The 139,489-nt window shown below is 51.1% G+C and overlaps 6 protein-coding genes across 9 annotated transcripts in view; 3 read left to right on the top strand and 3 right to left on the bottom strand.

Moving 5' to 3' along the window:
- The first annotated feature begins 11,335 nt into the window (after positions 1 to 11,335).
- On the top strand, positions 11,336 to 15,710 carry NMB (neuromedin B). The gene is made up of 3 exons (XM_057422131.1): positions 11,336 to 11,512; positions 11,969 to 12,171; positions 15,431 to 15,710. The coding sequence occupies exons 1-3, from the start codon at positions 11,377 to 11,379 to the stop codon at positions 15,476 to 15,478; spliced, it is 387 nt and encodes a 128-aa protein (XP_057278114.1). The 5' UTR covers positions 11,336 to 11,376; the 3' UTR covers positions 15,479 to 15,710.
- A 10,155-nt stretch (positions 15,711 to 25,865) lies between these two features.
- On the top strand, positions 25,866 to 31,361 carry DUOXA1 (dual oxidase maturation factor 1). The gene is made up of 6 exons (XM_057422126.1): positions 25,866 to 26,047; positions 26,939 to 26,996; positions 27,568 to 27,702; positions 27,855 to 28,068; positions 29,329 to 29,543; positions 31,069 to 31,361. The coding sequence occupies exons 1-6, from the start codon at positions 25,901 to 25,903 to the stop codon at positions 31,278 to 31,280; spliced, it is 981 nt and encodes a 326-aa protein (XP_057278109.1). The 5' UTR covers positions 25,866 to 25,900; the 3' UTR covers positions 31,281 to 31,361.
- A 4,182-nt stretch (positions 31,362 to 35,543) lies between these two features.
- On the bottom strand, positions 35,544 to 40,170 carry DUOXA2 (dual oxidase maturation factor 2). Its single transcript, XM_057422127.1, has 6 exons — positions 40,009 to 40,170; positions 39,820 to 39,877; positions 37,853 to 37,987; positions 37,475 to 37,688; positions 36,166 to 36,380; positions 35,544 to 35,740 (listed from the first exon to the last, which is right to left on the bottom strand). The coding sequence occupies exons 1-6, from the start codon at positions 40,153 to 40,155 to the stop codon at positions 35,613 to 35,615; spliced, it is 897 nt and encodes a 298-aa protein (XP_057278110.1). The 5' UTR covers positions 40,156 to 40,170; the 3' UTR covers positions 35,544 to 35,612.
- A 5,818-nt stretch (positions 40,171 to 45,988) lies between these two features.
- On the top strand, positions 45,989 to 66,457 carry LOC130606105 (dual oxidase 2-like). Of its 2 annotated transcripts, XM_057422116.1 has the most exons (33): positions 45,989 to 46,063; positions 46,741 to 46,824; positions 48,330 to 48,494; positions 49,829 to 50,016; positions 51,285 to 51,486; positions 52,408 to 52,574; positions 52,996 to 53,056; positions 53,184 to 53,280; positions 53,440 to 53,527; positions 53,869 to 53,977; positions 54,308 to 54,471; positions 54,902 to 55,068; positions 55,260 to 55,378; positions 56,329 to 56,466; positions 56,766 to 56,879; positions 57,490 to 57,692; positions 57,948 to 58,133; positions 58,520 to 58,745; positions 59,741 to 59,834; positions 60,072 to 60,247; positions 60,497 to 60,566; positions 61,022 to 61,117; positions 61,991 to 62,169; positions 63,022 to 63,252; positions 63,483 to 63,582; positions 63,693 to 63,742; positions 63,865 to 63,992; positions 64,206 to 64,359; positions 64,677 to 64,909; positions 65,055 to 65,213; positions 65,371 to 65,526; positions 65,610 to 65,738; positions 66,189 to 66,457. In XM_057422116.1, exons 1-33 carry the CDS (start codon positions 46,000 to 46,002, stop codon positions 66,309 to 66,311), a joined length of 4,620 nt encoding a protein of 1,539 aa, XP_057278099.1. In that variant the 5' UTR covers positions 45,989 to 45,999; the 3' UTR covers positions 66,312 to 66,457. The 2 variants fall into 2 exon arrangements, with proteins under 2 accessions (XP_057278099.1, XP_057278100.1); XM_057422117.1 differs by lacking the exons at positions 65,055 to 65,213; positions 65,371 to 65,526; positions 65,610 to 65,738; positions 66,189 to 66,457 and having other exon boundaries at positions 64,286 to 64,359; positions 64,677 to 64,850.
- A 1,723-nt stretch (positions 66,458 to 68,180) lies between these two features.
- SORD (sorbitol dehydrogenase) lies at positions 68,181 to 87,882 on the bottom strand. Of its 2 annotated transcripts, none has more exons than XM_057422124.1 (9): positions 87,731 to 87,882; positions 86,343 to 86,376; positions 85,445 to 85,609; positions 82,132 to 82,291; positions 79,432 to 79,550; positions 78,891 to 78,956; positions 71,918 to 72,048; positions 70,997 to 71,118; positions 68,181 to 69,450 (listed from the first exon to the last, which is right to left on the bottom strand). In XM_057422124.1, the coding sequence occupies exons 1-9, from the start codon at positions 87,788 to 87,790 to the stop codon at positions 69,285 to 69,287; spliced, it is 1,023 nt and encodes a 340-aa protein (XP_057278107.1). In that variant the 5' UTR covers positions 87,791 to 87,882; the 3' UTR covers positions 68,181 to 69,284. The 2 variants fall into 2 exon arrangements, with proteins under 2 accessions (XP_057278107.1, XP_057278106.1); XM_057422123.1 differs by having other exon boundaries at positions 71,918 to 72,093; positions 87,731 to 87,881.
- A 25,405-nt stretch (positions 87,883 to 113,287) lies between these two features.
- RBPMS2 (RNA binding protein, mRNA processing factor 2) overlaps positions 113,288 to 139,489 on the bottom strand; it is a 27,698-nt gene continuing 1,496 nt past the window's right edge. Inside the window, exons 2-9 of one of the 2 annotated variants that reach the window (XR_008973863.1) lie at positions 128,288 to 128,365; positions 127,562 to 127,600; positions 126,923 to 126,985; positions 125,265 to 125,415; positions 124,499 to 124,647; positions 121,431 to 121,593; positions 113,937 to 114,006; positions 113,288 to 113,663 (exon numbers count right to left, since the gene is read on the bottom strand). Coding sequence is in view for 1 of the 2 variants with exons in the window: in XM_057422128.1 (XP_057278111.1) it covers positions 113,944 to 114,006; positions 124,499 to 124,647; positions 125,265 to 125,415; positions 126,923 to 126,985; positions 127,562 to 127,600; positions 128,288 to 128,365 (543 nt within the window). In the remaining variant the exon portion in view is untranslated. The remainder of the gene's footprint in view (positions 113,664 to 113,936; positions 114,007 to 121,430; positions 121,594 to 124,498; positions 124,648 to 125,264; positions 125,416 to 126,922; positions 126,986 to 127,561; positions 127,601 to 128,287; positions 128,366 to 139,489) is intronic. The other variant, XM_057422128.1, reaches the window with a different exon arrangement.

The raw sequence follows: 139,489 nt of genomic DNA on the forward strand, positions 1-139,489 counted from the left end.
ATCCCAAGATGAGTCGGTTTAACCAGTTAGTTTGTAACCTGAGTAGCATGAAGCAAAAAATCATCTTATGTTTGGGACACTGAATGAACAGGCCCAGCCCCTCGCACTGAGCTTTGGGTCTGTGACTCTTTGTATAATCATAACTCAGTAATAAAAAATGGTAATAAAATCCTTCTCTCCCAGTGCTGGAGCTCTTGGGAAGAGAATTTGGATACAGTTTCTCCAGAATGCTTGGGTCACAGATGGAATGTTATGTCTTTAAAAGCCAAACCTGAGCAGCAGTGAGGGAGCACAAAACCACTCTGGGAGCTGCTCTCACTGTGGAGCACTTTCCTGAGGACTTAGAGCAGCATTTCTGCCTTTGCAGGTCACACTGAGGCCAAGCCTCTGTTCCCCACTTTGCCTTTAGCTTAACCTGCTTTTGTGCATAAATTGGTTTTTAACAGGGGCTCACACAGAGGACTTAGTTGAGCTCTTCTGAAGTCTGCTAATCAACACCTCCCAGTGAAAATGTGAGTGCTGTGGTTGCTGTTCTCCAGGTCCTCTCACTTTCACACCTTTTAGCAAAGATCAGAGCGTGCAGAAGCAGTAGCGCTACTGTCAATGAGTTAATTTAACAAAAAAGTCTAAAATACAATGGATTTATGATTACACAGGAAGGATCAGTTCCATAATCCTCTCTCCAGAGCAGCTGCTGAATCCCCAGTTCTGAGAGGAGAGTCAAAAATTGGTCATTTTGAGATGTTAGGAAATGGTAACGTCCCTGTCCTGCTCACAGCAGGGTTACTCTGCAGTGTCACTGGCTATGGGCAGTGCGGCTGAGGGCCATATTCATTGCAATGTGGGTGCACACCTATGCTTGGGCATTTGAAGGAAGGAAGGCACCTGCTTTTGCATGGTGCTTTGTGAAGGAACTGAGCAGGAAGCGCTTAAAAGCCACTTGCTTGGACTAAAGGGTGGGATGAAGCCAGCTACAGCCCCGCTTCAGCTGATTGCTCTCTTCTGGGTTTGCAGGCACTTTAAGAACAGAAACAATTGCCCTAAATCAGGGGCTGTGGTGTGAGATTTGGGAATTAATCTGTGGCCCATGTTCAGCCTATTTTCAGCTCAGTGTAGCTGAGAATGTGCTTCTGTGTTATCAGCAGTCATGAACTGAGGTGTTGGCTCTAATTAAAGTGAGGATAAATAAGCAGTTAATCCACTCGCAGCTCCCACGTTGCCTCCCACATCCCAAACCACATCCCTGTAACACCTTTCCTGCTACAGTGGGAAGAGAGGGTGCTAGGGATGAGCCTGCACAAGCTGGAACCAAGGACATGGGGGCAGGATGACAAAGAGTCACTGCTGGTTCTGTCCCCACCAGATTTACTCTGCTTTGCTGAGCAGAAGAGCTACAGAGCGTGTGGGATCTGGTTCAGCTGGGCACTAATGCTGAAATGCTTGGCAAGCACTGCTGTGCTCCTGCAGCGCCAGGGGCTTTGCTCTTACAACTTGATATATCTCTGGATTTTGTTTCAGTTTTATTCGGTTTGGGTTTTCTTGTTAAAGTGAATCTGCCTGGCCAGCTCCAGCAAAGCCTTTGAGACTTAAGGTGTTGGAGTTGGATGGAGATCTTCGTGTCACAACAGGAATGAGATTTGTTTGTAAAGTATGTGTGTGTGGAATGGGCTGCTTTATAAAGGAAAAGAAAAAAAAAAAGAAGGTAAAATTCTGCCAGGGCCAAGATTGCCGCTGTCTCTGTTGTGGTTACAGCTAAACAACAGGTTTTCTGGTTGGCAGTTTCATTGCTTAATTACTGTTCAGTTACATCCGCAGCTTAGGGCACAGATTCCTGCACGAGCAGGAGCTGTTTCACACAGCAAAGCAATCTGAGTGTTGCTAGAATTTGGTTGGGTGACTCTTTCATATCAAAGCCAAATGCATGAGGAAGAGCGTGGTGGATGGGAGGTGAGCTGTGAGGAGCAATGTGCTGAAAGTTGAAGCTCCTTGGGACAAAGGCTGTCTTTGTATATTTATGATGCTTGAACACATGGTTGTCAGTTAAATAGTAATAAGCATTACACTGTTTCATCCAGGCCTGGCACTGTGCTTTGCTTACCTGGGTTTCTAGGGCTTGGGTTTGTAAGATGATCAGTTGCATGCTTTCTTCAACGAGACCATGTAATCTCATGGTGGTCTTCCTGCCCCTAAAATCTGAACAGGACAAACTTATTTTTTCAAGGAGACTCTGCAAGGTAAAGTCTTGTCCGTGCATGGTCAGAAGACCACTTCCTGCTGGAGAAAGGCAGGAATGCAGACTTAGCTTCTAGACTGGGCTGAGCTCACTGGCAGAAGGAGAGGAGATTTAGCCAGAGTACCTCACTTGTGGTGGCTCCTTTGCTGGAGCAGGGGGAACGCAAAGCAGAGGTTTATGTATCCCAGGCTGAAGACCCACATGATGTCAGTGACTCAGTGGCTGAATCAGATGAGGAGTGTCATGGTTCCAGTCCTCAGACTACAAGATGTGCCTGGGTGATGCCACAAAGGCAGGGCCCTTGCAGTTCCTGTCAGTGTCAGCAGCTTCTGGCGGTAGCTGATGCATAATAGATGACTGATGTGACCATCTCATCAATGGCTGCTGGGAGAATAGCACCTACGCTGTGCTTTGAGCCACTTGAATAGCTTCCTGCCTCTTTTACCTTCTCCCCTCCCTTGCAATGCCTCCATCCCTTTGTCATCTGCACCCAGGTGTTGCTGCTTGCTCATGCACCAGGAATCTGCAGGTCTCTGCAGAGATAGTTCTGCCAGTCCGATGTATGTTGGATTCAGAAGGGGCACAGTGGCTTTCCTGGCAAACCTGGCTTATTGGATCTACTTAGCCATAGTTGGTGTCTTCACTGCTGGTTGATAGTCTGCCCAGCCATAAGGAGCTCCTCTTCATGGCAGCAGCTTTTCTGCTGATGTGTGTTCAACCCTGCTTACCCCTCAGCTTCTGTAAAAAAAAACACTAGCTCCTTCAGATACAGCCCTGTGGAGCAGGGCCTGCCAACATGCTGGGTCCTGCTGGTTGAGTGCATTGTGAGTTAAATCTGTTCCTGCTCATAGGGCAATTCATACACCTGCACAATTCTAGCAGGTCCTCTGAATGTGTGATCTAGTAGAGCTAAACTTTGAGGGAAAACAAGTATCTCCACAGAGATACTGTACCCAGCAGTGCATGCTTGAGCCCAGAACCTGCCATGTGCTGGGTTGTATCCCCAGACCATGAGCAGCAGGTCAAGGGAGGGGATTTTCCCCCTCTACTGTGCTCTGGGGAGAACCTCCTGCAGTCCTGATTCAGCTCTGGGGCAACAACAACACAGGGACATGGAGCTGCTGGAGCGAGTCCAGAGGAGGCCACAGAGCTGCTGCAAGGGCTGGAGCAGCTGTGCTCTGGAGCCAGGCTGAGTGTGTGTCCTGGGTTCAGCAGTAGCAGTCATTTTTCTCCTTAATAGCTGGTGCAGCGCTGTGTTTTTGACTTTCAGCCTGGGAACAGCACTGATAACACTGATGTTTTCAGTTGCTGCTCAGTAATGGTTACTCTGACCAAGGACTTTCTGAGTCTCATGCTCTGCAGGGAGGAGGGGAAGCTGGGAGGAAGTAGAAAAAGGACACCTGACCCAGACTAGCCAAAGAGGTATTCCATACCACAGCACGTCATGCCCACTATATAAACAGGGGGCAGTTACCCAGAAGGGTTAGATGGCTGCTCAGGTCAGGCTGGGTATCGGTCGGTGGGTGGTGAACAGTTGTATTCTCTTCCCTTGTTATTTCCCATATCATTATTATTATTGGTGGTAGCAGCAGTGGTTTGTGTTATACCTTAGTTACTGGGCTGTTCTTATCTCAACCCATGGGAGTTACATTCTTTTGATGATTCTCCTCCCCATCCCTCTGGGAGCAGGAGGGAGGAAGAATGGTGGGGAGTGAGCGGGCGGCTGTGTGGCTCTGAGTTACTGGCTGGGCTTTAACCATGACAGAGAGCTGGGCTGGTTCAGCCTGGAGAAGAGAAGGCTCCTTAAGGGGAGACCTTAGAGCAGCTCCAGTGCCTAAAGGGGCTCCAGGAAACCTGGAGAGGGGCTTTGGACAAGGGCCTGTAGGGACAGGCCAAAGGGAATGGCTTGAACCTGCCCGAGGGGAGACTGAGATGAGCTCTTAGGCAGAAGCTCTTCCCTGTGAGGGTGCTGAGGCGCTGGCACAGGGTGCCCAGAGAAGCTGTGGCTGCCCCATCCCTGGCAGTGTTCAAGGCCAGGTTCGACACAGGGGCTTGGAGCAAGCTGCTCTAGTGGAAGGTGTCCCTGCCCATGGCAGGGGTTGGAGCTGGGTGAGCTGTAAGGTCCCTTCCAACCCAAGCTGTTCTGGGATTCTATGATATGTGTTCAAGAACAGTCTAAATAGGGATGGAGTAGGAATGCCCCCTCTGTTATCCAGGATGCAGCCAACTCTCTGCCTCCTGCTATCTCTGCCCAGCTCCTCATCTCTCAGCTTTTTTTGCTCCTTCTGTGTGCTAATTTAAAACCACTTTGTGGAGCTCTCACTGCTGCGCAGATTGATACCACCTTTCTTTCCCACTCTCTCCTTCCCCTGTAGAAAATAACCTTGTGAGGGTTTCAATTTCCAGAGAGACAGAAGTAAAAATAATGTGGAGAATATGAACTTCAATTTCATGTCTCTGAAGCTCAATACACTCAAAGTGGGATGTCAGATTTCTGCCATGTAATTCTGGCTGGGATGCTTCTGAGCTGGGTCTGAATTTGCCTGCAAGGAAAGATTTTGTTTGCTAATTCTTCTTGCAGAAGTTACTTGTACAATGTCCAGTGGGTGCGGAGTGAGTGGGAAACCTCAGGGAAAACCACAGCTCATTTACAGCTTAGATGAACACTGAAAAAGAGTCGAAAACAAGATGTGTGAGATTTCAAATTTTATCTTTTATAAACAACAGTTGTTGCCTGTGGACAAATGAATGTAACAGAGGGATTTAATCTTTGTAAACAAGAGACAAATGCATCAAAACAGACCCACAGGCATATGGTGGGACTTTAAATATGACCTAGCTTTGGAGAAGCAGTGAAGAGGCTGAACAACTTAACCACTACAAGGCTTTACTGGTCACCTCTCTGGGAGATGCTTTAGTCAGTGCCAAGGTGTCAAAGCATAATTGAACAGAGAAGAAACAAAATGGACCTTGCTTTAAGACAGTATCTCCACCTTGGTCTGTTCTGTTTGTCCATTATTAGCTCAGCATTATCAAGGTTTTAGATGTATTTATTTTGCATAGTTATGGAAAGTTCTTTCTTTGTCTGGTGAAATATTTCTTCATCTTTAGGTACATCTGGAGGATTTGCTAATAGTGCCTGCTTCACAGGTCTGTTACTAGTCATATTAGCCCTACATGGACAAGAGTTGCTCTTTGACAAGGAGTAGGACACCCCATGTGTCCTATGCTGCCATCAGCTCCAGGACACCAGTAGTGGAGGAATCACGCTCCGAAGAGACTCACACCTGAGAGTGTTGACCTATTTGCCATGATGAGCACCCGTTCTGTCAAGCCCACATAGCACCAAGGGACAGAATGGTGGTTGAGGTGGAGATGCAGGGATCTGTGGGCTATAAACTAGATGTGTGGACTGGAAAGGAGTAGGACTGCTTTAAAGAGTAGACTTGAAGCTTGTTGAAGGAGTTAGGAGGTGTGGGGGCAAGGTGAGCCTACTGGTATTATCCACCTGGATAATCAGAGGTATTTGCAAGGTCTCTCAGGAAAGGCTCTTAAAGAAGGGAAGCAGCCGTGGAATAGGATGTGAGGCCCTTACAGGGAGAAATCATTTGCTAAAAGTTAAGGAACAAAACGTAGGAGGCAAAAAGCTGTGCAGCAGAAACCACTAGGGAGCTGCGCAGGGGCTGCCTTCAGCATACTCAACAATAATCAGCAAATGCAGGCAAATACTGAAAGTTTGCTGCTGATACAAAGGGTTGTGTGGATGAAGGCCGGCTGTGGAAAGAGATTGGGCAATAAAAAAGATGAAATTCAAATGTACATAAATATAAAATGGTGCACAGGGGGAAAAACCAATTTTAACCCTATTTATAAAACAACGGGTGCTGAGCTAAGTGTTACCATCTGGAACATTGGGGCTGGAACAGATTGTGCTATGAAAATGTCAGTTCAGTGGTCAGTAGCCATCGAGAAAACAAATCGCGTGCAAGAATTACTAGGGGAAAACAGAGCAAACCAATCACTGCTTCCTCCAGCTGGAGGCATCTGGGAAAACTAATGGCACAAACTGAGGATCCCTGGAGCTTTGAGGCTGCTTTGGGTGAGAAGGGACTGGTCCTGCAGGGTGTGGATCTGTGCAGGGCTGCAGAGAGGTGGCTGCAGGCTGCTCTCACCCAGTTCTAAAAGGTTAATCCTACTGGGAGAGGTGATGGTCAGCTCTGTGCAGTATGCTCTGCCACAAGGACATGCCCATTTTTCACAAGCCTGGTGTTTTCTGAGTCATCCCTGTCCTTCCCTGTCTCCATCATGAGGCCCTCACCGGAAGCTGGTGGCCAACAGGCTGACCTCCTGCACCACTTGCGGAAGCCAGAGTGGTGACCTTTGCAGCAAAATCAATTTCTGCAGTAGAATTTGTAATGCCTGTTTTGACATATAAGCTGGGAAATTCCTTTGGTGGCTGGAAACAGTTGTGGAAGTGAGCCAGTGCTGAGCTGGAGAAAGCAAGCAGAGGAGGAGCTCTGCAGTGACAGTTCCTGCTCTGGATGCTGATTGTCTCAGTGGGCTCCAGATCAGAGCTGTCAGCTCAGCAGGCTCCAGCCTCCCTCCTCTGCCACCAAGGGCTGTCCCCTCACTGCGTGGCTGATGGGGGTGCAGGCAGTGAGGGGAAAGCAGAGGCAGAAAATCTATCACAAGGCTGGTGACTGGGAGTTGCAGTTGAGGTTGTGGTCATTCTCTCAGGTGGCTCTCAGGTGATTCTCTCAGGTGGGTCCAGGGTGCCAGTTACTTTTCCCAGATTAGGAACATCAGAGGAAACATGCTCTCTGTAAGCAAGGCCACTTGTGTTGCCACCACCTCTCAGGCTGCATTTGCCCAGACTCAGGATGACAAGGGAGGGGACAGCTCTCTTACTTTCCCAGGAAGGGAGGAATTTGGACACTTTGCAATCAGCCCACTCCAGTCCCATATGACTGAGATGTAGTCCTTATTCCAAGGTGCAGGAAAACACTGTCTGGATGGATCCCACTCATCCACGTCTGCCCAGGGGCTGCTCAGCACCACAACATGTTCACTGGTAAACTCACTCAGCTATAATGACACCACTGAAGAAGGTGAACTGCACTGAGCCTCCTGCTTGGGATCTGTCCGTGTCTGGGGCTGGTTTGTAATGAGGCTTCTGAAGAGGATGGAATAAGTGTTCTCAAAGCCCTGCCTGCATTACAGCCAGGCAGTTTCCTTTAGCACCAACACTGTTGCACAGACTTTTTCACAAGTTGTATTTTACCATAGAAGGCTCACTGCCCTGAATCGTGCTCCCACTTCCAGCCTCCACCAAGTCCCTGAGCAGCTATTCCATTGCTCTTCCCAGGCTTGAAATCAGGGTTATGGGCTTGGATTTCCCACACATGCCCCATCTGGCCAAGCCTCCATACTCATCAATTAATCTAGCATCCTTTCAGGAGCCCCTGATTTCATCTTCTCAGACTCTTCCAAACATGCCTTGAAGTCTCTCATCAGTGCCACAGAGATCAGAAATAGCTGCTCCTCCTCTCCCACCCTGATGGAGGTAAGGCATGCAGCCTGCAGCTGCCAGGTGAACAAGAGGGAAGCCATGTGTTGGTTTGGTTGTGTACCTAATTAAAATGAGATCAGCACAAAAGCCTTCACCCTATTTGAAATGCTGTGCTGATTGCCACTGTCCCCTGTCCCTGGAGCTGCCTGCTCCCAGCCAGTTAATCTCCAAGGTGCACTGCGCTGCGCTGCCCTGCAGGAGCCGGACTTAACCCCTGTCACGCTTTGGTAGGTGCTGTAATTGCCTGGAGCTCCTTTCTCTCTCCTCTCTGTAATTGGTATCACTTTATCCCTGGCTTCATCCTCCATAATCCTACAGGTAACCCATTGTCTCACTTTTCCCTGCTTCTGGCTGCTGGTGTGCAGGGATGCAACGGCTACAGCAAGCACCAGGACAGACCCAGCCCTGACACAGCACTGTGCAGCCACCTTGAGTGAAGCCATGGCATTTCGGGGAGAAAAGCAGCGGACAAGTTGTTTGCATGAGCAGTGGAGGCAGCAGCTGCAAGGCACCGGTGGAGGAATGCAGCTCAGCTTCCCAGATAACGCCCCTTCCTCAGCCTGAGGAGAAATCACTCTTCTATGCTGGTGCTGGGCAGTACCAGGCTCCTCCTTCATGGGCCTCACATCCTCCTCCTTCTGCCCTGACAACATCCCAAGGCTTCTCCAGACGCTCCAGATTCCCAAAACTTTTGCACCATGAGTGAATTTAAAAGGTTAGGAAAAAAAAAGTTTGAGACCATGTCAGTCCATTTCAAGCCATGTTTTATCAGTACATAGTGACAGTGCAGAACATTGGAGGGGGGACCATGGTCTGCAAGAGAAAATAGAGAAGTGTGTGTGCACAGGTATGTGTGAGCGTGTGGCACGCATGCAGTTGAAGCACTGCAGCCTGCAAATACCCCAGCCTTCTGCAGAGACTGAGCCCTGGGCCTCCAGGCATCAGCCTTGGTGCTCCTCCTCTCACCCCGTCCATGGGAATGTGTGCAGCCTGCAGCTGCCAGCTGAAAAAGAGACGAACTCTGTGTCAGTTCTGGTTGCGTGTCTAGCTCAACATCAGATCCACGTGGAATCATGGGCATCATCCCAGGGAGCCCAACCAGACACTAGTGAAACCGTCCCGCAAGGCTTGTGAGGATTAACAGGGGACATTGGAGCCCAGGCAGTGCTCAGAGCCACTAGCACCACCAGGACATAGGGCCTCAGGGCTCCTCTCTCAGCTGACTTGATGGAGGAGATGAACAGGATGCAAGCAGGGGGGTAAGGCCTGCGGTGCTGCAAATGCAACATCCATGGTTGGGCATCGTATTCACACACCCCATGCAGTACATGGGGAGCACCCAAAAGGGCCATCTCCTTAGGAGGTGAGCAAAGACTTGGCCCAGCACTGCCCTGCTCAGCAGTACTCACTCCTGCTGAACATGTTCAAGGGAGGAGTGTGGTGAGAAAGTGAAGTGAGATTCCACGTTGCATCCCAGGCCCTCCAGCACACGTAGACACATGGTAAGCAGAAGCAACTACTTCCCTCATGGGTGGCAGACCAACTAGAAAGCAGTATCTCCTGGTTGGCCATGCCTATCCTCATGGCACACCCCCAGACAGTAGGAGAGCATATGCCAACTAGCCAGGTAGGCACCAAGGGGACGCATGCACCGTCTGGAAGGATGCACCTCTAACACAGGAGTACATTTTCATTGTTTTCCTCCCCATAGCATTAGAGCTGTGTTTGCAGTCTGGACTCTAACCCCCTGCTCTTGAGGGGGAATGAATATCTTCTAGCACTCTTCTCATGAACAGCAGTAAATGCTGAGGGCACTGCTAATACATCTTCCCTGTGCCAGTTCCCAACAGAACTGGGTCACCTCAGGCACAGACCGCTCCACCAGCAAGCACCTTGTAGAGGTATGAAGCTGGAAACTTGGCAGAAGCAGGTGGGGCCCTGAGGACACTGATAGGCCTTAATGGGTCTCACCTGGGGCCTCCATCCCCATTTAAGCTCAGCCCTGGGTGTCTAGTATCTCATTAACCTGTGTTGTAGAAGCATTGGCTTCCAGCACAGCAGGACCTGGCTGCAGGCCAACTTGACCTGCCTCATCGCTGTGGACTTGTCTGAGCTGTGTCTGACCCTGGGTACCCCCACTAGACCTTGTCCTGATCTGTAGCTTTTCCTGGGACCTGTTCCATCATCATGAATGTGCTTGATGACCTGGACTTTCTCTGAACGTGGTGACCACTTCTGAGGCTGCTCTGGTTGTCGCAGGTACTGTGGCTGATGAGAGCTGCCTTGCTGACCATTGCTCATCCTGGTCAGCCCCCAACCCTTCAGAACTTCTGCTTCCTGAGAGTGGTCTGTGTATACAACACAAAATGGAGGTAATTTTAAGCCCAGCTTTGCTGGGTGAGATCTCTGGGTGCTCTTACACCTTTTTTCTTTGCCATTTCAGACACACAGGCTTTTCCCACAGCAGTCCGAGAACACCCTACAAGTATGGAACCTGGAGAAGACTGAAAGTCCCTGTGGGCTGCAGGCACGTGACAAGAAGAAACAGCACAACCTGTGTCTTGGGGCCCTCTGTTCAAATGCTCCCAGTTTTACGTGGATTTCATTTCATTTGAGCCCTGGGTACACATAGTCCATGTCCCAGGCCCCCACTGTCTCTACCCGTGGCATGGCTGAGCACAGTTCCATTCAGGCTGTTGCTGGGAATGCACAGCTCCATCCCATTAATGGAAAGGGAGGAACTGTTCTTCCCTGTGAGGCTGGTGGGAAACTGGCACAGGGTGCCCAGAGAAGCGGTGGCTGCCCCATCCCTGGCAGTGTTCAAGGCCAGGTTGGACTCAGGGGCTTGGAGCAAGCTGCTCTAGTGGAAGGTGTCCCTGCCCGTGGCAGGGGGCTGGAGCTGGGTGAGCTTTAAGGTCCCTTCAACCCAAACCAGTCTGTGATAGTAGTTCTATAGTTACAGAAGTACTACTTCAGTTACAGAAGATCTGATGTCCCTTGCACATCTCACAAACGTCTCTGGCTGTAGAAGGATGAAGAAGGAAGCTCTTCTGTAGGGCACCACTGCAAATGGCAGTGGATATGGACAAAGCTGAGGTACTCCATGCCTCCTTTGCCTGTTTCCACCAACAAGGTCTCCAGCCTGTGTCCCCGGGTTCAGAGAGAAGCAGGAGCAGTGGACAAGGCTCAGGGTGGTTGTTACAGGGAGAGCTTGGCTCGTAACATCTGTGAGCCCGAAGCGGCCGTGTCCAAGTGTGCCATGGGTGTTGGCTGGCGCTCTTGCGGGGCCAGCTGTAACACCATGGAACGCTTTGCTATGCAGAGAAGCGGGAGGCAATGGGGAGTCGCCAGCCTGGGCTGAGAGGGGTGAATCCCGCCTGGCCACCTCCTGCGCTGGAACCATGGATTTGCGAGCACAAGCAGAGCGGCGACAGCGCTCACCCGATCTGCGGGGGACAAAGAGCGCTGAGCGGGCGCCCGGCGCTGCGGCTGAGGGCGCCTGAGGGGAGGGCGGGGCGGGGCCTGGCCCCGCGCTCTATAAGGGCGGGCGGCGGCGGGTCCCGCCGGGGAGGTTATGGCGGCACCGCGCTGCCTCCTGCTGCTGCTGTGCGGCGCCGCGCTGGGGCGCGCAGTGCACCTCGACTTCGCTGAGCACCGCAGCCAGGCTGCCAAGATCAAGGTCAACCCGCGCGGGAACCTCTGGGCCACAGGTACCGGGGGGGGGGGAGCGCTGACACGCGTGTTGTGGAGCAGCTGAGGGACGCGCGGGGTGCGGAGCCCTCCTGGCGCCTCTGTGCCGCTGCCTGCAGGAAGCCCCCTGCTGCCTTCGGGACCCCGCAGGACGGAGGGGGTGCTTAGAGGCGTGGGGGGGGGGGGGGGGGGGCAGGAGAAGACCTAGGCAGGAAAAAGGCAACCTCCTCGCGTGTCCGGCAGTGCTGCAATCCCAGGGATGCCGGCACAAGACGGGGAAGTTTCCCAAGTGTCCCGTGTGGAACGAGGACCTGGGATTTCTGGGGTTCTCACTTCGATGTACTTGGCTAATTCATTAGGTTTGCTCGGTGCTTCTTGTTGCCGTGTGCCAGTGTGAGGTGAGGTAGCAGACAGCAGCTTCTCCAGAGCCGCTCTCCTCCTGTTCTTGTGCGGATACCCAGGTGTGTTTATTGCAGGCCACTTCATGGGGAAGAAGAGTGTCACGGGCTCCCCTCACCTGGAGCCACCAGAGGAGCCTGCGGTGCCCATGATCTTTGGTCCTTCTCTCAGAGCCTTGCTGGAGGACATGATGGAACTGCTTACCCGTGAGCTCTTGAAAATCCTCTTGCAAGAGAGACTTTTGTATGAGAATCAAGGAAAATACGACCTCACTGACCAGGTGAATACTGGCTAGGAGGGAACGGGATGCTCAGAACAGGGAGGTGGTGGAGCTCTTAATCTGCAACAGCCAGCTTTGCTGGGAGCATCTGAGCTGCTAGAGGTGTATTTCTCTCCCCTTTCTACTCTTGTTAACCCTCCTTAAACCTCTTCTTAACACCAGTCGTAAAGGGGCAGAAAAGTCTCCCTAGGCTTGTGCCTAGCTGGGCAGTGGCTAGTAGTCCCAAATGCTTGGGAAGGGTGTGAGGATGAGCAAGAGATCCTGCAATGGAGCTGTAGCAGTGGTGATCTCTAGCACAGGGTTTGTTAATAAACTGCTGGGTCTTCCTTGAGCAGATGCAGACTAGGATGGCTGGCCACTGTGGCAATGAAGAAAGGTCCCCTTTTCCAGTCACTGTAGGGACTGGGAGATTCTTCTTCCCCTCTATTTCTTTAGAGAGAGGTCAAGAGGGACATAGCTCCATATGTGAAGGGAAAGGAGTCCGTCATGCAAAGAGGTCTTGGGTTCCTGATACCCTGACTTCCCCACCTTGGCTCTGTGTTGCTACGGTCAGGATCCATCAGTACCGAGCAGCACATTGCTCTGTGAGCTTGTCTGGCAGAGAGGAGGCGTGTGTTAGTTGTGCCTCTGCAGAGCGGGTCTCAGCAGGCAGGAGCTCCGGTAGTCCTGCTGTGCGTCAGCAGATCCTCAGTTTTGGTGTGGCTTTTGCCTAGTAGCTCACACAACTCCTAATTGAAAGCCTGCTTCTGGGAGCAATGCACACACACAGACCCTCACACAAGATGGAATTGCTCACTCTTTGTGGCGCTGATGTCGGTCACCTCATGCATGCTTCCCTGGTGTCTCGCCGTTACTTTCTAGCAGGAAGTAACCGAGCGCCTAAAGGGGATGGAATCCTCTTAAGTGGGTCCTACGTGTGCTGTCCCACTGAGCTGCTGTACTCTAGGAGCTATTCATTAACACTGCACATGGGTAAAACTGTTATCCAGGTGTAGGCAGTGCTGGCTCCTCTCTGCTTTTTTGGGAAGGCACAGCTGGAGCAGAGTTGCAGGGTTGTAAGCCTGAGTGGCACTGGTTGTTCAAGTGCCTTCTTGACTTGGTTTCAGTAGACTAAGGTAAACCAAGGCTTTTGATTAGGGCTTTCTCCCGTTAGGATACAGCAGAGCATGAGCTGAAGACACCAGCCTTACAATGCTGTGTGCTGTGCTGCTGTGGCTTTTGCTGCTTGGATGCAGCTGGAAGGGGAGAGAGGGCTATGAAAGTCCTGGACCCTCCTCCGTCATCCCTGCGGAGCCTTTGAGGAGAAGGGTGTTTGCTGTGTTACCTGCCCAAGATGATGAAAGGGCTGGTGGATGTGCCACTCTGCCTTGTCCACTAAGATGTTTGTGAGCATGTGGTGCGAGTTTGGTAAGTGGTCCCTGTGGCTCTCCTCTGGATTCAAGTCCTGTGGTTACTGCTCACAGTGCAGACATGTTTCAGTGGAGGCTGCTTCCAGCACTGGTGCTCTACCTTAGGCGGCCAGCTGGGTGCTGGTGCCTTCCAGCACTCACTGCCAGGGCTCAAAGGCAGGTCCTGCCCAGGGATAGCACCCAGCACTGACATCAACCTTTGGCACGTGTGTGCTGGGTGTCAAAGCTTGTCACTGAAATCAAAGTGATTTCATCACTGCCCTGATGCCTCCCTGATGGGAGATGGGATGCTCTGAACACATGTGGCATCACAGCATAGGTGCCTGATGTGCAGCTGCCTCGTATCCCTCACCTTCTCCCAGCATCTTGTTTTCCTTGGCCAGTGCCCTGCTGTGCTCATCCTTGTGGTGGCTGTGGAGAACTTCCTGGGTGACAGGTCTGGTTCTGCCCTTCTGAGCACCTCATGAAACTTGGCTCCTGCCTTCCTGCTCCTTTCTGCACCACCCATTCCCCAGGGCATCCTTGCTTCTGAGCTACTGGTTGATATTACAGGACTGCTTCTCCTGGTGCTTTGAGTGCTATGTTCTGCTTTTTGATGGGACTTTATTTTCCTACTTCTTGAGTGACACAGTGCTAATGCAAACTCCTGCCATCCTGGCAACTTTTCCCCTCAGTGTGACTTGTTGGACGTGTGGGGTCAGCATCCAGTCTGTGCTTGAAGTGGTCTGTGTGCTGTGTTCACCACCTGCCTGATAAGCCTGTTTAATAGTTCTGCCCTGTTAAACTCTGTCTGCCCCAAGCTCAGGATCTGTCACTTGCATCTCAACTCAATTTAGAAAAACAAAGATGCTTCTCCCTTCCTTGGCCCCCCACGGTCAGCAAGGCAGGAATGAATGTGCTCTCCAAGTGCTGCTCTGCTGCTGCAACACAGAGGATCAAAGGAACTTTTGTTGAAAAACTGAGTGGGCTTTTCCTTTTCTGAGGGTGTCACGATCATTCACAAGTGGGTTTCTGCATTCTGAGGGGTGCTTCTAGGCATGAAATAAACCCCAGGGCTTGGTCTTTTTGCTTGCTCTCCCTTCACGTGGGTTAGTTCTGCTTGTTGCCCTTTGGTTTTGTCTCGGGATGTTTCCCATGCGTTTGCAAGACAGGAGTCCACGTGCTGGTCCGTGCTTGCGATGACAGAAGTCACACAGAGCAGAAGGGGTTTGCAAACTGAGGTTTCTGTTTTGCCCATTTAACCACATGTGGCAGGCAGGGCTCAGTTCTCAGTGTGCTGGGGCTTCATGGTGTCTCCCTGTTGCTATGTGTGACCAGGACTTGGCTGGCAGAGGAGGATTGTCCCCGTCCTTTGTCACCTTCTTGGGTGTAAGGCAGTATTTCTGTAGGAGATGGGGCAAGGCCATGAGTGGAGTAGAATATTTCCATGGTTGTTGGGAGAACCCCTCTGCATGAAGGTGCTACCCTGCACAGCTCTAGGACCTCTGGGCAGTACTCAATCCCAGAAAATCCCTCTGTAACAATTCCTTGCTGTGGTTTGTGTCTCTCTTTGCCTTCTGTGCTGAATCGAGCCCTGAGGCTGCTCTTGTTCCTGAAGCCCAACCTCAGTGGGTTAGTGAAGTTTGCCTCTGATGTCTGTCAGCTGTAGTCCAGCTGGTGGAGCTCAGGATGGGAGGCGGGAACAAGGCTTCTATCTCCTATCCTTTCCTTCTCATATGGTGTCCCCAGCCACCCCTGATGAAAGTGGTCCAGTATGGGACATTTGTCTGATCTTCTGCCCCATGGTACCCACAGATGAGGTTGGTATAAGCTGTGTGTGAGTGTTCTCACCCTTGTGCCTTTTCTTGTAGGAGACAGGGCTTTTAACAAAGGTGCTGGAGAAGTATTTTTCAAGCTAAGGAAATACAGCCGTGGAGGATGAGGTCTGCAGCTTGGCCGTGAATGGCACACAGAGGAGAGCGTCGTGCTTGCGGGTCACTGTAGCAACATCACTTTTTATTTATTCTCTCTGTAACACTGTTTGTAGTGAGTGCTTGTGTGAAAAGCGGAGCCTCCCTGTATATTGCCTGTGTGTTTTCTGCATTCCTCATGTCTGATGCACCCCTGGGAATAAAGCTGGCTCTTTGCACAGACTGGCTCCGATCTTTCCATGGGTGTGGGAAGGTGGGAAGACTTGTTGCAGGGAGCATGGGGAGAGGGAGCAGCTCGGTGGGTGATGGAAGGAAGCTCCTAGCTCTCAGCAGCCAGGAGGGGGGTGGATTCAGTCCCTGCAGTCTCTGCTCACTGAAGGAGACTAACTACTGCATGACAAAATTACAAGCTTGGATGAGCTGATTCCACCCCTCACTGCTGGAGCATCTTTATAACCCTCTTTGCTGGAAAGATTATCAGCATTACAAAAAGCATCTTGGTCATGGCATTGCTGGGATTTCTGGTTCAAGCAGTGTACCTTCCTTGGGAGACCCCAGGATTTACTAGGGGCTTGTTGGCCTTGGCTTGCTCCTTGAACCTTCTGCTATCCCTCGTGTGCTGATCACTAAACCCTCAGCCGGTTTATGTGCCTTCACCCTGTGCATGTAGTTAAGCACTCACAGGAGCAGAGGTAGTTTGGTGGGTAAAACTCATGTATCTTACAACTTGATTACCCTAAACATTGCCTGCAAGACCTGATGCTCCCCATCAAATGCCCCAGTGCTAGGGCCCTTCACCCTTCAGGAGAGCAGGACCAAGCTAGTTTTCCAGGAGGCATGGTTCAGATCATGCCAAGCATGATCTCTGCCTCACTGGAGCAGTTGCACAGTGGCAGCCCTCAGGGAGAGTATCACCTTGCTACCTCTTGGAGCCCTCCCAGGTTCTCCAACCTGCTGCTGAACAACCAGCCTCTACCATCACAGCAGCCTCTGTTGCCTTTTTGTATCCTTCGTGGTCCCTGACCCACCAACTTCACTACAAGAGGTGTCCCACTGTCCTGCAGTCACTTGAGCCCAGGACTGCAGAACCCTTCCTCCAACCTATGTTGTTTTGCCCAGGCTTGCTGTTGTGTGCTGGGATGTGGGTGACCCCTAGCTTGCCTTTCATTAGCTGTAGCAAAGCCTTGGCTTAAAACTAGTTATAAGCAAGAAAAGTAATGACATAAAGTATTGTGATTGACACTGGAGCAGACCAGATGCCCCTCAGCCAGCAGTGTGATGGACTGACAGCCTAATGGCATTCCTGTCATACTGTCATGCCATGGGGCCACCAGCTCACATCCCGCCCAGGCAAGCTTATTGGAGGACAAGCAGGTTTCTGACCGTCACAGGAGAAGCCTGCCATGAGATACCTGAATGAGATCCTCATTCTCCCACTCACCTAGCAAAAGCCTGTCTGTCTGTCCCCCATGTCCTCCCATCACTATCTTGTGGGTTGAGCTAAAGGTGGGGGGGTCACTGGGTAATTGCCGTCACGGGCAAAACAGACTCGAGGAATTTATTGTCAGTGAATATACCATAATTATTTGAGCACCGATTCAGGTTTTTGGAAGCAAACAAAACCCCAAGAATTTTCACACCTTTCCTCCAATTTGCCAGTCTCAACATTGCCCCAGCACTACTCCTCCTCCTGCAGGTTACATGCAGCCACCCTGGTGAAGGAACAGGCAATGGCAGGGGGATTCAGTCAGGCCACAGAAGGTTCCTCTTTGCTGCTCCTTTCTTCTTGCTGTTTTCCTGTGACTGCTCAGCACACATCTTCCTTTGGGGGTGTACGTGTTCTGTCATGGGCTTACTCACAGGCTCTAGCATGAGTCCTTCATGGGCAGCAGTCTGTTTGTGGAGTTCCTGCTCCACCATGGAGCCCTGCTTCATCCTCCTCTGAACTGCTATGTAGATAGCTGGAGCAATGTTACCCCCTGAGCCATGTGTTACTGAGAAGCAAGGTATCCAGCACCTGCCTTGAACACCAACCTAGAAGCACAGGATAACTCAGGCTGGAGAGGACCTCAGCAGAGGTTCAGCTCTGGGATCAGACCAGGTTACTCAGGGCTTTGTCCCATCAGGTCTTGGAACCTCCAGGTATGAAGTCTGGGTGACCTGCTCCACTGCTTAACTATTCAGTGTTTCTCCTTCTCCCACAGTCAAGCAACCACTCAAGCCCGAACCCACCAATCTCTCTTCAATGTAAATTACAAACTGAGAGGGACAGAGCAACTTCTGAGGGATGCCATGGTTTGGCGATTTGCCTGTTCTGCCCTGGCATCCGCCAGCACAATGCCCCATCACTCACCAGGTCACATGTGTTCTTTGGGGATTTCTAGGAGCAAAGCTGGGGAAAGGGGCAAATTCTTCAGTTTGTTTTTTGGTTTGGCTTGGTTTCCAGCTTCCCCCCCCCCAGTTCTGCTGCTGTAGTTCAAGGCTCCTCCGTGCTGCTGCATGGACACCAGAACTGGCTCACAGTAGTTTGTTGCTTCTGCACAGCACCATCAGAGATGCAGTGAGGCCACTGACTCAACTGAGGTAGCACAGAGCACGCAGCACAGATCCTCAGCAATAGTGACAGTTCAGAGCATGGGTTCGTGCTCTTCGCTGCTCTCCCAGACTTCCCCACAGCCTGTGGCCATGGTATGACCCCAGGGGTGGGAAAAAGGTGTGAAGTGACATAATAGAAATGGAGACAGCCTTCACTGCATTAGTTTCTCTTTACTTGTCAGACTGCCTCCAGAGGAGGAGCTGGCTCAGAGGGATGTCTGTGAAAAGCCACTGCCACCACTTGGTGTCATTGCTGACCCAGGCTTAGTGAAATTCTTCCTGTCATTCATTCACACGGGACTGGTTCTCCCACTATGTCCTCAGCAAAGACATCAGACTCCATGCTGGTGTGCTCCTTCCTCTGAGGTGTCTTGAGACCTCTGTTCCATAGGAGACCAACAAACTAGGCAATGAAGGAGGGCAAGAAAGAGGCAGAAAGGAAATTAGATTGCTATCAGGAAACAAAACAAAGGTCCCCTATGTGACCCTGCTCAGGAGGATATTTGTACAGCGTGTGTGCACCAAATGCTGCTGCTTGAGGCTAGAGAACTGCAAAGCCTTTTTTATGGTCTTTCTTTGCAGCACTTCATCCTGGCAGACATGTGATGTTAGTCCCCAATGCATGAAAGCAGTTCTAGGGAAGTAGGGACAGAACCAGCCATGGAGCTGGGTGAGAGCCCTCCTGTGATAGGACCTTCTACACAGGGCTCCAAAAACCATCAGGGAGAGGAGGTCTAACACAATCTCACTTCGATTTTCTGTTATGATGCAGTTTTAACCTTTGTATGGTGCTGAGAACCAGCCAGGAATAAGGTGTTAAAATATGAAGTAGTTCTTCAAGCTCATGGTGTATAAATTATAGTGAGCAGGACATTGTACTGGGAAATTGCTTTGCACTGGTAACAGGCTCCTGTGCTCCCAGAGAGGAAGGTGACATAAGCCGAGTCCACCTGCCAGCCCTTGGACTCCTTGGACAATGCTGAGGTTGTACCAGGACTGTGGAGCTGGCAGAAGTTCTGGGTAATTGATGGCTGTTAGAAAGCACATGCAGGTCAGAACTGCTACACTGTGGTGTTCTCCTGCTATGGGAAGACAATCAAAGTGGTAATTCAGGCAAGTCCCATTTAGATGGACACAGTAAAACCCCTTCCTACACCATGTAGGATCTAGAAAGAGTAAACTTAGGCATTCGTTTCTTTCCATTTCCAGTTATTAGTGTGCCTATGGTTGTGATATCCTCTATCCTCTGCTGCTCAGGAAAAGTTTGCCTCCAGGAGGAAATCGGTACCTGTTCCAGGTGTTTTCAAACCAAAACCTATTGCACAAACTGGCCAGGGTGGTGACACTGACCAGCCCCCAGCCTCCAGCACCCCCTCAGGAAGCAGCTCCAGGCTGTCTGTGCTGCTGGAGTGGAGGGCAGCAACCTGGTTCAGGACCCGGATGCAAACACCATGGGAAGGGACAAGATAGCTGCCAGCAGGGCAGGAGGACTTGTGGGAATACATACCTGGGACTGGGCCAAGGTGGACTCTGTTTCCCTTTCCCGGTAAGATACCTGTGACAGTGCTGAACCTCAAGGACCATGTCCTTTCATGGAGGGCCAGCTTCTCAGCTTCCTCACCAGCCATGTGCCCTTTCTCCAGAAGGAAGGGAGCAGATGCTCTGAAAGGCTTTAGGAGCCAGCTGGGAGGTCTGAGAGACTACGGTAGGAGGAACAGGGCCACTAGATTTGTATAAGTGCTAGTGCGAGGACCTCTGAAGGTCTCTAGTTCAACCTCTCACTCACACCAGGACTGTCACCAACTGCAAGACACTATCCCAAGGAGATGGTTGGTAGGACAGGACCACTGGGCAGGAAGAGCTCTGCACCCTAATCCACAAGCCTTTGTGATACCTAGCTGGTAGAGGACATGCATGGGAGACCTGGCCAACCTCAGGCCAGGTCTTAGACAATCTGTCTTAGACATCTTCCACCATAGTGCTTGTCCTCCTGCTTCAAGTCTTCAAGCTCATCCCAGCAGTGGGGGTCCAAGTCAAAGTAGAGGGACTCTGAGTTTGTAATAGGTCCTTAAGGGCTCTGGGACAGCAAAGGGTTCTTGCAAAACCTAAACCGGTTGGAAGGTGATTCCACAAACCCTACAAAAATGTGTGCTGGTTCCAGCTGGACTGAACTATTTGTTTCACATAAGCTAAGGCAAGGCCACCTCTGCTTGCAGGCTACCTTCACTCCATGGATTATTATTGTAATAAGAAAGCAGTGGGTTGTGGTTTATCTGAAACTACCTGACAGGAGGTTGTAGTGAGGTGGGGTTGGCCTCTGCTCCCAAGTAGCAAGTGACAGAACAAGAGGAAACAGCCTCAAGCTGCACCAGGGCAGGTTTAGATGGAGCTGAGGAACAATTCCTTCCCCAGAGGGTGCTCAGGCATTGGAACAGGCTGCCCAGGGCAGGGCTGCAGTCACCGTCCCTGCAAGTGTTCACACACCGTGGAGACGAGGCCTCAGTGCCATGGGTTAGGGGTGGCCTTGGCAGTGCTGGGAACGGTTGGACTGGATGAGCTTAAAGGGCTTTTCCAACCTGGTTGATTCCATGATTCTATGATCTTACAATACTTCTGCCCACACACTGCAGACTAGCCCTCGAGCCTTTCCACTGGTTTTCAGACCCATGCATTATTCCTTACTGCACCGCCTGCTTTTGGCACTTTTGCCTGGATGGAAAAAACAGATCAAATGATCTTTTCCCCACAGCCAGGATACAGGGTGCAAAGTGCTTGTGTGTGCTCACACACTGCATTGCAGTCCAAGGTGGGGTAGTGTTGCTTTGTTCATTGATTTCAAGGCTGGCAGGGAGACATGGGAGATAGGAGTTCCATGGAAATATGTGTATCATTTTAATTAGGCCTCTAACAACAGGGATTACAAGAGAAAGCTTCTCTTGCAGCCTGGGACCAAGCAGTGCATCATCAACAAGCCCTGGCAAAGCCTGGAGAAGTTCAACTCGCTGATAGTTACGTCAAAGTGGCAAGAGCGGCTGTTATCTGTGCGGACAGGTTCCCCAAGCTGGAGTGGCAAAATCCCTCCTGAGATATGGCCCAACACTCATGCCAGGGCAGCAGAGCTCTGTCACAGAAGTGGGGCCCTCAAATTGAGGTTGGGAGCCAGTCTTGGAGCTGACAACCCCATTTGCTCTTTAGTGGAGAGGCAACATCTCTAACATAGGTGCAAGATAGGCAGTGATGTCCTCCCCCTCTTCTGTGTTCTCCCAGAGTATCAGGGCCCTTGCTCAGGCTCCTGCCTATATTCCTTTGCTTTAGCAGCTGTTGCAGAGCTGCAGTGCTGGGATCGGGGCAGGCTGGAAGGGTCTGGGTACTTGGGGTCTGTGAAACAGGAGAAAAGTGATGGACCTGCTGCCCCTCAACCAGATTGGGCAATCCCAGCAAAGGTATGACACTTGGGAAGGAGCAGGGACCAACCCCAGCCCCACATCGCGGGGTCCCTTTCACTGGCACAGGCAGGTGTTTGGCCCCCATTGGTGCCCATGGGGTCTCTGGGCAAGATGGAAATTTTCAGAAGGGCAATGGGGCAGCTGGGTTTCTGTCCTCTGGATCTCTGACAGCATGTGAAAAGCTTCAACAGCACTGACAGTAGCTGAAAGCTGTTTAGGGCAGGGAGCAAAGATGATCAAGCAGCTCCAAGTAAGATGGTCTTCCTGATATGTGCCTCTGAAGGTCCAAGCCATAGGAGACTTGTTTCTCTCCTACATGATGGCTCTTGGAAGGAGCAGAGGTCTGATCACACAACACAACTTCTGGATGAGGATTTCTTAAAAGTGTTGCTAAAGCCTCTCCTGTTCCAATTCCCGCTAGGACGACGAGTGGCTCCTGCTGAGCTCTGCATCAATGTCCTGGCAGCCTTCTCTGTTGACCTTGAGCTTCCTCCATGATGAGATATGAAACCCAGCTCACCGAGTACTGTAGTGGGCAGCAACACCTTCCCCTTCTCTCAGAATCTTTAAGTAACTTCCAAGTAGAGATGGAAAAATAGATCCTTCTTGCAAATATATCTAGAGCCAAGTCATAGACACAGCACTGTGAACTTCTCTGCTCCTCCATCTTTCCTCCTGTTCCTCCCTTCAGGCTCTTTCATTATTGGTCATTCAGCTGTTGCAAAGAATCCCAGGCAAGGATATGCATCCAAGTGTCTGGATGGGACATTGGATGGGCTTCATCAAACAGAGCCTCATTGTGATCCAGCAGCAGCATCCGCCACATTGAGGACCAGGCTAGAAGTGTAATAAGGACAGCCAATGGGGCTGTCCATGGACACAAACACCATGTCTGTCCCACTGGTACCAATGGGTCAGCCAGAAACCCTCTGAGCAAGGGGTGGCTTCTTGGGGCTCCTGCTCCATCCCCCAAATTGTCTCCCTGCCCAGGCATGTCCCCATGCCTTCCCCACCTTGGTTCCTGGCACCATGAGTGATGGTGGCTGATCCAACACTGCGTGGTTGCTTGTGCAAGAGGTGATGGGTGCTGCTCCCCTTGTCCCCACCTCCCTCAGATGACCTGGATCAGGTGACTTATCCCTAATCGCCCCATCCATCGCTCACAAGTGAGTGAGGCAGAAGCTGCCTGATAAAACCCCTGTTACCATCATGACCTCAGGCTTTCTGTAGAACCTCTTCATGGATGCAGAGTGCTTAATGAGGGGTAAATCCGGAAATTTTCCCACACTTACCAGCCCACAACCCCATCAGCACCCCAGGGAAGTGGAGCATCCCACCACCCCTGTCACACACTGTTTCCATCACTGCTGGGGACAGATGAGAGAACCAGAGCAGTCCATGGGCTCCCCCAGTGTCCTTGCCTAAAGATGCTGTGTTGCAGGATACATCCTTTAGAGAAGGAGGGAAACTTCTCCCCTGCACACTTTAATTTTTGCCAATAGGGCATCTACCCAAAAGACACATCTGTGATGCTTGTCTGAACAGCACAAACCTCACAGTACCTCAATTCCTTCCCCAGGAAAACCCCATACCCTGGTTTGGCCAAGCCAGTGCAGAGCCCTGCTGCCTCTCCCAGATCCAGGGAGTGCAAGGAATGCTGGCCTAGCCCCACTTCTCATCCCACACACCACCCTGCATGATATGTGCGATGAGAATCTCAGTAATTAATCTCATCCCGCCAATTATCAGGAATCTCCTCAGTTATCCCTGACCCCTGCTGGTATTTCTATCTTTCCAAGAGCTCCTAAGCACCACGTTTGTCCACTCAGTTGCTGCAAGGATCTGTGCCATTTGCTGTGAAGTCCACATTTTCCTCTACTTTGCAGATACTTCCAGAGCTGATGCCACATCATCAGCATCACCTGCATCAGCAGACACCTCTGCAGCACAGCTCTGCATACACTTTTCCCAGCCTCAGGGAGGGATTCAGTGTTCAGACTAGGTAGCACTAGCCTGGGACTTGAGAGGAAATAGCAAAGTCTTTGCCCAGAAATGCCTTTATTTCCTGTTTCGCATGAATTAAAACTTAGGTTTACCTCCCCCTGCCAAGCACAGCTTTCCAGGGCACCTAGCCAGGCCTGCTGCTGGGATGCAGAAAGAAGTACCCAGGGGACTGCAGTAACTGTGCCAGCTTTGGAGGAAAGCCCCAGATGTGGGTCAGGAGAGTGTTTCTGCTGACCTGGGATCTCTTGGCATCAATGCAACCTGCTGCAGCCAACCAGAATGCCAAAGAATGAGAGCAAGCCCAAAAAGCTTGAATCTTCATGATCTCCACACCGTGGCCAAGTGAGTAACTTGAGCATCTTCTGTGTAACAGGGCACTTTGACTACATGGATCACATGGGGATCTGTGCCTCTCTGCTGGTCCCCTTGGCCAGCCTTGTCCAGTGACCGGCAGGTCAGCGGGACCTTCCCAGGGAATGTACCTGAGGGGTGGAGTCAGGAGCAGGGTCAGTGAGGTGACTGTGCAGCCACAACCAGCTAGATGACCTCAGATGGAACACTCCACTGGGCAGTGCAGGCGAGGGCTTTGAAGCTCCTGAGGAGCCCAGTAGCACCACGGCATTCATGTCAGAAGGAACAGCTGGACTTTTCACCACTCTGCAGGAAAAAATGAGGAAAAGAATCATAGAATCGTGGAATGATTTGGGAAGGGACCTTAAGATCATCCAGTTCCAATCCCTGCTCATGGGTAGGGACACCTTCCACTTTACAAGGTCACCCAATGCTCTGTCCAACAAGGCCTTGAACACTGCCAGGGATGGAGCACTTACCACTTCTCTGGGCACCTCAGCACTCTCACAGGGAAGAGCTTCTGCCTTAGATCTAACCTGAACTTCCCCTGTTTCAGTCTGAACCCATCACCCCTTGTCCTATCACTGCAGTCCCTGATGAAGAGTCCCTCTCCAGCATCCTTGTAGCCCCCTTCAGACACTGGAAACTGCTCTGAGGTCTCCACGCAGCTTCTCTTCTCCAGGCTGAACAGCCTCAGTGTTCTCAGCCTGGCTCCATATGGGAGGTGCTGCAGCCCCTGATCATCCTCATAGCCTCCTTTGGACTTGTTCCAACAGCTCCATGTCCTTCTTACGTTGAGGACACCAGAACTGCACACAGTGCTGCAAGTGGGGTTTCGGGATTGCAGAGCGGAGGGGCAGGATCGCCTCCCTCTACCTGCTGGTCACGCTAAAAACCAGAAGGCAAACCCTGCCTGGGATCACTCACCTCAGCCACGCTGCACAGCGTGGAGCCAGCTGCAGCTCCCTGCCTGCCCTGGGGCTCAGCAACGGCACCAGGGGCTGGTCAGCTGTGGGTAAAGCTGGATCCAGCCATCTCTGGAGGCGGGCACCCTGAAAACACTGGGAGAAACACCGCTGTGACACACTGGTCTGGCTTCTTGCCCACAGCCCTGGGAGCAGCGCAAGCGAGCAAGTAGCATCCCGGAGCACGCTGCGTCTCGGCACGGCAGCCAGCCCTCAGGATCGAAGCAGCACAGGTAGGATCAAAGCTGGGAAGGGAACTGGGTGTTTCCGAAGCTGCTGCTGGATGGTCCCCGTTCCCTGGGGGATGGTGAGCAGCCCTTTCCTAGCAGGGAAGCAAGGAAGAACAAGGAAGAAACGTTGGCCAAGTGCCATGGCAAAAACCCGGGGCTGGCTTCCTGAGCAGCATTCCTCTGCCCGCCATGGCACAGCACTGCCTCAAGCCAGCTCCTGGGACAGAGGGTTGGCACCCTGATGCCAGAGACAGGCAGTTTCTCTGTCCCCTCTGGGTTATTCCTGTTCCTTTGGATGGTGAGGAGTTACCTCCAGCCAGGGCTCAGTGAGGAGCAGCCGATGGGGCGCAGCCTGTGTTTTCATGGTGATTCACCAAGCGCCCTGAGCACAACACCCACAAGCAGGAGCCAGGTTGCTTGACAAAGAGCTGAACCAGGGAGGGTGGAGGCACAGGCAAGAGACTGGGGTGGAGAACAAACAGAGGAGGGGGACGAGAGGCCCAGCAATGTGTGCTTGTATTCTTGTCCCATCATGGGGACAGTCTGAGCATTGCAGCATGTGTCCCAGTGGCTTCAAACCTGTTTTACTCTGGGATGTACTCCCCATCCCAGCCCTGGGAGATGGAGGAGTCCCATGGGAGATGCCTGAGTGAATGCCCAGATGCAGGACTGCAATGTGAACAGGCACTGGGGGTGCACATGCTGGCAAGTGGGCAGCAGACAGGTCTGTGGAGAAAGTTGGGTGGGGTGGAAGCGAGGAGGTGATTTTCTCCCCTATGTCCCTCTGGGTATCTATTTCCAGCCTGCACAGGCAGGAGGATGACGCTATGGAATGGCTCCTTCCCCTTCTACCCTGGTGCCAATCCGTGCTTCCCCTTTGACACCACCTGGGCCGTCATTGTCTCCATCTTCCTCTCCATGTTGGCCACTTTCATCATCATCCTGCCAGGGATCCGGGGCAGGGGGGTAAGTGAAAGGGCAGGGGGAGCTCAGCCATGTGGTCCCTGCCCTGTGCATCCCAGATGCCTCCTCTTTCCCAGACACAAAAACAGACTCGGGGAGCAAACATGCCCACAGGTTCATGTCCAGGCCTTTGGGATCTCTAGCAAGCCATGGGGGTGAGCTCCAGCCCACCCCAACCCAGCATGTACCCCCATACTAGAGCCACTAAAATCCAATCAACATTTACAAGGCACCCAGATCTGCACTTGTCTGGATTTCACTGGGAGCAAGCCTGGGTGACTTCACAAAAGTGGAAAAATAGGGTGAGGCTCAAAGACTTTGCTCCATTTTCCCCAAAACCTGAGTAAAAGAAGGAAATATGCACTGTGTGTGCCCCAGCACTGCTCACGGGGCTCTGTGTGGCCAACAGGCTCTTGCATGCTACATGCTTGTCACATGCTTGTCCCAGCAGTGAGGCTGGCCGAGAGATGGCTACCCCCAGGGAACACACTGAGAACCCACAGCAACTGCTTTTGTCTCCAGATGTGGCCAGCTGCCAGCACACCTAAACACATGAGGTTTGGGGAAGTGTGGAAATCCCAGCTCAGGACTATTAACAGGAGTGTCTCCATCCTCCTTCGCAGTAAAGGGGACAGCATGACTTTCCCAAATGGGCTGGTTTTGACCTTCTTTCTCTGCCTGGATCTCCCAGCTGCCTCCCATACCCAAAGGCAGGGATCCCCCAACCACGTGTGTCCCTGATGCCACCCGCTTGCAGAGCCTGTGAAGTGATTCCGAGGGGAGGAACAAGCCTGTTTCTCACTGTCTGGCATTCCTAAATGACACGCTTGGTGCTCAGGTCCCTGTGGCACAATCTGACTGAGACCTGTCCCTCTCCCTGTTCACCCCTTGCAGCGACTCTTCTGGTTCCTGCGGGTGGTGATGGGTCTCTTCGTGGGAGCGGTGGTCCTCAGTGAGTACCAGAGTCCTGCGGGGGGAAGCTCAGGGATGCTCGGGACACGGGATGAGGAGCAAGGCAAGGGAGGGTGAACAGAGCAGCCAAGCACCAGCTCCAGCCACAGGATGAGTTTATGGGGAAGACAGATGCCCATATATGCCGGGGACCTGGCTCCAGCAAACTGTGGGAGCTGCACCTGTCTCGTCTCTGAACGCTTGCAGTATGCATAGACCACCTCCCTTGCAGTCACTGGAAGCCCACCACAAACTGCCAAGAGCCAGACAAACTGGGAGGGGCTTTCATGAGGACCAGTTCCTAGCCAGTGCCCACACATCAGACCTATTGCCTCTAGGACTGCAGAATGCACTGGGTCTGGGGAGAAACCAACCCAAGCAGGGATACCAGGGCCATGGGTCTGGGTTGATATTGGGGAAGGACATATAAGGCTCCTTGGGGCTTATAGCCCAGGCCTGTTCCTTGGGATGGGGTAGATAATGTTCAGGCTATGGTGGCCATCATTGCAGGTGCTTCTAGCACTAGGTGTCTCACCACCAGACTATAACTTACTATAACTAACTTTTCACAGCCATACAGTTCACCAAGGACTGGGAGACCGGCTGGGTGACAGCAAACACCTCCTACAAGTCCTTCAGCCATGCCCTGGTAAACGTGGACATTGGGCTGCACATTGGCCTGGCGGGGGTGAATGTCACACTGGTGGGTGAGTGCATTTCACACCAGGAGAGGATTGGGTGCAAGTCTGACAGCCATGCACCTGGGTAACGGGGCTGTGGGCCCTTGAGGTCCCACACCAGGAAGTCTTGGAGCTGCCTCCAAGGCTGAGAAAGGTCCTTAGTCTTCATTATCTGGCAGGAAACCCAGTGCATCAGCTCAATGAGACCATCAGCTACAACGAGCACTTTGCCTGGAGCTTCGATGCAGACTACGATCACAGCTATGATGAAGGCCTGGAGAAGGGGCTCCCCCGTCCCATCCTCTACGTGGCAGAGAAGTTCACCTCCCAAAGCCCCTGCGGCGTGCACAGGCAGTACCGCATCTCCAGCCACTACGCCTCCCTCACACTGTGGTAATTCAGAGCAAGAGGTCAGCCCTATATCTGCTCACTGGGGAGGTGGAAAGAACCAGGTAGAGCACAGGGAGCTTGATAGAGCCACCCTCTTCCCTGTAAGGCCATGTCAAATCCTTGGCTGGTCTCTGTCACCCACCATTTTGCAGAATCAGGGATGCTTCCTGCACTGCCTGTCTCCCCAGAGTCCTCTTCTGTGTCCTCTTGCCTGATGTGCAAAATTGCAGTTGGAGAAAAATTATTCCTCATTTAAAGGAAAGCAGATGCAATTGTGTAGGGTGCAAAGTCCCCTCCTAAGGAAGATGCAAAATCTTAGTAAGATGGGTTGAGGGGATTTCCTCTTACATCCCAAAGATGGCATGAGACCTGCTGGTGGGGAGCAGGACAGACCATCAAGCGTGTGCTCAGAGGCTGTCTTGTGGCATTGAGCTGAGAGCTCTTGTGTGTGTTGTCATCACGGAGTCTCAGAGCATTCACATGTGTCTCAGAGGTCGTGGGAAAGGCACTGCAGGCGAGAGTGTGTCCTACAATTCTCCCTCTAGACATAGGCTCCAGGTCCCTGCCACATCTCCTTTTTTACTTCCAAGAAAAACAGCTAGCCCTGCCCAAACCTTCCTGCCATTGAGAAGGAGCATTTCAAGGCAGGGATGTTGATGTAAACTTATTTTTCATTATTATTTTTGGAATCAGAACATTTGTTAGGGTCACCTCCCCAGTGAGCTAAAGCCAAACCCCATGCACAGGGCAGGGCTGGCAGCTGGGCTCCCTCCAAGTGCTGAATCAGATGTGGGCATGGTTCCTTGTGTGGTTCTCCAAACTAAGGCCTCCCTTGTTGCCATTCTCCCTTTGAACAGGTGAGAACTGCCTGGGAGCAGCCACTTGTGGAGGACCACAAGAGTCAGAGAATGAGAAAGAAAGACCTCTAGAGGTCTTCAGCCCCACTACCCAAAACAGGGCTCATGTCAAAGCCATATCAATGTGCTTAGGGCTTTGTGAACTTCAGTACTGGATGTCCCCAGGCATGGAGATCCTTCTCCTGCACTGGGGATCTGTTCTGCATCTCCACCATTCATGCAATTATGGGATTGTTCGGGTTGGAAGGGACCTCCTTAGATCAGTCCGTCCAGCCTACTTGCTCAAGTGGGACCAGCTAGAGCAGGTTTCCTAGGGCAGTATCTTTCCATTAGGACGTGGAGAGGAGACCCTCAGAAGAGGCTCCAAGCATGACACCTTCTGCTCGGTTTTGTGGTCCTTTTTCAGGATGGCCTTTTGCACATGGCTCGTTTCCATCCTGTTGTTCTCCATGCCCATCCTGCTCTATGGTGGCTACATGCTTCTGCTCACTGCCGCACTGATGCTCTTCTCACTGCTCTTCTTCTTCACTGCACGGAGCACCGCTAAGTGCCCCATCCGGTTTGGCACAGCTGCCTTGAAAACAGACTATGGAGGATCCTTTTGGCTGACATTAGCGACAGGTGAGTGCTCAGCTTGCTCCTGGGGTTTTTATTCTCCATCCCTGCAGCAATGATGCTCAGTGATGCTTCAGCAGCACCTCATCCCTTCTGTCTCCATGGCTGATTGAAAAAAATTGTGTTTTATTTTGTTTTGATTTTGATTTTTTTTTCCAATGGAATACACGAATTCATCATAACAACATCAAGACTGGGAGAAAAAGAGCTGAGCAGCCACGACACCCTAATGGCCAAAGTTATCTGCATGGAGGTGTGCCCAATGGGGTGCTGTGAAAGTCAGAGCTCAGAGTCAGGGAAAGACCTGGCCTGGAAGCACCCTTGAGGGTCTCTCTCCCAGCCCTTGCCCAGAGCAGTGCTAACCGTAAAGCCATATCAGCCTTGTTCAGTCTGATGGTGCTTGTCCACATGGCTAGAGACCCCCTCTGCCTCTCAGGACCTGCCCCACATGGTCCCACTCATGGGCATGTTTCCTTTTCTCAAAGTGGAATTTCCCATGTTACAACTGTGCGCCTCCGAGAAGAGGAGTGGCCCTTTGTCAGTAGCAGAAGGTGGCAATTACATCCCCTTCAAGGTTCCTCTTTTTCAGGCTAAACAAACCCAGCTCCTCAAGCCTTTCCCCATACCTGCTGAGCTCCAGACCCAACTCTCTCAGTCATTTGCCAAGTTCATTGACTTTTTTGGTACCTCTCATGAAGGCATAACATCTAGATCCCATCAGAAGCACTTGGAACTTTATATCAGACCCTAATCACGAGATTCTTACTGAGTCTTCTGCTAGAAGTACTGAAATAGAAATTGAGAAAGTTTGTGAAGTTTTGAAGCCAGATAGGCTGCATCCAAAGAATAAATGATGGAGAAACAATAGAGCTAGATAAAGAAATAACTCTTCTTTTCAAGGAACTGTGAAGAAAATAATTATATTGTCTAGTGTCATATATCGAACCAGAAAATCCATGGAAATGCCAGAGGGAGCAGAGCAGTACAGTCTGACAGACACTGAAATGTCTGTTATAATCTCAGCCCTTTCAGATAAAGAAGGAACTTTGTCAAAGTAACTTCCAAGTTATCTGGTAGCTGTGTAAAACCAATCACTAGGACACATAAGATTCAGGTCTATGCATTGATTAGTACTTAAGTAGGGCCAGACTATTCTGAGGTCATTTTGTAGAGGAATCGTGTTTGGTAATTCTCTTTGCCTTTAGTTTCTCCACCTGTTAATAGGGATAATTTCTTCAGAGACATGGGTTAGTGGTGGTCTTGGCAGTGGTGGGGTAATGGTTGGACTTGATGATCTTAGAGGTTTTTTCCAACCTAGTTGATTCTATCATTCTATTCTATGATTCTCTTTTGTGCTGCGGTGCCCAGACTGATGGCAGAGTCCTCATGTGGAGATGAAAGCAACACCTTCCCTTGGCCTCCTGGCTGATGCCATGTGCCATCGGCCTCCAACCCCAGATCTGGATCTGGATGGGGCTGGGACACAGCAGGGCAGAGGTGCTAACGTGTCTCCCCATGCTGTGTATTGCAGGGCTGCTGTGCCTGCTGCTGGGGCTGGGTGTTATCATCTTCAACTCTGTGCAGCCAGAGAAACTGAAGCTTGTCTTTAACCTGGACGAGAGAAAGGGAGAAGAGGAGGGGTGGGACAAGCCTTACCTGCCTGCCGAGCCCAGCTCCTCTGCACAGGACATGCTGATGGTCTCCCTGAGTGAGCTTTGCGAGGTGACAGCCACCCAGCAGTAAGGGCAAAGCCCGAGGACATCCCTTCTGAATCCACTCTCCTGTCCAACTACACCAGAAGCATGGGTGGGAAGACACATAAGAGCCCGGTAATGAGAACATCCAACCCTGGAAAAGGGTCTCAAATATGGCAACTTGCCCTCTCTTTTTTCTTTATTTTTTTTCAATGTTTTGTTGTTTTACTCACCAGCAGCTGGAAGAGGTTTTGGGGTAGAGACAATCCATGCCCCATCCCTGATTGTCCAGTTACAGGCACTGGGCTACTGCCCTTCCCCTTAGTCCATCCCCAACAAACCTTAAGAGTCCTAAAGCAGACACTGAACAAGAGCAAACGGGAGAAACCAAATAGCTGCAGATGAATAGATATGAATGAAAGGAGTAGAGCCCCTGCAACAGCATCCCCACCCTGAAGGTCCCCAAGAAGTCCCCTCTGCTCAGGGATGGTCTTTCCAGCAGTGGCCAGGAAGAGTGAGGGGAGCTGTGCTCTCCAGGATGCCCTGTACCTGGTCTTGGTTGGAGAGCAATTTGGCAAGGAGGCCCACAATTTCTTACAATACTGGAGGCACCAGACCTTGGAGGACTCGTGGATTTCAGTCCCATACTGACACCCCACAGCTCAAGTTCGATGCAAGTCCAAGATGTGCTGGGCTGTACACTGGGCTGGAAATGGCACAGTCAGGGAGTTGATTGATTGGCTCCTGCTTCTTACAGTGCTTATAAACACCCTAAACCTCAGCCACCAGCCTGTGAGCAGCCTGTGAGTTGTTGGTGCTCTCGTAACCCTCCGAACAGAGGAAAAGATTTTGGTGGGAGGGAAGGAGAGGAGGAGATGGGAATGGAAGTGCTGTGGTGCCCCAGGAGTGGCTGTAATCGCTTAACAAGAGGTGAGCATCACACCCAGCCTGGGAGGGATGGGAGGAAGAATGTTTCAGGTTTGCAGCCCTTTAACTCTGTGCAGGTTTTGCAACATTTTTGTTTGTTTGGTGTTTGCTCACTTATTCTCCCCTCTATCTATCTCAATAAAAAAATTGAACCTGGCCTTTCTCTTGTCTGTTGACAGAGGTGTCCCTCTGAGGGGTGGCTGGCTGAGGATGCTCTGTTACTGTGACATGGCAGCCATAGGGAAGGAAAGAAGGCCAAGGCAAAGGCAGAGGCGAGTTTTGGTCCCATATGGGGTATCTGACCATGGCTAGTAGGCACAGTGCAATACAGGCAAGTCAACACACAGTAAATAGGGTAACAGAGCACCCCCAGGAAAACAAACAGGGGCTATATAGGAAGGCTTTAGCTCCTGGAATGACCCTGGGCAGGTGGAAGGCTTGATGGGAGCAATACCCAGCTCAGCAGAGAAGTTTGCAGAGGGACCACAGTGAGGCACGGTGTGCTCAGATATGGCATCCTGCCCTATCCCATTCTAGATGGAAGAGCATTCAACCTAGAGGACCTACAGGACTCAACAAGCATTTAAGAATAGGTTGGAACTGAACAACTTGGATGTTCCCAATGGCATCTATGAGGTGATGCTTCAGCCTGCAGATGGACTAGATCAAGGTGCAACCAACCCCTTTTATTTCATAGAACCATAGAATGGTTTGGGTTGGAAAGGACCTTAAGATCATCCAGTTCCAAGCCCCTGCCATGGGCAGGGACACCTCACACTAGACCATGTCACCCAAGGCTCTGTCCAACCTGGCCTTGAACACTGCCTGAATTGCCTTGAACACTTAATTGAACTGAAATTCAGTCCTCATAAACTTCTGCCTTTCCTGACATGTTCCCCTGGCATCCAAGCCTGGAGCAGGGGAGCTGGCAGCTCTGCATGCCCTGGTGCAATGAGTGCCTCCAGGAGTGGGGACCACCACCCTTGCAGAGCCCCAGGCTGTAATTTCTGAGTTTGCTCCACTGCTGGCACTGACTGTCTGGTTGGACTCCAGATTCCCTGCACACTGTGCGGCCAGAAGCAGCCTGGACCAAGAGACAGGGATTTAATGTCAATTATTTTATATCTTCTTATCCAAGAAAAGCTCAGTCCAGCCAGGACACTGAGCCTGGAGCTGAGGTGGATGGAGGAGCTAGGACCTGCAGCAACATAACACAGGAGCCGCACAGCCACAGCTCTTATGGTGCATGTGAAGAAGTTACTATGACAGCATGTAGTGAGGAACATAATCATCCCTGAGCAATGGCCGTCATGTGTGCTCCTCCCTGTGGTGACAAGGAAAGAAGTCTTCAACAGGCGGGTTGCCAGCCCCATGACAAAGCCAGCCCCTGTTGTCCTGGCAGTGTTTAAGGGCAGGCTGGATGGGGCTTGGAGCAAGCTGCTCTAGTGGAAGGTGTCCCTGCCCATGGCAGGGGTTCAAACTGGGTGAGCTTTAAGGTCCCATCCAACCCAAACGACCCTGGGATTCTGTGATTCTGTGACCCCCTGTTCTTCACAAGACACAATGTGTAAAGGGGTCTCTGCATCCCCCCTCATGTCATTGCCTCTGCTCGGTTGGCCCCATGCAAGCCGTGCTGCAGAAATCCCAGCTGTCCTGTGTTTGCTAGGAAGTGGGCAAGGCACACAGAAGTCTGATGTCTCTGTGCTTCAAACAGATTGAATTTTGTTTGTTCTGTTGATTTGGATTCAGGGCCCTGTATGTCTGATGCAACAGGACAAAGCTTTTCCTCTGGTGAGGATGCTACTGGGGGGAATCATTTCTAAAAGCAGGAGGTGAGGTTGGAGAGTCCCAGATGCAGTGGCAGAAAGAGCGGGCCTCCCAGCCTCCTGTGCTCTCAGGTGACAGGATCTGTCCCACACCAGCCCCAATAACTTGTGGTTGGTTGTAGCATCTCCCCACAATGCCTCTGTACATGGCTTGCTTTTGGATGCAAGAAAGACTCGAGAAAGGATCCTCCTTTTCCCGAGGGAATTTTGTTGGTTTAATCTTACAGCTTCTGTCCTGCTACTAGACTAGTTAAAGTCCTTTTGAAACTCTCCTACATCCTACAGTGCACTGCTCCCCAATACAAGGGTTTTACCTTAAGGGCTTCAACGAGCCTCATCCTTCCTTGGGGATACCTCTGCCAGGGCAGCTTCCCCCATGGGAGGGATGTGTCTGAGGGGGACTTAGGATGAGCCAAGCCTCACAACCCCACTTGAGAAACCAGCCTCCCAGAATGCCCAAAGTATTCCAAAGGAGTGGGTTTTTAATGAAGTTTAATTGAAAATAATAACTCATGCCCATAAGAAATCACATTAGTGCAACACAAATGGCACGTGAAAGAAATAAGTAGCTTAACAGTGATGGTCTTTTCTCAGAAAGAAAAGAGTCAAAGTACTGCAATCAGGTCCTTTACAATTAATTGGACTGAAGTGGCCCAGGTCTCCAGCATTCAGATATGGAGATCTTTGTACCAGCCATGGAGACTTCATCAGGCAGGTGGGCTAGGACCCCATCTTCTGTTTCTAATAAAGCACCTTGATGCACTTCATTTCTCCCCTTGGTTGGGTTTGACTCCTGGCCTTGTCTTACATTTTGTGGTGAGCCCAGCCGGCTCAAGTGCGCTCCAGTTGCACAGGGGCAGTGTCTTCCGTCTCCTTCCTTTCCTGTCACATCTTTTTGGCCCACACTAGACTACAAGTGTTACCTAAGAAAGCCCAAGTTGGAAACTGAAAATAACCACATCACCTCATTCCTCATGGGCAAACTCCATGGCATGTTCACTCAGTCTTTACTTCTGGAGCGTTTGTTTTATTCTAGCTCGTGCAGCATCCAGCCTTATGGCCTTTAGGTCTTTGCCTGGCCTTCCTGGGTAGGCCTGAAGGTCTACACTAAGTGTCAGTGCTTGGGAAAGAAATGAGAGGATTTAATCACCAGCTTTTTGAATTGCAGGTGCTCCCCGTAAGCACCAGTGAGCTCAGTTTCTGGGGTGAGAACTGCCCATCAGAGCATCACTGCACAAAGGGGTGCCAGGGATGGACCAGGAAGGGCATTTCTGTTAGAACAGAGATCCCCAGATGAGTGTGCAGCTCGAGCCACCGGAGCTGGGAGCTGCCCCAATGGCAGCCTGCTGGCTCCCTGCAAAGCCTGCCCTTTCCAGAGGGCATGGTCAGGGAGTCACAGTCTGCAAAGGCACTTCTTAGCAAGTACCCATCCCAACACAGATCCATGCATTCTTCAAAGGCAGTTGGATGGAAAAATGGGTCTCTGGGGACATCAAGAAGTGTTCGTGCTCTGTCCTTTCAGGTCCACTTCAGGGAATGAGTGAAAAAATGTTCTTCTAGATGATGTTAGGGTTGAGTTTGGAGGGCTGAGAAGGAGATAGTCCTCAGTTCGCAAAATGAAAGTTGATCTATGCTTCAGTCATCTCTTGGAACTCTTCTGCTTTGTCCTCATGGAGATCAAAGAAAGTTTTCAGGAGGTCCAAGTTGCAGTAGTGCAGTGTGACAACACTGATCCCAGCCACAAAACAGAGCAAGCCTGGAAGACACGCTCTCTAAGAACATTCCTGTCAACCCCAGCACACTCCCCCCTGTAGCCCTCCTTTGATGCTCCCCTGCCAGGGGACAACGCCTTCTCCTATGGAAGATGGCCTTCTACTGCATGAGGTAGCTTCAGCTGCTATGCTGAGTATCTTAAAACCCAAGCAAGTGATGCTCATCTTTTTTTTACTGCACCTCAGGGACTAAAACTCCCTCCACCGCTCTTGCGATGGGGATGGTGTTCCCCCAGCTGCCAGCCCTGTCCCCATCTCTGCCAGGATCTGTTTTGCCAAGGCCCAGGCTGGGGCTCTGGTGGGCTGCAATCCCCAAACTCGCTCACCTCCATTACTGGAGTGAAAGCACTGGGACTCTGGCACACCCAGAGACAAGGTGCTGTGCGCTGATGTAGCTTGCTGTCCTTACCAATCACCAGTGTGATCCAGAAGGATCCTCCATAGCCTGTGTGCAGGGTTGCAGCTCCAAACTGGATCAGGCACATCGTGGAGTTTCCCACAGTGGAGAATGACAGCAGCGAAAAGATCATGAAGGCCCCTGTAACGAGGAGCATGTAGCCTCCATAGACTAGGACAGGCATAGAAAAGAGCATGTTGGAGATGAGCCAAGTGCAAAAGGCCACCCTGGAGATAAGAGAAGACCAGTGCATTAGTTGTGCAAGTGCCACTCGCTAGGATGCTCTGTGTGAAGATTTCCATGCCGGAGGAGGAATCTGGGCTCCTGGTTGCACTGTATGAGGCCCAGAAGCTCTGTGGCACGCTGCAGTGATCTTGAGCCTCTCAGGCTGAGCAAGCAGATGTGCAATGCTCATGCTGCTACATCCAGCAGTCAGAAGCAAGGATTTCTTCCCATTGCTCAGCTCAGAGACTATGCCAGCCCCAGAGAGGCCACAGTAGCCCACTGAGGGTATCTAGACCATCTCAGCTCCCTGTCCTTCCATGTGTGGGGCACTGCAGACCATAGAGAGTAGCTCACCAGTCTGGGATGATTGCAGAAGCAGGCACAAGACATTTGCAGCAGCTCTGGACTTGGCTGAAGGGCTGGGTGACAGGGGAAGCCTTCAGCTATGGGCCAGGAGCTCTTGCTCCATGGCATTGCCAGGCCCCTTTCCTAGCTTCCTCATCCCTGCTGTCAAACCCAGAGGAGGGGGAACGGCACTACAAGTACCCCTATGGTAGAGGGGACCATCTCCTAGACCTGTGGACCAGCTCTCCCTCAGCCCAAGTGAGCAGAATCATGTTGCTGCTCAGCAGTTCCTCCTGAGGAGTTGAGATTGGCCCCAAAATAACAGCATTATCAGCTGTTCCTCATTGGTCCCACTCCCAGATATCACATACCCTCACAGATGGGAATGGGAGAGTTCTGCTCATACTCCTGACCCCATGGCCACTGAGGACAGCAGCTCCGATTGCATCCATGGGGATGGACCCCTGCTGTCATCACTGCATCATGGCAAGGATCTACACCACATTCCTCTCTTCTGTGCCCAGCTGTCATGGAGCTGACCAGCAGAGAGAACCAGGACCTCCTATCTGCTCACCCCAAGGTGCCCACAGTGTCACTGGTTTGACAACAAACCTCGCAGAGGTCCCTCCCTGCCCATAGCATTCCTCCTGCCAGTGTGAAATCGTCCATCTCAGAGGCCTAGGGACAAGGCAGCAAAGCCCTTCCCACATCCTTGAATTTCCCCTGCCTGCTCCAGGGGAGGAAGGCTCACCAGAGAGTGGCCGATGCGTAGTGGCTGGAGATGCGGTACTGCCTCTGCATGCTGCAGGGGCTTCGTGTAGTGAACTTCTCCGCCACGTAGAGGATGGGTCTGGGCAGCCCCCTCTCCAGTCCTTGGCTGTAGCTCTGGTCATAGTCTGCATTGAAGCTCCAGGGAAAGTGCTCATTGTAGTTGATGGTCTCATTGACCTGTTTCACCGGGTTTCCTGATGGAGGGAGAAGAGCAAGGTCCTGCTGTGTCCCAGCATCCAGGGTGCTGCCAGTCAGGAGCACGGGCACCCCAGGGACAGCAGGACTCAGAAGCCTGCAGACCAAGGGCGCCCAGACCTCCTGGGGCCATCAGAGCTGCAGATGGAGACATCAGACTCACCCCTGAGAGAGATGTTCACCCCCACCAGGCCAATGCCCAGCCCGATGTCCGCGCTCACCAGCGCTGGGCTGAAGGACTTGTAGGAGGTGTTTGCCCTCACCCAGCCGGTCTCCCAGTCTCCCGTGAACTGCACAGCTGCCAGGAAGAGCAAAGCTGGGGTTAAAGCGGGGCTGGTCTCGGGCTTTGCCGTGCCTCAGGGGGGAATCATCAAGGAGCAGAAACAGTGTTCCCACCGCCGCACTGCAAGGGAGGGTGAGGAGGGCAGGATTGCTGACTCGGCCGCCAGGACGTGCCTCAACCAGCTCCCACGCCCTGGCAGAGCTCCTGTCCTTCCCTTGCTGATCATCCACTCCCTCCATCCGGGAGCGGGAGAGCTCAGATCCCCAGGGACGAACCCCGTGACCTGATTCCTCCTTGGACATCCTCTCCAGGACTTCCCTGCAAGCTCCCCACCACGATGAGCACCGCAGTCCCTGGGACAGGCCTCTGAAACGAGCCCGTTGCTCAGCCTTGGGAACAGGTGAGTTTCGTTCCAAGTATTAAGCTGTCTGATTGCACTACGAGTGAATAGTGAGAAGATCCCTGTCAAACGGAGGGGGCGAGGGGGTGGTGAGTGGCGTCACAGCTCTGACAGCCATTTCAGCTGGGGAACAAGGAAAGTTTGGAGCATTTCAGGTATAGATGTTTTGTCACAAAATACCCTTTCCAGAAACACTCTCACTTTGCAGTGGGCTTCATTTTCCAGCACTGAAAAGAACTGAAAGTGAAGGCAATGATTTAAACTCAGGCTGAACAAGAAAACCTACCCAAAAGTGAGCTCAGGTGCTGAATCAACTTATGGGGGCACTGATCCAGTAGCAGCTCTGCAGGAAAATTTTCTAGCTGCAGGGTTGAGCATGCCCTGCTGCTGCCAAACAGAAACCTGGACGCCAGCTTTAAAACAATGAATTCCTCCTGTGTGCCCAAGCAGCTACTGGCTGCATCCTTGTAACAGGAGTGGTGCTGGAGGGTTCTCCAGGGCTGGGCTGCCTAAAGGTGTGGAGCAAGCCCTGATCTCCAAACTCTGCCGTTTCCAGCCTGGCACCACGTTCCTGGGTGGCTCTGGTGGCATCTCCCAGCACATGGACATCCCTCAGTGGATGGAGAGCACCGCGTGCTGGACCATGTGTCACCTGGCCGAGTCCCACGGCTGGTCACACTTCTATCTACTTCTGTTGCCTGGTCATACCAGGGCTGCATCATTTAGGTTGTACTTCGTGATCCCTCACCAAGCAGTCTTATGATCTGCCTTGTCCTTCACAGCAGAATTTCTTTGGTTTAGGGCCAGGGCTGGTTGCTTTCCCTGCCTGGCACCTTCTGTCTCCGTAGCACATCTTCCACTTACATGCCCTGAGTCGGAAATCCCACAGCCTGGTTTCCACCACCAGTGCCATTTATTACAAGAGATTTCCTGGTTTATACTAAATCAAATCATCTCCTCCATCTCCTCCCTCCTGCCTTGCTCTGTGGATGGTCCTTTACTGCTCCCCCCCCCCCCCCCCCCCCCCAACCCCCCCCCCCCCCCACCTGTGTTTTATTTCAACCTGCTCTCTTCACATCACAAGGATCCTCTCAGCCTCCAAGCATAGCTGGCCACACTCTGAGCTGCTCAGCCGTGCTCACTCAGCTTGTATGGCCAGAGGAACATGGGGCTGTGCAGCCCACCAGAGCTGGGGCTGTTCCACCTCCGTGGTGAAGTTACAGCCAACAAAGCTCCCTCTCAATTCAGGAGTGACCACAGCACCTCCAGGTGCCAGGGATGGGGAAGCCCTTTGGGGAAGCTGTGTGACAGCTTTGCAGGGTAGGTGTAGGGTAGCCCCTGCAACCAGCCTTAGCTGTGACCACCAGCCCGCATATCCCAGGCACAGACCCTGCCCAGGGTTTATTCCTGCCCCAAGCCCACCCCCCGTGGGATGAGCAGCACTTACAGACGATCACCACTCCCATGATGAGGCTGAAGAGAACCCGGAGAGTCCAGTACAGCCTCTGAGGGGACACAGGACATAGGACATCAGGCAGGAAGGAACAGCCCCGGCTCACCCCAAACCAGACAGGAGAGTCCCAGCACCCAGGAAGGGGGGAGCAGATGCTTATGTCCAGGAAGAGGGGTCACGCACCACCCGTCCGCGGATGCCTGGGATAATGAGCAGGAAGCTGCAAGCAAATGTTAGGAAGACCACGATCACTATGATGGTGCTGACATCAAACATGGAGGCTTTTCTCTGCAGCAGGTAGAAGGGGTACACGCCGTTAAGGAGAGTCATTCTGCACCTCCAGGAGCCTGCGGGAGAGAGGCGGTGGCAGCGGGCATCCTGCACTGGCCTGCCCACTGCCTTGAGCCTGTGGTGGCTCAGTTCTAGAACAACTGAGGTCCACCTCAGAACTCCCCAAAGGGACAAGGAAATGTGACACCCCACCCCCTTTTCCATGCCCTCTCCTCAAGGCTTTTCCCCAGGAGCTGCAAAGTACAATCTGGGAAGGAGCCAGAAGCAACCCCTAGAGCTGGGGTGTGGGTCCAAGGAACATACAAACATCAGGAGGTTAAAGGAAACAGAGATAATGAAGTGTGTAATTCCCATTGGCAGCTTTGTGCTCCCACTGACACTTTAGTTCTAGCAGTTACAGAGCTCGCCCCATTTCTGGTTTAGATCTTTTCTACCAAAACTGATTACATGCTTAGTCCTTTTGCTTTGCTTATTTAATGGCATCTCTGCATGTAACTACCCCAGGAAACTGTTGAAAGTCAGGGAATGCCAAAGCTAATATGAGTCATGACCCAATACAATTTCATTCTGTCCCCGCATGGAGGAGTTGATTCAATTCTCATTTTCTGAAAAAAGTATTCATTGTAATTTTAGGTAAGATACAACCCAGAGCAATTCAGCCACAAAAAAGCAGGTCCCAAATCCCTAGAAGTGGGTAGGGATTACAATAAATATCATAACACCATTTACCTGGGCAGCTTTCAAAGCATAAATCAATATTTGCTTTCAGAATAATTCTCTGTTCAGTCACCCAGATCATGACAGCAATCAGTTTGAGACTGGCTCACAACCAGTCTGGACCTGACCTTTTATTTACTCTCTTCTCTGGACTAGCAAAGATGTCATGTCTATTTACAAATCTTGTTCTGGGCCATTTTGCTGTATCTGTTTCGGGCTATTTCCCTGGAAAGCCAGGCCGAGAGAAAGGCAGCTTTCAAGTGCCATACCTGCTCTGATTACCTGGCAAGCAAGACTGGAATTGATTCCCAATACTATACTGTCAGACTGAAGTCCACCTCTGAGGTTCTGAGCCCAGCAAACATGCCCATTACACTGTCTGAGTGGCTGTAAGAAAAGAAATAAATGAACGGCTTAATGTAAGACAAGTTAAATCTCAATCACTTGAATTCCATCAGGTTTATTATATCTTTGGCCAAATTTCCTATGAGAAGCAATGAGGGCAGGACTGATTTCCAAGCCTGTGTTCACTGAAACATAACTCTGCAGCTTTAAACAGGTCAACAATTGAGAGCCCAGAACATAACATGGAAAATGTTGCCTTGTTAAATCTAAATTTAACTTTCAAACAATATCAAGGGATGTTGGCATTTCCTCTATACTCTGCATCTGCTGGGAACAGTTTTATAGAGAATATCCAGGGAAACAACCCTTTCCTTTGCTGTCTGCCCATCTTTCTTGCTAGATTAGCCTGCACAGAAGACCAGCTCCTTGGCATTTTTGCAGCTTTAAAGTAGAAAACTGGTGGCTGCAGCTCAGGACAGGAGAAAGTGAAGTTGTTGCACCTTGGAAAGCATCCTCCATGCAGAAGCGTGTCTGTGGCCCTAGAAGTCCTGTGCTTTTTTCTCTTGCAGGGATGGAGAGGGAAAAGACTAGAGACATCTTGAAGGAAGGATGAGTATTTTAGCAGAAATGGACAACTTCCCTTTTGTTTAAAATATCCTGGACTGGCAGGAGAGAAAGGAAAGGAGGCAGGAAGTTTCTCCTTACAGAAACCCTATTTTCCTGCCCCAGAATGAACCAAACTGGAAATGATCTTTTGGAAGTGCCCAGCCAAAACCTCCTTGCAACAGCAGTCCTGGATGGGTTGCTCAGGGCTGCAGATAGGTATTTTCAATTGAAAAAGGGAAATCCCATGGAAACTAAATGATCAGAGCTAGAATTTAGGGATGAGGCAGCGGGGGGGAAGGGAGGGAGTGGATTTCCCTGCATTTTCCTGCTCCTGTGAGAAGGTCAAATCGGGATAGGAAAAGCAGCCAGGTCAACTCAAGGTGGGGATGTACCCTCTCCTCCCACCCTTGCCTGGCACCCCTCCAGCCAGGTGGGCAGCATCCGTGGTCTGCTTTCCTCAGGAGTGGGTGAGCAGTGGAGCACAGGCAGGACAGTGTTGGGGGCAGCAGCCCTTTCTTTCTGTCTACCCACCTTCCTTCCTACCTACCCACCTTCCTTCCTACCTACCTTCCTACCTACCCACCTTCCTACGTTCCTACCTACCCACCTTCCTACCTACCTAACTTCCTATCTGGTTTTCTACCTACATATCTATCTAGCTATCTAGCTAGCTATCATCTATCTATCCCTATGTACCTACTTACCTACCCTACCTGCTTGATTGCTTGCTTGCTTGCTTGCTTACTTACTTACTTACTTACCTGCTGGCGGTGGCAGCGGCAGCAGCGGGGCTCAGTCGGCACCGTCCCGTCCAGCGCTCTTATAGGCGGCGGTGGGTGCGGAGCCCTATGTAAATCCTGGCGGGCCCGCCCCGTCGCACAGCCCCATCGCGCAGCCCCCCTGCACCGCTGAACGGCCCCACACTGCAGCACCACCGCACGGCCCCTCCGCACCGCCGCATCGGTGAGCGCAGCGGCCGCGCGGGTCCCCGCTTGCGTGCGCAGCGGGTGGGTCTGGGGGACCGCGGCCACGCGTGTCCCGCTTCCCTCCGGCAGGGAGCTGGGAGCTGGGGCTACACACGGGGCTGCCTGCGGCGGGGTTGGGCTGCGCGCGTTGTCGCCAGTGGAGGGGGCAGGGGTCCGTGCTACACCCGTCTTGGGACACAAGCTGGGAACGGGGCCCTAAGTGCGGCGGTGGAAGGGATCGGGCCGCGCGTTTGTTTGCTGTGGGATGGACAGGGTGGGATGGGATCATGATGGGAACAGGAACCAGAGTCCTGTGCTACCGGTGTCCCCATCTGCTTGGGTACAAGGCACAGGATGAGATGGGGGGACGTGTTCCCATCTACATGGGGGACCAAGGGGCCAGGGCCAGCTGGTGTCCCTGCCTGCTTGGGGCACACATGGGCATGGAACACTCGTGTCTCTGGTTGCATGGAGGACTGGGGGTGTCTGAGTCACTGCAGGGTGCGATGGAACCACCCACATCCCTGCATGTGAAAGAGAGGGGCCACAGGACAGTGGGTTGAGACTGTGCATATCCCTGTCTGCATGGCACAGCACACGGAGCAGCACAGGAGCATGTGAAGCTGGAACTCTCACCTGAAGCATGGGAAAGGAGCCTGTGCGACAGCTGAGTGCCACTCATACCCATCCTCCTTGGGCATGAGGTCCCCTAGCTCAGACCTGCATGCTCCTCCTATTGAGCGCATTCTGTAAGGGCTGCTGTGACTCAGCCCTGCCTGTCTGGATGGTCCTAGCAATTGCTGGAGAAGGCTTGATAGGCACGGGAGACATGGTGTCAATGTCCCCTTAGGCCCTTACGAACCAAGTTCTGACAGGGAGAGCTGCTCCTGGGGAAGGAAAATGGTTCTTGAGGTTTTGTTGGAAAAGGCCAACTGCTGATGTGCCCAGTAACTTGTAGGAAGACATAAAGGCAGCGTAGAGGCATGGAAGAGAAGTTCCGTGTTGTTGGGAAAGGCCTTCAATAGTCTGTGGCCCAACCTGCTGCTTGGAGCAAGACCACTACTGTCACTGTATCACATTAGCCACGGTCAAGGTTGGAAAGCCTCCAAAGACCTCCCCACAGTCTTGGATCGACTAGGCAATAAGTGGACCATGGAGATACGAAAAGTTCATTAGAACTGGCATGTGGTCTCATGGTTGGGGTCAAGAACAATCCCCCCATATGAGGGAATGGGAAGTTTGCTTAGTGGCAGAAGGAATTTTAAAACACATTTGCTGCTGGAGCCCTGCAAGAAGACCTAAGGGGAAGGCAGAGGTATGCTCCGCTGTGGCTGTGGTGATGTGCTTTGAGCCTTGGCTTTGCCTCATGTTTCCTGAATGACTCTGGTAAATCTTCCATCGCACCTTCAGGCTTCTCCTCTCGATGGGGATTTTGAGTCATCAGGAGATAAATACAGCTGTGTCTATGGAGACTCCCTTAATACACTGTGATGGTCGTGTGGACCTCTGTGCACAAGCAAACCACAATTGCTGCAGGTTGCTCAGGGTATCTCCTGCCAAACAGGCCTCTACATCAGTTTTGGCAGGCTGTTTCCATGGGGAAAGCTTTCTGGCAGGAGAATCCCATGTGGTGATGGTTACTGGGCTCTGCCACTTCTGGCAGAGGTCCTGGGCATCTTCATGCTTCACCTGCTGGCCAGACTCCAGTGTTCCTCCTATGAGATGGGGCTCATGGAGCCTCTGGTTCCCACCAGCTGCTCAACCCAAATCTCACATCCACAAGACCATGCTAGGCAGAGGGCTGTGGGGTGGAAGAGCTCGCTGTCCCTTTGCACAGGAGCATGTTCCAGGAGGGCAGGGGTGGCACTGGGTGACCAGGAACACCAGCAGCAACTCTGAGGCTTTCAGCATCTCCCATACACATGGAAGTGAAGCCAGAAACAAAAATGCCATCAGTGAAGAGGCATTTTGACAGTGATTTATCCATGCTATGGAAAGCTAAACAAAGCAGTTTGCTTATTTTGTGATGTCTAGAATGCAGGTGAGCTTTTGTGGTGGAGGAGGAATGTGGAAATGCACTTGCTCAGAAACATCTTGTTTTCTAAGGCAAAATACCCATACTCTCATCTGGTGGAACAGAGTTAACACAGGTTATGTGCTATGCTCACAACCTGGCAGTGAGTGCTCTGTTACATAAACACAATTAAAGTGAGCACAAATGACTATTTAAATCTCAAACCACTTCATTTGTGGTTTGAGATTTAAACAAACAAGTGGACAGTGTATTTAGTGGCGCATATTTTACAATCTGTGCCATTGCAATTCCCAGTACATCAAAAATTAATCCTATATAGCTGCTGGCAAAGTGTAAGCTTTTCTGACACCATTGTTTCTTTAGGTTTTGATTAAAACAATGAAAAAAAGAAGCCAAAAGTATTGTTTTGGCTTGTGAGCAATGTAGGAAAAGCTGAAACCCAGGCATCACTGCATCTCTTGGTAACACAGCTCCTCTGAAATGATGCTAGTCTTTGAATGCGTACCCACAGTTCTGGAACAAGGGACAAAGAGCTGTATTTAGTGGAAAACCCTACCTTGGAGTTAAATCCAAGCTTGGCATTCCTGTGCATAGAAAGCCAGCGGCAGCATTGTATGACCAAAAAATGTGGTCTTCATTGTCCACGGCTGAGAATCCCTCTCTTTTAGTTAGGCATTGGATGGGGTTTTAAAAGGTTCAGGTCCCACTCCTGAAACTTGCTCTAGATCCAGGGCCTTTGTGGAAAATGAAATGACAGTCATGAGAAAGGATGGTCATGAGAGAGTGCTGTCAAGTTAGCCCAGAGGTGATCCAGCTCTTGATGTGCGGTACCAACACCCCTGGGGATGCAGGGAATTGCCAGCTGAAAACTGTCTGTTTCTTCAATGAAGAGCATGTTTCTATAGCAGAGTTTAACATCTTCCTGCCAGGGATGATGAGTTGTGAGCCTACAGCTGGGGTACCCCGGGGCTGCAGCACTGGTCCTGCTGCACTTCTCAGGCCAGTTGACACCTCCTGACAGCTTTCCCAGGATGCCACCTCCCACAGACCACATCAGGAGATACAGCTGATTGATGTCAGGGTTTTACCAGGGAGCAGAAAACACAAGAGGGAGCTGAGATTATGGTCCGTGCATGTCCTCAGCCTATGGAGCAGTCCAGCTCCCTCCTCCTCCTCTTCCCTTTGTAGGACACTGGTTCAAAGACTTTGTGGCCAATGCAACCTGCAGAGATGATGTTGAGTTTGACCGTGGTTCTGCTGGTGACATGGACCTTGGGGAGTAAGTATGGTTTCAGGGAAGGGGATCCAAGGGGAGATCCTGGGTAGTTTCTGCCCCTAGGAGGAATTTCCTCTAACTCATGGGAGATCATATCAGTGATGGAGATGATTCAGCTTATGATAAAAAAATAAATAAGCAAAATGCTGAACTTGCAGAGCCTGCAGATTGGAAGACTCACCTCCTGCTGCTCGTAGGTGTACACAGCTTCTAACCAGGAACTGGAGCTTCCTGCTTATATTATAATAAAAGCAATAAAAATCAACACAAAGGAAAAATGTATATATTTACTGGCAAAGGCTGACTCGGGTGCACAATGCATAGAGGAGAGCGTAACTCCAGTGTTAAGGCCTTTGCTTACTCACATGGACATTGAGGGGATCAGAAGTAGAGAGATATCTGATAGAATGAGAGAGAAGGAGAAAATGAAGATCCTTTGGGAGTAGACTGGTGAAGGCCAGAAACTGATTTGGGAACATCATGATTGTGAGCATGACTTTCTAATTTTAGACATTGCTTATCCGTCAAAAGGGCTAAAAAAAATCTTCTAAGAAACTGTTTGTAAAGAAAGTGTCAGAAAGAATATAGGAAATACGACACTATAAACGTAATTCTGTAATGAAGGTGCTTGTTTCATTCACTTCTTTTGCTGCTCACCAAGTGGGTTTGGTCTCTTCCAGGCGCCCAGGAAAGCATCTCCTGGGAGGTCCAGCGCTATGACGGCTGGTATAACAACCTGCTGCACCACAGCCGTGGCTCGGTGGGTGAGTGCTGGGCATGGGGTAGGGATGGTGCAACAGGGCGAGCTGGCACTTTGGCATCTGGCTCACTTTTCAACAGAGAAAAGACATTTCTGACCTGGCCTGATCCAGGCAGGCCACCAGATGATGCCACCTCCCATGGCCCTGCAAGGTGGCTCTTGGCCTCAATTAGAGGTGGCAAAGAGCCCCACTAGAACAGTGTGGAGGGGTCAAGCAGCCCAGCTTTGTCTCCCACATCCTGGCCTTGCCACTTTTATCATCTGCCCAGGCACCACCTGCAGATCATGCTGGTATTGGATCAGCTCCAGAGCAGAGCTGTGCCTTTGCAAGGCCATTCAAAATGTCCAAGGTACAGAGGACCCAGCTCTTCACAGCAGGCATTTCAGGGATGGACAGGGATCCCAGCATGCAGTTTAAGCAGTGTTCAACACAAGGCCAGAGACAGAAGAGTTCATGCTGAACTTACTCCTTTTCTGCTCTGCACAGGGCAGATACTGTGCTATTGTGCTGCTGTGCAGCATGTACCAGTCTGCACTGGGACAAGTATGTGGGATTTGCCCGTGCTAGTGGCAAGCTGCTTCCTCATGCCTACAATCAGCCCATGAGCCTACCTCCAGAAGACCTCTCTGAGCCAGGGACCAGGGCAGATCAGGCAGGATCTTTTCTGAAATATGCAATATTACAAACCCTCCTGTTTCCCACAGCCCAGATTGGTCTGATGACACAATTCTGGTGGCAATTACACAGCTTCCTCTAAGTCCAAACGGCTCTCCAATATGACATGTGTCATCAGCCCTTCAGTTACACCAAAGCCTGTCAGGGAGATCCAGTGGGTTCCTGGCAGACAAGCTCTCCCTCTTCCAGAGCAGACTGATCAGACCTTAACATTTGCAAACAAACCTCTGGAAACTAAACCTGAAACTAATCCAGTAATTCAGGATTGCCCCCAGTTCTGTGGAGCTCCAGCTCAACATAGTGGTCAAGAGCCTTTCAAAACGAACTTGCTCATCAGTGACAAATGACCTCTTGCCTCTGGGCTTTTCAGTTACAGAAGGGGCAATGGGTGTAAAATCAGGGTGTTTCTCTCCTATTCTGCCTTGTCTCTCTGCCTCTCTGGCTGTTTCTTCTCCTGTTTCCTACTGTGTTGGCAGTCACCATGCTGTGTAGAATTGCATGGTCAGCATGGGCAGCTTTGCATCACTCCAGTTACCCACTGGAGCACCAACTCAGACCTTCAGGAGGCAATTAGGATGCACATAGACCAGAGAAGGACAGCTGCAAGGGAACATGCAAATGGACAATCCCTCCTGGTTTTGAGAGGATTGATCCCAGTGTTGCAAGAAGTTTTGGGTGCTGGTACCAAGATTTGCGTGTTCTTGGCAAGTGTAAGAGTCTATGCCATACTCTTGCTCTCTTGTGGACCCTCACATATACCGGTGTGCCCCGCTATCACTGTTTCCTGCCTTTTGGGTGCCACCAGACCCATGCCATGTTGTTTGGTGCTGCAGGTGCCAGGCTGCTTCGTCTCCTGCCAGCCAACTACGCGGATGGTGTGTACCAGGCACTGCAGGAGCCCCATGTGCCCAACGCTCGCCAGCTGAGCAACGCGGTGGCACGGGGACCCTCTGGGCTGCCGTCCCGCAGGAACACGACCGCGCTGGCTGTCTTCTTCGGTACAAGCTGGCACCGGGTGCAAAAATCATAGAATCCCAGACTGGTTTGGGTGGGAAAGGACTTTAAGACTATTCAGTCCCAACCCCTGCCGCGGGCAGGGACCCCTTTCACTAGAGCAGCTTGCTCCAAGCCCCTGGTCCAACCTGGCCTTGAACACTGCCAGGGATGGGGCAGCCACAGCTTCTCTGGGCACCCTGTGCCAGTTTCCCACCAGCCTCACAGGGAAGAGCTTCTGCCTTAAATCCAACCTGAACTTCCCCTGTTTCAGTTTAAATCCATTACCCCTTGCTCTTTCTCTACAGTCCCTAAATATTGGTTTGGGTGGAAAAATGCTGGTTTCTGGCACCCCAAGGCCATGCATTGGAGCGTTCCTTATGCACCACTTCACAGCAAACCCACATCTGAAAGATAAAATGCCAAAATACACCATACCAAAGTACTGTCCAGCCAAGAGAGTTTGAATTTCCAGTGACCTTTGGCAGTTACCCAAAAGCTGATATTTGTCATTTAATAACTTGCTCATTTGTTTTAGTGGTAGAATTACTTAACTGCAATAGAGACATGCTGTGTCTGATTGCTGGGCAGAACGGCTGCAAGTGGGAGTGGTTTTTGCTGTTGCTCAGGAGCTCAGTGGAGTCTTGGGTCTCCAAGGCCAGGAATGTCGATCTCTGGGAAACACTTTCAGCTCATTGAGAAAACAGCCTTTACTTGCCAAAGAAGTGGAGACAATTAAGTCCATGTACAGCTTAAGGTTCATATACATCCCTGGACAACCAAGCTAAGGTGCTTGGCACAGGCTGGGCCACAGAAGAGGCAGACACAAGTGTCTTAGGTCCTTACCACTTAGATTCTTCCTGGAGGTAGTTTCTCTCACCACACCAAAGCTTAAATGGGCCAACAGCAACATCAGCCACCAGGCACAGCATCAGCAGCAACCCTTGGCCTTGAAGGCCACAGGCAAGGAGGAGCTCAGGACCAAATGCAGAACTGTGCTCCTAGTAAAATGATGGTCAGCAAATGATCCAGCTGCTGGTGGTCTCTGGACATCTGCTGGCTGAGGTTCTTCACCCTAGTCCTTGAATGACTCTTCCCTATCTGTGAGGTCTGGCCAGTGGCTCCTGGAGCCCTGTTCCTGTGGGCTGGATCTGAGCACATCTGGGCTCCAGCCCACAGTGACTTTCTCAAAGCTGTGAAGCAAACTAGCAGTGAAGACAGGAAGGAAACCACTGCACAAGGGGTGTCTCCTCAGCCCATGTACAGCCCAACTGCCCATCATCACATCCTGGTGCTGGTGCCAGTCCTCCCATGCTTACTATGGCTAGGGCTCTGGCAGGTTTCCATGTGCTGTCGGACATCCTGGGGACAGAGAAACCCGGCTGCCCTGCAGAGTTCCTGAACATCCACATCCCATCTGGAGACCTCGTGTTTGACCCTGCAGGCACTGGAGACGTGGTTCTGCCCTTCCAGCGCATTCACTGGGCGATGGAGACAGGACAGAGCCCCAACAGCCCCCGGGAACAGGTAGGTAGCATTTCCTTTGTTCCTTGCTTTTCTGCTGAACTCCTCTTCACCCCACAGTGGGAGCTGTCGCAGCCGAGATAATGTTTGCAAATGGAAAAGGAGAAAGAACCATTGGTTCCGTAAAAGTACATATCCCAAGTGTTTCAACCAATTGCAAATGAGCCTAAAGGACAACCTCAAAAGTACTGGTTCACGGGAAGTAACATTTGTGGTTGCCAGAGGTTAGTGCTTTTCTTGGGCAAAGAGAATGTAATAACTCCAGGCCTGTCTGTGTCATCTACATGGAGGGCAGAAGAGGAAAAGGTAACACAGGAGCAATTCACAACATTCCTTGGCTACCAATTTTTATCCCTTCAGTCAATATGAGCAGAGGGAGGGCTGTCTGTATTTGCTGAAACAAGTGATAAATGGAGCTTCTTTAGTGCCAGGGTAATGAACTCCCACAACCAATTCATGCACTTGAGCCACTCTAGGTCTGCAATTATGACACATGTTAATAGCCACCAACTGTTATCTTTAGAAATATACCCCAGAACTGAGCTGGGACTCTTACAAAGCTGTAAAGCTTTTCTGGATTTCAGTTACTTTGGGGAACATCCAGATTTTCCCCTAGTTTGTCCATATTTCACTGTGCTGAGGCTGGATGTGTTCCCAAGCCCATGTGCTTTTTATTTCATGCTGGAAAGCTTCCCAGTCAAAATCACCAAAGTAAAATATCCCCCTGAACGTTTCACGTGACACACAACGAGGAGACCACATCAGCACATCACATTTTCAGCAGCATTCCAAACCTTAGAAAAATGAAAACTCTGGTACGTTTTCAGACTAAAAGGATGGTTTCGTGAAAACATTTGGCAGGGTTCATATTCAACAGGCTGCCAGGGCAGGGCTGTTCAGAAGGGGCAGCTCAAGCGTTTCTACCTTCCCCAGAACTGTGCTTAGCCCTCTTCCAGCTTGGTCTTGGCTACCTGGGAATTCACAGATGTCAGATGTATTCTGGGCATAGTTAAAAAAAAATTGGGAAATAAACCCCCAAAACGCACTTTTGAAAAGCCTGTAGCTGGTCTTTTCCTGTCCCTGGCACCAATTCCTGCAGTGTGCATAGAGATTGCTGGTGTGTATACTTGCATCCTGATAGCTCTTGTTAAAACTGGGGATGGGAGAGCTGCTCTGCAAGACCAAGAGGGCTGGGTTGGTGCTTTTCAGACTTTTTTTTTGCACCTTTCGCCAAGACCCTGGTTAACGCGCATTCCCTGTGCCTGCTGTAGACCAACGAGGTGACAGCCTGGCTGGACGGCAGCTCCATCTATGGCCCTTTGCACTCCTGGAGCGATGCCCTGAGGAGCTTCTCAGGGGGACAGCTGGCATCAGGGCCTGGCGGGCGAATCCCGAGGGAGACAGACGGGAGAGTCCACATGTGGAAGGCACTGGATCCATCCACAGGACAGGGTGGTCCACAGGGCATCTATGGTAAGGGTGGCATTCCTCAGAGAGTTTTCACCTACTTGGCTCCATCGCTGACTGTGAGCAGGAGAAGCAGGAGGTCCCTGGAGCTGAGCCCAGAGGGGACCCTGGGAAGGGGCAGGAGGGTGTGGGGAGCTGGGACATCCACACTGGGATTCCTGTGGGAGAGCAGGCGGTTTCCCAGCCCAAGGAGTAATATTCCCAGTAAATATTCCCATCGGCCTCATGTAGAGGGGACATTGAGATGAGCTCTTAGGCAGAAGCTCTTCCCTGGGAGGGTGCTGAGGCGCTGGCACAGGGTGCCCGGAGAAGCTGTGGCTGCCCCATCCCTGGCAGTGTTCAAGGCCAGGTTGGACACAGGGGCTTGGAGCAAGCTGCTCTAGTGGAAGGGGTCCCTGCCTGTGGCAGGGGTTGGGACTGGATGAGCTTTAAGGTCCCTTCCAACACAACCCATGCTATGCCATGCTATGCTATGCCATGCTACTTTACGCTACGCTACACTATGCTATGCTATGGTCTAGTTAAGGTGCGCACTCTGGCAAAGGCTTTCCTGCAAAGACACACCATGAAATTAAGGAGCCACATCACCAGGAAGCAACAGGTCATATCACAGCCAGCATGCAGAAACCAGTGGGTGCTGGTCTCTTTGATCCAAATCAGGAGAAAGGGGGTGGGGAAAGGATCTGGGAAAAGGGGCTGCCACTGTTAGAAACTGCTCAGCTTGCTTTGAATTCCTCACCTTTGGTCCATGCTGGAGGCCTGCTGCTGATTCTCCCTCATTCATGCTGCTTATCTCAGTGGAAGGAGGGACAACGGAATGAGGGGATACTGGGCTGCAGCCACATGGCTGGGGGTGGCCCTCCAGCCATGGGCAAAACAAGATCCAGTGCTAGCATTGCCCACTGATGTTCCTGACGGCTCTTGCAGACCTGGGGAGTGCCTGGGGGAATGAGAACCGCTTCCTGCAGGCTGTGAGCATCGCCTGGTTCCGGTACCACAACCACCTGGCTGCAGTGCTGGCACAAGGACACCCCACCTGGTCTGATGAAGACCTCTTCCAGCACACTCGCAAGTGGGTCATCGCCACTTTCCAGGTGAAGGATGGCACCTGCCAGGCTCTGCCAGGACCCCTGTAAACCTCTATGGACATGGCACTGACAAAGCTCTCCTGTGTCCTACAGCATTGTGCTGTATGATGGTCTAACAGTAGCGCTAACCTTAAACCTTAACACTAACCTTAACCCCTAACACTAACCTTAACCCCTAACACTAACATCCTAAACCTAACACTAACACCCCATCCCTAAGCTAACCCTAAGCCTAACACTAATAACCCTAACCCTAAATCCTAACCCAAATCCTAACTATAAACCTAACCCCTAACACTAACCCTAACCCATAACTGTACCCTAAATCCTAATCCCTAACCCTTACTCTAACCCTATCCCTTACCCTAATCTTAACCCTTGACATCCTCCCTGGCAGTGCACTGATACAGCAACTCTTGTGTCCTAGAGCATCGTGCTGTATGAGTGGCTGCCAACCTTGCTGGGGACACAGGTCCCAGAGTACAAAGGTGAGGGAAAGAGATGGTGTTCCGGGAGTAAGGGATAGAACTGGGGAAGCTGGGGGATAGCACAGGAGAGAGGGCTGTTCCCCCTTTCCCTCCAGCCTGGCTGCTGGACCATGACTGCTGCCTGCAGGTTACCAGCAGCACCTCGACCCCAGCCTCTCACCGGAGTTTGTGGCAGCTGCAGGGCAATTCCTGGCCACCATGGTGCCACCCGGCATTTACAAGAGGTAGGAGCAGCCTGTACTTGGGAAGGGGATGCTCAGGTTGGTGTGGTGGCTGGGAATGGTCCCTGTCCCTTTCCCACACCCTGCCCCACAGCCAAGCCCTTTCAGCTTAGGGCAGCCCTGGCCAGGGGCTGTGTGTCCAACCATTCTCTGATGTTCCAGAGACCCCAAGTGCCAGTTCCAGAAAGTTCCTGGCCCTGGTGGCTCGTTCCCAGCAATGCGGCTCTGCAACAGCTACTGGAGCAGAGAGGTACACAGAAGGGTACTGAGGATGTGGCGGGCTGCCTGTGGGGGGCTTCACTCCTTGCTTTATATTATGGGGACCCCACAGGGGTCTGAAAGGGAAAGAGTGCAGAGCATGACAGCCAGTCAACAGGTGAGAGATCCTCCCCATCCAGACATCCACAGATGCCACCTTCAGCTGTGGCAGGCTCAGACCTCAAGGTTGAGCTGATGTGGAGAAAATGAACCTGGAAGAAGTCCTTGGTCCCCCTATGCCCAGGGTCTGTACCCCTATGGGCAGGAGTGCAGGGCTGCTCCAAGTCCTCACCTCCAGGTGAGGAATCACCTGCTCTTCCCATCTCCCCTCAGAGCACCAGGCTGCAGCGGGCAAAGGAGGTGGATGTGGACAACCTTCTGCTGGGGATGAGCTCACAGATTGCAGAGCGGGAGGACAACATCGTGGTGGAAGATCTCCAAGGTCTGCACTCCCTTGCACTGCAGGGTACATTAGTGGGGAAACCTCTCCCAGGGCTGTGCCAGGGCTGACGTGGGGAGGCAGATCCCATCGCCATCACCATCAGCACCCAAACACACACTCAGCTCAGCTTCAATCTGGTTAATGGAGGTGCATAAAAGCCGCAGGGCGTGTTAAGCACATCTGTGGGACTGTCCTGGCAAGGGCATGAAGATAATCTCCATGTTCAGCATGGCCCATGGCAGAGGGATGAGGCCATCCCAGCAGCTATGGCAGTTGGGGTTGCTCCTCCTGCTCTTCCTTGCTGTCATTATGGCTTTGACTCCACCACAGATTACTGGTATGGGCCCCTGAAGTACTCCCGCACTGACTACGTGGCCAGCTGTCTGCAGCGTGGGAGAGACCTTGGCCTGCCCACCTATAACCAAGCCCGGGAGCGATTTGGGTTGGAGCCTCTCTGGAACTGGTCAGACTTTGCCCCACACCTGGAGCAACAGGTAACACGGAACTGGTCTGGGCATGGAGAGTGTGTGTCGAAGGATGGCAGGGCAGTCCAGGCAGTAACTGGCTTCTCCAGCAACGTAGAAGAGGGACATCAATGCACATCCCAGCTTATTTTCATGCCTGCGGGGCTGTTGTATCGGGATAACTATGTAATTACAAGGTATCAATAACTATGTCCTGCCCCAGTGATAAGCGCCTGTGCCACTTGGTGCCGTGCTCCTCCTGGAGCTGGGATGCTCTGGGAGTGATTCTTAGTTGCTCAAGTCCAATCCATGACCTCAAGGCTGTGTGGGGCTGAGCATCCTCCCAGCCCATGTCTGGGAAATGCATGTTCCTCGCTCCTCCTGAGGCTTGCCAAGATTTGTTTGATGCCCTGGCAGAATTCTCTCTTCTCACATGCATTCGGTGGGGGTTTCTGGACAGGTCCTGGAGAAGGTTGCTGCCCTGTATGCCAACAACACGGCTGGGCTGGAGCTACTCCCTGGGGGCATGCTGGAGGCTGACGGCTCCCTCTTCAGTGCCATCATCCTGGACCAGTTTGTGCGCCTGCGTGACGGTGACAGGTTTTGGTTCGAAAACACCAAGAATGGGTAAAGTCTTCATCACCATCTGGCAGGGTGCCCACTGCTCTGCAAGCCCCAATAACACACAAAAACTGGGGCTGGAGGAAAAAGCATCCTCCAGCTTCCTCGATGCCTGAAATGATGCAGGGAGTGAATCCCTCCTGCTGACAGCAAGTAACACCCAGGGCCACCACTTGGCCCTATGTCTTTTTCTCCAGGCTGTTCACAGTGGAGGAAACTAGGAAGATCCGTAACACAACTTTCCATGATGTCCTGGCTGCTGTCACCTACGCAGACCCCACAGACCTCCAGCGACACGTGTTTGTCTGGAGTAAGGGTGAGTGCTTTGTGCAATAGCAGGGCGCAGGGAGCAATCAGCACCAGCAAGTTAGGGAGGAAAGCAGTCCTGTCTTGGTAACAGTGACAGGGAAAACATCGGGCTGTCATTTTCTCAAGCAGGATACTTGTTGTGCCCCTCAGCCAGCAAAACACATGCGAAATGCAAAGGTTGCTCATAAGCAAGGCAGGCAGCACTCCTCATGGTGGTCACACTCCTTGCTGCTGCAAGGAGGTTTTTTATTTCTCTTGCTCCTACATAAAAGCACATGTAGGTCTGCAGGTTAAACTAGTGAGTGACCTAAAATGTGATGAAGTTGGCAGATGAGTTAAGCTTTCCACGCCAAAACTGCGTAATGTTACCTACTTGCCTTTAATTGCAAAAGTTATCAGCCCCATATGACCACCCTGCCTGGCTGCTCCGCTGGCAGGGTTGTTGGTTGAGCAGTACTGTTGGGAGGGTCAGATAGGCTTTCCTACAGATGTGGTTGCAACAGCAGCATGAACTTCCATCTGCTGAAAGCATTTTATCTGTTGAACAGCCCTTACAAGGCATTTTGATTCCCGTGGCATATGCTCCATGCAATTGCACCAGGAGGACTTCTTGGATTTGCAACACTTGGACGAGCAGAGGCTCTGAGCTCCATTTTGTTGTGGCCCAGAGTGCTTCTTGCTCAGCCCATCCCACTGGGAGAGGTGATGGCACTGAAGACCCAGAGCAATTGAGTCCAGTTCTGTGCTTGTTTTGTTGCAGTAGGCAAAGTTTCAATCCAAAAGCAAAGGTTGTCCCCTAAGATCTGGAGTTTAACTCAAGTACCCCAGGTTTGCAGTGCTCTCTGGGTCACTCAGCAATGAATCCCACAAGCATCTTAATGCAGAAGTTCTTGCGATGAAGGACGTGAGATGGGTAAAAGCTTCATGACACTCACAGTCTGTCTCCCTGCCATGTAGGGGACCCGTGCCCACAGCCCCAGCAGCTGACAGCTCAGCATCTGGCCAACTGCACACCCATGATGGTGCTGGACTACTTCAAAGGCAGCGGAGCAGGCTTTGGGATCATCATCGTTGTCCTCTGCTGTCTGCCTTTAGGTTTGACATTCCATTTCCTTACCCACCTCCTCTCCTACTGGAGAAAGGGGCTTAGTGCTCATGGACTAAGGAGCTGCTGAGTCTTTGTCAACCCTCAGGTCCTTGAGGTGGCAGGGTCCTTGGGCACCAGGAGGGAGCTGGGCTTTCATGGAGTGGCCTGAATTAAATAAATCCATGCAGCACCGAACTGGGGCTGATGGGGAAGAAATCACCCTGTCTGACCCTGTCGCATGGGTGATCCTGCCAAGTGTGAAGGAGCTGTGTGCTATCTCATGCCTCACTCTCCCCTGTGTCCCCAGTGACTCTGTTTGTTGCCTGGATCGTTGCCATTCTCCGCAAGAGAGATTTCCAGAAGCTGCAGCAGAAGCAGAGCCCCAGTGTGCAGAGGGAGATGACCGGAGAGGCCATACATGGTGAGGTGGCACTGGTGATTCTGTGATGGCCCCTGGTGTTGCTGCTGAAGTCAGGTCACATACTGAGGCAGGTCTGGATTTGGAACTTATATCCAGGTGGGGTGTTTCCACGGGAGGATAGTCAAGCAGTGGAACAGGAAGCACAGAGAGGTTGTGCAGTCTCCATCCTATCCAAGTCCTGCTGATCAGATATAGCCTTGAGCAGACTATCCTGATTCTGTGGCTCATACTACTTGGGGCAGGAGGTTGGGTGAGAGACCCTTCTAACCTGAGTCATACTACAATCCTCCAATTTCAGATCGCACCCTACCTGGAGGAAACCTATGTAGAGCACTTGCACCAGTAGCTCCAGGACACATAAGTCTGCAGACATATAGGTCTGCAAGGGGCTTGCTCTGGACAGTGAAAAAATCCTTCCACCCTGCTCCATAGCTTGTACTCCTCCTGTGTCCATGAGCTTGAGGTTTGAAGTTTGGAGATCATAATTTTTCCCTTAGCATGTGCCTGGTCATGAAATCACTCCCAAACTGCATCTTGGTGAAGGAGGTGGTGGGGTGAACATGGGCCCAGGTGTGGCTTTCCAGCTGAGTCCTGTGCTCTCTCCCATCAGCCATGGAATGGCACGGTCCCAAGACAGACAGCTCTCCTGTCTACATTCAGCTCCAAGCTGACAAGGTGCTCAAAGTGCTGGATAGGACAGGGTCTGTGCTCCGGAGCATCAGCTTGAAAGCCTACCAAAGGGTGGAGGTGGTCCTCTCCAGCAATAAAGGGAACAAAGCTCTGCTCCTGAAGAGCCCCAAGGAGTATGACCTGGTGAGAATCATGATGCCTGGGGTTTGATACCTTCACCCAACACCCCACAGGCCTCTGCTGCCAGTCACAAACACCCTGCACCACTCAGCCCTGGGCCACTGGCAGCAGTGTCGGTCCCTGAAGGGTGGCTGTGGCCTCCTGAGAGCCACCAGGTCCAGCTCATACCATGGAGCAACCACTGTGGTGAACAGCAGCAGCACTCACATCCCAGTCGAACCCCTGTTGCTCACCACCTTTTGGTGGGGCCTTCTGCAGGTGCTGCTTTTCAGTGAGGAGGCAGAAAGGAGCAACTTTGTTGGGAAGCTACAAGGCTACTTGGAGGAGAGCGGCCTCGAGCTGCATATGTCTGAGATGAAGGAACAAAGCCTGATGAAACGGGCAGTCACACAGGAGCAGAGAAAACAGACTCTGGAGACTTTCTTTAGGCACCTGTTTGCTCAGGTATGTAGAGGTGCGGCAGGTACCGATGCACGGGTAAAGGTATTTCTGTATTGATAAAGCAATGAATGTTGCTGCTGTTGTTCCCTGTAAGCGCTGGTATTGTGCACAAGGAAGCTGCCAATACTTTGGAGACAAAGGGAGTTCTACTGTGGTCTTTTGTGGTAAAGAGTCTTTTGGATGATGTAACTGAGGTCTCCATAATGGTCAGTGGCGTTTAGTGTGAAAGTCACATTATGTAGGAGAGACACAGGACTTCCCCATGGTATCTGCCATGAGTTTTGTGCCAGGTGAGCCACTGCTCTTTGTGCAGTATGTCAGGCAGGGGAATGCCAGCCTTCTGCTCTGCCAGCATTCATGGGGTGTCTTTTGTGGGATACAACCTGCAGGTGCTGGAAATCAACAGGTCTGATGCTGGGGAGCTCAACTTTGAATCTTCACAGAAGGCAAAGGAGTCTCTAACATGTGAGCTGAGCAGGGCTGAGTTTGCCGAGGCCCTGGGGCTCAAAGCCCACTCCATGTTTGTGGACTCCATGTTCTCTCTGGCTGACAAAGACGGCAATGGCTACATCTCCTTCCGGGAATTCCTGGACATCTTGGTGGTCTTCATGAAAGGTGGGAGCTGGAACTGGTTAGTGTCTTCATCTGTTGCCATCAGTCCTGTTTCTAGGCTCTGGCAACACCACCAGCAGAATGAGGGACAAGATCCATCCAGCAGGTCAATTTGTAGGCACTCCTACAGATTAAAATTCCCTTCACTTAGGACAGCTTCAGCCTGAGTTACAGGGCAGTAACAATGCAATTTGTTTTCTGAAAGGCTGTTCAGAAGGGCAGCTATCTTTCACCACCATAGAAAAGTCTGCCCTATCATCTCCTGAATGGACCATGTATCCTGTCCTTGAGACATCATCAAATCGCAGACTGGTTTGGGTTGAAGGAACCTTAAAGCTCATCCAGCCCCAACCCCCTGCCACGGGCAGGGACCCCTTCCACTCGAGCAGCTTGCTCCAAGCCCCTGTGTCCAACCTGGCCTTGAACGCTGCCAGGGATGGGGCAGCCACAGCTTCTCTGGGCACCCTGTGCCAGCGCCTCAGCACCCTCACAGGGAAGAGCTTCTGCCTAAGATCTAACCTGAACTTCCTCTGTTTCAGTTTGAACCCATCACCCCTTGCTCTATTGCTACAGTCCCTGACGAAGAGTCCCTCTCCAGCATCCTCACAGACCCCATTCAGATATTACATGTGATTCTGCCTAAATGACCACTGGAAAGGTGGATTCATAGATGGAGGTGGTGAATGTCAGATTCAATCAAAGTGGCTCCCAGAAGAATCAGTTGTGCAAAAGCACATTTTGAGTCTGCAAAATAATGCATCAGAATGTGCACATACCCAGTTCTTCCCCTTACACTTGAGAAAGTCAAGCAGAATGGTGGTACACTATTCACTTCCAGTTGCTGTTTAAGCTGTGATCAGCAGTGTGCTTTCAGTCTTTTCAGAACGGGGTGAGGCTTCACTGCTGCAGGTCCAGACTCTCAAAGACAATGTTTAAAAGCATCTTCATTGATGAAAATAGGATCTTGTTCTTACTTTGCCTCTCTCCCTTCCCACCAGGGTCCCCTCAGGAGAAGTCCAAGGTGATGTTCAGGATGTATGACATTGATGAGAATGGGTTCCTCTCCAAGGAGGAGTTTCTGAGGATGCTCAGGTATTTCTCCTCACCTTTCTCGATGTTTTCACAATCTCTGTAAACAAAGATGTCTTCAAAAGTGCTTCCCAGTTTCTGTGCTTCACTCCCCAAGGGTGCTACACAAGCCACCATGGGCTCAACACTCACACCAAGAGCCCATTTCTCCCATGAAACTGGTCTGGGGCTCTGCCCTGTGTTATGTGAAGGACTCAAGCTTTGGTCCTCTGAAGTTCCCATCTCCCCTCCTTGCTCCAGGTCCTTCATCGAGATCTCCAACAACTGCTTGTCAAGAGATCAGGCAGAGCAGGTGACCGAGTCCATGTTTCAGGCCTCAGGGTTTCAGGACAGGGATGAGCTGACATGGGAGGATTTCCACTACATGCTGCGGGACCATGACAGTGAACTTCGTCTCACCCAGCTCTGCATCAAAGGTTGGTGGGCAGGAGCACTGAAACACCCCAGGCCCTGAAGGGCTGGAGGTGATGGGCAGTACCCAGCAGGTAGCTCCCGTTGGTCTCTCCAACCCCACTGCAATAATAGGGCATCAGTGGTTGCCCCATGTACGTGTTTGGGGCAGCTCAGAGCCTCTCCCCACGTCCCTGCCAAAGGGAGATGCCTAAACTTTGTCCACTGCATCTCACACACGCTGAACCGCTGTTTGCCTTTCTGGATCATCAAAGGTGTCCCGGAGGTGCTCAAGCAAAATCTGCATAACCACGCCTCCTTCATAAGAAAGAAAGAGGCAAAAAGGTAAGCTCTCCTCCTTAGTCTGGCTGCTGCATCTTTATCTGCCCTGATGCACATCCATCTGTCACCTCGACCCCTCCAGCAAATGCTCCCACCAGGTGTTTGCAACCCAGCGCTGGGGAAGCAGGATGACCATGCTCAACATGCCTGTGAGCAAGCTGGATGCTGCAGTGGGGCTGTTTCCTTCCTCCCCTGGCACCCAGGCAGGCAGAGGGGAGAAACTGCCTCTTGCACAGCCCATATTGCATTTGGGATGGGAGTCCTACTTTGTTTTTCATAAGGGGGTTATATCTTGAAGCAAATCCAGCCCATGCACCATGCAATTGGAGTAATGCAAGCAGGGCTGCAGGACAGAGCTTGGCACCTTCTGAGCCTGAAAGTGGAGAAAATGGGGAAAAGTTTGGCAAGCCCCTCCTGCAAGTACAGCTTTAGGCTAGACAAAGCTCTATTTCCAACAGAACCATCTCAGAGGAAGAGAATGACCCAAACCTGGACATTGTGAAAAGCTACATGGAACAAGAAGGGCGAGAACTGAGGAAGAGACCAGGCAGAAAGTGAGTGCACCCTCTCTTCACTGGGTGTGCTTTTCAGGTTCAGGTTCAGCCTTCTTGCTGTTTCTCATGTTGGTGTGCCGACTACGTAGCCCTCCAGTCAAATAGCACCGCTGCAAGGACCCAGCACCCCCATGATTGTGGTACTGCATAGGGAGGGGGTGCTGGACCAAGTCTTCAGGAGATACCGCAGCCCAGGCAGGCACATCACAGCCCCTCGCTGACCAAGAAGCTGCAGGAGCAGCCCTGCTTCAGTGGGGACGGGGCTGTAGCCTGGTCCGGGTGATGTGCCTCTATTAAAAAAAATGAAGTGGCCAACTCCAGAGCCTGTGATGTTGGGTTTTAGAGTGTATGTCTTGCCTGCAGAGAGGGGTTTGTCTGGCAAGTCCTGCCTGAGCTTCTCTTCCCCTTGGGACACTGCTGGTTCCCCCATAGCCTGCCTGCAAGAGCTGCAGGAGAGACTCTGATCCTCACTGCTGTGGCAGTAGCAAATATTTCTACTAGAAAGCAGATAAGTGGTTGTTATTCATGGCCAGAATATCCTGATTTGCCCTAATAGCTCCAAGGACCTTCTTCTACCCTAGAATCAGTTTGGAGGGTTGAATATTACTACGAGAATTATCTTTTACAGTTCTTATCTCTGGTTTCATTTATGAGTCATTATCTTCACATTTATTACCAGCTTTCAGGTGTGTAGACTGTGGGATGACGCGGTATCAAATGCTGAAACTGCTCTGCAGGTCATCACCATCCCGGGTGTGCAGAGGTGGTCACAGAGCTGTATGGGGAGGAAGACCCAAAGCTGGGCAGCATGGCCCTGAGCCATACCTTACTGGCTAAACCTTGACATGACAGCAGCCCTCCTGTATTTGCCAGGGTGAATCAGTACCAGCTGCATTTGTACACTGAAGCAAAACGGAAGAAGTACGAGAGGAACAAAGTTCAGCAGAAGATCCAGGAGTTCAAGCGCTTTGTTGAGAATTACCGGCGCCACATCGTCTGTGTGGTCCTCTTCTCTGCCATCACCACCGGCGTGTTTGTGGAGAGAGCCTACTGTGAGTGCCCACCCAGCCCTGCTGCACCACGTGCAGAGGGGTGTATGGGCTTGGCTCCTCAAAGCTGCTGGCTGCATGAGGCATGCTGGGATCTGAAAGGTCCTGGCACAGCTTTGGGCAGTGTCGTTCCACCCCTGGAATAACCAAAGATTTACTTAGGTTGGGAGGCACCTCTGGGGGGGTCTGGCCCAATGTCCTGCTCAGAGCAAAGCCAATTTCAAAGCTGAATGAGGCTGCTGAAGACTTTATCTAGAGAAGGTTTGAAGGGCGCCGAGGTTGGTGATCCCACCACCTGGTTGGGCCTGTGCTAGTTTTTGACCATCCTGCATGTGGAGAGTTTATTTTATATCAAACCTGAATTTCATTCAGTGAAACTCAGGCTGTCGCTTTCACCCTTTCACTGTGTGTTTCAGAAAGCATTTGGCTCTCTCTTCTCTGTAACACTGTGGTTGTAGGTAGCCTGAACAAGCCTGACAGACTTCCCTGACCCATCTCCTTCAGCTTGAACAAGCCCATTTCCCCTAGCTTTTCATTTACATGATGTCCTTCAGCTCCCACGCACCCTGGTGGACTCCGCTGGACTCGTTCCAGTTTGTTGATGCCTCACTAAGGACACAGTACCAAGGTGCACAGCAGAGGAGGACAATCCCCTCCCTTGACCTCCAAGGAGACCTTGTCACCTAGCAGCTTTGGGGGTTCTGACATGGAGAATCATGCCCCTGTCCCCACACAGCCCCATCCCCGGTGACCTTTTCTTGGTGGAGCCACACAGGCGGTTGTCCCCTTGCGGCAGGAAGAGTTATGGCCCTCAGCTTCAGGCACATTGACACATCCTTCAATCTCTCTCCCCAGACTATGCCTTTGCATCCCCCAGCACAGGAATCGCACAGACCACCTTTGTGGGGATCATCATCTCCCGGGGATCGGCTGCCTGCATCTCCTTCATGTACTCCTACATCCTGCTCACCATGTGCCGCAACCTCATCACAGTCCTGCGGGAGACCTTCCTCAACCACTACATCCCCTTCGATGCCGCTGTGGACTTTCACCGCTGGGTTGCCATGGTAGCCCTCATCTTCTCAGGTAGGTGGGCTGCTGGAGTATGTGCCACCCAGGAGCCACATCTGGAGCAGGAGGACCGTGACACAGCAGGACCAGGCAGAAGCTTGAAGAGCCGTGTGGAGCCTGCAGAGACAGAGATGTTTTGCACTAGAGGAGGAACTGGCGGGTCCCTGGGCACATCTGCAGGGTCTGCCGCACCTCCATCCACAGCAACAGTGATGCTTTTCTCTTCTGGTTTCTGTCTCTCACAGTGCTCCACACTGCAGGTCACATAGTGAATGTCTACATCTTCTCAGTCACACCTCTCAGTGTGTTGTCCTGCCTCTTTTCCAACGTCTTTATGGATGATGGGTAGGTGAAAATTAAAGCGCAGTCCAGGCAGAGTGTATTGGGCATGGACACAAATATAAGTGGGAACCAGGAGTTTGCTCTGGCCACTCCATGGTGCAATTCCTCTCCAGGTCTCAGCTCCCACAGAAGTATTACTGGTGGTTCTTCCAGACTATTCCAGGTGAGACCACTGCAGGCACACCTGCATGTCCATGTCCATATCCAACCCCTCTGCTGAGCCCTGGAGGATCCCTTGTGGGGTTACCCTGATCCCCCAGGACCTTCCAACCCATCCACTCACAGGCATGACAGGAGTGCTGCTGCTCGTGATCCTGGCTGTGATCTACGTGTTCGCCAGCCACCACTTCCGACGCGTCAGCTTCCAAGGCTTCTGGATCACCCACCACCTCTACATGCTGCTCTACGTCCTGGTAATGCATTTTGGCTTGGAGGCAGGGATGGCGGTGATGGACCACAAGCCTGTGGGTCAGCCCAGCTGATGAGATCTAATAGCTGGGGGGTCCCAAGAGAGCTGGCAGCCCAAATCCCAGCTCCCTGCCACTGCTGAACTGCCACCAAAACAACCCCTGGGCAGTGGCTTGCCATGGTAAGTACAGTGATGATGGGGGCTGCTCCCTGCACAGGTCATCATTCATGGCAGCTACGCACTGATCCAGCAGCCCCGCTTCCACATCTACTTCATCATCCCAGCTCTTATCTATAGTGCAGACAAGCTGCTCAGCCTGAGCAGGAAGAAGGTGGAGATCAGCGTGGTGAAAGCCGAGCTCCTGCCCTCAGGTACCACAACATCCCTGGCCACATGGCACCAGCTCAGCCCAGGCTCCTTGCACAAGCACTGGGGGCTGCAGCAGTGCAGGAAATTCCACTACTCAGTCATAGAATCACAGAATCACAGAATGGTTTGGGTTGGAACAGACTTTAAAGTTCATCAAGTTCCAGCCCCCTGCCCCGGGTTTCAGTTTGAACCCATCACCCCTTGTCCTGTCACTACAGTCCCTCTCCAGCATCCTCGTAGCCCCCTTAGATACTGTAATGCTGCTTTGAGATCTCCGCCTTAAAGAAGTCCTCACCCCTGGCCCCTCTCTACCTGACAGGTGTCACCCACCTCCAGTTCCAGCGGCCACAGGACTTTGACTACAAGTCAGGGCAGTGGGTGCGCATCGCCTGTGTGGCCCTGGGCACCTCCGAGTACCACCCCTTCACCCTGACCTCGGCACCACACGAGGACACACTGAGCCTGCACATCCGGGCCGTGGGGCCCTGGACCACCCGCCTGCGGGAGCTCTACTCCCCAGAGAGCCTGGCCCTTATTGGCAAGCTGCCCAAGGTGAGCCCCACACTTCTTCTCCAGCAACATCTGAACCCCAAAGCATCTGTGGCAATGGGCTGTGCCCAGCCTGTGGTGCTTCTCCAGCCAAGGCCTGGGCAAGCAGAAGCAGGAGATACTCTACTGATGGCTGGTTCCCTTCCAGCTCTATCTGGACGGGCCCTTCGGGGAGGGCCACCAGGAGTGGAACAAGTTCAAGGTGTCAGTGCTGGTGGGAGGAGGCATCGGGGTGACACCTTTTGCATCCATCCTCAAGGACCTGGTCTTCAAGTCATCCATAAGCTCCAAGCTGCAGTGCAAAAAGGTAAAAGGAAGCATCTGAAGCACAATAAGCCCTCCCAAGATGCCTCCTCCTGCTGCTGGCTTCTGTGGGATCCTCCATGATCCATCTGGGGAGAAGCCCCATGTGGGCATGCACAGGGTACTGCCCTCACTCTGAACCTCATCCCCACGTGCCACAGATCTACTTCATCTGGGTGACGCGCACGCAGCGGCAGTTCGAGTGGCTGGCGGACATCATCCGTGAGGTGGAGGAGGCGGACAGGAACAGCCTGGTCTCCGTGCACATCTACATCACACAGCTGGCTGAGAAGTTCGACCTGCGCACCACCATGCTGGTGAGCCCAGCCACCTGCCGGGGAGGCGGTGGGCCATGCCGGGCCATGCTGGGCCCTCTGAAGTGCTCTGATCTTTCTTCCAGTATATCTGCGAGCGGCACTTCCAGAAGGTGCTGAACAAGAGCCTGTTCACAGGGCTTCATGCCATCACCCACTTTGGACGCCCTCCCTTTGTACCCTTCTTCAGCTCGCTGCAGGAGGTGCACCGTGAGGTCAGTGCCCGGGTGGGGACAGGAGGAGGGCACCCACCAGCCATTGTGAAGGAGAGGTCCCAGCCCGCCTCCGAGGCCCTGGAGACCTTGGTGGCCTCTGCACCAAGGACAGGGCAGAAGGGGCATGAACCCCACTTTCCTTCTGGAGCCACGATGAGCTGCATGAGTCAGAAACGCTCCATACCAGCCAAACACACCCTGCTATGGCAAGACCCTGGCCGCAACCACTGCCCAGAGCTGACAGAGACCCTGGGGGATCCCATCATTCCTCCCCAGCTCCAGCAGCTCCATGGGGAGGTGACAACCTCCCCAAAAGTCTCCACAGGCTGGGGCACGCTGCTTGGCCAGCATCTGTGCCCAAAGCTGTCAAACGGCAAGGGGCCAAGAGGGGCTCGGCTGGGGGAGAGATGGTGCTGATGGCTTGACCCCTTTGGCTCCCTCCTTTTGCAGGTGCAGAAGATCGGGGTTTTCAGCTGTGGCCCACCTGGGATGACAAAGAGTGTGGAAAAGGCTTGTAGGCAGCTGAACAAGAAGGACCAGACCTACTTTGCACATCACTATGAGAATTTCTGACTCTACCCAATGCTGTTTCACCCCTGGGCTGCAGCCCTCATTGTTCAACATCAGTGCCTGTGTGGCAATGCTTCAGGTGGTCATGGTCCTGGGCTCACACCACCATCCCCACGAGAAAGCCATTCATGGCTAAGAGCATGGGTGTTGAGACCAGCACATGGTACAGCAGTGAAACGTTGCCATCACAGCATCGCCCCACGCAGTCCTAGCGTGAACCCCTTAGCCCAGGGCATCCTGCTACTACCTACATACTCCTGCAGCCCCATGCCCAGGATCAGGCTGGCATGACCTAATCCAGAAAATCCAGTTTTCAAGTTTAAGGTCTGCCACCTTGATTCCACAAGAGGATAGACTTAGATTAGACATTAAGCAGAAGCTCTTCCCTGTGAGGGTGCTGAGGCGCTCGCACAGGGTGCCCAGAGAAGCTGTGGCTACCCCATCCCTGGCATTGTTCAAGGCCAGGTTGGACACAGGGGCTTGGAGCAAGCTGCTCTAGTGGAAGGTGTCCCTGCCTGTGGCAGGGGGTTGGAGCTGGATGAGCTTTAAGGCCCCTTCCAACCCAAACCAGGCTGGGATTCTATGAAGATACAGCTTGTGCTCTGCTGGGTGGCTTGGGAAATGTCTCTGAACAGCTTTGGGGAACAGCTTGGTGCCTGCACAACCTGAATTCACAGCACTTTTCCCCAAGACCTGGGTTGTTTGCACATGTTGTGAGGAGCCAGTGAGCTCCCCACCACCCCTCTCCTTGAAACAGGCTCAGCTTTCTTATTGCATTTGCTTGTGCCCATTAGCACCCTGAGCCTTCCCTGGACTTGCAAAGGACCTTAGTAGTGTTCATGTCAGCTTCTTTCAGCAGTATCACCTTCCTTCTATCAATCAGGGATCTTTGTGCTTGTTTAACTGTCACCTGGCTTTGCATTGCTGGACTGCTGCTCTTGCAGGCTCTATCTGAGCTTAAATAAAATGGATTGATTGAATTTTTAAAGCACCTTCTTGCTTCCTCTAGTTGGGTCTCAGTCACATGGAGACCTGCAGTGCCTGAGGTGTAGTACTGGCCTTGCTCCTGTTACAGAGTATTGATGCAGCCTACTGGATAATGAACACGAGCAAGTTTCCCCCTGCACTGGTGGTGCACATGGTGTGAAGCACAGGCAAAACTCCACAGGCTGTGTCCTACCAGACCCATCACTCCCAGCAATGCTCCCAAGGCCTATCATGGGAGCAAATTGTAGTCAACGAACCCAAATAATAGCTCCAGCCCTTGGGATATTAAACAGTTCCCAAAGACCACAGGGAATAGGTCTCAATCTCCCAGCAATAACAGGATCTTGCCGTGGGCAGTGCTCCCCCAGCCATGCCAGTGGGACTGCCCAAGAGGCACTGGCTCACTCCCACTGCTACACACTGGGCAGCTTCCCTTCTACAGCCACCACACACCCTACAGCAACTTCACAACACACCCTACAGCAAGGTGCATTTCAGCAGCTCTTGGATGGGTTCTGCTCCCACAACCGACTGCAGGGCCAGGCTCATGGGTAGGTTTTACCCACTCAGGCCATCACATTAACAAAGCAGCTTACTCAGAGCAGTACTCAGACCACTTCCCCTTCTGGCTATGGACAGTTTCCCTGAGCTATGGCTTATCCCTGTAAAACACAGCGTGGATTTGCAGGCTTTTACTTCTGCCAAGATTAACTTAGCCACAGGAAGTATGAGCTTTGATTTATAAGTGGTTGTTGAAGGTTTCTTGGTCCTGCCAGCACTGAAATCGCCTGCAGCCCCGTGAGACCCAGCAGAGCAACAGCCCAGGAGTCCGCACAATCCCCAGGGCCCAAAGTCACAGACCCCTTCAAACCTCCAATCCAAGGCTCTAATGAACACAAGACACATTTATTGAGGAAAGTTCAGTACCGGCCCGATGAAAGGACTGATCTCTCAGTACTAAAATTAACACAATATAATCAAAGATTAGATTTCTGTTATCTGCAACCTGCTACCTTGGCAGTACCTCGTGCATGGCTCAAACTCAGCAGGAAGGCCAGATATCCCAGAGAAGTTACCATCACCATTCATTCACAGTGGTAAAACCTTTGAGTGATGCTGTCCCCTTACTTCTCACCTGTGCTCCCCTCCATGCTAAAAGCCAAGCTGTGCCCCTTGGGATCCATGTAAGCACAGGCCACTCTGCGGTCCCAGCCACATACAGGGCAGTTTCTCTGCCCTGAGGTGGTCCTTTTGCCCCACAGGGAGCTCTGCTGAGGGGATGATACTGCAGGTATGGTCACAGCTGGCCTCCAGGCTGGCTTCTTCAAAACAGCCCCAGGCTCTGAGCTTTGGGCCTGCAGTTTCCTATTTGCAAAGAGCACGGAGAGGTTGACCTGAATGGGCAGATGCTTCCCATAGAGGGTGGGCTGGCCAGGCTTTGTTCCACAGGCTGTTACAGTCCCTGAGCATCCCCGAGGGAAGGTGTAACGGAAGGTGGAGTATTCACACACCCTGCGATTGCCAAGCAGGAAGAGCTGTGGCAAGCACAGCCCTAGGGCAGTGCTGGGGCAGGAAGGTGAAGAACCAGCACCTCTGTCCTTGCTTCACCCATGTGGCTGGTGACATCCTCCCCTGTTGTGTCTGCATGGACAAACCCTCAGGCCATGCAGAGACATCCAGGCTCTCCTGTGTGTGGGGGCTGCTGAAGAGCCAACCATGTGAACCACCATCTCTAACCAAACAGCAGTGTTTTGATTCAAACTATTCCCTACTGGTTCTCTATGAGTAGTTACCTGTTAATACTCTAACGGTGAATCCCTCAGCGCCATTAACCCTCATTATCATTTGATTTTGTAGCTCTATTACAAAGAAGTGCCTGCATAAGGTGACTGTGTAACCATGCAACAGCCATACATATGCCTCCTGTGGCCTCATCAGCGCATCTCAGGCAGGCGGTGACACAGGGAAAGGGCCGGGCACAGCAGCATCTCAGGGGTTCTGGTCACTGGGGTCACACTTCAGCATGACTTTGACCCCTTCCCCCCTCTTGGTTGTCTCAAATGCCTCAAGAGCCTTTTCCAGGGGGAAGCGGTGCGTAACTAAGGGCTTGACATTGATCCGCTTGGATGCGAGCAGGGCAATTGCCACAGGCCACCTGCAAGGAACATGGAGAGCATAGAATGTAAACAGTTACCACCCTGAAGCCCCACATAAAAGGCATGGAGGAGCTTGGTTTCATTAGTCATTTCCTTAGCTCAGAAACCAAGGTGAGCTTTTCCTGAAACAATCTTCCAGAGGGGGAACCTCAAGCACCAGGTATGGGAGATGGGACAAGCCAACTCCTCTCACCTGGCCTTGCTGCTTGCAGACTGATCACTGTGGAGTTCAAACTCAGTGACTTGGTACAGGGAGAAGAAAAGCCTTAGTCAGCTTCCAACCTCTTCTCTGGCAGAGATGCACTCAATTTGATTGCCTGGCTGCTCCATGCGAATGGGCCAAATGAGAGTGGTGGAGATAGAAAGCAATGCAGCAGCTCACCTGATTTCCAAACTCCCTACACTTAAAGACATTTCTCATTTTAAGGAGGAGGTTGACTAAATCTCATAAATCTTTCCTGGAGAACAACCTCTACAGACTAAGCAAAGACTCTTGCTCCACAAGAAATGACAGCTCTGAACAGAGCAGAAACCAGGCTGCAAACATGTAGTGCTGGATCTCAAGCCCTGCCCAAGAAATACAATATCTAAGAGAGGACAGCTGAACTTCTGCCCTCAGGGTATACTCAAAGACCTTGTGCCTGTGCATGAGCTCTGAAGTTCAGTTCTCTGTAGAGAGCACAAACACCTTCAGACTGGCTGCAGATGTATCTTCAGCTCCAGCAAAATGATGAAAACCAAACACGGCTCTTGCTCATCCCGATGTTCACTGATCTCCAGTAAGACTGATGATGTGATTTCCTTCCATAATCAGCAAGGAGACCAGAGCTGGGCATCACCTGGCACTGGATGCAGCACTTGGGATTTTGACTCTGCCCAGAAAAAAGATTCCCCACACTCTCTGCCGCAAAATGCACAATATAATATTTAGGAAGGTGGATACCAGGAGGCAGCTCCAGGTGGGTCCAGGCCAGGTCAGGCTGCTGCTGAAGAGATCTCCCAGCACAAAGTGTTGAACCAGCTAAACTATGGGTCTTCTTCCCTGCTATGCACTCTCATGGACAAGCTGGTCCCTTCCAAAACACCCTCAGCACCCAAACTTCCCTTTTTACAGGATGTAAGAGTTAAAGGCAGAAATCCAAGAAATAATGAAAGAAAGATTTGGGTTGGAAGGGACCTTAAGGATCACCAGTACCAATTTCCCTGCCACGGGCAGGGAAATTTCACTAGACCAGGTTGCTCAAGGCCCCGTCCAGCCTGGTCTCTTCCTTCCTTTGCACCAAATGCTACATGAAATGGGCCAGTAAGACAACCCAGCTGGGCTGCTTTTCTGTGGAAACATTTTCAATGCAGGGCTCATCCAGGAACCAAGGCAAAATGCAGGACACATCAGTCACACTGCATTGCTGCACTGACCTTTCAGAGTGACATGAGGTTCAATCAAGTGTAAGGAAAACCAGCCTTTTCCACATCCTCCCTGCTTGTGTAAAGAATTTCTTAAGGACGGACTTGGAGACACATGAGCCCACCCTGCATGAGACTCACGTGTTACAATAGCGGAATATCCCCCGGATATCCACCTCCCGCACAGCAGCGTTCACAATGGGCACAGTGACCATCTCAGACCCCAGTCCCACCAGCACCAAGGTCCCACCAGAACGAGTGGCCTGGAGAACAAACAAGTGTGTTATATTTTGCAGAACATCCTGAATAAATAACCCCCCACTTTGTGGCTGTAATGGACTGCCTGGCGCATGGCAGAGAAGCAGGGGAAAGGCAGGATGCTGTCAGGAGCCCATAAATATGAAACACACAGCACATTTTAAATAGCAATCTTTTAAAAACCTCAGAAGGATTTTGGTATCTAAATCTCATTCTGAAAAACTACTGGCATTTAGGAGTGTGAAAAGTACTTCTGGAATTCAATGGGAGGGATTCAAAACTAAAAGCCTGACGTTCCACTGGAATTTCTCTTTTTGCAGCTTGTCTCATTTGTCTCCTATCCTTTCACTGTGAAACTGTGCACTACCTTTGCCACACTCTCCCTTCAGGCAGTTCAGAACAGCAAAATTCCACCCTTGACTGCCTGACCTGCTGGAATTGTCTTAATTATTGTCTTTATTTGGACATATCTTCAACTTAATGGCAGATGCTGTCCTACTTGTACCAGCTCCCTGACACTGCTGTGTAGTCATACTTGGGGTTTGGGGTCTTACTGCAGTGTCTTTTTAAAGTGGTTAAGCACCTGAGCAACAAACCAGACATTTATCCCTGTGCTGCCTGCAAAGATGGTAACTCTTTATTCATCTCTCTTAGTTTGTTGTCTGACAAGCACCTTCTCTCCCCACATCAAGCCCACTTCAATTAAGCACTATGGGAGTGAGGTAACTGTCATTCACTGTGGCATCCCAAAAAAAGAAAAGCCAGTTCCATTACTGTTCTGCCTTGGGGACAAGTGGTACTCACATAAATGCCAGCCTGGATGCAGGCCTGCACTCCTGTGCACTCTACAGTTATCTCGGGCATGCAGCCAAGCAGACTTTCCACTTTGGAGGCCACCTCCTGTGGGGTCTCGTTCTTCACCTGAATGGTGAAATCTGCCCCCACCTCCTTGGCTTTTTGCAGGCGAGAGGCAGATAAATCTGGGGAAAGACAAAATAACTCAAGAACTGGAGCATGATGTGAAGCTGAAGGGGAGCAAGAATCTGCTTTCTTTACCCCATCTGACGTTTCAACGAACCACCTTATTGGGTGACCAGCTGCCAACTCTCTCAGAATACAGCATTTGCCAGGGGTAGACCAAAGTAGAAAATTGCAGCCCACTTGTACCTTCTCAAGAATGTATGTAGGTGACCAAGACCAAAGGGCTTCCCACCCTTGATGCAGGTAGGCCACCATCAAGGGGCCCTGATGGAAGCACAGATGTATGGGCTCTGAGCATGATTCACAGGCCAGCACACAACCAGGAGAGGAAAGTGTCTACGTTCCCTCCCTGAGATTCACACAGCCTTTGGTGAGGAGGCAGGGAGGAGACCTGCCCAGAGAAGGATAAGCAATGAGGACAATTTAAAGATACAGGAGATGCCAAAGGCTTTCCAGCTGTAGAAGAGGGTACACTTCAAAGAGACTAAAGTATAAACTCACAGATTAAATCCACACCATGCAAAGCAATGTCTGAGTTAAGGAACAGCTGCCACCACTAGACTTGAGGGGTGTTTTCTAAGACAATCAGTTTGTAGATTTCCCAATTTCTCTTTGGAATACTGACAGTGTGCCAAGACAAACTAGAAGGCCAAGCTTAACTCCAAAGGGCATGCACATTGATGCCACAAGCAAGAATCACAGCAGGAACAGCCGTAGCCAAGCACTGCTGTCCTGCTATCCCGACACTGCGGAGAAGAGGAACCTCAGTGGAGGCAAAAGCAAAAAGCAGCAGGAGGTCAGGACAGACAGGGCAGGGCTGAGCTACACTTACCCTGCCTGAACAGCGTGGATGTGCCTTACCAAAGCTGCAGCTGTCTAAGACTGCACCACCCAGTGTCTCTCTGACAATGACTCTCATGAAGCAGGTTCACTAATTCACACAGGACCTTCATCCACTGGTGAAAATGGACTGTACAAAACCATGTTACACACACACTCAGTGAGTTAACCTAGGGAGAGCTTCCAGTGAGGAAAAAAAAAACCACTCACTTCTGCATTTTAGTTCCCTGGCTTTCAAGATTATTTGCTGCTGCTCACACCCTCAAGGATACCTCTCAAAGGGCTCTAGGCAGAGGCAAGGTTGCTCTGACCTTCCTCTCTGATGGCCCAAAATCACATGTCTATAGACAGCACAGCACTGACAGGAGAGCACAGGAGGCAGCACTGACTGCCTTTCTGACATGAGACATCAGGCTCAGAGGATCATGAATGTGGCTATTCCACTTCCAACAGTACTGGATGAGAACAGATCAGGAGCTCTCTGAGGGCTTCCTCAATGAACCATCTGCAGATGCTTTCAGCTGAGGGAACTGCAGAATGCATTAGTTATCAACACTAAGTGCGTCCCTGCTGTTACAAACCTCTCCTATCCCTTCACCCTCGTTCTAACAGCACTGGAGGCTGCTGAGCATCTCTCCACTAGTTTGCGTCACAGATAAAAGAGCAGGCAAGCCCGTGAAAAAAAGGGAGTGGATTTGGTAATACAGTGGATCTCAGATACCCCACTAACACAGAGCTACAAAGCTGCTGATGCTAAACTTCTGCAAGGGCATGGCTATACTCTGGTACTCTGTCCAGGGAGGTCTCAACAGCACTGTCATTATCTTTTGACTATCCACAAAATGGTTTGTAAAATGGAGTGAGCTTCCCTGTTTGGCAGCCACACTATGTCTTCTCTTTCACATCCCCTGGAAGGAAGCCACCCATCCCTCTCCATGTACCACTGGCTTCCAGGACATCTCTGGAGAGAAGGAGGTGGAGAGCAGAGGAGAATGGTATTTCCTATGCAGAAACAACCTCTTTGTCTTGCACTGAAGCAGTGGTCTGGAGGGGCCTGTGTGCTGGCACTGGAAAAAACACCTGGATCAACGGTGGAAACTAAGCTGTAACACCAAAAATTTCCTAGATCCAAAACTGAGGGATGAGCAATGCCTCCTGCCAGAGGCCTAGAGGCTTGAAGACTCAGAAAATAATGCCGTTACCAGGGGCATCCTCCTCTCCAGGGCACACAGTGCACCCACCCACCACAAAGAGGAAAACGCCCTTCTCACTAGGGCACAGTCTTCAGAAAAGTCAGAGATGGGTATGGTGTGAAAATATCAAGGGAAAAGAGAAGAAGGGCAAGGCTACTGCTCTGACATGAGCCACTGACTCAGCCCCAGTGCTGGAAGGAAGCCAGGCCCCAGGACCTACCCTGCCCATCACAATGCGAACCTGATGTTACTTAACTACCAGGGCAGGCAACGGATATGCCCCACCTGCAGCAGGAGGGCTTGAGATGCTGGGTGTGGACACAGCCACCAAGATGAGCACCCAGGGACCTGTGGAGGGAGTTTCAAGAAGGGATAACGAATGGTAATAAAATGCAGATGAAAGAGAAATAGACAAGGCTGGAAAGTAAGGACAGCATCACTCTGGAAGCCTCAACACGGGCTCCCATTCCTGCAGCTGCAGGATGCATCAGTCATGTCTGTCCCTCCCAAACTGAACATGGCCTCAGGCCATGTGTACAGTCATGCTTGATCCTCTGCTACCCAAGCTAGAGACCTTCTCCTCTTGCTGCTGGAGATCCTCCATGCAGCATGAGCATGGACATGGGCATTTTTGAAGCATCTAAAGCAGTAAGAAACACTCCTGCCTGGCATTGCTGGTGTCAACCAAATCTCAGTGTTCGGCAAGGAGACCATGGGGGCTCATCAGTGCTCCCAGCAATGGACCAAACTCTCCATGAAGTTTGGTCTCAAAACACAAGCTTGCAGCAGTCACAGCTGGATTCAGCCACTCAGAATATCTGCTCCATCAGTAATATATTTTATAGTATCTCTTTGGCAGAAACACATCCAGAGGCACTGTCCTACAACAGGCCAGCCAGTGCATTTCAAAGTGGCTACAAAAGTCACTCTCAGGCAACAACCCCCCATTCCCCAAATTTCCTATAGTCGGCCTCTGGTTTGCTATCTGCTTGTGAAGGAAGTCCTCACATCAGAGAGAGACAGAGGACACAGCAATACCATCTGACCTGTGCTAACACCTTGGTACACCTGGCCTAATTGAATCACCACTGAGCATCTACTGAAGCTGACACATGTGCAGGTTATCAAATGAGGTTTCTGCATTGTTTACAGCTGCAGACACTTGTGAGTCTCAAGAAGGACTAAGTTGTTCATATTTTAAACCTTACCATGGCTGAACTCCACAGAGCTCTTGGGAAACTGGTCACTTACACAGTTAAACTGTTGCATCTTGCCTCTAGGCAGAAATCTGCTTTCACCTCCTGGCTGCGGGAGCTAATGAAAGCTTTGGCTGCCAGGATAAGAGCAGCTTGTTCTTGTATCTCTGTTCCCACAGAGTTATCAAATTACACCTAAGCTTCTTGTGATGTTCTTAAACCAACTTAACAGGAAAATATCCTGACACTCTCTCACTTTTTGTGCTGATCTTCCTTCACAAAGGAGTTGAACTCTGATCAGTTATTCATCTTCCCTGACTTTCACTCCACGGGTTCTGAGGGCACCAGCATCCAGGACTTCAGATTTAGATAGCACAAGGGGAATTTTCATTTAAGCAGGAATCGCTAATTGTACCTTTAGTGACAGAGTAAGTCAAAACAGCCCAACACCTCCGTATGAATACCCAGTGTCACTTCACTTGCTGGGGAATAAGACTGCTCTTTTACATGCCTCTAAGGAAAAAAGCAGCTTTTCAGAGCAACAGCAGTGTACACAGCAAGGCAAGAAGGACAGGAGAAGGCTGCCCATAAAGATCAATCACAACAGCAGAGCGGAGAAAGCCATAGACCTTAGGGAAGACTAGATGAGGACCCATGAAACAAACCGATCTTTTGCACCCAACTGCAGTCCATTAAATACATCAGCCTCCCCTGAGAAGGCAGAACACTAGACCGCCAGGAATAAAGCACTTCAGGGAGAAGAGCAAAGGTTATCAAAGCAGCAATAGCTTTTATCAGGAAAGCTGCTTTCTGGGAGGAAAGGCAAGCTTTGACACACATGGGACTTTGGAAGGGTAGGGCTGAGTATTAGTCTCTACCTATAGTGCCAGCTGGTCTAAGAAAGTCTAAGAGAGTCCCAGAGAAGGGAAGAAACCCCTTGGGAGATGCAACTGTCCAAAATCCATTGACTCCAGGTGTGCTACAGACGCTCACTGCAGAAGCTACAGGAGGTCACTTCTCCCCACGTCACGAAAAGGCTCTTCTAGATATTTCTCTATTTGTGTGTGGTTTGTCAAAACACACACAAACATCTGAAGCCTGAAGTGCTGCTCAAAGTTCTGCAAAGACAAATCTGCTCACAGACAAACATGTCATAAAAGCTCTGGGTGATGAATTCAAAGAATCAAAGTACAGCAGAGTACAAGAGAGCCTTTGTGGGCAGACAGTCACCTCACCTCATAGGTATTGGCTCCTAAAGCTGATGAAAAAAAGAGTTCCTTGAGAAGGGCAGCAAAATCCCCAGCAGCAACAAGCCAAACTAAACCCATTCCTCAGCTCATGTCACAAAGAAAGATCTGACTAGGGACTGCCTCTGAGCATCTCAACCCATCACTTCTGAGGTGGGAGAATTCTACAAATCAGGACCATTACCTAGACCAAGGCGTAAAGCTATGAAGGAGTTAATTCCATGTAGCCAAGCTTGCTGACCATACAAACCAGGCATCAAGAACTTCCTATGGCCACGTGGAGCCCTATGGCACATACTATATACACTTGCTTGCCAAAGGTCCCCAGGAGCAGTCTACAGGCAGAGGCAACAGCAGCCCCAGTGTTACAGGGGAGAATGCACCCAGACAGGACTGGAGATGGGTGGGCAGGCTGGCCCAGCTACTTCAGCCTCACCAGCCCCTGCTAGCTCACCAAGCACTTCCCCACCCAAAGACCAGGTCACCCACCAGCTCCGCTTGACAGCAAGGTTTCTTACACATGACTCAAGAGGCAGAGCTGCTTTTCCTGCTATAGCAACCAACATCCTCAAACACTTCACAAAATCTGGACTGATCATGTTCACCAGGCACATGCCTGCAGGGTTGGGCCAGCAGAGCCAAAAGTGCCCTGCACTTGGCAGCAAGAGGATTTAGGGAGGAGAAGGCAATGATCTGCCTTAGGTTTTCACATGAGCTACTCCTGAAGGATGCTTATGCAAAGGCAAGAAGGTAGGACATGAATTTTGTCTCTCAACTGAAGCTGAACACAGTAATTGAGAGGGCAAAAATACTCTTGGCTCTAAGTGTGGGAGGTGGAGTAACAGCCTTCTGTAAAGTTCAGGTTGGGGCTTTGGCCCCAGAATGCTGTGGCAACCTGTGCTCACTGTCTAGTCATACCTGTAACTGCCCCTCCCAGCCATCAGCACTCAGAAAGATCCAAGAGTAGCAGCAGGAGCTGGAAACACCACTTCCGGGGCCTGTTCAAAACCCAGGTGGAAATTCCAAGCAGGGAACTTCCTGAGGTTACTCCCTCTCTCCTTTCTTCTGGGCAAGCTATGCAGAAGAGCCTGAACTTTTGAGGAGATGGAAGCAACTGGGCTGCGTTAGCATGGCAAAGAGAAGGGGGGATCAAACAGCTGCCTGCAACAACCAGAAGGGCAGCTGCAAAGATGATGAAGACTCATTTCAGTTGTTGAAGCACCTGAGAATGACAGTTTGTGAGTGGAGCCCAGAAAAAACTTCTTCGTTAAGAGGTGGTACAATCCTGGAGCAGGTATCCAGAAAGGTGATCTCCATCCTCAGAGGTTTTCCGGATGCAGCCAGACAAAAACATGACTCAAGCAGCAGCTGGACTAGAAATCTCCAGGACACAGTTATTTAGGGAAGGCCCATTCCTGATATGCAGAAACCCTGAAAAAGCCATTTCAGTCATTAAGGATCATCAGAGGAAAATGAACCCTTCAGCAGGACAGCAGAAAGAAGGGCAGCAAAGGAGGACTGGAGAGGCACAATGTGGTTGTACACAGAAAGGACTGTGCAAACACTGTGTCCGTTTTATCAACTAGCTCTACAAGAGAAAAAACCTGCTCAGAGCAAACCTCCAAGAATAGCTCCAAACAGGGTCTCAAATACGGTGTGTTGCCTGGCCTGCATACCTAGATGAAGACTAGAAGCAGATATAATTAATGTCTATAAGCACTACAAGGAAGACAAAACACAATCCTCAAGACTTAATCTATGAGCTAAAGGCAAAACACAAAGTTGAGGTCAGAAAAGCTCAAAATGGAAAAAAAAAACCAAAACCAAACCAGTTAGTGATCAGAGGCACTGGGAGCAAGCACAGCTTCTGTAACTGCTTTGTCATACACACAAGACACACTGCCTCTTCCCAAAAGACCTGCTCAGAGTTTGAAAAAGGTCTCTAGACTTGACTCAAAGACCACTCATTTTCCTCTGGTTTACTCTTCTGGAAGTACTGTAGCTACTCCACCAGCACAACCTGTCTGTGCTAGGAAGCAGAAGTTCCTACACTGGCCGGCTAACCTAGCAGAGAAACACCAGCTGCAACCTGCATCTTCTTACAGAACTCAGCTAGTGCAAGATCAAAGACTTGTCCTGGGGAATGACGTGTTTATTAGGATGCCCTCCAAACAGGCATACACTACTACTCCATTCATGAACAGACTTTCCACTGTGCTTGGGCTGCCTTCCCTAGCAGTTACCTTGAAGGGATAATTTGGAACTAGTCAGCATTGTACCGTGGGAAACGGGCACACTCTTAAGGGTTAAAAGGACTTACCTGTAATTACCACAGCTGCTGCACCCATCATCTTAGCAACAAGCACATTTACAAGCCCAATTGGTCCTGGGTACAAAGGGGAGAAAAGAGAACATATACAACTGCCAGACAGCCCCAGCCATAGGCTCTGAAGCTGCCCAGAGCTCAGCATGTTCCTAGGCTAAAGGAGGCTCTGACTGTGTTTCAGAGCTGTTCACCTGGATCACAGTATCACCATGACTCCAGTGTACTGAGACCAGCTGCTGAGAGAGCAGCTACTGCTACACAAGGGAGTCTGAACGGAAAACCACTACCCACTCCTCTGCTCCCTCAAGCTGGTAGGCTCAGCACACCCAGACACTGCCTTTTGCATTTGGACTGCTCAAAATGCAGCACTGTAGCTCGGCATGGGTAAGACAGACTCATGGTCCCCTCAGCATCCCTGTAACTCTGCCATGAGGCATGCCTACAGCAGAGCCCAGAAGCACATCTTGCAGCCTGGCTGCTGCCTTCCATTACCACAGCAGGCAGAGACCCCCAGATCTGAATACATTCACTGTACCAGAGCCAGACACGAAGACTTTGCTTCCCAGAGTGACTCCCGCTCTTTTGCAGGCATGAATTCCCACTGAAAGGGGCTCAATAAGGGCTCCTTCTTCAAAGGTGACATTATCTGGGAGCCTGCAAGAATCAGAAACAAGCAAGAGTCACTGAAGAGGTTTATGAGAGTGATGACTAAAGCCACAGAACTCAAAGACCAAACACTGCTCTAAATCATGGTGCCAAAATACATTCTTATGCCTGGTCTGAGAAATGCAGGGCTGGAATGCTTTCAAAGAAGTTATATTGCCTTTTTCCCTCCTCTGAAGCACCAAAGAATAACAGAATGGTTTGGGTTGGAAAGGACCTTAAGATCATCCAGTTCCAACCCCCGGCCATGGGCAGGGACACCTCACACTAGACCATGTTGCCCAAGGCTCATCCAACCTGGCCTTGAACACTGCCAGGGATAAAGCATTCACCACTTCTTTGGACAGCCTGTGCCAGTGCCTCACCACCCTCACAGTAAAGAGCTTCTTCCTTACATCTAACCTGAACTTACCCTGTTTTAGCTTCAACCCATTACCTCTTGTTCTATTGCTATTGTATCAAGTGCACCTAAACCAGTTTCCAGTGAAGTATGCCCAAGCACCAAAGGCAGAGACCCACAAACTTCCCTACATCGTCTCTCCAGAATGTGGTGAGTCAACCCAAAAATTCCTTTGCCACTCATTTGGAATAACCCCCACAGCTGCCTACCCTGAAGGCTGCCCTACGGCTGGGACCTACCAGTGAGCTCCCAAACCCCTTATCTGGGTCGAATCATTCAGCTCCACACTTTTAGAGAACATCTTACTGCAAATGCTGATGCCACATGAAGTAAAGGCAGCCAGATCCAGGTCTCTCATCATGCCCTGGATATCCTCCCCTGACGCACCAACTGTTTCAACTAGTGGACTGGGCCCAGCATAAACCCTCCTATCAGCAAGGAAAAGTGCGTACAGTGGGTATCAACTTTTGGACAGAAAAAGCATCGTAACACATTAAGTGATGGAAAAAAGCAGAGGGGATAAAACCTTTCTGAACTGTGGACAGAAATAAATCTCAGCCCCGCAACCCAGTCCTCCAGAAAGCCCCCGGCATGGGCTGTTACACTGTGAGAAAGGTCTTTCTGACAGCCCTGGGAAGCTCAAGGTCAGATCTCAGCCAGGCCAAATAACGGAAATGACAGCTGTGGGAAGATATCTGTAAGATAGCTCTATGTCCCTTATCTCCAGGAGGCATTATAGGACTGACTCCAGGAGTTCAGGTGTCTCAGTTTGGCATCACGTTTCCGACTACTGGGTCTGCCCTCCTCCATCAGTGGGGAGGGCAGCTTTGCAGCACGATCCCATATTACTCAGAGCATCCAACACAGTCTGTCCATCAGCAGAAGGACAGATAATATCTGCTTAAATATATGAGAGACCACTGAGCTCAGCCATCATCTCTTCTAGGCAAATCTATGCTGGCAGAGGCATTTCATGCCAGGGAATCTGCAATGCATCAGACAGGCCTGCACTGCTGACCTGAAACTGAGAGCACTAGAATCAGGCTTTGGATTTCAAAGCTTAAAATAAAAATATATTAGCCAGCGTGGTATTTCCTCAAATTGGAGAAAAAAGACAACTACAAACCCACCACTGCTTCCCATGCAAAAACTAGTGATGTCGTCAGAAAATGTTAATAACAAGAAGGCAGTGACAGCAAGTCTGGACGAGTTGAGAAGTGAGTCCCACCCAGTCCAGCACGTCATCCCACTGCAGCTGCTCGGGATCTACTCTGAAAGAAGCTTCCTGCCAGAGGACTTTCATGAGAAAAGCATTCAAGTGCTTCTCCCAACAGATTGATCCTGAGCACTTCCTCTGCAGACACCAGAGATGCTCCTGCTCATGGAAGCACCAGCTCCCCACGGACTGAGAAAGAACAAGCTCTGGCCTCAGGAGGCCACTACCCTAGATTGGTTTTAAATCCTTGTGTAAATGCACTTCTGTGGGTATAATGTTTCAGAGATTTAATCAGGTTTCTGGTTTATCTGCCAGAGTACATAAGGGCAGACTTGCTTTTAAGCAAATGTGTCATCCTGACACAGTTAAGTACATACTCAAGTTTGCTGAACTGGATATGAAAACAGATGTGTAATGCTGGCAGCTTAGTGGGGCCACTCAGCACCACACAAAAAAACACTTTAGCAGGGACACTGCTTCCTGTTCCTGTTCTGCTCTAGATAGGATGACTGTTCTAAATGACAGAGGGGGGCATCACCAGCCAATGCGGTGCTTCCTGAAAAGCAGCAGTAAAGCTAACTCAGCTCAAAAACCTTCAGGCACTGTTCTTAAAAGGCAAGGACATAGAAAGACAGCAGAAAAGAAACTAAGAGCAGGTAACAAATATGAGAAGGGAAATAATTAAAGTGTAAAACAATGGTGACACCCAGGAGATATGCAACACGTTTGTTTATGTCTATCACCAGAGGGAATAAACTACACCTGCCCGACAAACCCTTGCAAAGTGGCAGCCATCCAAGCCTTATACATGTTATTAACAGGTCAGAAAACAATTAAAACCTGTTGTGTGCAAGTAAAGAGTGCTCACTGCAATACTCAAAGGGGCCAAGAGATGATTGTTTCAGCTAATCTTTCTCAGGGAGTATTACTTCTCTGCAGAGGGAGCACCAACTAACTTGTAGCAGTAGCTGGCACTGTGCTTGTAGTAACGGCACAGGTTCCCATTATCAGGAGGCGTCGCGCAGAAGAAGATGGCTGGGGACAGGTTGTAGCGGCCAGTTTTGCAGAACTCATCCATTTCCCTTGGGACACCAGGCTCGATGGCCACTCGATCACCTGCCAGGGTGAAAGCAGGCTGTGTTACTTAGGAAGAACGTGAGTGCATAGGTAGCACCAACCGACCACGTAAGACAGCATGAAACCTTGGCACAGAAGCAGCATGAGGGACATCTGCTGAGAAAGATCACGCTGCACACACCAGGCAAGTTCCTAACACTCCTTCACAGTGGCCTCATCCCCAAGATCTTCAAGTTACTTGAGCCAGTGTTTCAGAAGCACAGACACATACAAACCTCTCTCCAGCTGCCCTGCACTCAACCTTAGCAGATGAAAAGGCAGTCCCCACCCCAGGCAATCACATGGTGACCAGAGCTTTTTCAGAATCCGTAGTAATTGGAAGAGGAAATAATTGGGACAAAGTAGGGGATCTCTGCTGGCCACCACAGGGCCAGCTGGAAAGGGCTGCCCCTTCGGGAACGAAGCGTATGATGAAGAAGCAAATCCAGGAGTCATGAAGAACTTATTGGGGAACAGAGACATCATCATGGCCTGATGGAGTAACCTGGACTGCTGGAAGGACTCATGCTGCAGGACAAAGAGCAATTATATAATTGCAATCATGGGGCAGGATGGATTAAATAACAAGTGTGTGACTGCAGTACAACTTACAAGTATGCAAGGGACACAAGACAGTCCATTTTATTTGGCAGAGTAAGACAAAGGCAAATCTCTCAGCAAATCTCTTCACTAACAGGCTTTTAGTCAGAACAGGGACAAGCAGGAGGATGGACAGAAGTAAAAAGCCATCCAGCCCACTGCACCACCTCTGAAACAGCAAATGGGGGATGTCTCAGGGTGAGAGAAGCAGGACAAGCACACTCTGAATGTTCTCCCAGCCTCTCACTATATTCACCTATGGGCCTCCTAAGCTGCATGTGGCTTCTTTGTAAGTAACCCTCAACATTTCTCTTCCTCCTTCCACCACGTAAACTTTAAGGATCCGTTGCCACGGCGGCCTGCAGGTGAAGCTGCTGCATCTCAGTTAAATGCAGCATCTGGCTCCCACTGTCCCCTGCTATTGTATCAGAGGAATCAGAGAACAGGCAATCTTCCACAGAATCATAGAATCATGGAATACCAGGTTAGAAGGGACCTCAAGGATCATCTGGTCCAACCTTTCTTTGCAAAAACACAATCAAGACAAGATGGCAAAGTACCCTGGCCAGCTGAATCTTAAAAGTATCCAACACTGAGGAATCCACAACTTCCCCAGGGACATTATTACAATAGCTGATTGCTCTCATTCTGAAAATTTTTCCTCTGATGCCCAACTGGAATCTTCCCAGACTTAACTTGTGCCCATCACCTCTCATTTTTTATGTGGGACTCTTTGCAAAAAGGGAGTTTCTGTTGTCTTTGTAACCACCCTTAAATACGGGAACATGGTCATAAGGTCTTCCCTGAGCCGCCTTTTCTCCAGGCTGACCAAGCCCAGCTCTCTCAGCCTTTCCTCACACAGCATCCCAGGCCTTGGATCACCTTTGTGGCACTTCACTGGACCCTCTCCAGCCTATCCATGTCTTTTTTGTGCAGTGGGGACCAAACTGACCTCACTATTCCAGGTGTGCCCTGACAAGCAGTGAGTAGAGTGGGACCATGACACCTTTATGAACAAGGGGATGCCTTTGTTGATGCTCCCCAACATCCTGTTGGTTTTCTTTGCTGCGGCTGCACACTGGTCACTCCTGTTGAGTTTGTGTCCCCCAGGACTTCCAGGTCCCTTTCCACAGAGCTGCTCCCAGCCTGGCAGATCCCAGCCTGTGCCGCACTCCTGGAGTGTGTTCTCAGGCACAAGCCCTGGCACTTGTCCTTGCCGAACTCCATGATGTTCTCATTAGCACATGCTTCCAATCCACCCAGGTCACCCTGCAGGGTGCCTCTCTCTGCCAAAGTGGCCATTTCCCACTCAGTTTGGGTGCACTTGATCCCATCTTCCAGATCATTTATGAAGACACTGAACAGCGCTGGACCCAATATTGATCCCTGAGGGACCCCACTGGTGACAGGTCCCCAGATGGAGGAGCTGTTCACCACCACCCTCTGGGTGCCCATCAGCCTGTTGCCCACCCACTGCACACACCACTTGTCTAGACTGTAACACATCAGTTTCTCTAGGAGGCTGTAGGAAACTTTATGTGCCCTCTCCCTGCCCTCCATGAGCCTTCAGACCTGGATCAGATGTCCTTGAGTTGTCCCTCCAGCTCCTAGGCTCAAGTTCCTTAGTCATTTGTCATAGAGACGCTGCTTCACATCTTATCACCTACGTGTCCTCCTCTGAAACTTTTTCACTTCTTTTATATCCCTTTGGAAAGCAGGAGACCTGCAGGCAGAGCTTCAGATGTGCAATGATGTCCTCTGAGTCTCTACCCCTTTCCTAACATGGATTTGCATTTTTCACCATTACTGTGCCAACATTAGCATGCACTGTGTCACAGTCAAAGGTCTCACTCTTCAGCAGTGATGGTCAGCCCATTTTAGATATGAAGCTGGTTTTATTTCTTCTGTCATGGACACAACTTTCTGTTTACCTGCATTGAATTTCACCTGCATCTTATTGCCCCAGCATCCTTAAGGTCTCTCTGTAACTCTTGCTAGATCTCCCATGTCTTCTCCACCCTGCCTATGTTGCTGCCATCAGCAGACTTTGACAATTCACTGCTCAGCCCCTTTTCTAAGATATTCATGAGCATGCTGAAGGGTAGAGGTCACACCTGGGGCCTGGTACAGTTGCTCCAGTGACCTCTCTCCACTGCAGGGGGCCATTTGTTCCTTCAAAAACGTACACAGCAAAGAAACATTAACAGCAGGTTGCTGGCAAGAGCAACATATGTGCTTTTTGATGCTTTATCTAGCTTCTTCAAAAGGCACCTTCTACAGGCATTCATCCCACTCTGCATTAAACTGAGGTCAGACCCGCTCAAAATACCCCATGATAAAGTATAGCTAAGAATTCCATAAACTACAGTGGCAAAACTGCGTGATTAATTGCAGCACAGTGACAATCTTTGAAGGAGAAGGTCACACTGTACAATTCACAGCTCAGAACATCAGATAAATGAATGTAACAGAAAAGCACAGCCTGTTATCAACACATTCTCCAGAACTGATCCACAGGAAAACAAATAAAAAGACAGTTTTGATTCCAATTACCTGGCTTGAGGTGAGTCACCCCTGATCCCACTTTGACCACAGTACCGGAAGCTTCATGCCCCAGCACCATGGGATCCTTCACAACAAAATCCCCAATTCGACCGTGCTGCCAGTAGTGAACGTCAGAGCCGCAGATCCCCACGGAATGCATCCGCAGCAGGACCTCTGAAGAAAGGGGAGAAAGGTCCCTTGTAGAAAAACCTCCCTCCTTCACCACTGGGAGAGCAACAGGTGTTCTGTCCCTGTGCCCCACAAAGGCCAAGCCAGCACTGAAACATTATATATATATATATATAATATATATAGTATATATACTAGTACATGCATTTACTAGAATATATATCCCTGAACTGCACGGGCACACCTTAGGATTCATAGGACCCCTGAAAACACAAAACTATACAAGGATTTACAAATCAGGAAAGCTTAAAATATGGTAAGGCCCCTGTCAACAAAAGGTAATACAATCTAAGAGGGGCATGACTATTACTGGAGCAAAAATAAAAGACCAAGTCCATTTAAGTTTTCCTTCTCCCTAAGTTGATTTCAGCCCTGGAGAGTCAGTGAATCAAGCTTCTTACAGGCCCATATGCCTGGCCTATTACTACATAGTCCTCCAGTAAGGTCATCTGAAATGTCCCAAAAGCCACTTAATGTGAAATACATGAAATGATGAAACAGGAAGCAAAAAAAGCCAGATAAGAGGTGTATCTGTGACTGCTCCAGCTCTTCTTTTCAAGTGGAAATGCAGCGTTATCTTTTTCAGCCACGCATTCTTTTTTGGATTTATACTTTCTCAGTATTATTGTATCTCTATAATATCATGGAGTGACAAACGAGAGTAAGAAAAGAGAGATTAGTAAAGAAAGCAGACAGAAGCAGTCATCTCTAGACCTACCATTGGGACCTGGCTCTGGGATTGGATGGTTTTCCTATGGACAAAAAGGAAGAGAAAAATCATTCCACAAGAATCAAGAAAGGTGTAGGAATTACAGGAACGCAATCTCACCTATATTGATATAGGCTATGTATCAATAACACAGACAAGTTTAGACTTCACTGCCTAGACTCCTTACACAAGCTGTGTGTCAGTGCAAAGAGTGCCCCTGGCAAAGAAACTTTAGAGAAGCCCAGGAGGGTCACACCCTGAGGGGCCACCAGTAAGGCCAGGGGAGCACTGACAACCACCTCCAGTGTCTCCAGCAGTACGAACATCCCAAGGAAAACTCACGCATCTGGGTGTAAGCCAGTTTAGAGTCCAGCAACAGAGATTGGATGGGGCCAGATCCACCCTCACAGCAGGGGTCAAGCTGCACTTGCTTCTAGTGAAAGTGCAGTTGTATCAAAGGAATTACACATATGGACACCGTTTGGCCTTTGGCACATGCCGCCTGATCTGTGCAGGAACTGTAAAAAATAAACTGCTTCCCTGATAATCATCCCCTAAACAAGCTGCTGCACATAGCCAAAGTCTGCATGTTCGTTAGAGCCCTCCTGCCAGAACTGTTTGTACAGAAAACTGCCTGTCAATGTTTGCTCATGTAAATCTTCCTTTCCCAGTTGGGCACTTCCCAAATGGGCAAACACAAACCTTCAGCAGCACTGCAATGATTCTAGGAATATCCAAGGAATTACTGGAATATCCAAGAGCTCAGTCAGAAAAGCAGAATCAGACTGAAGCATCCATTGACAATAAAGGCCCCATCTCCACGAGGGTACAGACATGACCTGTGCAGCTGCTCCCTTTGAACTCTCCTGCTGCTTCTCACTTGGGGTCTGACATCAAAAGCAGGAATGTGTCAGCCTCCAGTTGGGCTCACACTGACCAAGGGGCTGACTACCCAACCGCACCCACCCCTTGTCCCTCCGCTCCACGTCTCTCCTTCCCCCCACACGACCCAAGAAGGGGCTCGGGTGGCCCCTAGCCATGGGGCAGCCCCAAGCTTTGGGATCCCTGCACCCTGCCTGCTTGGTCAGTCCTCGGACACTGGTGCAGCCGCTGCCCTTCCCGCTCCCAGCCCAGGGGCAGTTCAGCTCTGATCCGGCACCGCTCGGGAGAACCGGACACCCCTCATCCCTCAGCCCCAGCGGGCTCCCGGCCCCTGGGAGCTGCCCATCGGCCCGGCTTGCCCCGGCTCCCTCCCATCCCTGCCCGGGCCGCTCTGCCGGGCCGCCCCTCCGCCTTCCGGCCCTGCCGCCCGGCGCCCTCTGCCTGGGCCCCGCCGTGCCGAGCCAAACCGGACCGAACCGCCGCGGCCGCGGGCAGCCCGTTCCTCCGGCCCGTACCAGGCGCAGGTCCCCGGCTCGGTGCACCACCACGGCCAGGTTCTGCCCCGGCGCCGCCATGGCTCGGCTCGGCTCGGCTCCGCGCCCGGGTCCAAGGGCCAGCGGCGGGGCCTCCCACCGTTGGGCCGCCCCTCAGCCCCCGGCAGGCCTCTGCGCCAGGCTCGGCACCGCCCCCGCGGCACGGAGCGGGCAGGCGCGCGCCACAGCCGGCCCTCGGGTCACAGAGCGAGCTCCAGGCCTGGGCCCCGGAGGCGGGCCCCGTGGGGCCAACGCCGCAGGGCAGCCAGGGTCCGGCAGGCCCCAGATTCCCCCCGGCACCTGCATAGCCTGGGGGGCAGCTTCGCCTGGCATCCCGCTGGCTGCCCTCCCTGCACCCCGGCACGGCCGCGGCCGGCCTTGTGTTTCAGAGAGTAACGCGGTGCCTGCGGGCCCTGTACCCTCTCATGTCGTGCCCGCCCGTATGCATGCTGCTGCTGCTGTGCAAAGTGCAGCGGGTTGGCTGAAACCACCGCTGCTGTGTGCTGGCAGCGACCGGTGCTGTGCACTTCAGCTAAAGTTCAGGCAAACGTGCGCCTGTGGGCTTGCCTGGCCCCAGCTGGACACAGGAATGGGGCTATGTCAGTTGTGGAAATGCCTTACCAGGGTTAAAATAGATTTTGGTGATGCTGGGTTTCAGGGGTGAAAGGGTTTCCACCCAGACTTGCCAAAGATCTCCAGATTGTCCGCTCCAGTGTCCCCTGAGAGCATTCTGAAGCTGAAAACTTCACAAGCTTGGAAAACCAGAAAATGGACGTGGTACGTCATGCAAAGTTGCCAGAACCAGCTGAAAATAGCCTGCACTTTTAATACTGTTTTTTCCTCCTACTTGCATGAATGGGAGTATCTATGAATTTGCTTTTCTTGCAAAAATGTTTCACCTTCCAGGCAGGCGAGGGCATTTCTTTTGCCTCCATCAAGGTCATTGCCTGTACCGTGTACCTGAGTTGGACGGGGCATGAAATGAGTGGCTGTGAGCCAGCCCTGTGGTTACTCTGAGGACAGTGGAAGAAGCTTGCGTGTGAGCAGAGCTGTGCCAGAACACCGTACTCAGTATTGACATGGTAATACAATTCCTGCCACACACGCTGCCTCAGTAGGTGAAACAAGAATATTTGCATATCTTCAGAATACTGAAAGATGGGGAACAGCCTCTCTTCCTGGATACACTCATATTCTCAAGGCACCCATTTGCGCCTCTCCTTCTTAGGATGTATTTGCAAGCAGCCTCCAAACTTGACTTGCTGTGTGGATTGTCTGTGTTATCCTGTCCGCGTCCCAGATAGAAGGTGCTGTGAAATCCCCCAGCTCTAGAGCAATGTGCAGCCTCTTTGGCTCCCTAAATCTGAAGAAGCGCTGGAGGCATGTACTGGGGGCTCCGCTGGGAACTTGGGGCTCTTGCTGTAATACACATCCTTTGGGATCTTACATGGGTTTTGCTCCCCAAGTACATTGTGGAGTGTTGAGGGTTCCCCTGGGAGCTGTCACAGGAGTCATCTTCAACTCCTGTATCACTAAGTCCTGTTCTCCTGATGGACTCTCTTCCCCAGTATTGCTAATTTTCAGATAAAGCCCTGAATAAGTGGAGTTGCCTAGGCTTACACATGTCTGAGGGTGCCTGGGAAGCTTGTGATTCCTATGCAGCCTTATCCCTCCTTTTTCTGAAGGGAAATTTCTGAGGCTCAGTGCTTGCCCTGCATGATTTATGTCCTTTTGGAGCCGCCTCCATTTCATGGGGCACAGTTGCAGACTGCTGTTGCAAAAGTAGAGCTGTATCCTTGCATGCTGTCGCACACACTCTTTGTGCATCAAACAGACCAGGCAGGGGTGTTGGGCAGGCAAAGAAGTGTGTGTTTCTATTGCCATGGGCTGTCTCACTGCAAAAGTGGCTTCTTTGCTGCTTTGTTCTGCTTTTGTGTACCAGTGAATGCTTTGAAGAACCTGGCCTCTGGCTGCTACTGTGCCTGGATGTTGCTGCCTTGACAGGGCAGGTTTAAAGTGCTTTGCTTCTGTTGTGTTCTCTCCCATGAGGAACCAATGGTGCTGAATCTTCTTCTCAAGGCACAGTGATGCCCTTGGCCAGCATGGCCCTGTGGCCAGACAGCCGCTTCTCCTGCCCTACAGCCTGGTGGGGAGAGAGGAGGTACCTTGCCAGCATTTGGCCAGACAAGTGACTTGGCCAGACTTCTGGAGCAGGAGAGTTGGTTCCTTTGGCTGTTCTGCTCCTCCCCACCATGACTGTCAGCACTGTCTTCAGTTTCCTCCCCTTCTCTTTTCCACTTTCCTTCTGGATCAGATCCACTTCACATTTTCCATCTGTTTTCTCTGCCAGTATTTGCTGCCTGGCAGCTAGCTCCAGCATGCAGACTGGGTCTGCCATGCTTCCAGATCACAAGAACTTTGCCAGTCACTACAAGTCCTCCGAGGTCTTGGTTTAAAAGAAGTTTTGAACTACTTGCCATGCTCCATTTCTCTTTGTTTGCCTTCAGCACTGCCTGGCAGTCTTTTGAGTGGCAACCAAAGAACTCTGTATGCCAGACCTACTTAGGACTTTGCTGCATATGCATTCCTTTTTCACATATGCTTGTGGGCATCCAAGCTATACTAACCACAGAGGTCATTCACATTCCTTCAAGCACACGATAGAGGTGCTATGAAGATCATGTCATAACCAGAAATTGGCTTTGTAAATCAATAATTATTGCCAGAAAAGTTTCACTTTTCATTAGCTTAACAAAAATACATGTTTGCCTTTTCTGTCAATGATCAGGATCATTGTTGCCTCTCTAGGTAAGCAGGTAGGTGCTCTGTTGACATGACTACAACTCAGTTCACTTATAGTAGTCAAACTTGGCATGTATCTGCTTTTTTTGCAAGTTTTAAAATACTTCTTTGGACCGTCTCAGGTGAGGAGAGGGATGGCATGACCTCAGGGGACTCGTCTCCTTGTCTTAAAGAGGAGCTCCCCCGAAACAAAGGGCAACACTGCAAGTCACATGCTGGCCAGTTCCCCATGGAGGATGAGGACAGTGTTTTGGACCCCAGATCCTTCAGCAGTCCCACCAGCCTCAGGTGTAGTGTTGACATGGGGGCCCTTTGTGGAACAAATATCTGCTGTAAGCATCAGATATAAGTGCAAGGCTCTGCCTGGTCCAAAATGTACCTAAAAGGCTGGATTCCCTGTACCCTGAGCCCAGTCTCTCCAGCTTCAGGAGTTCTCCATCTCCATGCACAGCTCAAGCAGGACTGGAGGCAGCTACTTCTTTTTCTCTCCCCTTATTTACCCTAAAAATGATTTCTGTGTTTGCCTAGGAGGTGCTGTTACCCTCAACAGGATCCCGCTGAAGGCCTTTCACATCCCACAATATCAATTCTGTTTCTGACCAACAAGGTCAAATGTTTTCTCCCAGATTTATGCAGAGAACTGTCCAGACCTACCAGCACCATTGGAAGAAAACAGCACCAACAGTTAGAAAAATACAATAATAACTTCTTTATCCCAAAGAAAGGAGATGCCATAGCAGCACCTCAGCCATAAAGCCACCATCTTCTGACAACCTTATCTCATCTCTGAATCAAAGTGGGTATATTAGGGCTGCATAGGGGAGGTCATGGCCACCAGACCTAGATTCAGATTAAGCCTTCAAATGAAGTTCAGTAATCCTGTGGAATATCTCTAAGCGTGGGCAGTTTTGTTCTGAAATAATAACTGTGTTGTATTTTTAAATCTTACTCCCTGCAGAGACAAGCCCTCAGATAATTTTATAGTGAGAGGATTTCTTCCAAAAACAAGAACCTCTGTTGCTGAATGTGCCAACAGGGATGATGCAGCTCAAAATAGCCACCAATGATCCTTAATTTTAAATATTTACTTATACTCCAAAACCAGTTCCTTTGCTGTTTTGGGTTTTGGAGTGCATGACCGCAGAGCTTGCCCCTGCTCTTTGCCCTCTGAGCACTTCGCGAGATGTTCCACTGGGAAGACAGGACCAGAAGTCCAGTGGCTGGACAGGCCTTCAGAAACATGAAGCTTACAAACAGCCTCTTTGCCAAATGAGCTTTGTCCAGATGGCAGCAGCGGCCTTGGGACGTGTGTTGTGTCAGAGGGTGCTGGGGCATGTGTCCACCTATTTTTTTTGTGTGTGTCCTCCCCTGGAGGGAGAAAGCTCACCCAGTTCCAACCCCTGCCACAGGCAGGGACACCTTCCACTAGAGCAGCTTGCTCCAAACCCTGTGTCCAACCTGGCCTTGAACACTGCCAGGGATGGGGCAGCCACAGCTTCTCTGGGCACCCTGTGCCAGCGCCTCAGCACCCTCACAGGGAAGAGCTTCTGCCTCAGAGCTCATCTCAGTCTCCCCTCTGGCAGGTTAAAGCCATTCCCCCTTGTCCTGTCCCTACAGGCCCTTGTCAAGAACCCCTCTCCAGGTTTCTTGTGGATCCCTTTTAAGTAATGGAAGCTGCTCTAAGGTCTCCGTGGAAATCAAGTAGTGATGCTGCTTCCCCTTCACTGCAGCATGCCTTTCTCTGTGTACCACCCTGAAGCCATCTGTCTGCATAAGCATGATTATCTTGCTTGTATCTTGCTTTTTTTCTGGGTTTTGGTGGTTTTGGGGTTTTTTTGGTTGGTTTGTTGTTTGGCTTCTTTCCTGCTGCTTGCCACACACTGTTGACTCCAGAATGGTTTTCAGACCCAGCCACATGGTACTCAACTTCAACCCCAGAGAAATGGCTTGATCCGGACTCACCAGAGGAGTGAACACCCTATGTTTTGGACTTCTAGTATTTCTTCTTTTTTCTTTTTCTTTTTTTCTTTTTTTTTTTTGTAATAAAGGACCATGACTTTTGATGAAGGAAAGTCAGAGAAGCTGCATGGATGCTTTTCAGAGCTTTTCCCAAGTTCATGATACAGCCATCTCTGAAAACATCATCAAGTCCTCATGGGCTGCTGGTTCCAGGGGAGCTGTTTCATACCTGGGGGGCTGACTGAAAGAGCAGAATGCTCCCTGTGAGTGAAGCAGAGAAATGGGACAAGAGAGCAGAAAATGAGAGCCAAGAGATGCACATCAGTAGCTGGAGAACCTGCCGCAAGGAGGCCTGAAGGCAGAGAGGGGACCCTGGACTGTGGTATCATGGAGACAGGGATGGTAGTGAGAAGCAGAGATAGAACTTGGATAATGCATAAGGAAGTTACCAGGTTCTTCACAAAGAAATCAAGCTGTGTGGAAGATCCAGCTACTTCACAGCAGGGATCAGTACTCCAAGACAGGCTCCGGGTGATGCGAGATTTTTGCACTTTGTCTCTCTCTTATGCTGGGTCATTCCCCAGGGTGTGTTTCCTGAAAGAGCATTTTTCAGTACTAGCAGCACTGGGCTGGAGGCAGTTGTTTGCTTTGTTTTGTAGCCATATCTAATCCATGGCTACACTATCCACCACTAAGCTCAACGCCAGCAGTATGAAGGAATGCTATAGAAAACCCACATGTCTTTAAGCGCATCTCAACTAAGTGCTATGGAATGAATCATAAACCACACACCCTCAGATGAGGAAACACACAGAAACAAACCCATCAAGTGCAGCAAGGAAGCTGGACATTAGTTTGTTGCCCTACCCCTCAAGGTTTGTTTGGGAAGTTAATAAAAAGGTATTGACATTCTTTCTTGTTAAACAAGGTAGCCTATTTACAATAAATTCAGCCACCCAGTGCTAGAAATGAATGCTAGATCTCACAGGGCATTGAGTAACTTCCTTTTCTCCAAAAAGTGAGGGAGTGAAGCTCCTGATTCTGATGTGGACCCCACTTCTGAGCAGGATGGCAAGTATTGGCCCCAGTGGAATCTTGTCTCTTGGACAGTATTAATAGCCCATATGAGCAAAAGAGATTGAGACTGTAACAAAGGCAATTTAGGGTATCTGGGTAAATGTCCAGCAGGAATATGCTGAGAGAAGAAAGAAGCTCTGCCTCCAGAAGCGGATGCTATGAATGCAAGTGGTCCTTGCTGTGAACAGCCACAGGAACTTGGATGAGGCAGGAAGATGGACAAGCTCCTGAAGGCCTTCTGGGTCCAGGGTAGATTGGACATCAGTGGAGTAGGATGCCACTGACATAAAAATCTACTCAGACAGCAGAAGCCATGCTTGGAGACTAAAACCCAAAGATAGAGTTAAGACAAGTTGTGAATCCAGTGATAACCTGGGCACCTGCAGCGTCCAGGTTTCTTACTCTGGCAGCGCTAGATGCCTGGAGAGCTTTCCCAATGTCACCAAAAAGTCCTCATGCAGCACAGCAGTTCCTTCTTCAGTGGTGTCTTGGGTTCAGCAGTAGCAGCCATTTTTTCTCCTTCTTAGTAGCTGGTGCAGTGCTGTGTTTTTGACTTTCAGCCTGGGAACAGCACTGATAACACCAATGTTTTTAGTTACTGCTCAAATGTTTAGTCTGACCAAGGACTTTCTGAGCCTCATGCTCTGCCAGGGAGGAAGGGAAGCCGGGAGGAAGCAGAGACAGGACACCTGACCCAGACTAGCCAAAGAGGTATTCCATACCATGGTATGTCATGCCCAGGAGGTAACTGAGAGTTACCTGGAAAGGCTAGTTCACTGCTGGGTTGGGCTGGGTATTATCGGTTGGCAGGTGGTATTGTATTCTCTTCCCTTGTTATTTCCCTTATCATTATTATTGATGGTAGCAGGAGTGGTTTGTGTTATACCTTAGTTACTGGACTGTTCTTATCTCAACCTGTGGGAGTTACATTCTTTCGATTCTCCTTCCCATTCCTCCGGGAGCGGGGGAAAGAAAGCAGGGGGGTAGTAGACTGTGTGGTTCTGATTTGCTGCCTGGGCTTAAACCACAACAAGTGGTCTTCCCAGAAACATGAAGAGCCTAGCAGTGAACTCCAGGAGGGTTTACATCCGTGTTTAATCTCATCCTGAATACACAGAGGTGTCACATTCTTGTCCTCTTCTCTCTTCACAAAGAGGGAAAAGATTAACCAAACCAAATGTCACGTATGGTAACCATTGGGGTGGATTGTGGCAGTGCTAGTCTGTGCTGGATGCCAAGAGCAATGAGCATCTCATGACACTTTTGCAGAAAGCATGATTGCTCTAAAATTAAACAAACACGGACAAACCCTGCTGCTACCTTATGTCCAACTTGCTGCACAAAACTCTGGTTTCCAAAGCATCAAAAGGACTCTGAGAAACCTCTTAGAGATAATAACAGCAGGATCTGGGGCCAAACAAACTTGCTCTTGCTGGCCGAACTGCTGATGACTTGAGGAACACCTCTGCCAATTGGAGGGAATAGCTCAGGAAGATACAAAATCACTGCCCACCCTCAAATCTTCAGCCACAGACAAGACATGGTTCCCATTCTGACCCTCTCATGTATACTATTCCCATTTATAAGCCTGGGAGAGTATCCTAGGGACAGGAATGGCCTGTCCTATGTAATTTTCATGATAGTTATGCATTGTTTCTGCCACCTTCTCATGCAAACACCTTATAAAAAAGTTGGCATTAGATGGAACAAAGCCAACATGTGAGAGTTCAGCAGCTTCTCACTTCCAGAGGTGTCCAGAGAAGAATGTGGGAACACTAGGAACATCCCACCCCTTCAGATCTCACACTTGGAGAAGTTCTTCCCCTTTCCAGTCCACCCAACTGTCCTTCTTGCCACCTTCCTCTGGTCCTGAAAGGCCTCCTCCTCTTCTTCCTCTCTTTTGCCCCTTTGTAGTCTTGTACAGAGTCACAAGCAGCCCTGTTTCTTGCTCTCACCCACGCAATAAACATCTCTCCTTGCAATCACCCCCTGCCTCATTCCCCACACTGCCAGACTTCTCTCTTGGCTTGCTCTTTATGTTCCTCCTGGTCTTGTTGTCACCTACAGGCATTGGGCAGGTTTCTCCCCTGCAAGAGGTGGAGAGTCTCTAGACCTCAGCATCTCCTTTGGACTCAGCATGGCTGAGGGCTACAAAAAACATCTGCTGTTTCAGTCTTGAGTGGTTCTTTACTAGTCTGTAGGGACCATTGATTAAATTTTCTCCATCCAAGTGTCATTCAAGTGTCATTTTAGACATTCTTGGAGTATCTCCATTTGCTGGAAACCACCATGATGAGATGTTCTGACATTCCTAGTGTTCCACATTCTTCTCTGGTGGTGAGAAGCTGCTGAACTCTCACATATTCATTTCATTACGCATTTGTTCCATCTGATGCTGACTATTTTTGTGAGGTGTTTGTATTAGGAGGTAGAGGAGATTATGCATTACTTTTATGAAAGGTATGTAGGATTTGCATACTCACCCTTACACTGTGAGCAGCAGGAATGATCTGGAGCATCCTTTTTTTGCCAAATAACTAAGAGCTGGGTGTGGTTGAATGGCACGTTGGGCTTGGCATGACCAGCCCACTGTCCATGTACAAATGGCATTCCTTCAGAAATGCAATGAAAAAGAACCCACTGAAGGAGGAGGCTGATCATGGAAAGCTGTCTTGAATTGAGCTTGGAGAAAGCCTAGCACCAATGCTAGGGGTGGGCTGGAGCCCTTCAAGCCACAAGCTGGAGATGCTGGGCTGCTGGCTGGAATAAGAGGGAGCTCCCACCTGAAGACCAGTGGGGCTGCAACTGATGGAAGCTCAGCTTCTTTCAGCATGTCAGCTACTGACTGCCACAGTGGCAGAAGACACTCATAGGCTGTGACTTACAGAATTATAGAACAGTTTGGGTTGGAAAGGACCTTAAGATCATCCAGTTCCAACCCCCTGCCATAGGCACAAACACCTTCCACTAGACCATGTTGCCCAGCCTATCCTTGAACACTGCCAGGGATGGAGCATTTACCACTTCTTTGGGCACCCTGTGCCAGCGCCTCAGCACCCTCACAGTAAAGAACTTCTTCTTTATATCTAACCTGAACTTCCCCTGTATAAGTTTGAACCCATCACATCTTGTCCTATTGCTACAGTCCCTGATGAAGAAAGAATCCCTATTTTCTTTGCTGCTGCATGGTTGAATTGACCTGCACTTGCAAAGTGATACATCTTACTCTGATATTTGCTCTGGAGACCAGTCTTAGAGTTTACTTGCAAGGCTTCCCCCAAACAACTCTCAACAAATTGCTTCTTCTAATTTTGTACATCATGTTCCTTTTGGAAAGCAGTGACTGGTTGGCTCCTTCCCTAGAGAGCAGCTGAGTCCAATTACGGACTCAGGAGTGATAAAACCAAGGAGTGATAGCCATAACAAGGAGATGGTAAAGTGCATCTCCAGAAGAAACTGCAAGGAGGAGCAGGGAGCAGGCATTGGGATGGTGGAGAAGGACTAATGGTCTCACACAGAGTTGAACATAAAGCCACAGAGCTGACTAAACCAAAGTCTGGAAGCAGGGACTCTTGCAAGGACACAATGCTGGCAAAAACTTTTATAAACTCCTTGGTTTTCTGTGCCAACTTTGCTACTTGGAGTTGCTTTTAGTTGAAAAGTGCTATGTTCTAGTTTATACCTGGGTTTGTCTTTGTGAGGTGCTGGGTCCATGCCAAGGCTTTGACTGACTCAGGATCGCAACATGCCCTGGCAAGAAGTTGAAGCCTGGAGCCGAGGAATAAATAGGATGGTGCCTTGAGAAATCCCATATAGGCTACATCAGACTTACTTGGTGGATCGGTGACACAGGACAGTGACTGCTGTTTTAACCCCTGGCAGATGGCCATCTCTTACATCCTTGGGCTAAGATGGAAAGCGGCCAGGAAGTTGTCAAGTCTGGCCCTAACTTGCAGGCCAATTAATTCACTGGTCTTCAGGATACTGAATACAGCCTGTTCATTCACTGCTTCTTTCCAACATACCAGTTGGCTTACAGAGGAGATTTTAGCGTTGACTCACTCCTGCATTTTCTTCTCTACCAAAGCAGTGATTGAGTTGTAAGTTGCTGGTCCCATTAGAGAAGCTGTGTTGTAATTCAGTGCTAAGCCCATCTCTTTCAAGGTGGTGCTCTCCCTCAGCTGAGTCCATTGTTTCTGCTTACCACCATCACATCTGTGCGCCCGCCCTGCTTTCAGCTAGGACAGAGTTAATTTTCTTTCTAGTAGCTGGTGCAGTGCTGTGTTCTGGCTTTAGTCTGAGAATAACACTGGTAATGCACCGATGGTTTAGTTGTTGCTCAGTAGCACTTACACCGATCAAAGACTTTTCAGTCTCATGCTCTGCTAGTGAGGAAGGGCACGGGAAGCCAAGAGGGAGCAGAGAGAGGATACCTGACCCAAACTAGCTGCAGGGGTATTCCATTCCCACAGCACGTCATGCTCAGTATAGAAACTGGGGGCAGGTGGCTGAGAGCTGCTGATTGCTGCTCAGGGATGGGATGGGTATTTGTAAGTGGGCAGTGAGCAATTGTAGTGTGCATCACTTGTTTTTCTCTCTCACACCCTCCTTTTCATGACAATTGCCATTATTATTGTTATCGTTATTGTTAGTAGTAGTGCTACTACTTCTATTATGTTTTACGTTATTTCAATTATTAAACCTTTCTTATCTCAACCCATGGCCTTTACCTTTTTTCTGTTCTCCTCCCTGTCCCAGTGGAGGTCAGCATGGGGAAGTGGGTGAGCAGCTATGTGGCACTTAATTGCTGGCTGGGGTTAAACCGTGACAGTCGTTTTTGGCACCCAGCATAGGGCCTGAAGGCCTGAGATAATGACAAATTTGTTGTAAGTGGAGACCAGTGATGAGTGGCATTCCTCAGGGGCTGGTGTTGGGGCCGATTCTGTTCAACATCTTTGTGGGTGGCATGGACAGTAGTATTGGGGGCAACTCCAGCACATTTGCTGTTGGCACCAATCTGTGTGATGTGGTCCACATGCTGGAAGGAAAGGGTGGGATCCAGAGGGGTCTGGACAGGATGGAGAGATGGGACCATGCGAACCTCATGAAGTTCAACAAGGACACATGTCTAGCAGGGTCCTGCCCCTGGGTTGGGGCAATCTCCAGCAGAAACATAGGCTGGGGGAGACTGGATAGAGCAGCCCTGAGGAAAAGGACTTGGGGTGTTGGTCAGTGAGACGTTCCCCATGACTCGGCTTCAATGTGCACTTGAGCCCAGAACAACCCCCCACGCCCTCCACCCCCTGTGTGCCTGTAGGCTTTAACCTGCCAGAGGGGAGACTGAGATGAGCTCTTAGGCAGAAGCTCTTCCCTGTGAGGGTGCTGAGGCGCTGGCACAGGGTGCCCAGAGAAGCTGTGGCTGCCCCATCCCTGGCATTGTTCAAGGCCAGGTTGGACACAGGGTCTTGAAGCAAGGTGCTCAAGTGGAAGGTGTCCCTGCCCGTGGCAGGGGTTGGAAATGGATCAGCTTTAAGGTCACTTCCAACCTAAACCAGTCCATAAGTCTATTATATTAGTTTAATACTTGCTGATCACAGTCTTGATTTATTTGCTCTCAGAGTTGTTGCACATGTTCTTGGAGTTGCATTATGTAGTACCTTACTTGCAGTACATGTTCCCTCTCATGGTGCTCATAATCGCTGGGGCCTGGGCTAAGCTATTTGGTTTGATTATTTTTCAATACTGGTTTATGATATGATAGAGTTGCTGGTTCTGACACTAACCTGGTACGTCTAACTCAGCATTACCATCACCTCTGTGTTTTGGGAGCCATCTATTGGGAACTATTATAACTACACTTTTTACATTTTCTCAGAGACAATCTATGGAGGAAACATCTCTTCCTTCTCGGGAAACAACCTTCGGATGTTGAAACTGGCATGGTCCTATTGCTAGGAACCATCATGTTGCTGCATGTAGTTCAGATTTTGTTTAGGGTTAAGCAACTATTTGCAGCTACTCCAACTCCCATGACAGGCACTGTAGCTACTGCTACCCTGGTGAGAGGTACTACAACTACTCAGACTCTGGCAATGGGTGATGCAGGTGAGCCAGAGGACCAACCCATGTTGGTATCAGATGCCCGCATACACAAGAAGAAAAGGAGACTGAAGACAGCTCATTTAGTGGAGGAGAACAAAGCAGGGCCATCAAAAGAACAGGAGGAAGAGGAAGAACAGGAGGTAACAACTTGTTTCCAGTCTCTGAGCGTGCTGCAGGATATGTGAAAAGATTTCTGCCATCATCAATTTGATTTTGGATGAAAATAGACAATGAATTTAATTGTGTGATATGAATTGCTATTTAACACTGTCTATTACCTGTATTGTTATGACACTTCTATGATAGCTATATGCCATATCAAGGGTATTCAGTAAAAATCACACAGATTAATGAAGAATGAACTTTGATGAAACTGGACAGTGGTGATGTACTCAGAACTGGCTTCAGCTTGCAACAATCCAACACCACACACCATCTTCCCTGCCCTGAAAGACTGTTATGACAGATGGAGCCCAAAGTCATCAACTAAATGAACTTAATGAACTTTTATAGGGATGGTCCATAGACTAAGAGAATATATCTGTGTGTATATATCAAAAGACAGGAAGGGTGACGGTATGTGGGCCCTGGCATGACATAAGTGGTATGGAGTAAGGGGTAGATACTGTCCTGGTTTTGACTGGGATAGAGTTGATGTTTTCCCTAGTAGCTGGTGTTTGGGATTTAGTCTGAGAACAATGCTGATTGACAACACACCGATGTTTTAGTTGTTGCTCGGCAGCACTCAGTCTGATCAAGGACTTTTCAGTCTCTTGTGCTGTGCCATCGACAAGGGACACAAGAAGCCAGGAAAGAGCAGAGACAGGACACGTGACCTGAACTAGCCAAAGGGGTATTCCATCCCACAGGACGTCATATTATTGTTATTGTTACTGTAACTGTTATATTTTAATTTATCCCAATTATTAAACTGCTCTTATCTCAACCCAGGGTTTTACCTTTTCCCAATTTTCCTTTCCACCCCCCTGGGATGGAGCAGGTAGTGAGCGAGCCACTGTGTGGTACTTAGTGCCCAGGAAAGCACCCAGCAGTCAGCACCCATCTCTCACATCTGTATTGGTGACAAAGCTGTTAAACAGCCTGAGCTGCTGGGTGTCTCTACCTGCTCACCACTTACTTACTCTGCATCTTTACAAAACAAACTCGACAGAGCATTTCAGCTCTTGCCTGTAGTTTGCATCAACAGCCCATTTTGGCAGGGCCACACCATTCCTTCCCAAGACCTGCTCATTTCTGCAGACAAGTGTTCCCATGCTGGCTATGGCCATGTGTGCCAACTCTGGGGGGAGAGGATTGATTTTTCTGCCAGTTTTGTCATTAGAGCTGCCAGGGTTTTTTTCCAAAGACTGGTTAAAAGCACAGTTTGGTTCCTTTGAAGTTGCTATTTGCGAGTGGCTTGGTGCAGCTAGCATTGTGCTAAGTAGCCTCAGAGGCAAGGAAAACCATTCCATTAAAAACTTTTAAATGCAATTAGCTCAACTCAGAAATCATCACTAATTTTCTTATTTTCAGGTGCAAGCCTGCTTCTGTCAACTATACCTTTCTCTAAGAGGTGCTTTAGAATTGCACGAAAGCCATAATATATTGGTGGTAGAGAAAATGTAGCTTTAGATTTGAGTACAGTACGATTCAAATCTCAGTCCAGCCGAGCACGTGACCAGATTCAGCTGTCCTCCAAAGCTTTCATGATCTTGGCAATGGCTCCTTCCATGTAGTAGTCTTGGCAGCTAGTTTTAAAAGCCTACAGTGAGCCTCTGAAGGTATCATAGGTTGTGGTTTTCTAATGTTGCCCCAGTCCTCCCAGGAATCTGTTTGGTAAAGATGCCTGTGTACCCATAGTGGGAGAAGATTTCAAGAGGGTGATAAAGATGACTTCACAGATATCTGTTGCCACAGGACCTGGCATTAAATAGGACAAGCCTTTGTTTTCTGTCCAAGACTTTAACGGAGGTTTTTATACACAGTTGGTTCTTGCCTGGCCAATTCTCTGGTTAACAGAGTTTGTAGTACCAACTTCTCCAGCAAGACATCCTGCAGGATTAGTGTGAGTAGTACATGTGGAGACTCCATGTTCCCGGCACAGCCTGGAGCACTCCTAACACATATAGTAATTCCTTGCTGAGGTCTATGTTGACATGGATATAACAAGGATTGTGTTTCTTAGCTGGGAAGCAGTTGAAAGGGAAGGGAAGCCATGTAGTTCTGGAGGAACAAGGCCAGGAAAACCTCAGAATGCAAAAAAGAGTTGCTGAGTTGGAAGAAAATGGTTTCTCGGAGATGTGAATCAGCCCAGGGCCCTGCCTCATTGCTGGAATACTCCGAGAGACTTCAGCTGAAGAAGATGAGAAAATCCTAGTCTTGCTGCAGGCAGGGATGACTCAAATGGAAAGGCATGGTGTAGCTCCATGGGTGGAGAAGGGTGCTCCCCTCCAAGAAGGCAGCAGAGGTATTTTTTGTTACTACTGTGAACTAGGCTGAGCTGCCTGTTGTTTTCATTGGATTGAAGCAGAAAGGTTGTTTTGAGACATTGAACGAGCAAGGCGGTGGCTGGGAGGCAGCACCAACCCAACAGGTATCTTCTGTTCCCCATCACTGGCCAAGCACACAGCCTCCATCAGGTCCCCACCTCCTCTCGTCCCTACAGCTCTTCTAAAACCTCCTGCTCCTCCCATTTAGCATTGTCAGCACTGGGATGAGCATCTCCTGGGCAGAGCTTTCACTCTGGTGCTTGAGCCTCACCCAGGAATGCTGCTTCTGCTCTGCTAGGGCAAGGCACAGGACAGAATCATAGAATCCAAGACTGGTTTAGGTTGAAGGGACCTTAAAGCTCATCCAGTTCCCACCCCCTGCTATGGGCAGGGAACCTTCCACTAGGCCAGCTTTCTCCAAGCCCAGCTAAGCTGGCACCACTCACAGACTGACTTGCTCACAGCAGTCTGAGAGTGCTCATCTGTGGCAAGTGAAACCCAGTCCTTTAGTTCCGTAATTTTTTCACACTGGAAAATATCTGGAGTGGCCACTTGTGTGTGAGTCAAGCATGGCCCAGGTCCTGTGCGCTGTGCGTGACTCACCAGCTCAGCTCCTGCTTGAGGTCTTTGTGCAGTTGTTAAGAGGCATTTTATTTAAACACATAATGGCACAGAGAGGTTTTTTTGTCCTAAAATGAGGACAATGCATTCTGTGTATTTGCTTTTACTTTTCTATATTCATCTTCTTACAAGATTACTTTCAATGATCTTATTTAGAGCCAAATTGACCCTGTAGCATTTCCCTACTAAAATACACATTTTCCTGCACAATGCTTGTAGCAAATCCTGATTTAGGATCCTGCTGACTGTGCCAATTTGTCACAAATCCTGATTTAGGATGTGTTGACTATGCCAGTTTGTTGTGAATCCTGATTTAGGATCTTGTCAACCATGCAAATTTGTTGCAGGTGAGTTGCTCTAAGAATCACCATCAAATGTATTAGCCAGTGGTTTTAATTTGATGTTGTAAAAATGAGACTTCAGTGACAAGGTTCACTCTATTACTTACTACATGAATGACACATACAAAGGAAAATCAAGTTAGAATGATTCACAGAGCCACCAGAGACACAAAAGGGTAAGGGAGACCCTCCCAGTGAGTCACTAGTTTCAAAGTGGACCCCCTTGTTTTCTAAACTCCTGGTGGAGCCTAGGTGTGGCTAGGTCCAATCTCAGTCTCAGCCTTGGACAACAGTTTATATCTAATGGAATTAGCTCCAAGGATTTATTAGTATTAATTAAACAGTCTGTCTGCAACTTAGTAAGTAAGAAATCTCTCTGGTAAGGAAGGATCTCTTTGTCAGGTAAGGAATCTCAAACCTAGAGAGGCATCACTGCTTGAGCGGGCAGTCACCTGGAGCGCAGTCCAGTTGCAACTTAGACCTTTAATTGGACTCATCCAAAGATCCATCCTTAGTAGCAAGGTCTCTCTCTGCCCCAAGGAGCAACCTTGAGAGGCATTCCAGCTAAAGAGGAAATCACCGCCATGCAGCCACGCTGCCTACCAGGGATTGCTCAGAAAAGGCTCACTTAGCCTTTCTTTATGGGATAAAGGGCTTGGCTCGTAGTCAAATTGCATACAATGGGAAAGGTATGCATGAGACTCCTTGTGTTCACAACTTTCCTTGTTTCTTGATAAATGAGTCTTGGAAAAAAACACCATGTGTTAATGTTATCCATGTGTTCATTTCCTGATCAGTGTTCAAAGCTCATACACACTGATGTTCACTGTCTCCTCTTCATCGAGGACTGTAGCGATAGGGCAAGCAGTAATGGGTTAAAACTGAAACAGGGGAAGTTCAGGTTAGATATAAGGCAGAAGCTCTTCCCTGTGAGGGTGCTGAGGCGCTGGCACAGGGTGCCCAGAGAAGCTGTGGCTGCCCCATCCCTGGCAGTGTTCAAAGCCAGGTTGGACACAGGGGCTTGGAGCAAGCTGCTCTAGTGGAAGGTGTCCCTGCCCATGGCAGGGGTTGGAAATGGATCAGCTTTAAGGTCCCTTCAAGCCAAACCAGTCTGGGACTCTAATGATTCTATATCCCTCCACTCTTCTGTGGGTTTCTTAGAGGAGTTCTTGGCCCAGCTACAGCTCAGGACTTTACCTCCTTTGAAACCTGTATCAAACTACTGCTGGTTTGATTAAGAGGTCAAGCGCATCTGTCACAACCCTTTGTTGTTTGCTAGCATGAGCTTTGCTCCTGATGGCCTCAGTTGCACAAGCATCAATGCTGGTATAAAATCCATGTTTGCTCTTCCCTAGAAAAACATTTTCAGAATGATTTAAAACAGGTGACCATTTTCCCCTCAGAGTTAACATATATTTGAATAGTGATGAGAAATACCCACAGTAACAGGAGATCCTAGAAAAAGAATAAAAGAGTGGGGTGCAGGTGGCTTAGAGAACGGGTATGGAAATCTGTCCAAAATCCATGAGAGGAGAAGTACGAAGGAAAGTGCACATAACAATAACAGCACTTTCAGAGGCTGGACATGAGTGCGTGCATTTCCCTAGCCCCGTAATCTTCACAGGCCAGGTTGGGTTTGCCCATATTTACTCTAAGGCTCTGCTTTAAACAGAAATGGGTTTTCCGTGGGTAAGTCAGGACATCTCAAGATACATCTTCGTAAGCAGAAACTAGGATTGTTAAATGCTTTCTTGACATCATCTTGATGATATCATCATCTTGACAGCGTCTTTGAGGAGTATCTACCATTGGGATCTGTTACCAGGTAAGAATCAGGCCACACACAGCTTGCTGGGTTGATGTGGAGCTAGTTTCCTCTAGTGGATTCCTCTCTTCTTTCTGGGGTGGTTTCATGATCATCTTGTCCAGGGAAGGGCATGCATCCCTGTTCCGTTATCTGAGGAATGCAGATGCCTTCTCTCCTAGTATCTCTCCTGTATAACAGGCTCTGGAGGTGATGTTCCTCACTGTTCTTGGCAGTGCTCTGTCACTTGGGTTTTCTCCTGGGACTGTCCCAAAACGCTGCCTCATGCCCAGCCTTGTCCATGCAAGAAGGTTATACTGGGAGAAAGACACATGAGTTTAAATGGAAGTAGTGGTAACAAAATTATTTTCCACAGTCCACTGTGAAAAGCATTAGAAGTGGTGGCTCAAGGATATTTTTACCCTGAATATCTCAGCACAACTCTTACCTTTCCCATCTTGACTTTGACCTTGGCCAGTTCCTCTCTGTCCTTTGGAGCTGCAAATGCTTCAGATCTAACATTCATGCCCCGACTTTGCCCGGAAAGGAAAGGTCAGTAGCTCTGACTGTCACCACTCAGAAAAATGTGAGAAAACCCATCTGGTTTTCTCTAGGCCTCACCCAACCCCATCCTCTGTGAGTGTCACCGGTGTTTGCTCCCACTCTCTAGTCCAGGAACCTTCCGTGCATCGCAGCTTTAGTCTGATCCAATACACAAACAGCCTCCTCGGGGAGATCAGCTTTTTCTTAACCACAACTTACTTTCTTTAGACAGCCAAAGTTTACTTGCTGGCTTTGGATTCATGTGTGTGATTGCAATCATCTTTTTTAAGGATAAAAAGACTTTAAGAAACTGTTAGCTTCCGGTTTCTTTCATGTAGTGCTTTTTTTAAGGGTAGGTGTGAGCACTTTCTTAATGCTTGAACACAAAGAAATGCTTAAATCCTCTGGAAAACATTGCCTGCATTCAGTGGGAATAATAAATTTAATCCCTAAAATAAGAGGTATTTTTTGTTCTGAGCTAAAAACTTACTGTTTTAAAAACCAAAAAGCTGTTGTTCCACATGTATTATGTGATAAATAACTGAGTGTGGCCAAAGACCTGCATGGCCATTTCAGGTTATCCCCTCTCCCATGCAATGTTCCCATAAATTCGTAGAATCATAGAATGGTTTGGGATGGAAAGAACCTTAGGATCATCCAGTTCCAACCCCCAAAACTCAAGAAACAGAGGTCTGAAGGATGAGGGAACCCTGGAGGTCTTGGTCCAAGTGTGCACTGAAGGTCTCCAAGGATGGACTTGCCCAGCAGCTTCACTGCTCTCAATGTGCTTTTACCCCTTGTATCTGACTGGAATTCCCCTCCTATTCCCAAGGAGGGTGGTTGGTTGTTCCCCAGCCACGAGACCTCTCCATCAGAAACAAAAAATAATCATTTGAAACTGTTATGTTTTGAGAAAGGATTTTTAGCCTCAGTTAAATACTAAAATAATTTTTAAGGCTCCACTACCGCATGTAAGTTTTCCTGTATCTGTTTAATAAAGCCAAATCCATCACATGAATGCAGCACATCTTTCCCAAGAGATGCCCTTGGAACCTTTAATATGTAACATGGGCAATTTTTTTGGAACTAGCTTTTTTTTTTGAGAAAAGAAACACAGACAACAGGCCCAGCTGTCCCTGGGGTTCCAGGTAAGCTCATTTCATTATTTAAATAGTAAGAAAAGAGTCAAAGTGCTCATTTCAAGCCAAGAAAGGGTCATTTTAAGACACGTCAGTTGAAATCCAGTTGATGTGTTGCAGAAAGACCCTGGCACAGGCAGCCTGCCCCACAAAAGAGAAGCATTTCTCTCCAATTCCCCCAAACTGCCCTGAAAAAGGCAACATACCTATAGGTGGCAACTTCCATGGAAAAGCAACATTTCCTACTGATTCCCAGCACATGTCTAAATCCCTGCACCAGAGAGGTAACCCCCAAATAGGGGCATTTAATTAAACTTAATCAAATTTTACCCTGTGGTCCCAATCAGCATTTTGATGTGCTCAAGACACAACTGCAAGGGCTGGTTCAGGAGCAGGATAGGCATGACCCGTGGTCAGTGATCAGTTTGGGAATGCATCAGACAGAAACCAGCAGAAACCAGCCCCTGGGATTGGAGGTGCTCTTCTGAATTAACATCCCTGTAAAGACCGAGCTGCAGGGTGGCGTTGGTGAGGCTGATAAATGCATTTGTTTCTAGAGGAACAACTTGCTATCAAGCCATGAGCTTGTAGGTAAGACCAACCAGCTTAGCTGCGGAGCGGCAAACCATGACAGCTGCAGGAGCATTGCCAAACGCTGTACTCGTGGCAGCCAGACCCTTTCCGAACCTGGGATCTATTTCTGAAAGCAGATGGCAGCTGGCAAAATGGCTGGGCAGAGATTCCCATTCCAAAGGTCTCAGCTGCTTTGTCTGTGAAGCCCTCACCATGACTGGTCCTCATCCATCCGGGAGAGAGGATGAAAACCGATTGGTTTTTGTTGAGTGTTTTGGCATCACAGACAAAGTGGTGGAGATCTGCAGGGGTGATCTGTTCCCAGCTTCCAGTCAGCTGTGACAGCTTGGAAAGGAAGACCTGTCCCAGGGAGATGTTTCAGGTCCCACTGCTACTGCTCACCCCTGCTTTTTTAGGAAGTGGTCCTCCAGCACAGAAGCCATATTTCCTCATGACAGTCAGGTCTGTGTTGGGAAAGCAAAAACGCTGGCTGCAGGTAAGTGCAGGAAGGCAGGTGAAGGCACAAAGTTGCCTGCAGTGCAGGGATGTCCTGTCAGGCTGTCAACCCACCAGGGGCCCTACTGTGTCAAGCACGTGGAAGCAGTGCCAAATGCTGTTGACTTTGGCCAGCGACGGAACCTGTGGCTCAGACTGACTGCATCAGCAGAGCCTGTTCCAGAGGTAAGATACTGGGATAAAATGGTTGGCAGGAACCTTGTAAAATGCCACATGTGGGTGGCCACCAGTGCAGAGACCTCCTGGGAGCATTGGCAAGGATGACCCAGCCCCTGGCCCCTGATGGGGAGAAGGTGGCAGCTACTTGGTCTCCCTGGATCTGGGCAGCGATGATGCCTCTTGCTGGAGAAATCATAGCATAATGCAGCTCAGGTTGAAACCAGGGACATTGCAGAGACAGCAGAGCTGATGACCTCTCCCAGCCATTTGAAAGGTTGAAACCCCTCTAAGCTTACTTGTTCTCTTCACCTTTCTCTCCCAGAATGCCATATGCGCATCATGGCCACTGCTGCTGGTGCTGAGAACTCACAGTAACCTCAAAGTCAACAACAACCCTAAGATGTAAGTACTTTCTCCATGTAGGACAACTCTGTACCACCTGTGGAGAAGCAGCATTAGTGCTTCTAAGTGCAACATTAGTGCACAGCCATCCAGACCTGTGTGCACAGCTTTTCCACTTCTGCCTTGGGAAAACATCCAGAAGAGCCAGATGCAGGAGGACTTCCAGCACTTGTTACCGGTATCTATGATTTCCAAGCTGGAAACAACTAATAGTCACTAGCATTGGTCATGGCACCAGCTGCACCAGACATTTGGCTTGGACATGTTGACACAAGCTAGCACCGTCCTTTTGCCTGTTGAAACTCCTGTCCTGGGTGAGATTTGGTCCCCAGGAGAGGTCCAGGAGTTCCTACTCATTTCTGCAACCCAGAGGAGGACGAAAGGAGCGTGTCAATGACAATGAAGCCCAGCGGATGAAGCCCACCAGGTGAAGCACACTCTGTTTGCCATTCCTGGATTGCATGGGAAATTAAGGGGGAGGGAAGAACTATGCATTCCCATAGCAGGACAAACACCCTGGAGACTCCAATCCATTTGCATCACAGGGGGAAAGCTGGGATTTCTCCTGCTTTGAGCACCACAGGCTCTGGGAGCAGGACATTTAGGATGTCTTTGGAGACACTTCTAGTTTCTGGATGGAAACTCTAGGCTGGTGTTTTCCTGCTTTTTCTGTGCCAGGGGCCTGAGCTGCTACAGCTGTTTCCTTGCTCTTGGTGCCCTGCCCACTGCTCCACAGTCGGTGCTGGACTGAGATCTGCAAGTCCAGTGGTGGCCTCTGCTCCCCCAAGGCATCCCAGCTGGCTCAGTGCATCCTCAGGTGATCTCCTGGTGCCATCTGCCGTCTGACCCAACGCCGTCGTAGCATGGCGGTGATGCCCCTGTCCACCTCCATCCTCAACCTGCAAAACGAGCTGGGAGGGGCGGCCTCCTGCCCGGTGCTTAGTAGGGAGCTGAACGTGTCATTGCTGTGTCACCACTTAAACTATGGTGTTTTCTTAGATTTTAGCTAAATGAGGAATCCTATAGGCTGTGGACTGGGAGAGGCACCCGCAAGAGGAGATCTCCAGCCCCAGGGATTTCCCAGGCTCAGATAACCAAGCCATGGTTGAGTGGCAGGTGATGGTCCCACCGCAGCCAGGTTGGGCTATAGGCAGCCTCCCCCGCAGCAAGCCCGCTGAGATTCAGTGTGGTTTTGGGTAACAAAGCAATAACTGAGCAAAAAAAGAAAGATTTTTTTTAAATTACTTCAATACTGAGAAGTATTTGTGTCAAGACCCGACCCTGTCCCCAGGCCTGGGGGAAGAGGATGGTACAAGACAAAATCTATGTATTTTTCTGTGCAAAAATCTGTTCTCTTCCCTGTCCCAAACTGGAGCCTGCTGTTAAGCTCCCACATGGGAGTGTCCTGCTTTCTCGTACTCAGGTCTTGGATGCCACCTCCTGGCTTTCCCGCTGTACTATGCATCTGATCGCCACGCTGACGCAGAGGAGGAGGACCTTTCCCATTGCACTGTCAGATACAACAAAGCCATGTCAAGCCTTAGTGGTTCAAAGCAGCTTTTATTCTTTGCAGCTTGACCCAGTCTCGCTTATTTTTGAATCATGATGGAGGTAAACCCCCTAACAACCCTCCTGCCACCCGCCCGTGGTTAGGAGAGTCCAGGCTTTTGTGCAGAATCCCATCATGGCAGCACCGTGACTCCCAAAGTTCCTCTGGGCTGTGACCCATCGCCTTGGCCCTGGCACATCTCACCTTTCACCAGATGTTATTGTGGAGGGTGTGTTTTGCTGCTAAAGCCAGATGCAGCCTGGGTCAGGGGCTGCTTGAGACATCTCCTCATGGCTGTGGCCACTGATGTCTGCCTGAACAGACAAACACTGGGAGGGCAACATTGATCATTGAAATGGTCTTTAACCATGAAAGGCTTCAGCCTGAGTGAGGAGGGATGCCTTTGGGAAAGACGTGACAGACTCTTCTCCTTGCACTGCTGGTACGGACCAGCAGATGGAAGTTGTTAGGGTTTACAGGAGCTATTTTGATCCTTTGCAGAAGCCGTTTAAGTTGCTGTTCAGTGCATTTGCTGTAGAAACGGGCTGAAGGCACCAGATCATGGAATCTGCACAACTGACCTGCATCTGGGTTCCCTTAATCATCAGCAGGACCATGAGGAGAGCATCCTGACCTTGAAGACTGCTGTGACCAGTAGGTCCCTGGACGAATGCAGGTGTTAAATGACCTGCCTCCTTTTCTGTATCTCTGGCTTCAGATAGAGACTGAGTTTTGCATGTGGCCTCTCTGAAGATACCCTGGCCTGTGACGTGTCTGATCAGCACAGCTGTGCCAAGAAGCCTTTTTGCATCAGAACAGCTGGATTTTCTATTTCCAAAGTGCTCCTGGGCCACAGGCCTTGCCAGAGCTTTTGGGAGAGAAAGGTTCAAATGCTCCCCCATTGATTTATCCTTTTGTCCCACCTTCAAAATGAGACAAAAAGAGAGTTTCCAGTAACATGTAAAATTAAAATGTGGCAAAACCAGACTTTTCCCTTATTTGTTCTTTTTCCAGCCCTGATGTGATGCTCAGAGCGCATCCCGTTGAGCAGGACAGAAGTGAAGGCAGATGGGAGGGGCGGGGGGGTGGGGGCAGGGGCATTGCACACGCACACGAGCAGGCATGGACACAGGCAGCAAGCGCACACACGTGTGCACACGCCTGCGCCAGGCGTGCACCGGCCAGGAGGGGGACGCTTGGGGACCCTCAGCACAGACGTGACCTACTTTAGCTCCGAGGCGAGCCACGTTGTGCGGGCCAGGGTAAGAGCTTAATAGAGCCAGGCATGAATTATTGACGGCCCGGGCATGTTAATGCACGGACTAACGGTGCTTTTCTGCAGCAAAAAACCTCTCCTCTATAATTTAAAGCCTCTCACACTCCCATCACCGGCCCCCTGCACTCTCTGGGGTGTTTCCGCTTAGGTGAGCAGAGCAGTGAGATGTGGATAGACCCAGCAGGAGAGAGCCGGCCCGGCAGGAGCTGGGATGAGGGCAGGAGCCGGGATGAGGGCAGGTGCGGGATGCAGGCAGGAGCCGGGATGCAGGCATGAGTCGGGATGAGGGCAGGAGCCGGGATGTGGGCAGGAGCCGGGATGCGGGCAGGAGTCGGGATGCGGGCAGGAGCCGGGATGCAGGCAGGAGTCGGGATGAGGGCAGGAGCCGGGATGCGGGCAGGAGCCGGGATAAGGGCAGGAGCCGGGATAAGGGCAGGAGCAGGAGCCAGCTTTGCCTGAGCCACAGGCAGGGGGATCCCGTGGGAAGGGGCTGGCAGCACTGCTCTGGCTCGGGCAGCCTCGCAGCGAGCCACTTTCCGGAGCGGCAGCGCTCCGCGGAGCCCATTCCCAGGCGCGGGGGCCACTGGCGCTATTTTTAGAGCTGCCTTTTGCTGCTTCTGGTTGTTTTCTTTTCTCTCGCTGCTCCTCGCCTTCGAGCAGCGCTGCCCTCACAGCCCCGGGAGAAAGGGAAACACTGGTCCCTGGGGCGGGAGGGCTTTAGGAGCACCACAAGGCAGGGACAAGCTGAGCTACAGGAACCCCTTCAGCACAGCAGGGAGACCACCCCAGGATATCTCCCACCAGGACAACCACCCCCTGCCCAGGGGTGCCATTCCCACAGCCCTTTCAGCAGGTACAGACGAGAAGACATCGTCAGCCCCGGCCAGGGCGCCCTGCACCGGAGGAGGAGCCGGGCGATGCTGCAGCTCCAGAGGACGTTTGCCTTCTATGGACATCTCTCCTCGCTGCACCGCTGGCACAGAAGAGAGGCCTCAGCCTCCGCAGGCACTGGGGAGGGAAACAAACACACCCCCAAAAGGTTCACCGAGGGCTCCAGCAGCACTGAGCCTCAACAGCCCTTTTAACCCGTGGGAGCAGGCAAGGACTCACCCTGCACCTACGGGGACAAGATGCCCCAACCCCAGTCACAGCATGCAGCAGCGTCCCAGAGTAGCCTGGATCCTTGTGAGCAGGGCTGGGGCCGCAGGCACAGAGGGGAAGGGGTGTGGGTATGGGCAAGCCTGAAGCAGCCCCAAGAAAAAAAACACAGGAGACCACAGAAAGAGTCACAGCAGCCTCTGGGGATATATTTTTATCCTTTTTTTTTTTTGTTTAGGTTTTTTTTTTTTTTTTTTGCATTTCATATATTATCCAGTTTCACATTCTCATAGGATCAGCAATTATATAGCAACTTATTCTGAACTCTTTTAATACAAGCGAGACAGCCATGGTCATATAATACTGAAAGCACTTCAATACCAAGCAATAAGATGCTAGAACAAAAATTGCACAAGTTCTCATTTACTATGCCTGACTGAATCATTGGTACAGAAGACAACCCTTCTCTTTCAAGCTTTGAACTAAACATTAACTTATCTTACAGGATTACAATTTCTCTTTAATAATAATAATTAATTGCACACAAACACACAAAAACTTCTTTATGATGCATAAATATTTCCTTATTACACATGGTACAAAAATACTCGTACTTCTTTTTTTGTTCGGTATTCCCATAAGGATGGCTGATGTTTGACAGGACTGGATGCTCTCCAATCAGAAGGATGTGGAAAACAAAACAAAAAAAATCCAAAAAAAAAAAGAGTTTAGATCTTTTACAGCTGTTCTATAGATAGAAGTTTGAGGAAGAAAAAAAGTTAATAGAATAACCCTGACTTTGAGAGCAGAGGAGAACGGCTGAGAACAGAAACCCAGTGCATTGTACTTGGAAAAAACCAAAACAAAACAAGGGAAAAAAAACAACGGAGCATTTCTCAAATTTTTCTGGGTGTACTGGGAAGGGGAGGGCAGAGGTGGGAGAAGGGGTGAGACAAGGACAGTTTAGTATTTCTCAAAGCCCAGTATTCACTGAAGCAAGATGAAAACGTTGATGGGTCAATCTGTTGGGCCAAGACCTGTTGCTAACGGTTACACAAACGCTAGAACAAACAAACTTACACTCACACATACACAAGTTAAGTGTTTTAATTCATGCCAGAAAACATGCAAAACCCATTGCCTTTCGTTCCCTTCAGCTGAGCCACTGGGACAGGGCGAGCCCGGGGAAGCCCAGGACAGAGACCCCCGGGCTGGGCTTCGGCACAGCCACACTGCGAAGCTCAGCCAGGGAGGATGTCCTGGGGAGGAAGGGAGGGAGGGATGGAGGCGGCGCATAGCCCATGGTGGCTTCACAGTCCAGGGATGGGGGATGCTGGCAGCCCCTGGGGAGCGCGCCGGGGCCGGGTGCCTTGTCACCAAACCAAACCAAGAGGAGTTTGAGTGATCATCCCTGGCACATTGCTCCGGAGAGGCAGGGAGGAGGAACACGAGCCGAGGAGAGACGCTGCAGGAAAGGAGCAGCAGTGAGCAGGGCTGGTTGGATCTGCTCCAAAAGCAGCACCCACAGCCCCTTCTCCATCCTCAGACTTGGGGCAGGGAGAGTTTCCCTGCTCCCACAAGGGTGGGTTTGGCTCCACCATCCATCACTGTTAACCCAACCACACTGGTTGATGTGGGGGGCTGAGCCCAAGCTCCCATCCCTCCTCCCCACAGGAGCCCAAGAATCCCAGGGATGAACAAGGCAAGCACCTGGCTCCAAGAGCCATCAACTACTTACTAACGAACTAACAAAACTGACGAGACTTCCATCCTTGCTGGGTAGCTTCAGAGGGAGGGTACCAGCGCATCTGGAAAAGAAAGCCATGCCAGAGGTCCATGATTCAGGATTATCTCAGCCAGAGCCCAAACCACCAGCTCCTTCAGGCCATGTACAAACTCCACTGATTTTCCATGCTGGAGACATCCTTAACTGAGGCTCCAGGGTGAGCCACAAATACTACCCGAGTAGCATCCCAGCCTGGGGCTGCACTGTGCCAGCACTACACTGGCCAGCTCTGGTGGCTCATGCAAGGACAGGCCCAGGCTCACCAGGCACTGGGACCTGGCCAGGTCCTCCCCCAAGGAGCGCAGCAGGGTCCCACACATCTCAACTACTGTCTGCCTACTGGCATAGCCAGAAGACAGCCACCAAGTACACACTCATGCCTGGCCCTGATCACTACAACACACAGAACATCACCCTCCAAGCTGGGAAAGCTCCTCACCACCAAGCTATATATGAAGTTTACCACTGCAGAAGTGTGCACAGGGAGGGGCTGTTCCCCTCCACCCAGCATGCTCCCGCTCCCACCCACCCTCCATATTTCCATATTTACATCCTTCCCCTTGTTCAGGCTAAGGCAGGTGGAGGTGGCTCACGTTGGGCATTCAGCATCCCAAAGTGGTGGCCACTCTGCCCTCAGACAGTAGAAGGAAGCATCTCCTCACCACACACTTAAGCCAGACCACCTCTACACGACATGCATTAGGTAAGAACTGGCTCATCCACCACAGAGAAGACCCATGAAGTTCCTAAGACACAACCCAGCCATCAGAAAAGGCTCCAGGCAAACCACATCATAGGAAGAACTTGGTAGAGCTGCAAACCAGCGAGACTTGGAGGCTTCCCTGGCAGGTCATTGCTGCCACATCTACTGCTGAGGCCTGCTCCTTGCCAAGGAAGGACTGCTAGATGGGGACCCAACAAGAGACACGGAAACAGGAACTGAACAGACACTTTCCAGCTTGTCAGTAGATGCAGCAACCTGGCAATGTCCAGTAGAACAGCATCAGACATCCAGATGCTCCCATTCGGTACATCAGGCTGAGCTGAGGTAGCAGCTTCATGCCCGAGAGCAGCAGGAAAAGTCTGTATCGCTTGAATGAGCATAATCAGAGCAGGAACAGCTCATGGTTCAGTCCTGCTGCTGCTGCTGCAAATGGAGCTGAAACACAGTGGCCAGCCCCACTCTCCTTCCTCCCTAGCTGGTGCTGACAGGCATCAAAGAGCAGCAGCTACACAGAGGGCTGTGGGTACCAGCAGAATGATGGACTGTAAGAGGCAGAAAACCCTCTGGAGCCTGGTGTGAACCGCTCCCCCTGTTAAACCATCCTGGCAAGGCTGTCCCCTTCCCTGAACAAGCCCGGCTGGATGCTCTCCTCCCAAGCACATGCACTACGTGCCAGAGGAAAAACAACAGTATTCCCAGAGCAGCTCCAACCCCCACGCATGGCACTCTCCCACTAAGAGGGACCCTTGGTCAAGGGCATTCAGGCTTTCTTGAAGCAAGCACCCAGATCAGTTGGGCAAAGGAAGAGCTGCAGCCACAGCCAAAGCATCTAGCTTAGCAGAAGCTTTAGAGCTTCTCTAACCCATAGCTGCCTGCACCCAGCAAGGGAGAACCTGCCAGCCAGGGCTCTCTCCAGAGTCAGGTCTCCTCTGCAGGCTCTAAGCATGCAAAAGACCTCAAGAAAGCCACAGCAGGTTGAGATATAAGTGGCAATGAGGGGGAGATGGGGACTGGCTATGTTCTAACCAGGCACACTGTCCACCTGATGCACTACATGACTCTGCAATGCAAGTCTTGCTGCAAAGGTAACCAGGAGTGGAGATGCAGACCTATGTCCCCAGTCCCAGCTGTCCAGAAGCTGTACACAGGCCTCCAGAAGAGTCAGAACTGAAAACCAGGGCACCCAGAGCCTCAGTGACATCCCTTGGATTACTCTCCAAGCCAGGCACATTCAGTCAGTCCCTTCAAACCCTACTCCCTTTACCCTGTAAGAAACAGACGTCTGGCACCCAATGAGGATGCCAAGCCAGAGGCATTGTATTCACTCCTTCATGCGAAGACCTGCAGCAAGCTGCCAGGGCCTTGACTCTGCAGCATCCTTACTGGAGCTGGAGAGGACAAGAAGCACACACCTCCCAGAAAGCACAGCTGCCTGTGATGGCCAGGCCCTCCCTCCACACGCACAAGGGCTGTGATGCCAGTAACTGAACAGCTTCAAGCATGACTCAGTGACCTCAAGTCTGTCTTCTTGTGACAGCTCCCACAGGGAGGAGCACTGCACATCACATCCCACAGGGAGGAGTTCCTGCTGGATCCCAGCTCCCGTTCAGGCACCACCACCACAATTGAAGCTGTCTATAGCCTGGCACACTGGGCTGGTTGGACTCCTTGTCAGGCATCTTCACAAGGCAAGTGTCACCAAATCAGCTCCCACCTGGCCCCATAGCTCAGTCCATGACACAGCAGCCAGATGTGTCCCATTCAATCCAGTCTTGGGCGGAGGGAATCAAGGACATGGACTTAACCAAGACTCTCCTCCCCAGTCCCATCTAGTGCTATGAACAAAAAGCTATCTTGGTGCCATGCACACCATGCTCCATCAGCCTGTAAGAGGGACCCAGCTCAGCTGCACTCTTGGTGCCCAGCCTGAGGCCACCACACTGGTCTGGGGCACAGTTATCTCCTTCCACCAACACAGGCCACGAAGACAGCAGCTTGGTGCAGGCAGCAGCATCACTGGCAACTATGGGTCCACCACAGTGCAAGGACAGGGGCTCCTTCCTGCCCCCAGCCCTGCCATGGGGAGGCGCTTGCTCGGCAGAGCCCCATCTCCTCAGCAGCCGCAGTCCTTCAGGGCGGAGGTTTCACACTCCAGCACCCTCCCCTCCACAGCTGGAAGTCGTTTGTTCCCTCCTGCCCAGCAGCAACAGGAAACTCCCCCTGCATTCACAAGGCTGCGAGCGCTTAACCCTGGGAGCTGCCTCCATCCCACGCCAGGCTCTGGGTGAGCAGCACGGCTCTGGGTAAGCGGGCACAGCAGCCACACACATGCAGGATCGTTATCCCCCAACCCAGCTCCTCGTCCTCTCCTCAGGGGCCTAAGCCACCTCTGCCCCACACGCACCCCCCACCCCAGGCCTGGCCAAGCTTCCATAGAAATTCTGTGGGTTTTTTTTCTTAAAACACGCACTGTCAGTGGTTACAGCATTAATGAGCCTCCACTTCCGATGGAGCACCTCTCCTTGCCCTCCTCCCTAGGTCTTCAATGCTCATGCACCAAACACAACCACCCTACCTCGTGGTGGCCCCACATGCCAGTAGCACAGAGGGGCTCAGCCCGGAGGCTGGCAGGAGCTTGCGCAGATGCAGTGATCCTGGGCACAAGCCAAGGCTCTAACACGCTGGCAGGGTGAGGAAATACCTGCCAGGTCCTTCAGCCCACAGAAAGAATAAGGACTTGATGGGATGAGGCAGGAACACCCCTCACTAGCAGGGATGTTTCTGAGACCAGAAGAAAGCACCAGAAGAACCAGACTGGAGGCAACAGCTGGGCAAGAGGACGGTTTTCACATCTAAAGTGTCTCGGCACCTTGCTGTTGCCACAGGAGCAGAGAGGCTCTGCAAACAGAGGGCTCCTGGAGCCATCTGAAAGAGACCACCAGCACCATAGTGGAACGTACAGGACTGTCCCAAGAGGATTGCACCCTGTCAGGCCAAGCCAGAGCACTTCCCATGGGGAGCAGGTTTCTCCAAGAGCTTTCAGAAGATCTGTTATCTCTCAAAATACTACATCTGTCAAGGAGGAAGATGAGAAAGGGTGATTGGAGGCATCTGGCACTGGGTGAAGAAAATAGAGCAAGGGAGGCTTTTACTGGAAGAGACACAGTGTTGTTTCTGTAGCTGCATTAGCTCACAGCTGGAAGGGGGTCTGGCCACATCTGCAACCATCACATCTGCCTGTGGTGATGAGACAGACACCACCAGCTCACTGCAGTCAGCCTGGAGCTGCAGTGTGCAACACCTGTCCCAGGAAACAGCTGGAGAAGATGAATTTGCGCCTTTGCCTGCCACCTTCCAGAGGCCAGATGAAACATCCAGAAGAGCTTCTCCCTTGCTGCAGCACAAGATCAGCACACCTAAATGGTAAATGGGATAAATACTCCATCAGTGCTTCACTTCCCTCGTCATGTCCTCCACTGCCTCTCCCAACTACCCTCAGAATTTAAATTTCCCATCTTGCCCACCATCCTTATGGAGAGCGATTCCTTCAGTAGGAAGGTTAAGATGAAGGATGGATGGCCTGAATACAGAGATCCATCCTCAAGCTGCATTTAGCTCAGGTGGCCTGCCTTTCCTCCTTAGTTACTTCTACATCTTTTTATCTTTGCTTTGCAGTCAGTTCCAGAATCTTGTGGTGCTCAGAGCTGTCCCTACCACTGGAATGGACCCAGCCACCTCCACAGGTACAAGAAAGGCTCCCTGTGCAGGCAGGGACAAAACAATGTTGTGCTCCTGGGAGCTGGTGAGATCCTAACCAACACATCCAAGAGCTGTATCTAGTCACCAGCTCCTGATGCTCAAAGTGATACCTTCAGCTATGCTGCTGCTGAGATAGCCTGACCCTGGCAAGCCACAGATACATCACAGTCACCACTTTCCCATGCTGATGGTCACTGCATGCAAGCCTTGGGCACACCACAGCGGTGGGCAGCAAGAGCTGCTCTGCTCCAGCTGGGAACACAGCTGACAGGGCACAGCCCAGGGCAGGCAAGGACAACCTGCAAAGGTGCACCCATGAGGCACTAATATCACCCATTAGCACTCTCTAGGCACACATTTCCGCGCTCAGCAGTAGGCATTTCACCCAAGCCACACGCTTGTAGGGTCCTTCAGGGGTCTGGGTTAAGCAGAGGAGCATCCAAACATTTGCTGGTTAAGACCAAGCAGCTCAATCCACCACCAAGAATACCTCACTTGCAATCAAATCAAGCACATACATCCCCAAGGCAGCCATGGTGAGGGAGGGCTAGAGGACGTCTCACACCATGTCGAAAAGCATGCAGAAGATGATTGGCACTGATCCATTCTGTTGTTTAGGAGGAGAGTTTTAACAGGCACCCATCCAATGCCTTGTACCCCTCTGGGCCTTGAGGCAGCTTATGCTGCAGCTCATGGAGACATTCCCATCTTAAAGTCCATAGCAAACAAGCGTTTCTCCTTTTCCCGGACTGGACACGAGTTGTGCTGCTTTCCTCTGGGTTGAGCTAGGGAGAACCCAGGCTGGCCACAGCTCAGGGAGTCACTTCAGATGGCATCTTGGTCCAGTTTGCTCATCACGTGTGATTTAGCAAGAATGGCTGCTCAGGTACCTGGAGGAGCCAAGAGCATGACCTGCTTGCTCCTCTCTGGCTAGAAGGAAAGGGCTGGCCTGGGGAGAGCTTACTCAGGGCTGCCTGGGCAGCTATGCCAGCACTAAGTCACTGGTTTAGAAAGACATGAAGGTCTTGAAGAGTGCTTCACACCTCTGGGAAGCATGAAGGTTGCCCAGAAAGAATAATCCTGCAAAGTCCTACGCAAGAGCTCCAACAAACATGCCACAAGTTATCAGGTGTAGAAAATCCATCACTGTCTGCAGTCTCCCATCCCAGGGAGGTTCTATCAGAGCTCAGCTGACACAACACGGAAGTTCAGGAGATTTTTGCAGATGGGACCATGAAATGAGTCCAGAGGTTAGTGGTGCGCAAAGGCAGATCCCCATTGTCCAGCAGATCCACCATGGCCATTGCTTGGTGCTCCAGGGCTCAGCCAGGCTGGTGGCACCAGGTGGTCACACACCCAGCAAGTAGCAGCCTCCCAACAGTACAGCACTGAAAGAGGAGGACCCGAGCCTGCCCCAGCACACCTTCACCATACTCACAGTTCTCACCAGATCACAGCCACCATGATCTGCCTCAGTCCATCCACAAGAGCAGCCACTGCTCAGGAAATCCAGCTTGCTCTAAGCCAGCTTCCACAGCAAACAAGAGGGAAAGGTTTCTTCTGAGCACTGACATCTTCTTTGATCACTGGGCTCTGCCTCAGCTCAGTGCTGGGAAGCCTTAGGGTCCTGCTGGGCTCTTGCACCACCACCATATAGCCATGGTCCAGGCCTGCTCCTTCCACCCACCACTTGCTTGGTCAGGTCCTAAGTTCAGGGACCCGCATCGACCATTTCCTTAAAGCCTCCAGACAAGGCTGCTGCCAGCAGCAGCAACAAGGATGCTCTGAGGGTACCTTGGGCAGCCCCCCTCCAAAGGACTAGCATCTGCAACCTGCTTCCTGCCTTGAAAACATCTACCCTAGTCTCCTGGGCTCTGGGTACCCCACGTGTCAGCCTAGTCTCCTACAAGCACCATGCTATAACCAACAGCATCAGTCATGTTCTTATGACGTTTCCTACTCCCCACTCAGAGGCTGGCTTTGCAGTACTCCAAAACAAGTGGTTGTCCATCAGAGATGCAATGCAGCCCAACTCCATCACACAGGCAATAGCTGTTCACCTGGTCCCAACAGAACATGACAAGCTGCATCATTATGATTGCATCAAGCTCTCCCCACGAGACCAGCTCTGCACATCTTTGCACCTCGCAGTCTTGTAAGGGCAAAGGCAGACCTGGCCTCCCATCTTTGATAAATTCTTTCCCCAATCTCACTACCACACAGAGGAAAAACCACTACCCAGAACCACTGCAACGAGAAGTGAGCCAAGACTCAGTTCCTTCAGTTAGAGCTGACCACAGCAACCATCCTCCCTGACAACCAGTCCCAAGCCAGGCCTTCTTCCCCCTTCGCCTGTGATGTCAGGTTGCAAGGGAGAAGCCAAGCTCCAGGTGGGAACTTGCTCCATTTCCAGTAACTGGAAAGGAAAGAGGTGAGATTAGACCCAGGATTAAGGGCAGGGTCTGTCCCGATATGCGATTCTGGAACAAAGTGACCGGCAAGTGCTGCTGTCTAAGGTGCCCACTAGAATTTAGTTGTGTGCTATCACTATCACGTCACTCACCTCCCCCACCGTGTGCCAGGAGTGAGATCAAGGTGTATATTTCTGGTTGCCCTCAAAGGGTCATGGTTGGGGAGAAACCGGGTTTCCTTCATGCCGAGCGGCAGGGTTGGCCCTGCCCTGGCTCAACCAGGCTGCTCCCCTCCCACCGGCGGGACCTGGCTGAGCCTGGCTCAGCTGGGAGGAGTTGATGTAAGATGGTGCCATGCTGTGTGCGCCATGTCATGTGCTGCCAAGTTGGAGATGTGGGTTAGAAAGAAGGCCTGGCATCTCATTCCCCAGGCTCTGGTGGGTGGGTAGCGTGAGGCCCATGCACTGGGTTGCCAAGGAGATACGGGCTACAGAGATGGGCAGAAGCTTGCAAATCCCATGGTGCACCTTGGAGGAGAGATGGTTACCTTACCAGTCTTTCCAGACGGGGCTGCCATCATGCTTAACACTCCTAGGAATGAAGCTGTAGTACAGCCACTCCACTAGCTGCAATAAGGCATCACTAGGATGTCCCATCTCCAGGGACAGCTCTGAGCTTCAGGGCTAGCCTGCGCTGGCATCATGGCTGGAGTTCACTAGGGACATCAAAGGAGGGATTTGAGAGAGGGTGGGAGGGAGGGAAGGCAAATGGGACAATCTTAAAGTCAGCAGAGTTTCCACAGGTAGAGGCCCTCGGTGGTGCAGGGTCAGGTCACAGTCACATCTGCAGCAGCCAGGTGCCTGCTGGGAACATCACCAACAGCTCCCATTGTGCCAGACCAGGCCCAGCCTGTGCCACCTCCTGCCCCTTGTCAGCCCTCTGGGCAGCTCTCAGGAGGCTGCATAGGTGCAGGGAGCAGCCACCTCCTCTCCTGCTCACTACCAGACTTGAACACAGCTGCAGGAGGACAAGCACTGCAGGTTTAAATCTTCTGTGCCAAGCTCTCACTTCAGCTACAGCCTCCAACTTCATGCCTGCCTCTGGACTGATTGTTATAGAGCTGCGATAGCTCTGGCCATCCCCATGAACATCCTCCACAGCCTCAGGAGGAAGAGCTGCAGCTGTTCTGGAGAACAACCCATGTGCCCACCACCCCACCAGCATGGAAAACCAAGCCCTAACCAGCACAAGCAGAGGGCTCAGCACACCGAGACTAAGGTTAGCCCAGTTTGTGAGCAAAAGTCACTTTACTGACTTGCTCCACCCTGCCCCAGCTCTGCAAAGGAGGGCTCCAGCCTAGAGACCAGGCAGCTCAGACCTGCCAGCCTGAGTAATGTTTAACCCCATAAAACTTTATTGGTAACATATACTGCGCCAGAAGGTCTCCCTGTGAGGCCACTGCCAGCTCCAGCACAAACCAGCAAGGAGCTCCTGTAACTACTCGGCCAGCCCAGGTACTCTTGGAAGAAAGCTGGGTCCAGCAATGTCCTGGAGGGGCTACCGTAGCTCCTCAAATGCTGACTTGCCCCCAGGTCGTATGGACCTCCTTGGGCAAGGACTCCTACCTATACAGGGAGCTCCTTTGCCTCAGGATGATTACTGTGACCAGAAGAGCTCCTTGAAAGCTAGTAGCTTGCCAACTGGAGGGCAGGAACTAAGACCCCAGAGGGAAAAGATGCAGCTGAAGGTGAAGGCCTCCTTGACACCCTCCACTTCAGGAGGGCAGAGTTTTTCTCCCCCATCATGCACCATAAAGCTTGGGGTCTAACCCCTATGCTCAGGGTCTCCATACAGTGACCAATTATCATCCCTGAAGGAACTGCAGTAATGGTTTCATCTTCCCTGTGAGGGTGCTGAGGCGCTGGCACAGGGTGCCCAGAGAAGCTGTGGCTGCCCCATCCCTGGCAGTGTTCAAGGCCAGGTTGGACACAGGGGCTTGGAGCAAGCTGCTCTAGTGGAAGGGGTCGCTGCCCATGGCAGGGGTTGGAACTGGATGAGCTTTAAGGTCCCTTCCAGCCCAACCTTTTCTATGACCTTATCATCCCCTCAACCACATCAGCCAGACCAGAAGGGTTTTTTATTGGTCCTCCTTGCCAGGGGCAATTCAACTGGCAACAGCCCTTAGCTCCATTAACCAACACCACAAGGAGCAGCAAAAAAGGGCTACCCAGGAGCAGAGCACACTCCTCTAGTTGTGGGCACCATCAGTAACTTTCAGATAACACCAACGAGCATCAGCCTCCCGGTGAAGGACCAGCCTGGCTCTGGAGGCTCTTGAAGAACAAGCCAGTGCCTGGTCCTGCCTTGGGCCCTGTACACATCTTGCCTAGCCTGCAGAAGCTTCAGCCCATAACCAGTAAAGGGGCAAAAGCAGCAGAGGCCTGCAGGGGTGCAAGGGGCAGGACAGACAAGTCTACACAAGCCACAAGCTTGCATTCCCTCCACTGCCTCTGTATTGCATTTGGGAGACAAGCTGGGCAGTTACAGTCAAGACACTTGCAAGAAACAAGAGGATGCCAAAGGGCCAACCGAGCATTGGCCAGGTGAACAAGGTGAGGGGACACAGATTTTCCTCTCAATTTGAGTAGGGAAGATAAGCACCCTGCAGAGAGCAGAGGTTAAGTCCCAATGCTCTGGGGTCTAAGCCAGAGTCCCACTGCCATAGTCCCCCATGGCACTACTAAAGGAGCAGAGGCCAAAGCAGGCAGAGCACAGCTGGCTGGTAACACTAAGCAGGGCAGGGAGAGGGCCTCCAGTTTCTCCTACACAACTGCTCTAGACCAAGCACCTTAATCTGGAATTACGACACTACTATTTCAGCTTTCCCTTGCATTTCCATGGTTTCAGGGGCTTCATGCTCAGCAGGGGTGTTGGTCTCAATACATTAAAGCGTTCCAGTTTCAGATCAGTACAGGCATCCCTACATCTCCAGCTGTCAGCTACAGACCCTGGGGGACTAGGCAGTGGGTTGAACCACCACCAGCATTTCCAGGGGCTCATAGATGGAGTAACCCTCTCTAGCCTGCATCCAGGGTATATAAACACTGTCCCATCAGAGCTCCTCACTGTGACAAGGACTCGCTCGTCTCCTGCAGGACCTTCTCCTCCAGCTTCAAGAGTATTTGAACTGCTTGGCCCCAAGGGGTCCCAGCTGAGCCCCTCAGCTTCAACACCGAGCTAAGCCTGTTGCCTTTGCCATGACTTCAAGGAGGACATTTTACTTGCTGGCAGGTAGCTTTTCCTCCCAGCAGTTCCAGCCTCTGGCCACAGGGACCAAAGCAGCCAGCCAGAAACTGAGCCCCGACTCTCCCATCTGCCTGCCTCCTGCCGGGAAGCAGGCTGGACCTCCAGGTCAGAAGTCATCATCCAGCCCTGGCTGCTCTGGGCCACACAGACCCATCCCCTGCGGTTTGCTCCGAGCTGGGGGGGCCCCAACGCACTTGAGCCGGGAGGAGGCTCTGCCCGGGAGCCAAGGTGCGGAGCAGCCAAGCAGAACCCGCGGGAGCGAGCGCCAGGGCAGGGGAGAAGGGGGCCGGGTTCTGGCGCAGGGAGCAACTCACCTGAGCGTGAAGAGCAGCAGCTGCGGCGGCGGCCGCTGGGTACGTGAAGGCAGCATGGGGGATGGCGGGGGTCAGCTCCGTGGTGTACAGCGGGTACGGAGCCCACGCCTCTGGCGACGCTGGAATAAGAGCTGCTCCAGTCAGGTCATCTACACAGCAGGAGACAAGGTGGCAGCAGCTCAGTCGCTGGCCCCAGCAGCTTGGTTCAAGGGGTTTCCAACCCCAAGCTGGAGCTTCGCACTGAGACATAAAACCTTGCACCCCTCCAGCATTCCTGTGACAGCTGCTCCTCCAGCCTTGCCAAGAGAGGCCAGGAACAGGCTCTGTCACCGCTCAGCTACCCACCTGGGCTTTGGACACACACACACGACAGGGATGGTGTCACAGGACGGCAAGACAGAGGACAGGGCTTTCAGCACTACATTACAGGCTGCCCAACAAGCCCCAGCAGGGCTGCTCGCCCCACCAAGCTACACTGAAGGCACATAACACAGAACCCATCCTTTCTGCTTGGCACCTAGGGACGACTTAAAGGACTTATGGTATCACTTGAACTACCCAAACCAGTTCCGCTCTCCCAACAATCCTAGTGTCAGCCAGAAGCCTTACCAGATGCATGTTACTCTGTTGTAACCCTAATATTCTGGCCTTCTTGCACCAGGCATATTTCAGCCAGAGCATGCATATGTATTTTTCCACCCTGTCAACATTCCCAGGGTTGGGCATCTCCCAGGTTGCACCAGCCATGGCCTCAAAGCATACTCACAAGGGTCCCGTGCAATGAAGTGTGCACCCAAGGCAGGGTGGATGTTGGTAGGGTTTGGCGTGGCCATCAGCTTGCTCTTGGCCATCTTTGTGTTGGCTTTTGCAAACTCTAATCTCAAGGTCTGGGGGTTCTCTGGGTCAAAGCGGATGCCCTGTCACAGAAGAAAGCACAGGAATCTCTCAGAGGGGAGGTTTCCAGTCCAAGCAAGGGCTGTGCCTCTCCATGGAGCAAAGCCCAACTGGGAAACCAAGGCCACCATGATGCAGTCACATGCCCATGTCGCCTCACTGCAACACCCAAGCCCCCACGTGCTTGTATTTCTATGTTTGGCTGGCCTAGGACCACTGTTTCCAGCATGGTGGATATTTCTACCAACACTGACCAGGAAATATCCACCTGCTGGAGCTGGGATAACCCATCTGTACTGGAGCTCCTACCTGTAGTGCTGCTACAGGCAGAGACACTAGCACATGCCACAGTGCCCAAAGCAAGGTCTACAGCAGAGCAGAACCAGATCAGCATGTCTTGCTGCCTAGCTCCCACAGAGTATGCTGATAGTTTTGGGTATGCCTCCCATGTTGACCATCTTCAGGTCTTTTTCTTGAGCTGCAGCAGTTTGGAAACACTGTGAATGTGCTAAAGAGCCCATACTAGACAGCTTAGGCCCTGCCATGCAAACAGCAGCATGGGAAGGCTGGTTTCCTTCCTTTCTGAAGGAAGTACCTTCTGGCTGCAGAGGTCTTGGCAGATCAGAGTCCAGGACAAGGACCTGCTCTGCTGACCTGCCACACACTTGACACCTGGGCATTAGGTAAGTGAGGCTTTAACAAGGCCACTAGCACCAAGCAAGTCCTACAGCCACATGACAGACCAGCTTTGAACTGAGCCTGCTTCTCTACCCTCATACCCTGGTAAGCTTGACCCAGAGCTTCAGAAAACTCATGTTAAACAAAAGTTGAGCTCCACATGCCTACTTAAAACATTACAAGGTGTCAGCTGGGTATCACTCTGTGCCTGGGATCCACCTCTGTCCACAAGACCTCTCATCAGTTTTCCAAGGGCTGGTTCCCCAGAGAAAACCTGGCTGCTCCGGGTACCCCAAGCAAAGCCCAAGTCAAGCAAGTCCCCACCTTGGTGCTCAGTGCTCCCTGAAGAGTAGCTCTGGCCACACATTGACACACGTAAGTAATCCATGCTCATTTGAACAAGGTGGCTCCCTTAGTTCACCAGTCTTCCCCATACAGGAGGGAGCACTTAATGGATAACAAATAGGCTTCACAGCCTGGATCTTGTCATCAGAGGCCAATTATGGAGTTGCATGCAAACTCAAGGAAAAGAAGTAGCTGTTCTTTCCCTATACCCTCAGAGGCCCTGGAGCAGTCTTCCAGTGGTCAGAAACTACATCTACACCAAGTGTGGAATAGTCTGCATTCATTTGCTCACACTGATGTCAGCCTTAAACAGCTCTGCTGCTTCCCTGACGAGATGCTGCAGGACCATTTGGCTTCTGTACTCAAGGGCACAGCTATGACACCCTAACACTTCCCATGCTATAGGCAAGCCAGATACAACTTTAGCCCACAGCTATGGGTCTAGCTACAGCATATGACCCCAGACCTCCAGGGTCATCAGGCACTCCCTGCACATTGGGTACTCACATTCAAGGCGTTCTTTGCTGCTTCAGCACCAGCCCGGCTGTCAAAGGTCACAAAACCAACTGGCTAAAAGAAATAATGCTGGTTTTAATTTGGAAGTCTCTTCCAGCTCCTCAAGCTACCTGCTACCCCCTCTGCCCCAGACAGCTTACAGCAAGCAGAAGAGACCCCCTAAAGCTGCAGAGGGCATTCAAGCAGGGCTTGAAGTGCCTGAGGTCATCTGCACAAGAACCCTGCTCTGCGGCTGCTCCCACCACACCAAAATGTTTTGGCATTCATGTATGCAGGGGCACTGCTCATCCTGGTAGCCCCCAGCAAGGGTACCCCATGCTGGCATGGAGGACTTGTTAGGAAGGGGAATAGGGTGGGACTGGGGAAGGCTTCTGGCAGCACAGGGTTTGAGGCTGAAGCATCAAGTCTCATCCAGCCCATATGGCCCTGGGAAGCAATAGAAGATATGGAGCCATTCAGCACATACCAAGAACTTGGGGCCACCAGGATAGTGGCGGTGAGCAGAACCCTGCTGTAAACATGGTGCTAAACACAACAATGCTTTACATAGTGAAATAGTATCTGTCCTCCTCCCCTCCCACCATGCCTGGTTTTCTAGCAAAAACCAAGAAAGCTGGAAAAAGGAGATACCTGCTTTGAAGTTAGCTTGATCAGTGACCCTTCATAACCCTGCAGAAGGGAAGAAAGCAAGTCAGTGTCAGGCTCCTGAAAGAGCCAAGCTACAATCAAGACATGACACAACAGCTCCAGGAGGTCCTGTAGCACCAAATCCTTCATAAGGCAGGGTTTGCAGCAGCAGTAGGTACATTAACACTTCTTTGCCACCAAAAGAAGACACTTAAACTAGACTAAGGGCAGAGCACATATCTTAGCTAGTGTCTTCTGGCCCTTTGGGAAGAAATCCCATTTTCTAGCCCTTCATCAAGCTACTAAGACTAGCACCCTGCCAGGCTAGTGTCTACAGAGCACAGTTCACCCCCTGCTAGAAGAGGGCAAACAAGGAAACCCCACTTCCCTCAAGGCAGCCTACATGTTGACCTAGCAAAGGATGGAGAGTTAGGAGATCAGGACACATCCTCAAGGAAGTACTGACCCAGTTGGGCAGCAGAGCTGGTCAAGCAGCCTTCATCAAGCTTGGAGATGGCACGATTTCAACAACTGTCTCCAGGGGAGGGTCACCAGCTGACTACAAGCCATAGGTTACCATGCTGGTTTCATAGCAGGTTCTCCAAGCTTTCACAGAAATCCAACCTTCCCACTTCATCCTTTCTGCCCCTCTGACAGAGATCCTGGCTGCAAGGTTGGCCATAAGACAGCATCTTTCTTACCAGAGACCAAATTTGAAAACCTTCTTACCTTGAATGGTCGGAAGAGTAGGTAGAGCTCTCTGGGCTTGATATCCACGGGAAGACCACTGACAAACAGTGTCCGTACCTAGGAGAGAGGTCAACGAGGTCTACTGAAAGGAGATGCTTAGCACCAAAGCAGGAGAACAGAGCACAGCTCCGAAGCTAGGTGCAACAGGCGTTAGACACCTTGCACCAAAGGTGGCCTTGCACACACCAACCTTTCCCTGCGGTAGAGGAGCCCTGGCCACTCTCTCCTCCATGACACAGAAGATTTGGTCCTTTATGAATAGTCGCCAGCAGAACAGTCAGGGTTGGTCAGGGCATGGACACCAGCCCCACAGTCTGACTGGACTCTGAGGACTAAAACTTGGAAAGGCCATAGACTGCCAAAAGCACCAACACAGAGTTTGACACATATCAATGGTCCAGAAGAGACTAGTACGTCTCTCTCCAGCTCTTTCTACAGATCATACACTAGATCTCCTTGCCTTAGCCTGTCATGGAACTTCTGCCACCAATTCAAAGAGAGCCCTCAAATTTGAACAAAACCTCACTCCTATACTCACATCTTTTGACTCCTGCAACAGCCTCAGAACATCACTGGGAGGATGGTTTTGGGGTCTGTTCTAGCTCCTCCACCAACATGCATCAGATCCTTCAGAAGCTGCTCCCAAAACAGCTCTGAAGGGTGTTTATTGTGCCCAACCAAAAGCCAGCTGTGCTGCACAAAGTCCATGGAGGCTGCTGCTCTCTCCAAGCTGTAGAAGTCATTTCCTGAGACCAAACACACTCAGCGCATATAAGCTAAAATTGAGTACCAGAGGAAGATTCCAATCCAAAGTCTTGAAATTATCTATGACAGTTCACATGCATAGCCAGGAAGAACAGTGCTGAAGGCTCATGGCCTGGGAGAACTCGGACCATCATGGCCACCTTCTCCCTACACACTGGGAGACACTGGCCTGGGAGCCTGTTTCCATAGGAAGCACCATGATGAAGCCTCCAAGACTTCTCAGCACAGAGCTACAAAGGGAAGTTATGCGCAGAGGTCACAAAGACACTGGTGATCATTAACAAGGACCATGAGACCACAAGCACAGCTCAGGCAGCACTGACAGATGGGTGAGGGAAGATAGAAGACTACATGAATAAGATGGAGCTCTGTAGTCCTCACTTCTCACTGCATAGGGATGTCGCCCTCTGAGCCTGTCCCAACCAAACCATGAGAAGGTCATGGAGCGATGACCAAATGTTCAGAATGGCAGCAAATAGTCCCAGACACTTTTGAGCTGCAAAACACGTAGCCAGACCAGGAGCTTTCCAAGCCAGACCCCATCTCCTAGCCTGTTTCCAGGCTGGAGTAACCCCACTGCATTTGCAGGGCAGAAGAAATCTGCTCCCACATTTTAGCTTCCACTCCACCATTGTCCCTTCCCAGACATTTGACACATGGTTAAACTTCTTTTGCCACCCAAGTCAGCAGCACACACTTGCCCTGGGCTGGAGACAGCAAACACCTAAAAACACAGGAGCATGCAGCAGAGCCTCTGCACCCTCTCATTCTGGAGGCAGCCTCCTCCAAGCAGGGAAGTTTCTCCTTTTTACAAAGGGGACACAGGGCTCCCTGAGCTCCTGTGCCCAAGATAGTCCTGGCAGGGCAGAGAGACACCCTTCCCATCAACTCAGGGCAGCTTAAGCCCACCAGGACAGAAAGTAATCATGTAAGCCTTGGGACCTCTGCCCCTCTTGCTCTCTGTGCACACCGAGACCAGCTGCCACCACCCAGTGAACACCCCAGTGTGCCGCTACCACCCCCATCGGTATGCAGAGCCCTTCTCCAGCCTGGTGTGCCTCAAGACTGCTGCAGAATGCAGCCACTGAGCACCCTTCCCTCCAAGAGCAGCTTTCTTCCCATCCCCTCCCTGGTTCTTCGGTATGAATGGCCCTACCACACACCCCAGCTTTTGCTGTGCCCTGTCTAGGGAAGCAGGATGCTATCTGCAGCACTCCAGAAACACTTTCCAAGCCCAGGCTCAGGCTGACAGTACTCCCACCCTGCCCAGCCCCTCATTTGATGCTTTGATGGATCACTCCAGGGCCACCTCATGCCCAGACAGAGCTGGCAATGGCACTGTCTCTCATTGTGCTGGCTGCCTCTAAGACTTTGACGCCTGTGCTTCAGCACCAGCTACATGGAGCACTCGCGGTGCATTCCCAGAAGACACACAGCCATCTCTTGCAGGGGAGGTCTGTGCAGTGTGGTGGCACACATGTGCCTCAGCCATGTGAAAGCACCATCCCTTTTCAATATTTCAGGATCTCAGGACCCCAGAATGGATGTTTCTTCCAAGCAGATAGAAAACTGCATCCCTGTTGGGTCTCTAAATGGTCCCGTGATGTGTCATTTGGTAAGTCCTTGCGACAGGCATGACAGAATGAAAGATGCATGGCTGCTCAGGGAAGGGGAACTCAGCTACTCAGACCCCTTACAAAAGCCTGAACAGAGCAATGCAGGCTCTTTGTGAGAGTAACAAGCTCCTAATGCCAGTCCCATAAGTTGCTGCTGAAGACAGCAAGAAGAGACCTTTTCTTGAAGGCCAAAATCTTCCCTTGGCCTCCACCAGTCTGTCACCATACACTGCATTGGGAAGGGTATCTCAGCCAAACCACAGCACCCACCAAGGGCTGTCATCACCCCAAAGAGAGCCTGGAAACAACCAAATGTCACCAGCTGCAAATCTATGAACAAGGTTTCCCCAGAGGATCTCAGCACAGACTAAGGAAGGTCCCTGCTCAGAAGAGCTTGTTAAAGGTGAAGAGATGAAGTGATTTGTTTTCCAAGATCTCTGCAATTCTGCACATTCATTAAGTGGTCTAGAAAAGGGTAAGGGGAAAGTGAAACCAAGGTACCCAGGGAAGGGAGAGTGAGGCTGGCGAGACCTGAGGACAGAGTGAGGTGAACCAGAGGGAGATCGCTTCCAAGACAAGTTGTAAACATGGGATCGGCAGCAATCAGAAAGCAAGGAGATCTGGGTTATCCCACAGGAGAAAAGCAGGAGGCAACTTGCCAGTCTGAGCATCCTGTGCACTGTGCCCAAGCCTGCTCCAACCTCCTCGCCCTGCTCCGGAAAGAGGAAACTAGATGAGGCCAACAGGGTCTGAACAAGCATCTCCCAATGGATTAGCTGAACTGGGACTCTCCAGTCACTCCTCTGCAGACCTGCAGGCTTTGGGAGGCCACCAGGACCAACCAGGGCCAATGGAATCCCACCTCCTAGCCCTTGCACTCAACATGCAAAGACAGGGTAGGTTCTGCTTAAATAAATTTCCCTGCTTCGACACCCTGCCACCAACCAGCAGGTTCAGCCTCCCCAGAGCAGCTGGAAAAGCCACAGGAGAATAAGGAAATCTCTTCTGAGCAAGCTGTGGAGCTGCCTGGGCCAACTGTATGTTCAGCAAGAACTCTGAGAAGATACAGCAGAAGCACATCTCCAGGAGTACCTTGTTCTTAGACTCCAGTGGTAGCAGCCACTCAAGACACCAGGCAGGAGCAACCCCATCTTGCCCAGGATGGCTGATCCAAACAGGACACACAGACAGGAGGGAAGTGGGGCAGGGAGCAGCTCACGTACCAGACAGCCCTGCCGCTGCTCCAGGCCCTGCACAGAACACTTCCCTTTCCCCATCCTATCCCCCCAGGGATCTCCCCAGCCCAAGCACCTGGCAGGGATGGGGGAGAGCCATGGAAAACAGGACTTGTGCCAGGAGGAACAAGACCATCTAGGCCATCTCTTTGAGAGGGGGGATCCCAGCATAGCTTCCCCCGCAGGATGGAGGGAGGGACAAGGACAAACCCAGCTAGGGCTCAAGTGGCTCTGAAGCACTCACACAGCTGTGTCTCACAGAAGAGACATCTATTGCAAGCACAGCCAAGTACTTAGCACCAAAGCTTTTAAGAACCCAGGCAGAAACACCTGCCTCTTCCTACCGGAGCTCCAGCAATGCCAGGACATCAGCATGGGTCTTACAACATCCACATCTCCCAGCCATGTCTGCTGTTAAAGAAGAGCTCTTGAAAGGGTCCCAAGAGGAGCCAGGCACTGCCCTGGGGCCCAGCAAGGGTCAGGTTATGTGAGAAACATTACAGGTGAAGGCATGAGTACCTACCTCCAGCGAGGTGGCTCTGCTGGGTCTCCAGTGCCGGGCTTCTGCTGAGAGACTGCTCTAAATCATCCCAGAAGGAACAAAGCTGACCCTCCCCTCCTGCAGGATCAGCCCTGGTTTTGCATAGCTGTGGCCTCTCCAGTGCCACAAAACCAGCCTGGTCCTAGGGCCAGGCTCCCACCACCTGGAGCACACAAGCCTTTTATCACCAGCAGTTAGGAGACATCCAAGAACAGCTACAGCAGGAACATGCTCTAGTGCCTCATCTGCACTATACCACTAGGCACCCCCTGCTCCAGGAAGCCACCCACAGCTACATGCCATTTTTCCTGGACACAAGCCATCTCCCTCTCGTTCACACCAATACATCCACTGAGACTTCTCCCTGTGCCAGCAGCCAAAGGGAGCCCTCGCGCCATCCAGGGCCAAGCTCAGCCACAGCATCCCCAAGGCAGTCCTCGGGGTGCCGGCAGCTCAGACACATGGGCTGCAGCTCTTCCCCTGGGAGAGCATCACAGCGGTGTGCCCAGTGGCACCCGGGGCCACCAGCAGAGCTGCAGGGGGAAACGCAGCCCAGGCCACTTGACGCAAGGCCGCTGGAATGCGGCGAGGCTGCCCCAGGAGCCAGGACTTATAAGGCACAGAGGCAAAAGGCAGGGAGGCAAGCTGGCAGGCCAGGGCTGCAGGGAGGGAAGCGCTCAGGAGCTGGCCACAGGGCTTAGAAACAGGACAGCTCCCTCCTCTCACTGCCCATACGGACATGGGGCTGCAGGGTTCCCGTCCTGGGCAGGTTTGCACATCAGCACATCGAACTGCCCAGCATGCTTCCTGAGGGGAAGAGGCTTGCTAACAGGCTCCATCACTGCTCCATGCCTCAGTTTCCCCCTCACCAGCAGTACTCGATAGCAGAGAGGCTGCAGGAGCTGTCTGCCCACTTGCAATTCCAGCACTGTATCCTCAATCCTGTGTCCACAGGCCAGTAGCCCCGAGTCCCAGCATAGGATCAGACCAGGAGCTGCTCCAGCCAGTAAGCCCCAAGCACCAACACAGCAACCCACACACACAAGAAATGTGTTCACCCATCCCCAGAGGGCAAAGAGGGCGTTAAATCATGCCCAGCACTTGAAGCAAGGAGGCATTTCCCTCCCAAATCAGCCTTTTGTACACAAGGCACCCCAGGACCCACATCCTGCTCACCCAGAGGGGAGGAAGGCAGGCTCACCACAAGTGCACAAGCAGTTTACTCCCTGAGGCTGGGGCATTTCACATGTGCCACCACTTACAGCTGGATCAGCCCATCCCAGCACAGCTCTACCCTGTGCCAGGCAGGGAGGGTGCCAGCAGGGCTCAGCAATCCCTATGGTCAGGGTAGCAAGGCATTTGGAGCGAGGGGGAAGCAGAGAGAGGCACAAGCCCTGCCTGGGGAGCAGGAAGCACATGCGAGCTGATAACCCTGGGCACAACGAGGCAGAACCCAAGAATAGTGCATGGCCCTCACAGAGGAAGTGCTGCTGGAGCAGCTCTGCCCTCCTATCGAGGGCCATCCCCTGCATCGCTGCAGGATCCCATGGAATGAGTGGCACCCACCCATGAGTTCAAAGCTGTTGAAGCATTTGTGGAGGTCAGTTCCACAACTCCCAAGGAATTACTGTCCCAAAGGGCCAGCTCCCCAGCTCAGGGAGATGCTGGTTGAGCATCCTCAGGATGCCATTGTGGCATTCCACCTTGCCAAGAGGTCTGCTAAGCTAGAGGAGGATGGGCACAAGTATCGCAGCCAACGTGCTGAGGGATGCTCACATCCACACACATGCTACCCAACCCATGGCACTAAGCCCCTGGCTTCAGAGACCCAGCAACACATGTGCCACCCTCTGATGTTCAGGGACCTACAGATCCCTTTCACCACTGGCTGGAGCCATGGACCCTACCCAGAGGGGCAGCTCTCATACCAGGTAAACCTGCTGCAGACCAGCTCCTGGCATTTGCTCTTCTGCCAGGATACACAGAGGTGAGCCAAGTTCCTGCTGGCCTCAGCCCAGAGAGGAACACATTGGTATGGATGCAGGACCCTCACAAGGTACATTCTCACCTCTTAAGCAAGTAGATCTGTCTGCTCCACCCTCCCACAAGGTGATTCCTGAGCACTTTTCAGTCCTGTGCCTCCTCTGCCCACAAAGGCACTCGAATATCTCCTTAAACCAACCCGATTTGGGGCAGCACACCGCTAGCTGCCGCAGCCCCAGGGAGCATGTCTGGTACCCCCACAGCCCAACAGCAAGCAAGTCTCTCACAAAAGCCAAGTGACAGCAAGCTGAAAGCTTGCAGGGGCTCTCTGCTGTTGACAGTGGTTATTGGAGTGGCACCCCCATCACAGGGAGACCTTTGGGTACACCAGTAGGATGACAAACACCCACAAGACTAAGCCCACCATTGCATCAGTACAGTTCTTGGCAAGACAGCCCTCTCCACTGCCCAGTGGCCCTGTCCTATCCAAATATGGGCCAGGAATGTCCATCCCAACCAGCATCATGCCCCGATCTCCCCACAGACCCCAAGCAGGCACCATTCCATACAACACAGAGACAAGATAGAGACAAGACCCTGAGCCCAGAAGGAGAGCCTGGGGAGCAGAGTAGAGCACACAGCAAGAATGGATACAACGCACAGCCCAAGCCTTAAGGTACCCACAAGGAACAAGTCACGTCCCAGCCTGCTCCACACTGGCACCCACTGTGGGCAGAGAAATCCTGGGAAGCAAAGCTTCCTTCCCTCCTCCAGTACTTCCCAAAGGAGCTGGGTGCTCTCTCCAAGTCCACAGCTTGTTCTGCACTTCAAGCCACTGCTACAGGTGGCCTGGGGAAGTCACACTTTCAGACAGACACTGGCCTCCAGCTACTGAAAGCAGATGGGACCAACACACATCCCAGGTCAAGAGCTTCTGACACACAGCCATGAACAAGACCCAATCCCACACTAAGGCAAGAACTCATCATCACATTCTCTGCAGCACAGGACTGAATGTACCACACCAAACTAGGAGATGCAACATCTCCATAGCCTCTTCTGGGCTATGCAGCAGGACTGGAGATTCTCCTCAACAGGTAAGACTGCCCTCCTGGGTCCTTGGGTTTCCAGCAACCACAGCCTGTGGCCAAGTAAGCTTGGGCTCAGTGACCAAGTGGAGCAATGTGCAAGGCCAGCACATACAATCCCACACAAGTGTCCTCTAGAGATGCCCATCCCAGCAGCCACTCAGCTGGATGGAGGCAGGATCTCATAGCTCTGCTTGGTCACCCTACCCTAGCACAGGACACTCGGCCAGTTGGGCTCGAGACTTCCTTCTCATAGAGCACACAGCAGAGGTCAGCATCTTGTCCCTGTCCACAGGACTACGCGGAGGAGACGATGCTCACTAGACAGCTGGACAGAGCAAGCCTCAGCACTATCCCTGCTCCCATCTCCAAGTAAGAGCCGGCAGGTGAGCCCTGGGGCCAAAGGAAGCCTTGCCACCTCAGACCCACCAAGAAAAGCCCAGACTTTGCAGAAGCCTCTAGCTCTACATGCACTGCCCTCCAGCCATCACCCAAAGCACCACAACACCCCTTTGCTGGGGTGAAATGAGAAGAGCAGGCGTGGGGACAGGCAGCATCTCAACCATATCATGACCTCCTCCTCCTCAGACATGCTGGGCTAGCTCAGGATCACAGCTACCCTGACACACTTCAGCATGGCCCTGGTTCAGCAGCTCCAGTGCTGGGGCTGAGTCCCACTACCATGCTCCCCGACCAGGTCCAGATTCACAGCACTGGGAATGCAGGAGAAATTTGGTTTCAGCCATTCCACATGGCACACATGTCTTTTAAAGCACAAATGAATCCTTCCCATTTACAGCCTCTGTCACATGAGGCTGCAGAGAAGTCTACTGAGAAGGCTACTGGGTCCCAGCCAGTGCCTGGTACTCCTGAAGAGAAGGGGCTCACCACTGCACGAGATGCTGACCACCTCACTTCCACACTCATGCCCTGGTGAGATTTCAGGCTGAAGCCTTTACTTCAGGCCCTCAGAGGTCCAGGACAGGCAGAAGCATTGGTCCATGATCCAAGCAGCAAAGTTTTCATGACTTGGCACAGCCAAGACCAGCAAGCCTAAGGGGCCTTTTGGCTCCAGAAGTCCTCTGTACCAGTTCCAGCAAGAATCATACTGGACCTTCTACACCACCAGTTCCTCTAGCAGAGACATGAGGAAGCACAGCAAAGCCTGAACCACTCTTGGCTCCCTTACAGACATCTCCAAGCGTTTCTGAAGCTGGGTCTCATTTACTAGACCAGCTACACAGCCAGGTAGCAGGAGGAAGAACAGTTAGCCCATCTCGGGGTCCTGCTGGGATATTGATGCTCAAAACAACTTAGACTCGTGTCTAAAACTTTGATTTGGAAGAGCAAGAAAGGAGAAATAACCTTCTTTACAGGGTATTTACAGAGGCATATTTACATTGTCCTGGACATGAGGAGATAACAGGGAGATTCCCACAACTCTCCCCCAGTAAGAGCAGTCATCGATACACCAAGAAGAGGTCTGGGAACACACCAGTTCCCAGAACCTCTGTGTGCATGGTGACTTCAGGGTATGTGCTCAGCCAACAATCTGTCACTAATAGAAAGCTGCATCTAACACTGAGGGGACTTTTATGATGCATGAAAACGGCTCTGAAGCACCATCCTGCTTCAGCCAGACCAAGTACAAGACGATTAGCAAGCGGTGAGCACAACTACTACACCCTGAAGTTCTTTGTAGCAAAGAGCAGCATCACAGAGTCATTTGGCTTCAGAAATTATATTAACCTTATTTGTTTCAAGTCAGAGAGCTAGAATCCATGCATGCAAGAGGTATCCAGGTCCACTCAAGCAGAGATTACAGAAATCAAGAGATGCCTGGCACCAATCCAGGAAGTGCTACAGGCATCCAGCACGTAACACAGGCTGCTCACCACTGGCATTCCCATGTGGTTCTGGCAGCACCATTGTGCAACAGCTACAAAAGGCCAAGGATGAAATACTCACTACTTCAGAGTCTCCCTAGGAGCCAAGAGCCTCCTGCCTCCCCTACCAGGGCATCTTTAACAGGTAACGCTGCACAGCCTTGCTGTGGACCAAAAGGGAAGATGATCCTTTCCTAGCAGGTAGCTTCTAATGGTCCTCATTTTACATTTGATGCTTTCCACATTCAGAAGTCCATGATGTCCAACCTACCATGATAGCAGCAGCCACCACCCATGGACTTGCAAGCAGGCCCTTGAGCCCTGCCAAGGGAAGGGGCCAAGAGGGCATGCGGGATAACCACAGACTTCAGCCACCTGCATCTAGACAACCAGTTCCAGATTTCCCCTGCTCCCCATGAACCCGGAACTGTCCAGTGACCTCCTGGGAGAGTAAGGATTAGCTTCCAGAGTAGAAACAACGCTTTTACACCAGAAAGAGCAGGGTGAATGCATGGGGTCCTTAATGCAACATGACCACGAACACAACACACAGCATCCATGTCCAGGTCCTCCGGAGGCTGAAGAACGCTCTGCCTGCAGCAGGGGTGTGCAGCACCCAGGCAGCTCCTGCCTCACACCACCCCTCAGGAGTGCTGTCACACAGATTGGCGGCTGCCTGGAAAACTAAACAGAAGATAGCAGCAAGTGGGGAGGGACTGAGCTTGGGGAGGTGTCTGGTGAGGAACAGCAGGGACTGACATTAGGCCCTGTTTGTTTAACATTCCCGTTAACGACCTCGAGAGGAGAAAGAGGCATTCCTGTCCTCCGCATGTCACCGGGCAGGAAGCGGCTGTGAGATCCAGGGGCTTGCAGATAAGATAAAGGGAAAGGCTGAATTTGGGAGCTTCGCCCCACACCATATCTGGGGTGCACGGCGCCCTTCTGCAAATGCTCAGGGATGCGGCGACGGAGGCTCATGGAGGGGGGGAATGGAGGAGTGTTTGCAGCACCAGGATCTGGCTGCTTTATCCACACAGTACGGGAAGATATCCCAGCACACCTCCTGTGTACGCTGGGACTGAAAGATTCCACTTTGCACTAAATATATTTATCACTCTGTGTCAAGGGAGCTCCGGGCAAGAATCTGGGCTGGATCTGGAATTAAGCCCCTCAGACCACACCAGGACCCTGAACACAAGGTCACTCCTTCTGCCACCACTAGCTGCTTCTGCAGTGAGGAATGGCTCCCGGTCAGCCAGGAGGATGTACAGGGAAAGCAAACGCTCCGAGGGCTCCCACAGGCTCAGGGTAGCCACCACAGAGCCCAACCAGCAGCTCATCACCCACAGCATTATTTGTGATGGATCCTGGCAGAGAGAGTCCTTCCCAATAGCAACCCCACGAGGGATGGGGACACCCCCACTAGTCCCAGCCCATTAGCTCCCAGGCATCCTCAGCCACCTCTATGGTGGTCAGTCCTTTGTTGCACCCCTGGGTGCAGCACCCAATGAAGCAGCAGACCATCTAGCAGGGTGTATGGAGCCGTTCCCCTCCAGCACACACCCAGGGGTGACATGATGGAGAACAGGGACTGCTTCTGTTCAACTCCTGCCCTATTCCCAAGGGATATAGTCCTTAACTCTGTTTTCCAGCCACTAAGCATCACTCCAGAGAGGACTTGGCCTCCCCAGAGGGCTGGGATTTCCAGGCTCCCAAAATGCAATGGCTTCCGTCACCCACTTTGCCAGACCACCATCCAGCAGCAGGGAACAGGCCCGCACCAGGAGCTCACCCGGCCAGCACCAGAGGGGCACCAGGCCAGCTGGAGCAACGCCACTGGGATGCAACAAGCGGCACTGACCTCAGGGAGCTTCGCAGGCCAGTGAATAATTGGATCAAGGAGCCCCACTGTCCTGCGCGCATGCGTGCAGAGCCCACAGAACCTCCGCATCCAAGCCTCCAACACCAAGGAAGCAGCACACAGTCCCCAGTGCTTGGTCTATCCCCACCCACACCAGAGCCACTCAGTGAAGCTGGGACATGTCACCAGCATCACATCACCTAAGC

Source organism: Pezoporus wallicus, unplaced genomic scaffold (assembly GCF_028554395.1).
Source record: "Pezoporus wallicus isolate ANWC-B61680 ecotype Strahan unplaced genomic scaffold, APGP_CSIRO_Pwel_v1 contig_8476, whole genome shotgun sequence".
NCBI lineage: Eukaryota > Metazoa > Chordata > Aves > Psittaciformes > Psittacidae > Pezoporus > Pezoporus wallicus.

Coding starts and splice junctions, on each gene's coding strand:
- NMB (XM_057422131.1), top strand. CDS start 11,377: ATGGCGGCACCGCGCTGCCTCCTGCTGCTGCTGTGCGGCGCCGCGCTG. Junction 11,513..11,968: donor CGGGAACCTCTGGGCCACAG/GTACCGGGGGGG, acceptor TGTTTATTGCAG/GCCACTTCATGGGGAAGAAG. Junction 12,172..15,430: donor AATACGACCTCACTGACCAG/GTGAATACTGGC, acceptor CTTTTCTTGTAG/GAGACAGGGCTTTTAACAAA.
- DUOXA1 (XM_057422126.1), top strand. CDS start 25,901: ATGACGCTATGGAATGGCTCCTTCCCCTTCTACCCTGGTGCCAATCCG. Junction 27,703..27,854: donor GGTGAATGTCACACTGGTGG/GTGAGTGCATTT, acceptor ATTATCTGGCAG/GAAACCCAGTGCATCAGCTC. Junction 28,069..29,328: donor TACGCCTCCCTCACACTGTG/GTAATTCAGAGC, acceptor GTCCTTTTTCAG/GATGGCCTTTTGCACATGGC.
- DUOXA2 (XM_057422127.1), bottom strand. CDS start 40,155: ATGACTCTCCTTAACGGCGTGTACCCCTTCTACCTGCTGCAGAGAAAA. Junction 36,381..37,474: donor TACGCATCGGCCACTCTCTG/GTGAGCCTTCCT, acceptor TCTTATCTCCAG/GGTGGCCTTTTGCACTTGGC. Junction 35,741..36,165: donor CTGGATCACACTGGTGATTG/GTAAGGACAGCA, acceptor CGTGTCTTCCAG/GCTTGCTCTGTTTTGTGGCT.
- LOC130606105 (XM_057422116.1), top strand. CDS start 46,000: ATGCAACCTGCAGAGATGATGTTGAGTTTGACCGTGGTTCTGCTGGTG. Junction 46,064..46,740: donor GGTGACATGGACCTTGGGGA/GTAAGTATGGTT, acceptor GGTCTCTTCCAG/GCGCCCAGGAAAGCATCTCC. Junction 64,910..65,054: donor TTATTGGCAAGCTGCCCAAG/GTGAGCCCCACA, acceptor GTTCCCTTCCAG/CTCTATCTGGACGGGCCCTT.
- SORD (XM_057422123.1), bottom strand. CDS start 87,790: ATGGCGGCGCCGGGGCAGAACCTGGCCGTGGTGGTGCACCGAGCCGGG. Junction 85,610..86,342: donor CCCAGAGCCAGGTCCCAATG/GTAGGTCTAGAG, acceptor CCCTTTCTTCAG/AGGTCCTGCTGCGGATGCAT. Junction 78,957..79,431: donor AGTCTTCGTGTCTGGCTCTG/GTACAGTGAATG, acceptor CTTTGTACCCAG/GACCAATTGGGCTTGTAAAT.